The 144,179-nt window shown below is 41.7% G+C and overlaps 1 protein-coding gene across 2 annotated transcripts; it reads right to left on the bottom strand.

Annotated features, from left to right (window-relative positions):
- Positions 1 to 69,611: 69,611 nt before the first annotated feature.
- Positions 69,612 to 132,589, bottom strand: TRIM29 (tripartite motif containing 29). 2 transcript variants are annotated; one of them, XM_082273892.1, is made up of 10 exons: positions 131,810 to 132,588; positions 105,147 to 105,242; positions 103,755 to 103,988; positions 99,563 to 99,749; positions 83,567 to 83,662; positions 80,992 to 81,081; positions 77,899 to 77,982; positions 75,112 to 75,207; positions 72,739 to 72,815; positions 69,612 to 70,032 (listed from the first exon to the last, which is right to left on the bottom strand). In XM_082273892.1, the coding sequence occupies exons 1-10, from the start codon at positions 132,413 to 132,415 to the stop codon at positions 69,973 to 69,975; spliced, it is 1,626 nt and encodes a 541-aa protein (XP_082130018.1). In that variant the 5' UTR covers positions 132,416 to 132,588; the 3' UTR covers positions 69,612 to 69,972. The 2 variants fall into 2 exon arrangements, with proteins under 2 accessions (XP_082130018.1, XP_082130019.1); XM_082273893.1 differs by lacking the exon at positions 77,899 to 77,982 and having other exon boundaries at positions 131,810 to 132,589.
- Between the last annotated feature and the right edge of the window lie 11,590 nt (positions 132,590 to 144,179).

The following is a 144,179-nucleotide window of genomic DNA, read 5'->3' as shown; positions in this document are numbered from 1 at the left end:
GCACCCTCAAATCTTCAGAAGTATGAGATGAACCCCAAAAACTTGGAAAGGTGGATCTCACACGTACCAACACAGACTATCCCGCAATTTAACTGTTCCCCAAAGGTTTTTATTGAATAGCGGAATAGAAAATATGATCAAAAAAAAGTGTATGTATCTCACACGTACAAAACCACACTAGGCCCCAATTACTATTGTTTGTACCCCTAAAAGGCTGGATGAGGAGTAGGAGGAGTTTGTAACAGGCAGCACCCTCAAATCTTCAGAAGTATGAGATGAACCCCAAAAACTTGGAAAGGTGGATCTCACACGTACCAACACAGACTATCCCGCAATTTAACTGTTCCCCAAAGGTTTTTATTGAATAGCGGAATAGAAAATATGATCAAAAAAAGTGTATGTATCTCACACGTACAAAACCACACTAGGCCCCAATTACTATTGTTTGTACCCCTAAAAGGCTGGATGAGGAGTAGGAGGAGTTTGTAACAGGCAGCACCCTCAAATCTTCAGAAGTATGAGATGAACCCCACAAACTTGGAAAGGTGGATCTCACACGTACCAACACAGACTATCCCGCAATTTAACTGTTCCGCAAAGGTTTTTATTGAATAGCGGAATAGAAAATATGATCAAAAAAAGTGTATGTATCTCACACGTACAAAACCACACTAGGCCCCAATTACTATTGTTTGTACCCCTAAAAGGCTGGATGAGGAGTAGGAGGAGTTTGGAACAGGCAGCACCCTCAAATCTTCAGAAGTATGAGATGAACCCCAAAAACTTGGAAAGGTGGATCTCACACGTACCAACACAGACTATCCCGCAATTTAACTGTTCCCCAAAGGTTTTTATTGAATAGCGGAATAGAAAATATGATCAAAAAAAGTGTATGTATCTCACACGTACAAAACCACACTAGGCCCCAATTACTATTGTTTGTACCCCTAAAAGGCTGGATGAGGAGTAGGAGGAGTTTGTAACAGGCAGCACCCTCAAATCTTCAGAAGTATGAGATGAACCCCAAAAACTTGGAAAGGTGGATCTCACGCGTACCAACACAGACTATCCCGCAATTTAACTGTTCCCCAAAGGTTTTTATTGAATAGCGGAATAGAAAATATGATCAAAAAAAGTGTATGTATCTCACACGTACAAAACCACACTAGGCCCCAATTACTATTGTTTGTACCCCTAAAAGGCTGGATGAGGAGTAGGAGGAGTTTGTAACAGGCAGCACCCTCAAATCTTCAGAAGTATGAGATGAACCCCAAAAACTTGGAAAGGTGGATCTCACACGTACCAACACAGACTATCCCGCAATTTAACTGTTCCCCAAAGGTTTTTATTGAATAGCGGAATAGAAAATATGATCAAAAAAAGTGTATGTATCTCACACGTACAAAACCACACTAGGCCCCAATTACTATTGTTTGTACCCCTAAAAGGCTGGATGAGGAGTAGGAGGAGTTTGTAACAGGCAACACCCTCAAATCTTCAGAAGTATGAGATGAACCCCAAGAACTTGGAAAGGTGGATCTCACACGTACCAACACAGACTATCCCGCAATTTAACTGTTCCCCAAAGGTTTTTATTGAATAGCGGAATAGAAAATATGATCAAAAAAAGTGTATGTATCTCACACGTACAAAACCACACTAGGCCCCAATTACTATTGTTTGTACCCCTAAAAGGCTGGATGAGGAGTAGGAGGAGTTTGTAACAGGCAGCACCCTCAAATCTTCAGAAGTATGAGATGAACCCCACAAACTTGGAAAGGTGGATCTCACACGTACCAACACAGACTATCCCGCAATTTAACTGTTCCGCAAAGGTTTTTATTGAATAGCGGAATAGAAAATATGATCAAAAAAAGTGTATGTATCTCACACGTACAAAACCACACTAGGCCCCAATTACTATTGTTTGTACCCCTAAAAGGCTGGATGAGGAGTAGGAGGAGTTTGTAACAGGCAGCACCCTCAAATCTTCAGAAGTATGAGATGAGCCCCAAAAACTTGGAAAGGTGGATCTCACACGTACCAACACAGACTATCCCGCAATTTAACTGTTCCCCAAAGGTTTTTATTGAATAGCGGAATAGAAAATATGATCAAAAAAAGTGTATGTATCTCACACGTACAAAACCACACTAGGCCCCAATTACTATTGTTTGTACCCCTAAAAGGCTGGATTAGGAGTAGGAGGAGTTTGTAACAGGCAGCACCCTCAAATCTTCAGAAGTATGAGATGAACCCCAAAAACTTGGAAAGGTGGATCTCACACGTACCAACACAGACTATCCTGCAATTTAACTGTTCCCCAAAGGTTTTTATTGAATAGCGGAATAGAAAATATGATCAAAATAAGTGTATGTATCTCACACGTACAAAACCACACTAGGCCCCAATTACTATTGTTTGTAACCCTAAAAGGCTGGATGAGGAGTAGGAGGAGTTTGTAACAGGCAGCACCCTCAAATCTTCAGAAGTATGAGATGAACCCCAAAAACTTGGAAAGGTGGATCTCACACGTACCAACACAGACTATCCCGCAATTTAACTGTTCCCCAAAGGTTTTTATTGAATAGCGGAATAGAAAATATGATCAAAAAAAGTGTATGTATCTCACACGTACAAAACCACACTAGGCCCCAATTACTATTATTTGTACCCCTAAAAGACTGGATGAGGAGTAGGAGGAGTTTGGAACAGGCACCACCCTCAAATCTTCAGAAGTATGAGATGAACCCCAAAAACTTGGAAAGGTGGATCTCACACGTACCAACACAGAATATCCCACAATTTAACTGTTCCCCAAAGGTTTTTATTGAATAGCGGAATAGAAAATATGATAAAAAAGTGTATGTATCTCACATGTACAAAACCACACTAGGCCCCGATTACTATTGTTTGTACCCCTAAAAGGCTGGATGAGGAGTAGGAGGAGTTTGTAACAGGCAGCACCCTCAAATCTTCAGAAGTATGAGATGAACCCCAAAACTTGGAAAGGTGGGTCTCACACGTACCAACACAGACTATCCCACAATTTAACTGTTCCCCAAAGGTTTTTATTGAATAGCGGAATAGAAAATATGATAAAAAAAGTGTATGTATCTCACACGTACAAAACCACACTAGGCCCCATTTACTATTGTTTGTACCCCTAAAAGGCTGGATGAGGAGTAGGAGGAGTTTGTAACAGGCAGCACCCTCAAATCTTCAGAAGTATGAGATGAACCCCAAAAAACCCAAATATCATTCAGCTCTGCTGCAGGCCACAATTTAATTTTTTTTAACCCAAGGCTGTATATTGAATAGTGGAATAGAAAAAAGTGTATGATTTTTGAAACCACTCAATAATAGCAGCACATGTGAACTGAACACTGAACACAGCAGTGTATGATCAGTCAGCACAGCACAGCTGAAGGAAAAATGCTGCACACAGTGACTGATAGAAAAATACTTTTCTCCCTCCTCCTCAGTGGGCAAAAAAAATTGTGTTCACTGCACCCCACACACAGCAAAATCGATGAGGACCACTGACACCTGCCTATCTCCAGCCTCTCCCTAAATGGATTGATAAGATCGTAGATCGGTCACTGAAAACCCCTCCCACACAGCAAAATTGATCGTAGAAAACTGACCCTAAAAATCAGCAGCAGCCTCTCCCTAAAAGGATTGATTAGATCGTAGATCGGTCACTGAAAACCCCTCCCACACAGCAGAATCGATCGTAGAATATTGACCCTAAAAATTAGCAGCCTCGCCCTAAAATGCCTACAACTCGCCCTGCCTAACACACTCCGGCCTGTCCCTCAATTCTATCCGGACACAAATGTTTTTTTTTGCCTGTCTGTCCCTAATCAGCAGCCAGCACGTATGATGTGTGCTCTGTCCCTGAACTAACACAGCAGAATGACGCAGCGGCGCTGCCTCGGACTTATAAAGACTTGGTCACATGCTTCAGATGGCCAATCACAGCTACTAATACATTTGTAGGCATGGCTGGGATGGCTTAAGGCACACCAGTAAAACGCTTGTTGATTGGCTGTTGAAAGCCCGCCATGAAAAGCGCGCCAATGCATGCAAAACCCGGAAATAAAACGACCGAACACGGATTTTTACCCGAACATACAGTAAAGTTTTCGGGTCCGTGTTAAGGTAACAAAAATCCAATTATTCGGTACGAACACGAATAATACAGTCCATGTTCGCTCAACCCTACAGCTGAATAGATATGGTGCCAAACATAAATGGATACAATTAGCATAAAAATAGCATAAAGATCGCATAAAATCGCAAAATCCCAAAAAAGTGCAACCAGTGCAAAAAAGACACCAAGATTGGCGATGATGAAACAGTTCATAAGTGATAAAATTACACAGGACACTTCCGGTGACCACCCAGTGCAATTTTTCGTGAGCTTGGAATCCACAATCAAGTGTAATGGCCGTTCACCTCCATTAACACTCAATAGAGAGTTTTGGGTATAGTAGATCACACTGCAAATCCTCTGGAACACTCTCCAGTCTGCTGGGGGGGCTTAGATGTTCACTCAGTAATCCTCATAATGTAAATATATCACATGGGCGGATCAAATATCTTCTATACTGACATCCAGTGGACAGAAGTAACTGCGATGTTCCTAGGATACTCATTCACCAGAAAAAATAGGAGGGGCTCTCATAGTGTAGTAAGTTCAGTGATGTTTAAAATATCCAAACAAAATGCACTTACATTTAAGAAGACAGATAGATGCGTTATCATACAGTGCTGTAGGGTCCCGCCGATGTGGTCTGTTCCGATACTTATGGGCTCGGCCATACACATTTACCCTTGATAAAGTCCCGTGTGTTTGTGACGCAACGCGTCGGGAAAAGCCGTGGTGACGTCACTTCCGGTCTACGGCCGTAACTGGTGTTGCAGTTGTTCACTTCTTCACTTTACAGCTATTTGATAGCTGCATCTTATTATTATTCTTTTGGAACATTTTTTTCTATTATATTGATCACTTCACTTTATATGTCCTTTTGTGATTTAGGATTATCACTTTCAAAGTATTTCTTCAGCACATGAGCACTTCATTTATCACCTTTGCACTTTACACATCATTTATTGTATTAACCTGTATAGAAGAGGATTATTTATTATTGTTCTTATCCATCAGTTGTATTTTTTATCTTTTTATTATTATGAGTTTTATGGTCCACCAATTATAGAGATCTTGCGCTGATTCTTCCTTTCTTTACAATTATTATTGGGTATTGTTTGCAGAATTTTGAGGAAACGAATGAGTTTAATCAATTTTGGAATAAGACTGTATTATAACAAAATGTGGAAAAAGTCAAGTGCTGTGAATACTTTCCGCATACACTGTATGCATGTATATGTGTATATGTATGTATATGTATGTACAGTATATGTGTATATGTGTATTTTGTTTTTCTCTTTTTCTCTCAATCCCCACCCTATCACCCCTTCCTCCCAATTAACCTCCCCACCTTGAGATTAAGGAGTGCTTCTATATATGTCGAAAGGTAAATGTGATATAACATTTCTATTATTATAATATCTGTTTGCAAACTAATATCTTTCTAGTTTATCTACTTTTAACTTGTACCTCTGAGTCTTCTAAGTTTTTAGATACTACTTAATTCTATAATACCTCTACCTACCCATTGCTATTTCTGATTCCTCTTGACTGACCTCATCTACATTTACTTTACCAATAAGAGTTGAGGTGGACACTCATGCCACTTGTAGTGATTTTTGCCTCCATTAATGTTATGGAGACAACATCACAATGTATAGATTGGGATTGGTTACCAGTCTCGGTTTTTACCCTTATTTGTTTACCTAAAATGATACAATTTTTACAAACTGTTTATGGCCAAGAGCCATATTGTTGTTACTTCTTGGTTCCTTTTTCCTTCTTTCTTTTGCTTTTTTCCTTTCTTTTTATGCCCAGTGCTGACTCCCTTATATGGTCTAGGCGTATGTGCGCCTCCTTTATGCACCAATAGTGAAACAGGTACAACTTATATTAGAAGAGTTTATTTTGCTTTTACCATGATACCAAAAATGTATTCCACGAAATACTCGATTATATCTCATAATTTACAGAGATTAAATTCCCCGTTCGAACGCACCAAGGCCTTTCAATATTACTATAGACAGGGAATAGATATACTATTTCTACAAGAAACACATTTTTCCACATCATTCCACGCCTAAATACCTGTGCCAAATATCCACAATATTATCCATCCTGACAAAAAAAAAGGGAGTAGCTATATGCTTTTAAAAAAAGTCCCAATTACCACCTCTAATATAGTCAAAGATATAGAAGGCAGATACATTATGGTAGTGGAGAATATTAATGAGCAATTGGTTTCCTTTATATCATATTACGCTCCAAATGTTAAACAGGTCAGATTTTTCAGTAATATGTTAAAAATATTATTACCGCAAATTTTGGGACATGTGATTTTGGGAGGTAACAGTAATATTCTATTGGATATTCTAGATAAATCCAATCCATCTAGAACTATTCCTAAACCTTTACCAAAACAAAGTTGTTTTATGGCTAGACTGTTACACCTTTATGACTTGATAGATTCTTGGAGAGAAAAAAACCCATCAACCAGAGATTATACCCACTATTCAAATGTTCATTGCACATACTCCCATATTGATCATATTTTTCCTCATACATCATTACTCCCATTTATTACTGGGGCTGTAGCTGATTTCCACTTGAGCACTATCGCCTTCCTGGCATAAAATAATAAGAGACCCAGTAGAGTGTGCATAATAATAGCCAAAGAATCAACTAATCCCAGAAGGTAAACGCCAACCTTTACTGGGACATGAATAGTAGCCAGAGTAGATATAAACTAGGTCACATCCTGCCAATAGCTGTGAATCTGGGGGCACTCCCAAAAGATATACGCTAATCCCACTGGGTCACTAGGGCACCTCAAACAGCGAGAAGAGGAATAAGGGTAGATACAAAGCAGTCTTTGTGGTGTAAAATAAATTCTGTGCACTATTTTAAATTAGATCAACTGATCCTTAGTCAATATTATTGCTTGAAATGGACCATCCCAGAGATCTTCCAAGTCTTCAATGTGCAAGTCCTGCTCCTCTGAATGCCACACAGTAAGTAAGGTTTCCATACCCTTGTTAATGGAGGGCAGTAGTGACTTCTAGACCACAGATAGAGGATTTTTGAGAACGTCATCCCAAAGGAGAACCTCCAAATCATCCTGCTCCAATCTAAATGGAGAGGATTCAAATCAGGATGCATAGGCGTGTCAGAGTTGTAGGAATCGGAAAAAGAACGCATTAGGCAGTGTAAATTTATTTCTCAACCTGTCAAACATATACAGTGCACTCCCATGACAATTGTCTGAAAGGTATCTAACTCCTGTAGCAGCCCATAGCCCGGAGTCCGGTAGGAAATAGAATCCCGGTAACATGGGATTAAACCAAAGATTTGTTGATGGGGACCTTTTACCCCAAACTACATTGGGTTTAATAATGACAACATGCCAGGCCTTAATAAGTGCTCTCATAGCAGCAGTAAGGGGCGAGTGAGTGACCCTTTAACCAATGCCAATCTCTGTGTATACAATTGCAAAATTTAAATTAGGTATCTACCCAACGGATCAGTAATGATTTGCTCCAATGAGTAAGGGAGTGACTTATTTAGGAGAATAGCAACTCCTCTTGCATAAGTGGAGTAAGTGTCATGGAACCCCTGCTTGAACCATACTCTTCTAAGAGCCAGGATTTTGCTACATGTTAAATGAGTCTCTTGCAAGAAAAAAATATGTGGCTTATGGGACTGCAGGTATTTAATAAGCAGGGACCTCTTCAACTTATCATTTATGCCACGTATATTCCAGGAAAGTAACTTTATGTCGATATTTGTTGTAACAGAACAAGAATCTCTACGAGGGAGCCACACAGTAATATAGAGGTAAAGATAAGAGCAACACGTGGCCTCCTAAAAATAAACCAGTAACTAGGGCAAAGGGAGCAGATCAGGAGAAGCATATTGAAGATCCTGAGCTGGTGTATGGTCAACAAAACCTGAAAAAAACAGAAAAAAGAACTGCCTATTGCTTGGCATTCCCCAACAACTAGCCAAGGCAGTTTCAGTCCCTAACCAAAATGTGAAGAGAATCATCTACTGAATTACAGAGTTCTTGGATACACAGCCCAGGTTATGTCCGAACTGGGACAGCAAACAAAAGAAGGGTAGTAGGGGCACAACCCCTAAAAGTCCTGTACAAAATGGGTAGCGAACTCTAGCTGTAAATTTCACCTACCAGAGCAGAGGACCTCCCAGATATAAGAATAATGTGCTGAAGCAGAATGGATTACCTTGTCCAAATCCAGCATATGGAGGGCCATCCTACATGTCTCAGGGACATGCATAGAGTACATCTAAGCAGTCCCGCAAGGTGACCAAGTGGATAAAGAAGGATGTCAGGCATCGGGTTAAAGAAGTCCGTCTGCGTGCCACCATTATAGAAAATCAGTACTATTCCAAACCTTGTAGCAGGATGAAATGTTCAGCAACCTTGAAACAAGAAAATAAAGAACCATGGAACAATAACAACTGCATTGAGCAAACACTGGAGATTAGACACAAGGATTACCGCAGGGTTAGTAGCCAGATTTACAAAACTTCACTGATCAGCCATATTGAACCCCTGGGTGATTTGGAATATTTAAAATCCCATTTGCTGAGTCATCTTCTGACATCTGTGAAGGTCTTGCGACGCCTTTGAAATTCTGTGGAGAAATCAGGATAAAGATGCACCACCGTATGCTCATAGGAAAGGGTGGGATGTTTGCAGGCCTCAGTGAGGATGCAATCTTAATCCCTGTAATTAAGAAACCTCACCAGAAAGGGCCTCGGTGGAGCCCCAGGGGTGCCCCAACCAGTTGGAACTCTGTGGGCCCTTTCCCCACATATGTCGGGGGGGCTCAGTCAGGTTAGGAAGGGTCTTAAAGAAGGCCTCTCCAAACTCAGCTGGACGATCTCCCTCTGCCTCCTCTTGAAGGTCTAGGATTCTGACATTATTCCCCCTAAGGTGGTTTACTGCATCGTCAGATTTAGCCACCAGGGTCTGGACGGTGCATTGTCATGTGTGAAGGGCGTCATCATGCTGGGCAGTGAGATCTTCTGTGGTGTAAAACCAAGACTCTGTCTCAGAGAGCCTGCCCCTAATTTTGGCCATGGTGTCACTTGCCTGTGGTGCCAACTGTGGCGGCTGAGGAGCCACCAGGTCTGCTGCCATCTTCATGTCTGCCAGCAGCGCTCTAAATTGATCCAAAATGACACCTGGACATGGGCAGGTTGAATGGGCACCTTCTTCCCTGATGGCGTGGCTGCCAATTTGTTCATAGAAAAGGTGTCTTGAGATGTTGCAGGCTGAGCTGTAGGGTACTGGAACTGGCCCTTTAAGGTCTTCTGTTATTCAGCAAGGAAGAAGGAGACTTTTGTGCAGGGAGAGCAGCCACAATTGGATTGATGAGCTGTGGAGCAATTCCCTTTTAGGCCTAGATGGTGACGGCCATCAGATGCAGCACAGCAGACCAGCCCTCTATCAGGAATGTCACAGCAGGGATGGAGGAGTGGAGAGACCGCAACAACCACAGATCGAAGCCCCAGATCAGGTAGGATGCAGGAAGCTCCGTAGGCCTCAAGATGGTGGCCATGGGAATGTGGAGCCGGGCACGGCCAGATTATTGATGCAGAGCCGGCTGGCCGGGTACAGAAATAGTGGCTGGGGCTGAGGCAGATAATGACAGGAAACTAGCAGGGCAGATATATTAGCTTACCAGGCTGTGCAGCAGTAAGGATGGCGAAGGATTGCACTAGGATGAATGGAGCTCCTCGCTAACACGTCCACCTCGGCTCACATCCAGAGCCCCCCCTCCTTAAACTCCTCTTTAAGGTGTCCCCAGATATTTCATCCTTTGCTCCCTTTGCAAGGGCAGGATGATTTACGAGACTTTCCCCTTGTAACAGTAGTTAAGGAGGGTTGCCAATTCAAATTCCTACACAGGATATACTATACTCTGGCAAAACTAGCCAGAATCTACCCGGCGCATCGGTGGAGTGTTGGCGCTGCTTTCACTTCCCAGCTACCTTTAGACATGTGTTCTGGCATTGCCTGGTAGTCAGAGAATATGTGACCACCATCCTTCTCCTTATAGCAGAGGTCATCTCCTTACCTGTGCCTATGACGGTGATAGTCTGCCTTCTTGAACTGGCAGAGGGCTTGGTGCCTACTAAGGCTCAACATACTCATACTCTGACGCTGACAGAAATGTAAAAACTATAAAAAAAATTAAAAAGGGGGAACACCAGCATGGCAGTCAGAAAAACTGCAGCTGTCAATTTAAAAAAAAAAGGGGGCAGGCATGGAAAAAAAAAAAAAAAAAACATGCAGCAACCAAAATTAAAAATAGGGTATACAGCACTGTAAACGTAATGTAATGCTGTGTTAAACACTGCACTACACTAACACCATGCTGACATACTATACTCACACACTATACACACAGTACACTAACCCTCTACACTGACACTACATTATACAGACACACTATACTAAAACTACACTAACACTCTACACTCAGAGTCACAATAAATGAACACACTAACTCGCTAGTAGAAAACTGAGCCCTGCTCTATCAATCTCCACTCCAACACATTCAGAAGGAACCTTCTATAGTGTGGGGTGAGACTATGAGCACTGAGCTGTGATTGGAGAAAGCCATTCATCACTTTGTCCAATCACGCCTCTAACGGTGCACTGTGCCCTAGTTGACAAAGCCTTGCACTTAACTCATCCAATTAGGGCCTTAGAATGCACTATGAAGCGTGCAGTGCATTGTGGGGCGCACGATGGGCGAACAGACAGGCGCTGCTTGGGTCAAAGTTTTTCTCAAGCCAGTCACTCGAAATAGTGGTGGAATGGGAGATTCGTATCATAGATGTGCAGTTGACAAATCTGCACCAACTGCGTGATGCTATCATGTGAATATGGACCAAAATGTTTCCAACACCTTGTTGAATCTATGCCATGAAGAATTAAGGCAGTTCTGAAGGCAAAAGAGGGTCCTACCTGGTACTAGCAAGATGTACCTAATAAAGTGGCCAGGGAGTGTATATCAGTGCTGCTTAGTTTTTTTAGCCACTTTTTGTCTACATGCACTTACTCTTTGGCTCAGGGTTTCTCAACCAGGGTTTCACGGAACCCTAAGGTTCCTCCAGAGGTTACTAGGGGTTCCTTGAACAATGAGAAAATACTGCCTCTCAGATGAGTTCCCAGTGACACCATTGATCTTTTAGCTATCTAAAGGGGGTAATTCTTCCCAATGACCACAAGTGTAAGGAGCATTCTTCCCACTGACCATCACATGATTTATAAATATAGTCATTTTTAGCAGGGGTTCCCTGAGACCAGAAGATTATTTCAAGGGTTTCTCTGTGTTGAAAGGGTTTAGAAAGGCTGCTTTGGCTGCTCCTAATTTTTCTTGACTAGCTTGATGACAGTGACAGTGGTAGACCATGACAATGTGGGTAACAATGAGAAGTACAGCTAGGAGACAATTATTCCCCCCACCCCCCTCATAACATGAGGCTTCATCTTTAAAATGAATTCAGGTAGGCAGGGAGGCAGGGTCATGTGACAGCATCTTCCATGATGCTGCCATGTATTTCTTGTTCTTCTGGTGGCATAGCCTACTCAGGACTCATAGGTTACCCACTTTGAGTACATATAACTAGATTTTAATTTTGATTCTCTCCCTGTAAACCTGTTTGTTTTCTAATTGTATCAGTGTGGTTTTGTCTCTGTGAACCCATTTCTGGTTTTGACGGCTTAGCTCTGATTACTTTTCTGTAAATATGTATTTGGATTCTAGCTGTATGAGTACGGATCTAATCAATTTTGATATGGATTGAATTCTGTATATATGACCTCAATCCTGTTAGTGTGATATAAAGGCTGGACATAGATATATATTGTGGTTGCAAAATTTGACCACGCTTTATGATTGTTCTGAGTGATCTTCACATAGACAACTACATGGAACTTCCTGCCAATGGATGTAAAAATAGCTTTGTGAGCCATGGATTCAGCCAGTACAGAAGGAGGCACCACAGTTGGGTCAGATATAAAGTATAAATCCAGCCTGATCTTGTATATCACAATAGATAAACACACATGAAGTGTAACTGCCCCTTTGATCTTACACTTGTTATGTAGCCCCTATTTCCCTTACTGATTTATACTCACCTGACCTAGTGAGATATTGGTGGTTCATACACACTGGTGCCACACAGCCCCTAGTTAATATCTTTGGAGCTAGGCCCGAGCATGCCCTCTGCACTTTCATTCAATCTAATAGCAAGCTCCGGCATGCAAGCTCATGCTAATGCCAGGAGCCTAGCTAATAAAATGGATGAGTTGGAAATGTTAGTACATGAGGATGACATAGACCTTGTTAGAATAACAGAGACTTGGTTCGACCCCTCACATGATTGGCTGGCCAATATCCAAGGGTATTCGGTGTATCGGAAGGACAGGGTAGGAAAAAGAGGGGGAGGGGTATGTCTCTATGTCAAGAACAATGTAAGGGGGATAGAGAGGAGTGACATTACGGAAGGGATGAGTATGGATTTAGAATCTGTGTGGGTAGAACTCCATAGGGAAGGAGAAAAGGGAAAAGTAATTGTGGGGGTTTTTGTATTAGGCCACCTAACCAAGGGGAGGAGGTAGAGCTGGAATTTTTAGCACTATTGGGTAAAGTGGCAAAACTGGGATCAGTCATCATATTGGGGGACTTCAATTATCCCGACATTGACTGGGAAGAGGGGACTGCACACTCACAGAAGGCCCGTCTATTCACGGAAACCTTACAGGATAATTACATGTGGATTCTCCGACTAGAGAAAACGCAGTCCTGGATCTATTGATCACTAATGACCCAGACCTAATCTCGGAGGTAGGAGTCCAGGACTACCTGGGCTCTAGCGATCATAGGATGATCACATTTAGTGTAAATAACAATATAACAAGGCAAGTGGGGAACATAAGAACCCTAAACTTCAGAAGAGCAAACTTTCCAAAATTGTGCTCATTGATGGAAAGGGTAAACTGGGACCAAACCCTGGGATCACTGACCACAGAGGAAAAATGGGAATGCTTTAGGAACATATTAAGCAAATGCATCTTGCAGTGCATTCCTATGGGAAATAAATTTAGAAGAGATAGAGACAAACCTGGCTGGTTAAACCGTAGCTTTTAAAAGCTTATTAGGGGAAAAAAATTGGCCTTCAAGAAATATAAATCAGAGGGCACAGTATTGGCTTTCGAGCAATACAAGGAGGCAAATAAGAAAAGTAAACACAAAATCAAGATGGCTAAAATCAACTTTGAGAGACAAATAGCGGAGGATAGTAAAAAAAAAAAAAAAAACCCAAAGAAATTCTTTAAATATATCAACAGCAAAAAAAACTAGGGCAGAGCATATTGCACACATAATTAACGATGATGGGAGGATGGTTACAGAGGACACTGAAAAAGCAACCGTGCTGAATGCTTTTTTCTCGTCAGTCTTTACACAGGAAACAGAGGGGTACACTGACTATGAATGTATGGTTAGTAGTAATACACAGGACTTGCCACTATGGCTAACAGAGGGTGAAATCAGGGAAAGGCTGGATAAACTTAACACAAACAAATCACCAGGCCCGGATGGCGTACATTCGAGAGTACTCAAGGAACTCAGTAAGGTTATATTTAGACCACTGTTCCTGATCTTTGCTGACAGTATTAGGACAGGAGATGTACCAGGGGATTGGAGGAAAGCTAACTTGATTTGGATATTCAAAAAGGGGCAGAGGCATATCCCGGGAAATTATAGGCCTGTCAGTTTGACATCGATAGTATGTAAACTTCTGGAGGGGATGATAAGGGACTATATCGTAGAGTTTGCTAAAGACAAGAACATCATCAGCAGTAATCAGCACAGGTTTACAAATGGGCGTTCTTGTCAAACCAATCTCTTAACATTCTACGAGGAGGTGAGCTGTGAGCTAGATAGGGGGAGACCAGTGGATGTGGTGTACTTGGATTTCGCTAAGGCGTTTGATACAGTTCCCCACAAGCGCTTAATTTATAAAATAAGGTCTGCAGGTATCGACAGCAGGGTTTGCTCTTGGATACGGAACTGGCTAAAAGGGCGTGTCCAAAGGGTGGTAATAAACAGCGCATACTCAGACTGGTCTGAGGTGGTAAGCGGGGTCCCCCAATGCTCAGTCCTGGGACCAACCCTGTTCAATTTATTCATAAACAGCATTGAGGTCGGGATCAGTAGTTCAATATCAGTTTTTGCAGATGACACAAAATTGTGGAAGGCAATAACTGCACAGCATGAAGCAGATATCCTACAGAATGACCTGGACAAAATAACGGAGTGGGCAACGACATGGCAAATGAGGTTTAATGTGGAGAAGTGTAAGGTTTTGCACTTGGGGACTAAAAACATAAAAGCACAATACACGTTAGGAGGGGAACCCTTGGGGGAATCAAAAATGGAGAAAGATCTGGGAGTCTTGGTTGATGATAGATTAGGCAATAGCATGCAATGTCAAGCGGCAGCTGCCAAAGCCAGCAGAATATTAACATGCATAAAGAAAGGGATGTATTCCAGAGATAAGACTATAATCCTTCCACTTTATAAAACTCTGGTCCGACCGCATCTGGAGTATTCTGTCCAGTTCTGATCGCCAGTCCTCAGGAGGGATGTGTTGGAGCTGGAGAGAGTCCAGAGAAGGGCAACTAAACTGATTAGGGGATTGGAGGACCTTAATTATGAAGAGCGTCTGCAATCGCTTGATTTATTCTACCTGGAGAAGACGCCTGAGGGGGGACATGATAGCAAAATATCTCAATGGGGATCTCAGCTTAGAAAAAAAGCTATTCAGTCGAAGGGATTGCATGAGGACTCGAGGGCATACAATGCGATTAGAGGAGAAGTGTTTTAACCTCAGGCAACGTGGGGGGTTCTTTACTGTTAGGGCTACAAGATTGTGGAATTCTCTACCACAAGAGGTGGTTTCTGCAGGAAGTATGGTGGCTTTCAAAAGACTCTTAGACGTACATCTCAAGGATCAGAACATTCAAGGCTATGTAAGATGATTACAGCCACACACACCTACACAGGTTGAACTGGATGGACTATTGTCTTTATTCAACCTCACCTACTATGTAACTATGTAACTATGTAACTATGTAACTATGCTCCAGACAGATTCTTCATAGGAATGACTGGGAGTGTTGTTTCTTGTTCGGGGAGCCAAAATACATTACATCTGAGTACCACAAGCCAAAAACGCCATTTTATTTCTTCTTGATATTCAAAGCAAACTCCCCATCTATGGCTCCATGCTTTATTTTGCTGAGAACCCACTTTGAAAAACTCCAACTAGCATTTCTGACTGTAATCACCTTACAGATGAAGTATTTACTTCCTGGAATCCAAGCTCTTAGCTGAGGCATGCAGGCAGGAGTGTGTTCTTAGCCAAGAAAACCCCTCCACCCCATCCTCCCTCCTGAATGTTGGCAGCATAACTTGATAATTTGGGGTCTGCTAAGAGGCATCCCAAGGTCATGTCTGCGAAACTGCTGAAGGAAGTTGAGTTGGGTAGAATGGCAGGCCAGTTTTCTTCCTCCTTTTTGCCAGACCTGGTTGTGTCTCCCTTGGGTGTGGTTCCTAAGAAAGAGCCCAATAAATTTAGACTGATTCATCACCTTTTGCATCCTCCCGGGGGTTTGGTCAATGATGCTATTGACCCTGAGTTGTGTGCAGTGTCCTATGCGTCTTTTGATCAAGCGGTGGCCTGGGTTTGCCGTTTTGGCAAGGGTGTGCTTATGGCTAAGACAGACATTGAAGCCACCTTTAGACTGTTGCCAGTGCACCCGGGGTGTTTGCTTTTTTTGGGGTGTATTTGGCAGGGGGGAATTTTTGTGGATCGGTGTTTGCCCATGGGCTGCGCCAGTCCCTGTTCTCTGTTTGAAACCTTTAGTTCGTTCCTAGAATGGTTGGTAAGGGTTGTTTCGGTGTTATCTTCAATTGTACATTATTTGGATGACTTCTTGGTTGTCAGCCCTCCGGGTGACTTAACATGTGTGACGTTGTTGACTACGATTCAGTATATGTTTCATTATTTTGGGGTGCCGTTAGCGCCAGACAAGACTGAGGGGCCTTGCACGGAGCTGCATTTTTTTGCATTGTTATTGATACGGTGGCCATGGAATGCCGCTTGCCGGACAACAAGTTGTCAGACATGCGGGAGACTATTGTGAGGGATTTGGGTTGCAAAAAGCTGCAGCTTAGGGTTTTGCAGTTGCTGCTGGGCAAATTGAATTTTGCCTGTCGGATCATGCCCATGGGCCGGGTTTTCTGTCGGGGGTTGGCAGCGGGGACGGTGGGAGTCAAGTCCATACATCATTATGTGCGATTGGCCAGAGATCATCGGGAAGATCTGAGAGTTGGGAGCTGTTTTTGGCGGAGTTTAACGGCCGATCCCAGTGGTTGGAGGCTCCGGTGACCAAACTTTATCTGAAGCTATATACGGATGCAGCTGGCTCAGCGGGCTTTGCGGCTTATTTTAAGGGTCAGTACAGTGCGGGGGTATGGCCAGACTCTTGGAGGGACTCTGGTTTTCTTCGAAATCTGGTTTTGTTGGAGTTGTTCCCCATAGTTTTGGCGGTTGAGCTGTGGGGTCGGGATTTCAGGAATAAGCAGGTGAGGTTTAATTGCGACAATTTGGGGGTAGTTCAGGCTATCAATAGCATTACTGCCTCCTCACTGCCAGTTATCAGATTGCTTAGACATTTGGTGTTGAAATGTTTGATGTTGAATTGATTTTTCTATGCTGTCCATGCTGCGGGGGTTGACAACGATGTGGCTGACGCTCTTTCTCGCTTTCAGTGGGCCAGGTTTCGTTGGTTGGCAAAGGAAGCGGCACGACACGACATTCCTTGCCCTGAGAATTTGTGGAACATTGCTTTGCCATAGTGTCTGGTTTAAAAGGGATTTGGTCAGTTCTTCCACATGGACAGCATACCAAAAGGTTTGGTTTGACTGGTATAAGTTGGTAAGTGAGGTCGGGGTTGTTTTAGTGAGGGGGATAGGCTACATATCTATGTTATAGAAAAGGTAGACGTGTAGCCAATTCCAGGCATCCTGTCTCGTTTGCCTTGCTGGAACGTATTGTGGAGCTGCTGCCGAGCATCTGTTCGTCGGCTTTCGAAATGGTGCTTTTTAAGACAGGGTTTGTCCTGGCTTTCTTTGGCGCCTTCCGCATCGGAGAACTGGTAAGTACGGCCAGGCAGGGTGTGGGGGGTTTGGCATTTGGGGATGTGAGTATCCAGGACGATAAGGTGCATGTGTGGATACAGAATTCTAAGACGGACCAGTTAGGGCGCGTTTCTCAGTTTATGCTGGGCGAGGTACCCCGGGCGTCGACTTGCCCGGTTGGTTCAGTGTGTGCCTGGTTAGCTGTCCGGCTGCTTCGGTCTGGGCCCTTTTTGATCCATGCTGACTGCTCGGCTTTATCTAGGTACCAGTTTACTGCCATTTTCCGTAGAAGCTTGAGGTTGGCTGGGTTGCGTGAACGGGACTACTCGTCTCATTCCTTCAGGATTTGTGCTGATACGGAGGCGCCCTGGTGGGGCCTGAGTAAACTGGCTTTGCAAAGGATCAGGCATTGGGAGTCTCAGCATTTTCGTATTTATGTTCGTCCTGATATGTTATAAGGGGTGGCCTGGGCAGCTTCTGCTGGTGGTGGGCCGTTTAAGAGTGCTTTGTTGGTTTGCGGTCATCTTGTGTTCATTCATTGTTGTGGATGTTTTCACGTGGGGTGTGTGAACACGTTTTGGTTGCATGTTTGTTTATTGTCTTTTCAGGCTCCCATGGATGCTTGGTCTGGATCCTTGGACATTCTTATGTCGCTCGGGGTGCTAGGAGGGCAGCGGTGAGGCCTGACAGCTTACAGTTGGACCTCCTGTGGCAGGAGGCTAGGTTGGGTGCTGGGTGTCACGGGTATGCTGTGGCCTGGGGTACTTGCTGAGGTCCACCGGTGTGTCAGGCTTGACAGGCCCCCCTGACGTTCTCCTGTTACATGCTGGGGGGAATGATTTGGGACTTTGTTCAGCGAGGGATTTGGTTCGGGACATTACATTTTATTTTTTGCAATTTAGGTCGTTCTTCCCTGATATGGTGCTGGTCTGGTCGGACATCGTGTCCCGGTCTTGTTGGTGTCTGGCCCGGTTGGTGGTTAGGCTTAATAAGGCCAGAATCAAGGTTAACAAGGAAGTGGCAACATTTTTTGTGAGGAACGGGGGACTGGTAATTAGTAGAGTTAGAACAGGACCCAGGGTTGTATCTTGGTGGAGACGGGGTTCATTTGAATCCTGTGGCTTTGGATTTGTGGACTCTGGGCCTGCAGATTGAAATCCTGAGTTCCTTGAGGGTTTGGAGGGCCACCCATGCATAAGGTGTCATGCTTGGGTGTTTCTGGCAGGGGTCTTAGGGTCTTGGAAGACTGTAACGGTTTTAAAAAGGTGTAAAAGGAAGGGTGGGGCCCATCTCAGGTATGGGTCTATCTACCTTGGTAACAATTTAAGCCGGTAATGGCTAAGAGTCATTTGGCTGTATCGAGGGTATCTTAATAGTAATAGTCCTCGAGCCCGTGCAGTTGCGGCTGAGGGCCTTGGAGTATATTTTGATTGTAGATACAGCCATTTGATTAATAAGTTGCCTTCTAAGACCCTAGACGTGGACGAGGTTAGTTGACAAAGTTTAGTCAATGTACTGATTTTGGGTCATTTACTGTTCAGGTAAATTAAAACAATTCATTATGTAACAAAATGTATTTGGTTTTAATAAAATGGCTGCTATGGCCTTTCTAACCCAAGAAGTTGGTGGTGTCCTTTGTTCGCAGAGTAGATGTGGATTGGGTTGGTAAGGTAACAGCAGCCATAATATCGACTATTCCTCAGTCATGCTTTAACAGTTCTGTTAAAAGTTGTCACATTTTAAATAGTCCTTTATTTATTTATTTTTTTCCCAAACAATTAGTGCAGGTGAATTTTCCAAGTGCAGGTGTTTTAACCATTTGCCAACCAGCCACCGCACTTTTACTGCGGCAGGTCGGCTCTGTTGCATGAAGCGACGTACCTGTACATTGTTTCTTGCAAAAGCCAGTGGGGGCGTGCGCTGATTGGTTACAGGGGAGGCCAATCAGCACGTCTGGCAGACTCAATGTTCGCCAACCGCCTGCGATCGCTCCCCATAGAGACAGAACTGCGGTGTAAACAAGGCAGACCTCTGTTGTGTCACAGATGAACACAGGGATCCTGTGTTTCTGCTATTCAGGAACCCAGATCTTTATGTTCATCTACTAAGTGCATCCCCCACACAGTTAGAAAGCATCCCCTAGAGACACACTTTATACTTTGATCGCCCCTGGTGTTAACCCCTTCCCTGCAAGTGTCATTAGTACAGCAACAGTGCATATTGTTAGCACTGAATATTGTAGTAATGTCACTGGTCCTTTCAAAAGTGTCAAAAGTGTCAGTTAGGTGTCCGATCTGTCTGCTGTAATGATTGCCGCTATTACTAGTAAAAAATAAATAAATAAAAATGCCCTAAATCTATTCACTAGATTGTAGATGCGATAAAACCAATTAATATACACTTATTGTGATTTTTTGTTTACCAAAAATATGTGGCAGAATACATAATAGCCTAAAACTATATAAAAAAAAAAAAAAAAAAAAAAAACATTTTGTTAGCTGTGTTTTATAGTAGAAAGTAAAAAAAATATTGCTTTTTTTTTTTGTTTATAGCGCAAAAAATAAATGCAGAGGTGATCAAATACCACCAAAAGAAAGCTCTATTTTTGTGTACAGCGTCTCACAACTGCGCGATTGTCAGTTAAAGTAATGCAGTGCCGTATCGCAAAAAATGGCCTGGTCATTAACAAGGTAAAACCTTCAGGTCCAGAAGTGGTTAATTTGTGACAGATTCACTATTGGTAAATGTTTGGTGAAAAATACAAATAAGGACAAATCAAGATTTCCTGCTTTGTGACTGTTGGTAGGACTGATACCGTTTCATAAGGACATGTATATTAAAAAAGAATAGCGCACACATGCAAAAGAAATTATTACCAAATTTGAAGACAATCCATAAATAAAAATGGGGATTTGGTCCCACCATATGGTCATATAGTGCTCAAGCCCACTACTTGTTTCATAAGGGCATGTCATTCAAGTAAGTAACCACTGATAAGTTATTCATTTATGTGTCTAAATTGCAGCTTGAGCTATGCAACCTGTAAACAAAACACTTTTTTTCAACAGACTGTAAATAGTTAGATACATAAGTAAAATTGCCTTATCCTCTAGCTAAAAAATATAAATAAATAATAATAATAAATAAATAAAGTTGAACCTAAAAATTCTACCTTGCAGTGGGGTTGTGCACACACTGCAAGGGTTAACTGTTTGCTTTTGTCTAGGGCCCTGGTGCCCAACACATGGCATGTTGACAACATGAAGCCTGGTCCATGGTCCTGGTACATGGCCCGCTGCGTGCAGCTTGCGAGATATTAGCACTGGTTAACCTGGCCATACATTACACAGCTTTTTTTTCTTTATTTAGCCAGCCTCCCACTTGTGTCATTATATTCTGACACCAGTGATGGGAGCTATTGTAGCAGCCACTGACATGATTGTTGTGTATTATTGCAGCCATTGACACCAATTTTAGGGGTTATTATTACTTTCACTGACACCAATTTTCAGGGTTATTAATGCTTTCACTGACACCAATGTTGGTGGTTATTATTGCACTCACTGATGCCAATGATAGGGGTTACTATTCCTTCCACCGTCAGCAGGGTTGGGGGCTATTTTTGCACTCATTGACACCAATGCTTGGGGTTATTATTGAACCCACTGAAACCAAAGTTGAGGTGGTATTATTGTGTCCACTGACACCAATGTTGGGTGTTATTATTGAATTCACTGACACCGATGTTGGGAGTTATTATTGTGTCCACTGACACTAAGATAGGAGGGTATTATTGCACTCACTGACACCAGTGCTGTGGGTTATTCACTGACAATAACACTTGGGTGTGATTATTGAACCCATTGACACCAATGTTGGGTGTTATTATTGCATTCACTGACACTGATGTTCGGGGCTACTATTCTGTCCACTGACCAGTGGCGTACCAAGTGGGGGCGGGGGTGCGGACCGCCCCGGGTGCCACGCACGGGGGGGGGTATCAGGCCGCTCAGGGGTGCCCGCCGGAAGCCGGCATGCATCTCCCTGTGAAAGTAGCTGCAATAGCAGCCTCTTCAGTCAGCGGCGCACTGCTCACAGGAGGCGGGAAGAAAGAACCTAAGTGCTGTGCTGTGTGCTGGATAGGAGAAGCGGCCGGGACAGCTGCATAAAGAGGAATTGATCTTCTTTTCATATATCTCCTGCGTCCGTTGAATGACTGATTCTCCTCCTCTCCCTCCTGCAGGCATTCAACAGACGCAGGAGATATATGAAAAGAAGATCAATTCCTCTTTATGCAGCTGTCCCACCGCCCCTAATATACAAATTCCTTTGCTGGCCCCACAGTGCTATCCAGCACCCCCCCCACCCCAGTGCTCTTCAAACCCCCCCCCCCTCTCCAGCCCCCCCCCTCCCAGTGCTCTTTAGCCCCCCTCCTCCAAGTTTTCTTCAGCTCCCCACAGTGCTTTGCAGCTCCCCCCAATGCTCCCTGGCTCCCCCAGTGCTTTCCACCCCCATGTGCACCCTGCCCCCCCTCAGTGATCTCCAGTTCCCCCCAGTGCTCTCCACCCTCCTGTGCACCCTACCCCCCCATCAGTGATCTCCAGTTGCCACCCAGTGCTCTCCACCCCCCTGTGCATCCTTACTCCCCCCCCCTCAGTGAATTCCAGTCCCCCACCAGTGCTCTCCACCCCCCTGTGCACCCTGGCTCCCCCCCACTCAGTGATCTCCAGCCCCCCCAGTGCTCTCCGCCCCCCTGTGCACCCTGGCTTCCCCCCATCAGTGATCTCCAGTCCCCCCCCCAGTGCTCTCCACCCCCCTGTGCATCCTGGCTCCCCCAAATCGGTGATCTCCAGTCCCCCCCAGTGCTCTCCACCCCCCTGTGCATCCTGGCTCCCCCCTCAGTGATCTCCAGTTCCCCCCAGTGCTCTCCACTTCTCCAGTCCCCCCCCCGTGCTCTCCAGCACCCCCCCCCAACCCCCCCCCAGTGCTCTCCACCCCTCACACTTTACAACCCCCCTGAAATGCTTTCCAACCCCCCCCCTTAATTCTCTCCAGTGCTCTCTGCTTCCTCTGTGCTCTCTGGCCTCCCCCTAGTGCTCTTCTATCTTCTATCATGTCTGCAGTCTGACCAACTGTTGTATTATGTCTGCAGTCTCTGACCATCTCTTGTATTATGTCTGCAGTCTCTGACCATCTCTTGTATCATGTCTGCAGTCTCCGATCATCTCTTGTATCATGTCTGCAGTCTCTGACCATCTCTTGTATCATGTTTGCAGTCTTTGACCATCTCTTGTATCATATCTGCAGTCTCTGACCATCTCTTGTATCATGTCTGCAGTCTCTGTTCATCTCTTGTATCATGTCTGCAGTCTCTGTCCATCTCTTGTATCATGTCCGCAGTCTCTGACCATCTCTTGTATCATGTACGCAGTCTCTGACCATCCCCTGTATCATGTCTGCAGTCTCTGACCATCTCTTGTATCATGTCTGTAGTCTCTAACCATCTCTTGTATCATGACTGCAGTCTCTGACCATCTCTTGTATCACATCTTCAGTCTCTGACAATCTCTGGTATCATGTCTGCAGTCTCTGACCATCTCTTGTATCATGTCTGCAGTCTCTGACCATCTCTTGTATCATGTCTGCAGTCTCTGACCATCTCTTGTATCATGTCCGCAGTCTCTGACCATCTCCTGTATCATGTCTGCAGTCTCTGACCATCTCTGGTATCCTGTCTGTAGTCTCTAACCATCTCTTGTATCAAATACTCAGTCTCTGACGATCTCTGGTATCATGTCTGCAGTCTGACCATCTCTTGTATCACATCCTCAGTCTCTGACGATCTCTGGTATCATGTCTGCAGTCTCTGACCCTCTCTTGTATCATGTCTGCAGTCTCTGACCCTCTCTTGTATCATGTCTGCAGTCTCTGACCATCTCTTGTATCATGTCTGAAGTCTCTAACCATCTCTTGTATCACATCCTCAGTCTCTGAGGATCTCTGGTATCATGTCTGTAGGGAGGGGGGGGGGGGCAGACTGCAAGGGGCACTGTAATGGGGGGCTGTGAAATATGTGCAATAAATACTATTGAAAACATTACAAATTTTTGTGGGTGTGCCAGATATAGGATCCGCCCCGGGTGCCAAATGCTCTAGGTACGCCACTGCCACTGACATCAAGGTTTGGATTTTGTTTGTTTTGCATCCTCTGACAACAATGTTGTGGGTTATAATTGCATTCACTGACAACAATGTTAGTAATTATTTTTGCACTCACCTACACTGATGTTGAGTTATTATTGCGTCCACTGATACCAAGGTTGTCAGTTCCTGCCACTGACACCAATGATGGAGCCCTATTCCCCCCACTGACATCAATGATAGGGAACTTTTCCTCCCACTGACACCAGTGATGGGGCACTATACCTTCCACTGACACCAAAGATGGGACACTATTCCTTCTACTGACACCAATGATGGGACACTATTCCTTACACTGACACCAACAGTAGGGCACTAATTCTCCCTCTGACACCAAGGATCGGACACTATTCCTCCCACTGACACCAATGATGGTCACTATTACTTTCACTGACACCAACTATTGGGCATTATTCCTCCCATGAACACCAGCGATGGGGCACTATTCCTTACACTGATACCAACAATCTCTGCCTCTAAAGCAATGATGGGGATTGTTTACTCTCACTGGGCACAGTCTGGCCCCCTAAACTCTGAAGGTCAGTAAACTGACAATGATGGAACCTCATGTGTGCTATTACGTAACTCTTCTGCACCATGCAGCTAGGTGGGGTCTCCATACTTTTGGTTTGGTCCCATATGCTTTTGGGGAACCAACCAGTAGGGAGAAAGCCAGAACACCATCACCTACACCAGGTGCCACACTTGACCGGCTGCTATACACTTCCACCAGCTCTTGGTTACCCATGAGAACTGTTCTCCAACTCCATTTCTTCCGCCGAGTTAACCTTTACATAGTCCCTTGCTTCATACCCCATGTGTGCTTTACAGGCACCATATGTTACCATGCACCCCTTGAATAATTTAGACAAGGCTTAGAACATTTAAAAGCTTTTACTGAAACACTTCTTGTGGCAATGTACAAACAACCGAAATGTCATTCCATCCCTAGCTGAGACTACAAAGGCATACCTTATCAGGTGAAAGTCCATACTTTATGTCCTTCAACGGCTTGGCAGATGCTCTGGTGCCCGGTGTTCTATCGGACTACATAGCACTGCAGTCCCTTCTTAGTATCCCATGTGCGGCAATGGCTCAAAGAGCCCTCTTCTTACAAAAGCTGGAAATTTCATCTTTAGGCTTGGCCTCTTCTTGTTTCCAGAGGAAAAGCATGGGAAAGAAGTCTGAACCCAGTTAACCTCTTTCTAGCCTGAGCAGACCAACTAACTTACTAGAAAAAAACTCACTGTAAGCAACATGCCTACAACCTTGTATACTGCCACCTACTGGAGACTTACCAGATGTGCACATAACTTCTTTTTACACATGAGTGCACAATGTACTTTTCATTTTTATTGAGTTTTAATAAATACTACTGTATATGGCACTCTCTTTTCCTCTTTTTTTTTTTTTTTTTTTTTCCTTTTTGGTGTTTACATGTTCTGCTGGTGGAAATTGTCCCAGATCCTGTGTGAAACATGCTCTGACTGCTGGGCTATTTTTCCTGTTTTTGTTTTTTGTCCTTCAGCATTTTGAATCTGTCCGCAGTCTGCCTGCTACAATTATAATAAGGGAAAAGAGTATAACATTTGGGAATGCAGATGAATATTGACAACTTGCATGTGGTTACATATGTATGTGCCAGACTGTGACCTGCTAAATTAGAGGCAAGTGGTCCAAACAGCATGGTGTATCTGATTCTCATGAATGATCAGCAAAGGCTCCCAGGGAGAGGATTCTGGATTAGCCTTGTTGTATTATGGGCTGTAATGTGCCCATTCTCAATATAACACTGCCCTCTAGTGAGCAACGATAAAACTGAAAAAGAAGCGCCATTTGCTAACAACATGCAGTTTCATAAAATAAGGAAGAAGAAAACAAAAGGAAAATAGGAAGAAAAAATATATACAGCATTGCAGTTGGGGCATTAAAACAGCTCTGCCATTGTGCCTTATTGTTATAATTACAGCTAAATATGTATGTCTTTCATTCATAGGTAATGAATGTATTTTTATATTAAATATTTTAGTACTACCCTGTCAGATATACTAGAAGGATAAAGCAAATATCGCAGGATCTACATGTCCAGATGTCAGGGCAAATTACTTTTGAGCAAAAATTTAATTTTGAACAAATAACTGGTTTTCCCCTAGAGAATAATGTGTCTGATTTATAGAATTTTAGTGTACATGTCCATAACACAGAGTTGTGGCATTGTTAGCCAAATAACATGCATATGGTCATATTCACATTTGAGAATTTAGTTTCTGATAACAGCAGACAATTCTCAGTGACAACTATTGTATATCAGCATACAGCGAATACATTTCCATAATTAGATGGGAGATAGTGGCTGTGCTTCTAATTTTCCATCTGCGTAATTGGATTTACATTGAAAGAGTTCATAGAAATCTCCTTGAATTTCATTGACAGATTAATCAATACTGCATGCACCTAATTAATCTGACTTGTTACCAGACATTTAAGCCATCTTGAAGTCTTTTTCCAGTGACAGGTTGTAAGACTGTAGTTTTTTTTATCCATGTGCCAATAGCTGGTCTTCAACAGGGGTAGTGAGCAGGAATGACTGTTTAGAGGGAAATTTTCCCAAATATAGGTATAAACTGTAGGGAAAACACAGGCGCCACTCTAAGTGCAGTATAAGGATTTATTCATATAAAAACCCTGTATAAAGGTACTCACAAAGGAAAATATAAATATGCATGGGAATATCCATGAGGGTGTAGAGGGCCCATCATTCCGGTAAAATGAGAACGCGTCGCCTGCGCCATTACATCACACCCGGAAGTGACGGCGGGAGAGCTCTGAGTGCGTTTCAAACCACCAGGAAGTGCCGTTTATCACCGAGTAACGTCCTGAGGATTGTGACCGCTCGAGCCATCCTGAACATTTTACCGGAATGATGGGCCCTCTACACCCTCACGGATATTCCCATGCCTATTTGTATTTTCCTTTGTGAGTACCTTTATACATTATGAATAAATCCTTATACTGCACTTAGAGTGGCGCCTGTGTTTTCCCTACAGTTTGCTCCCAAGTTGCTTCTACTTGTCATCAGTGCAGCCTGCAGAGTGCTTTTTTGGACTTCCCATATGGACCACTTATGGACCTGATTATATGGACTACCAGTTTATGGACCACTGTTTATGGACTGTCAGTTTGTGTCCTATATTTTGTGTCCTATAATTTTGTGTCCTATATTTATTTAAATATTTCCTGCCATTTAGGTCCCTATTGTGGAATCTGTTAGGTTTCTTATTTTCTCCTCCCTTTGCGCCAGTTCGTTTACCTTGGTCCCAAATATAGGTACCCACATCCTAAGTATCATGAAGAGATAATTGGATAAAATAGGGCAGCAGGATTTTATGGGTACTGTAAAGGGAGATTACAAAGCTTTGTTAAATCCAATACATTTTATTTACATACAAATTACAATATATAAAAAAGGTCCATCAGGACATACAGAATACAGGTTGATCCCTCTTGACCGTTTCTACACGCCCGCCATTGGGGCCACCTCTACCTGAGAAGCTACTCCAGAGAAGTTGTGTTGGTGTAGGATGTCAGGCTTGACATGTTTTGCGGTTACCCGATTCTTCAGGAGAATATAGAGAGAATAGAACACTAAGGCCTCATGTACGCTGCTTCTGATAAACGGATGTTTAGGAGCAGGTGAGCCATTTTTTCAGCAGCCCCTGAACTCTCCTCTATGTTATCCTATCTGTCCATGTACACTGAGTCCTTTATAATCGTTTAGAGGCAGTTGAGTTTGGTGGCATTTTTTTTAAAGCAAAAAAATGCGTTCAGACGGAAGTTTATTGGCATTTGAAACGCCAAATGCTTGTAAAAGCGTGCAAACGTGTCTAAAGGCAGTAACTCGTGTTTCGTTTCTAGGTGTTTCAATGGGGATACATTTCTGACCATTTTACAGTGTAAAGACGCTTCTAAACATAAACGCTGCTATACGCGCATCAATGGGGAATGTAAAAGAGGCAAAACGGACATTTTTAACCGTCGGTTACTAGCTGTCAAGTTCCAGCATTCAGGAGAGGTTTTCAAACGTCCCGTGTACATGAACCCTAAAAACACAAAGAAGAGCATAAGTATGTGTACAAGATAATCATAGCGAATGCATTTCATACAGTTCTTCAGACTAAATTATTATTAAGTGTGGTGTGGGGACACTTACCCTAAGATTCAAGCATAGCCAGCCAGCAGCCGCATAAGGGTATTAAGGCAGAAGTCCCTGGGCGAGCATGGGAGCAGATATACCAGGGCCGCTGAGACTTCTCTGTGTATATATATATATATATATATATATATATATATATATATATATATATATATATATATATATATATACAGTGCCTTGCGAAAGTATTCGGCCCCCTTGAACTTTTCGAACTTTTGCCACATTTCAGGCTTCAAACATAAAGATATAAAACTGTAATTTTTTGTGAAGAATCAACAACAAGTGGGACACAATCATGAAGTGGAACGAAATTTATTGGATATTTCAAACTTTTTTAACAAATAAAAAACTGAAAAATTGGGCGTGCAAAATTATTCAGCCCCTTTACTTTCAGTGCAGCAAACTCTCTCCAGAAGTTCAGTGAGGATCTCTGAATGATCCAATGTTGACCTAAATGACTAATGATGATAAATAGAATCCACCTGTGTGTAATCAAGTCTCCATATAAATGCACCTGCACTGTGATAGTCTCAGAGGTCCGTTTAAAGCACAGAGAGAATCATGAAGAACAAGGAACACACCAGGCAGGTCCGAGATACTGTTGTGGAGAAGTTTAAAGCCGGATTTGGATACAAAAAAGATTTCCCAAGCTTTAAACATCCCAAGGAGCACTGTGCAATAATATTGAAATTGAAGCAGTATCAGACCACTGAAAATCTACGAAGACCTGGCCGTCCCTCTAAACTTTCAGCTCATACAAGGAGAAGACTGATCAGAGATGCAGCCAAGAGGCCCATGATCACTCTGGATGAACTGCAGAGATCTACAGCTGAGGTGGGAGACTCTGTCCATAGGACAACAATCAGTCGTATACTGCACAAATCTGGCCTTTATGGAAGAGTGGCAAGAAGAAAGCCATTTCTTAAAGATATCCATAAAAAGTGATGAAACCAAAATCGAACTTTTTGGCAACAATGCAAAACGTTATGTTTGGCGTAAAAGTAACACAGCTCAAACAAGGTGGTGGCAGCATCATGGTTTGGGCCTGCTTTTCTTCAGCAGGGACAGGGAAGATGGTTAAAATTGATAGGAAGTTGGATGGAGCCAAATACAGGACCATTCTGGAAGAAAACCTGATGGAATCTGCAAAAGACCTGAGACTGGGACGGAGATTTTTCTTCCAACAAGACAATGATCCAAAACATAAAGCAAAATCTACAATGGAAAGGTTCACAAATAAACATATCCAGGTATTAGAATGGCCAAGTCAAAGTCCAGACCTGAATCCAATCGAGAATCTGTGGAAAGAACTGAAAACTGCTGTTCACAAACGCTCTCCATCCAACCTCACTGAGCTCGAGCTGTTTTGCAAGGAGGAATGGGCAAACATTTCAGTCTCTCGATGTGCAAAACTGATAGAGACATACCCTAAGCGACTTACAGCTGTAATCGCAGCAAAAGGTGGCGCTACAATGTATTAACTTAAGGGGGCTGAATAATTTTGCACGCCCAATTTTTCAGTTTTTTATTTGTTAAAAAAGTTTGAAATATCCAAAAAATTTCGTTCCACTTCATGATTGTGTCCCACTTGTTGTTGATTCTTCACAAAAAAATACAGTTTTATATCTTTGTTTGAAGCCTGAAATGTGGCAAAAGGTCGCAAAGTTCGAAGGGGGCCAAATACTTTCGCAAGGCACTGTATATAGTTATGTATATTAGAAAAAAAAATTCTACAGAATACATTTTATATAATGTTTGAAAGTAGGGTATTGAATATAGGGTAAGGGTTTATATACCAGCATAATATTACTTAGTTGGTCCTAATTATGAAAGCAGTGGAGTAGATAGACCAGAGCTGAACCCTAAGGAGTTGGGGTGGAATATTCCGTTCCTAAAGTGCGTAACTCACAATATGAGTCCCATATTTGTATTTTGAAATTGGGGGTCGTGAGCATATAAACTACAGGGCGACAAAAGGCAAGGTGGCTAGATGATATAACCTCATTTATTATTCATATTCACATTTGGTGGTTTACAGCAAAATTTAGTACAGCACTTGAAGATTATCACAATTTTAAAGATCCACAAGGTGGCGTGTCAGTTAAAGAAGTTCTATTCATATTATTTGCAACACTTCACATCAGTCCCTGCCATCAATGCCAATACAATGTAAGGTCCCTACCTCACAGGCATACTTATTAGGGCCAATATGGACCTAACAGCAAGTCTTTGGAGTGAGGGAGGAAACCAAAGTAAGCACAGGGAGAACATGCAAACTCCATGCAGGTAGTGTCATAGATTAGATTTGAAACAATGACTGTAGTGCAGTATGGCAGAAGAGCTAAAAAATAAATCACTGTGCTAATCCTCTATGGGGTTCTATGGTCACAACATACACTTTCATTTTATAACATCAGCATTATAATGGAAAAACAAAGTTTTTTTCTGGCTGTCTGCTGGGCATCTATTTCCACAACATCCTGGATTCCCTACATGCTTTGGAGCTTCTCCTTTGCTGTTTACTTTTAAATTACAAAGGACTACATATCCCATTGTACCATGTGATTCCTGCACTGACTCCGCCTCCTCAAATTCCTCCTCTCAGCACCTCTGTAATTCAGAAGGCAGGCTCTGTGATATGTGTGACACAGCAGTGCCTACTCACAGGGCTCAGGGCCTGTCCACACCTCTAAAACACACTCCGCATGCGTTTCCGCATACAGTTCACAACACAAAAAACACACTCCAGGAGCATGCATTTTTAGGTGTTTTTGATTGGTTTCGGTGTATTTTTGGTATTTGGCTGTTTGGAGCCAGCACCTAACAGTTTCCTAACAACCAGTGGGACATTCCTGCTTTCAGTAGGAGGAATGAATTATAAGTTGTTAAGGAGCCAGAACCCGCCAACATCCTAACAATGATGAGTCATTCCTGCTGTCAGGGATTTCCTGCTAACAGCAGAATGTAAACAAAAGAGCTGGCATTAAAACAGTGTGGGTGCCCCCCCCCCCTCCACAATCCATAGCAAGCCCTTCGGTCTGTTATGGATTTTAAGAGGAACCCCACACCAAAAGAAAATAGCATGGGGTCCCCCCAAAATCCATATCAGGTCCTCCTGGCAAAGTGCCCCCCCCCCCCCCATATTAAGAGCATGATGTAACGGACCGTTTCAGCAGACAAGGGGTTAAAATCCGTTTAGGCGATATGCCCCTTTCTGAGAGAGCAGGCACAGCTACTGCAGAACATCAAACTCCCGAACTGCATACAAAATAGCACTCCAACCTGGAACCTCACGAATAGCTGCTAGCAGACGAACAGGAGAAGCATACATCAGCTTACATTCCTAGCAATCGGTCTCCAACAGCATACAGTGAATCCCCCCAAGGATGAGACAAAGCTCAGTGTGGAAGGTCAAGCAGTGGAATCTTTATTGAGGGCTACCTGCCCCCGTATTTATACAGGTCTCCCACCTGGTGGACACTCCCATAGGGAACCAAATGGAACACTGTAACACAAACAGACATGTATCACATTACAGACTCCCAGAAGCAAAACATCCCCACAATGCATCCTGGCTTCCTCCCTTAGTAGACAGCCAGGTGAGCTCATTAACATGTTTATCAATAGTCTCAGTTAATCAGTAGACATTCCTCAGGAGGGGGCTGCTGGAAACAATCCCCCCCTCTCTCTCTGCAGCTAGAACTAGTTTTCACAGCGAGACTCCATTACACGCATGGGGACCCAAATACAGTATTCTGCTTTAAAATATATAAAGTTACTTTTTATACACTAAACATAGACATGTTACATATCCCCAGATAGCTCAGGTCTGAGTGCACATTATTAGGTGAATGGCACTCAGACCCCACGAATACAGTTTAATTGCCAGGGAGTCAAAGTCTTTTAAAGTCTGGTCCATAGTCCAAAGGCAGCAGGCGGGCAACCAGGCTCCTCCAATGCAATGTGGCGAGACTGGTCTCGTCACACATGTGGCCTGGTATGGTTTGGGCATGTACTGGTACTGCTTTGATCACTGCTAGCTAGCTAGCTCGGACTTCTGGTGGCTGTAGCAGGAAAAAAAACTGGCAGGCTGGTAGATCAGCTTCAGTACAACCAGCCTACCCATAGATGAATTGAATGTCCTGCTGAACTGGCCGAATTTCTATTCATCTATGGACGGCTTTATTTATTTATTTTTTTAATCTAAGATGCAGAGTGTAGGGTAAACTTTAAAACCTCCTTTTGTGGAAAATCATAATTCATGGCAGAAACAGATTAAGTTCTGAATTCATGGGAATGCCTTAACCACTTCCCGCAAAGTAACGTAGATCTACGTCGGCTGACTTTGCGTGGTTATACTGGGATGATGCCTCTAGCTAGAGGCATCATCCCGGTACCATTGTTTAGAGCCGGCGGTCGGCTTTCCGGCGGTAATGACCGATGCAGCTCGTGAGCTGCTCGATCGTTACCCTGGCGAGCGGGAGGGGACGTCCTCCCCTCCCGCTGCCTTCCGCAGCTCTGCCTGGGTCTCCTGTCCCACCGGGAAACCCGAGCAACCAGCAGGCACGTCTGCCGGCTGGATGGAGTCCCGATCTAAGCCGGATGTGGCTTCAATTGGGTCTCCGATGACGTAACCTGGAGGCAGCATCCATGATGTCATGTCCGGGTTACTCAGCTGCTAAAGGCGCCAGATTAAAAAAACAAGTGTATTCAATAATGCAGTTTTCGGCGTTTTGAATACATGGAAGTGGAGTGGAGTGGAGTGGAGGGGTCTAGGGCCTTTTAGACCCTCCATCTCTCCATAAAGAGTACCTGTCACTGCATTTTGCTGTCACAAGGGATGTTTACATTGCTTGTGACAGCAATAAAAGTGATCAGATTTTTATTTTTTTTTAAACTTGTGTTAAAGTTAAAAAAATAAAAATAAATAAGAAAAAAAAAATTTAGCCGCCCCCGTCGCCGTTAGCTCTCGCACGAAAGAAAACGTATATGGAAGTCGAGCCGCGAATGAAATCGCTGTTCAAACCACACATGTGAGGTATCACCGCGATCGTCAGAGCGTGAGCAATACTTTTAACAAAAGAGCTACACTCTAACTCTAAACTGGTAACTGTTAAAACATTTTAAAGCATCGCCTATTGAGATTTCTATTGACTGTAGTTTGTCACCATTCCACGGGGGGGGCGCAATTTTAAACCATAACATGTTGGATATCTATTTACTCGGCGTGACATTATCTTTCACAATATATAAAAAAAATGAACTAACTTTACTGTTTAGTTTTTTTTAAATGCAGTGAAATGTGATTTTTCGTAATTTTTCCAAAAAAATTGCGTTTTAAAGACCGCTGCTGAAATACCACGTGACAAAAAATATTGCAATGACTGCCATTTTCTCCAGAGTCTTTGCTAAAATATATATATATATATATATATATATATATATATATATATATATATATATATAATGTTTGGGGGTTCTAAGTAATATTCTAGCAAAAAATACTTGTAAGCAAAAAGTGTCAAAAATAGGCCTGGGGCTTAAGTGGTTAAGTGGTGAACTATACATAATTTGCTTATTAGCATGTGAGACGCCCAAATATTTCCCTGGGAGCATTGTCTGACATCTCCTTTCTTTTACTTTGTACTCTGGTAAAGTCACTTCTATGTTGCTTCACATGTTGACCAGGACTACCAGCTCTGTGTTAATGAAGAGACCACCTCAGTACTGTACACGGGTCGGTGATCTGCACAGAAAGAATTGCCATGCAAAAAGGCTATTAACCTAGATGCCCTTGTAGAATGATAAAGGAGAAATACAATGGATTCCATATTTGTGTTGGTATTTACAATGTCATCTAGAATATGTTTCGAGATGCCAACCTGAATTCAGTCCCAAAGTCCCAAAACTTGTTGTGCATGGTGAATAAAAATGAAAATTTAATTTTGAAAAACAGCTGTTCTTCTTTATTATATTTTGAATGGACGTTTGTAGAAGTGGGGATTCCGTAAAGGAGTTAGCAGTGGTTAGCATGTGTGCTATAACCTCTGTTAACCGCTTGCCGACCGCCGCACAACTATTTACTGCGGCAGTCAGCCCCGTACAGGCAAACCGACGTAGGGCTACGTCGCTCGCCTACGGGCCTCTAGGGGGCAAATGCACACAGCCGGAGGCACGCTCCCGCCCCTGCTTGTTCCCCGACATGTCCGTGCGAATGACCGGTGGCTCCGATGTCCGCCGGTCACTCGCGATCTCCCGGTGGAGAGGGAGAAAGGCAGGCGGCTAATGTAAACAAAGCCGCCTGTTATTCTCCCTGATCTAACTGCAGAGACTACACGATCCTGCTATGTAGGATCGTATGTCTCTGTGGTTATATCACTAGCCACGCCCCTTTACAGTTAGAATCACGCCCCTAGGGACACACTTAACCCCTTGATCACTAATAAAGTTAACCCCTTCCCTGCCAGTGTCATTTTTACAGTAACAGTGCATATGTATAGCACTGATTACTGTAGTAATGTCTCTGGTACCCCCAAAAGTGTCAAAAATATTAGTCAGGGGTCCGATCTGTCCACCGCAATGTCGCAGCCCCGCAAAAAAAACAACGCAGATCTATCGGTTACTAGTTTAAAAAAAAACAATAAAAATGACATAAATCTTTCCCTTAGTTAGTAAATGCAATAACTTTTGTGCAAACCAAATAAAATACACTTATTGGGATTTTTTTTGTAGCAGAAAACAAATTGGCCTAAAATGTTAAAACATTTTGATTTTTAAATTTTTTTTGGGGAATTTCATATAAAAAAATGTAAAAAATATTGTTATTTTTTCAAAATTGTCGCCCTTTTTTTGTTTATAGCGCAAAAATCGCAAAGGTGATCAAATACCACCAAAAGAAAGCTCTGTTTGTGGGAAAAAAAGGACGTCAATTTCATTTGGGTACAGCACCGCACGACCGCGCAATTGTCTGTTAAAATCATGCAGTGCCGAATCGCAAAATAGGCCCTGGTCTTTGAGCAGGAAAATCCTCCGGGGCTTAAGTGATTAAAATATTAGAAAGCTTTGGTAACCTAGAAGACCTTTCTTTTATTGGAGAGGGTAATTTGCATATATTTCAGAGGTACCATTGCCTAAAGTCCCCCTGCCTGCACTTTGTGCTCCAGTAAAGTAATTTTTGTAGTGTGTGACAGGTTACCCAGAAACCCTGTCCACCTGCGAATACACCCAGATTCTGAAACAATGCTGTCCTTAGATCAGTATTCTGGTTCAGCAAAAGCAATGTGATGCTATAAAAGCCCAGCAGATGAGGCACTCACTTCAAACCGGCCATGTAAGTTTTGCATTTCATTTGGAAGTCCTTTCTCCCTTTGTAGAGGGTTAATTGTATATTTTCCCATAGAATATTGCCTGAAGTCTTCTTACCTGTGCATTATAATCCAGCCTGTTACTTGTCATTGACAATCATGCCAGTGTTGCTGGAGCAAGCTTGCAAATAATAATACAGTCATTAGAAATGGGAAGACCCTAAAGGCAAATTTCTATCCAACAAAAAATGAAAATTTTTATGGAGGATATTTTATTAATATATTCACACTTTAGGGCCTATTGATAGCAGGGAGCAGTTATTACTCTCTTCTAGACACTACAGTGTTTTCTGCATGCTGTGCCTCAACAGTAAAATGCAGATATTTAGTGGGCAGTATCTTCTCCGAATTCTCTCTATAAGCGCTACAGAGCGCACTCTCTTTATGGAGAAGAGGCTTGAATTGTTTCAACCTTCCAAAGCTAGAAAAGTGTAATGCGCACTTGTTTAACTCTCTGTTGGACTTTTTGAGTGTTTTTTTATTTATTTGTTATTTTATTTTTTTTAAACAAATCTTTTAAGGTCTTAGGCGAGGCTGTACCACTGCTTTATAAACTGAACTTGTTGTTTGCAGGGATCATAAGAATAAAAATAATAATAAATATAATTTGCCTAGTAATTGCCTTAATATGGCTTAGTCAAGCACATACTTGAAGTTATCACTATTTTTTTATACTTGATTGGCTTCAAATGAATAGAGAAAATCATATTTAATGTTAGCTCAGCATACAAGCTGCTACACATCCAGACTCAGTGAGCATCCGTATTGAACAATAAATTACTGGATGGATTTGTCAAACGAATGCCTTTGCCAGGTGCTTACAAGCTTATCAGGAGCGTACCACCAAAGTATAAAACAAGTCAGCATCCTAATAGGGCATATGGTACAAAGCAATGATTTGTTCTAATCCAAATATCTAAGCCTTATTCTCCTATGCGCGTGTGGGCTTTAATTACCATTATTCAGTTCCTCTGCTTGCTGCTCATCCCTGGCAGCTTAGCAAATTGAAATTCTGTATTGTCTCTTCCTTTATTATTTCAAGGGAACCTTACAGAGCTTCCATTTCAGGATCTTAGGAGCACCACTGCTAAGATTATGTTTGATTGTTTTTTAATCGCAGTAATAACTGTAATGGATTCAGACAGTGAATTGCTGTACACATTTCAATAAAAACTATGTGCTGCATTTGTTTGGGGAAAATATAAGAAAATATAGTTATAATTTAAAAAAAAGGCTGTCAAAATATTATTGCTACATACATTTATGCAATTTAAGTTTTAATAGAAACCAAACTCATTTGCAGTGGGAAAACCACAATAAAACGTTTTTTTTTTTTTTTGTTTTTTTTTGTGTTATCCAATAAAATAGTAAATACAAATGTACATTGCAGGCTACTCAGAAAACTATAGGTTCTTGATAGTTATTCTCTAAGTAGACAAAGGAGTTATACTTATATTGTTCCTTGCAATGGCAATGCTCATAAATGCATATGTTACATTGCCTTTCAAGTAAAAAGAAAAGTGCTGTAAATCTGTATTGTGTAAGCAGCTTACAAGGATTTCTAGCAATCCTGTTTTATTTATTGTCTACTCTTGCTTTGGATGAAGTATCTGCAATTATTGAGTTGATTGTTATTCAGTCCTGCCACCTGCTAGGCACTGGTGAGTTTGAAAATATTATCCACTGCAGTACACATTAAAGGAGATTTGTAATAAAAGACCACTCACTCCAGAGCCATTCACTCTGTCTGGTGTATTATGTTTGCTCCTTTCTTCTGAAGAAGACCACTTACAATGGCTTTGCCACTTCTAGTGCATGCAATAATATACAAGTTTTCAGAAACTTTAGAAGAATAATAGAAACTGCAAATCCTACTACGCTGAATATTTACAATCTATAAACTAGAAATATGTACACGCACACCTAAATGTGGACCTTTCGGGTTATCAGTAGGGTTGAGCGAACCCGGACTGTATTGTTTGGGTTCGCCCCGGACTTTTGGGTATTCGGTACCCGGACACGGACCTGAACATTTCACTGTATGTTCGGGTACTGTCCGTTGTTCGGTAATGTTATTTGATGTTTTGGCACGGTTTTAATGGCACAGTTTCAACAGGTGCAAGGCAGCCAATCAGCAAGCGTTTAACTAGCGTGCCCTTAGAAGCCATCACAGCCATGCCTACTAATGGCATGGCTGTGATTGGCCAGTGCAGCATGTGACCCAGAGTCTATATAAGCTGGAGTCACATAGCGCCGCACATCACTCTGCTCAAACTATACTAGGGAGAGGTTCCTGATGCTGCTGAGGGAGAGATAGGGAGATTATTGTAGGGTCAGGCTAAAGATTGCTTTGAGGGAAAGGATAGGAAGAATCTTCTTTAATCAGACAGCAATCTACATTGATTTGATTGTGTGGGGGTGCAGTGCACGATCTTTTTGCCTGGAGGGAGAGATAGGAGATTATTGTAAGGGCAGGCTGGAGATTGCTTTGAGGGAAAGAATAGGAAGAATCTCCTTTAATCAGACAGTGATCTACATTGATTGAATTGTGTGGGGGTGCAGTGCACGATCTTTATACCCGGAGGGAGAGATAGGAGATTATTGTAGGGACAGGCTGGAGATTGCTTTGAGGGAAAGAATAGGAAGAATCTTCTTTAATCAGACAGCAATCTACATTGATTGTATTGTGTGGGGGTGCAGTGCACGATCTTTATGCCCTGACCTGAGCCCAGTGAGGAGGAGAAAGGAGAAAAAAAAAACTTTTATCAGTCTGTTAGGTGGGTGGCGTGCGGTGTGCGATGCTGCACATTTAATGCAAGCTTAGTGCATATGTGTCTGCTTAATCTGCATTTAAAAAAGAAAAAAACTTTTTTCCTTCATATTTTACTTTGACATACAGTGTTTAGACAGACACTGCTTTTCTAACCTGCTCTCCAAAAAGCACCAATGTAAGGGGAAAACAATTATTTTTCAGTATTTAGGGAAAAAAAAATATTTTTCAGTTTTTCATTCAAATGTTTTTTTTTTTTTTTTTTATTCAATAGCGGAATAGAACAACAACAGTATCCAACCTGTTAGGCGTACGGTGTGTAGCTGACATTTCATGCAAGCTGAGTGCATATATGTCTGCTTAATCTGCATTTAAAAAAAGAAAAAACCTTTTTCCTTTATATTTTACTGTGACTTACAGCGTTTAGACACTGCATTTCAAATCTGCTATTCAACAAGCACCAATTAAGAGGAAAATTATTTTTCAGATTTTCATTCATACGTTACAGTGAGATACACCCATTGCATACTGTTGTTGTATTCCGCTTTGCAATAAAAACCCATTTAGGGGGAAAAAAGTTAATTGCAGCCTAGTCTGCATATGGTACAGTGAGAGACACCCATTGCATACTGTTATATTGCGCATTGCAATAAACACCCATTTAGGGGGAAAAAAAGTTAATTGCGGCCTAGTCTGCATATGTTACAGTGAGATACACCCATTGCATACTGATATATTGCGCATTGCAATAAAAATCTATTTAGGGGAAAAAAAAGTTATTTGCTTCCTAGTCTGCATATGTTACAGTGAGATACACCCATTGCATACTGTTGTATTGCGCATTGCAATAAAAACCCATTTAGGGGGAAAAAAGTTAATTGCGGCCTAGACTGCATATGTTACAGTGAGATACACCCATTGCATACTGTTATATTGCACATTGCAATAAAAACCCATTTAGGGGAAAAAAAAGTTAATTGTGGCCTAGTCTGCATATGGTACAGTGGGATACACCCTTTGCATACTGTTGTATTCCGCTTATCAATAAAAACCCATTTAGGGGAAGATCCACAATTCGATAAATATGAGGAGAAGGTCAAATAAAGCAGCGTTTTTCAACCTGTGTGCCGCAGCACACTGGTGTGCCGGGAAGAGTCCCCAGGTGTGCCTTGGCAAAATTACCCCATCTGATCTACAAACTGTGTTGGCCACTCAATTAAGCCTTGTTGTTACAGTGGTTCTGGTCCGCTGTCTAAAGCTCACTTCCCACTGCCACAGGCATTTGGGAAGCTGTGCGGGCCGTCCGATCACATCTTGCCAACCGATGAGGTCATCGGTTGCTAGGGGCGGGTCAAGCATACGCACAGCTTTCTGGGATGTGCGAGATGCAGGTCCCAGGAGACGCTGGCTGGCGCGCTTTTACCCGAGGGGAGGTGAAGCAGAGCATGAGGAGAGAAGGAAGAACATGGAGGAGGCTTTTCAGTGGCTGCATATGAGCTCCTCTGAGCTCCATGAGGTACAGAAATTGTACCTGTAATTTACCTGCATGTTTTTGTTTTAGGCATAAGTGCAGGCATTGTGATTGTTTTTTTTTTAATGCAATATAAATATACATAAGATATGTTGGTTATTATTATTATTATTGGTAATAGTAACTACAGTATATTTCTTTAATGGTAACTGCACTTCTTTTTATTTTGTCTTCCGCTTGCACATTGCTCTGCTGCAGTTTGGCCGCAGTGCAAGTGTAGCGCAGGGTACCCGCCTTTTTCATGTGTATTACCTGCGTTTCCTATAGACTTCTATTATGTCCCTCATTTTTGGTGTGCTTTCAGAAAATGGAGGACATAATAGAAGTTAATGAGAAACGGCAGGTAACGTACATGAAAAGTGCAGGTACCCTGCGCTACACCTGCACTGCAGCGAGTCATAGTTAAATATACATTCCGGCTCTGAAATGGTTTATCAGGGTTATGGCTGAAGATATCAGCCATAAACTCAGTATTGTTTTTTACAGCACACGGCTGGCTTTCTAATGAAAGGGTTCCAAGCAGCACATGAGCCACTGGAATGCTTTCAGAAGCAGCGGGAGGGGATGTACCCCCCTCCCACCGGCTCACCCGAGAAGCAATCCAATAGTGCAGCCGGCTAGTCCCAGGGGGCGATGAAAGAGTATATCCTCTTTAATAGCCTCTATGGCCTTGGAGGGCCAAAGCGACGTCATGTTGTTCCATCCAGTCCAGGCTGCATTTTTGGTTGTTGTGCCTTGAGATTCTTCCAGATTTTAAAGTGTGCCTTGGGTGAAAAAAGGTTGAAAAACACTGAAATAAGGGACGTGGCCTGGGTCGTGGTGTTGCTGGTGGAGCTCCTGTTGCAAGGAGAGGACGTGGTCGATCTGTGCCAGCTACACGCATAGGTGAAACACCTTTCTCAGCTGCGAGTAGGCGACAGAACCTGCAGCAGTATTTGGCAGGGCCTAATGCGCCTTTTACAAATGTTGAGGCCAGAACAAGTACAGGCGATAGTAGATTGGGTTGCTGACAGTGCCTCCAGTCCCTTCACATTGTCTCCCACCCAGTCTTCTGCTGAAAGGTCAGAGTTGGCACCTGCAGCCGATGTCCATCAATCTTTCACCTCACCCCCTTGCAAATCAACTAAGCAGTCTGAGCCCCAAGTCATGCAGCAGTCTCTTCTTCTTTTTGATGACTCTGTTAGCATGGTTTCCCAGGGCCATCCACCTAGCCCTGCCCCAGAAGTGGAAGAGATTGAGTGCACCGATGCCCAACCACTTATGTCTCCAGATGAGTACATGGGAGGACCATCGCAACACGTCTCCGATGATGACGAAACACAGGTGCCAACTGCTGCGGAATTCCGAATTGTGGAGACCGACAAGGAGGGCAGGGGTGAAGACTGGGTGGAAGACGATGTGGAGGACAATGAGGTCCTCGACCCCACATGGAATGAACGTCATGCAGGTGACCTGAGTGGTTTGGAGGAAGAGGCGGTGGTCGCACAGAGCAGTTTGGTGCATGTCCTTCCACCACTGAGGGTTGCAGGGAGCTTCAGTTTGCCTCCTGTTCCTAACTCATCCTACTCCGCTTTCTCATCCTCTACCGCCTCCTCTTCCGATCAGCGTAACACCTTCACCTCCAACTTCAGCACAGCCAGGGGTAAACGACAGCAGGCAGTTTTAAAACTTGCCTGTTTGGGTGAAAAACCACACACCGAGCAGGAGTAGTGGAGGGGCATTGAACAGCAGACCGATGAGTGGTTGCTGCCAGTGAGCCTCAAACCTGGCCTGGTGGTGTGCGATAACAGGCCAAATCTCATAGCAGCTCTGGGCCTAGCCAGTTCGACACACATCCCTTGCTTGGCGCATGTGCTGAATTTGGTGGTGCAGATGTTCCTTAGAAATTACCCTGATATGTCAGAGCTGCTGCAGAAAGTGCGGGTCCTCTGTGCACACTTTCGACGTTCTCACCCTGCTGCTGCTCACCTGTCAGCGCTGCAGCGTAACGTCAGCTTTCCCGCTCACTGCCTCATATGTGACGTGCCCACAAGGTGGAACTCCAACTTGCACATGCTGGCCAGACTGTTCGAGCAGCAGCAGGCCTTAGTGGAATTTCAGCTGCAGCACACACGCGTGAGTCGCTCTGCGGAACAGCACCACTTCACCACCAATAACTGGGCCACCATGCGAGACCTGTGTGCCTTGTTGCGCTGTTTCAAGTACTCCACCAACATGGCCAGTGACAATGATGCCGTTCTCAGCTTAACTATCCCACTTCTATGCCTTCTTATAAAAACACTTCGGGCGATGATGGAAGAGGATGTGGCACAGGATGAGGAGGAGGAGGATGAAGAGTTATTATTTCCAAGGCTTTCAGGGCAGTCATTCGCAAGTGGCTCAGAGGGTGGGTTCCTGCACCCACAAACGCCAGGGACACATTTGTCCAGCAGGGGCACAGTTCTGGAGGATGACAAGGATGAGGAGGAGGAGATGGAGGAGGATATGGAACCATGTTCACAGCAGAGTGGCACCCAGGCCAGCTCTTTGCCATCACTGGTGCGTGGCTGGGGGATACGGAGGACACAGAGGATACACCTCCCACAGCTTTTCGTTGCCTCTGGGCAGCCTGCCACACATGAGCAATTACATGCTGCAGTGTCTCCGCAACGACCGCCGAGTTTCCGACATAGTAACTTGTGCTAATTACTGGGTGGCCACCCTGCTGGATCCCCGTTACAAGGACAACGCACCATCCTTAATTCCCTCACTGGAGCGTGATCGGAAGATGCGCGAGTACAAGCGCACGCTGGTAGACGCGCTGCTGGTGGCATTCCCACCTGACAGCGGGGGCACAGTGGAAGCACAAGGCCAAGGCAGGGGTGGAGGAGGAAGAGGTCGCCAACGCAGCCAGGGCACCGCCAGCACCTCAGAAGGCAGGGTTAGCATGGCCGAAATGTGGAAAAGCTTTGTCAGCACGCCACAACAAGCAGCAGCACCACCAGCTGATATGGAACGTCTTGGCAGGAGGCAGCATTTCACTAACATGGTGGAGCAGTTATGTGTGCACATGCCTAGACGTACTGAATGACGGTCTGCCCCCTTCAATTTCTGGGTCTCCGGGTCTCCAAGTTGGGCACATGGCCTGAGCTTGCCCTTTACGCCTTGGAGGTGCTGGCTTGCCCTGCAGCCAGTGTATTATCAGAACGGGTATTTAGCACTGATGGGGGCATTATCACAGACAAGCTCAGCCGCCTGTCCAGAGCCAATGTGGACAAGCTCACGTTCATTAAAATGAACCAGGCATGGATCCCACAGGACTTGTCCGTACCTTGTGCAGAATAGACATGTATACCGGCCTTACTCAGCCATTGTTGGATTTGATCTTTCTTACTCTTTTGGAGTGTACCCTAATTTAAAAAAAAATTACCTCATCCTCCTTTTCCACTGCCGCCGCCGCCTCTTCCACCTACACCGCCATATCCACTGCCATATCCACCACCTCAACCTCCTACTCCATATGGGTCTCATCCTCCTCCTACATCATTCAAGATGATTATTTTTTATTTTTCTGTTTTTTATGTTATTTTAAGTTATTTCCCTATCCACATTTGTTTGCAGAGCACTTGTCATGCTCTTAAGATTATTTTGCTGTCATTTGCAGTCCTCTAGCCCTTTCCATGTTTGTTTTAGAGCCATTTTAGTGCTCAAAAGTTCGGGTCTCCATTGACTTCAATGGGGTTCGGGATCTGGATAATGTTCGGGTTAAGTCCGGGTCACGAACCCGGACTTTTTTTTCAAGTTCAGCCGGACCTGCCGAACCCGGACATCCAGGTGTTCACTCAACTCTAGTTATCAGCCATAGACAAGATTAAGAAGTCCTCATTGCTCACCAGCAAAGCCCACAAGATAAGTTAATTTTCTTTACATAATGCTCCCTGATAGGGTTGTACTTGCATTAAGAACCCTCATTAATTAGGACCCTCTCCTGTCTACTTCTGGGCATTTGTGAACTGTAGGGTGAGGGAATGCTAAGGGTCCTTTCACATGAAGCAGAGTCTGTTCCAATAACTATCGAATCAATGAGCAGATCTCCTGCTGAATTGGAGTCGAAATCGGGCAATATCAGTTTTTTGACATCTGTACCCATTCAGTTTTTTCCCAGTGGACATGGGCGGACCCCTGACAGCTCTATAGGTGGCTGGATGTAAAAAGACTAAGTTTTCCGTTTACGTCAGGCTATCTCCAATCCATCACATTTAGGTCCGCAAAATAGAGAGATGCGGCCCATTTTTGCTTTTTTATTTCTGGACCTGAATAGACTTGGAGATAGGCAGGTGTATACAGACACTAGCCAGTTTAGGACTTTCTGTCCATAGGGCTGCATGGAGCTTCCGGTCAGTTCCACTTGAAAAACTGGCTGGTAGACCTTATCAAAATGCCCTTGTAAAAGGGCTATAAGGATGTTGGGATGATTGAGAAGGCTCTTTATAAATTAGGGAACAAAAAGATATCTTTACCTTCTATTGTTTGTTGATCGGTACAGCTGAAAACATGCAAATTAATTCTGTATATAAAGCAGACCATATGCTGTTTACAACAGTGTATTCTTGTAGTAGATTTTATTAAAATAATCACATAGCACAAGGGTGGAGATTGTATAAAAAAGGCATCATCATTTAGGTGTTCCTAGGGCAGCATGATGTCTAAATACAGTCCTGCTCACATTTTATGGCACAATGTTTTCCTCACAGGTAACAGCCAACCTATTGACAGAGAATTAGGGGAAGTTTGTCAGATGTAGTTGTAAGACAAAAGATTTGCACTAGGAGCTTTTTGGAGGCTGCACACTCCAATAAACATTAAAGAAAAACAAGAGAAAATTTCACCAGGGGATTTTTTTTTAGCAACAATTCATTCCAAAGGACAAGTATTTATAAAAGTACAAAATATTGTTTTATTTTACAATTCTGTTATGAAAGAATAAAAGTATGAGCTCTTGTTTACAAAAATATTTATAAAAAGATATTCAACAGCGAAGAAAAAACCATGCTTAGTTACAAACGGATACTACAGCATATTGACCCCGACCCGTTTCGACCATAAAGCAGGGGTAGTGGTCTTCTTCAGGGGGGGGGGGGGGGATTTTACATTGCTAATGGATAAAAAGAAGAGTTTGTAACCAGTGATGTTGATCAGGTATATTCACCAGAAAGTCCACGGGGCTCATAAGGCGTCTGTAAAGTTGATCACAGGGGATTAAGTGAAAGGGTTGTATACGATGTTGGCAAAAAAACCTGTGTTGTCACTAAATGTGGATATGATATGTGTGAGCACCTGTTAGGACTGAGATCACCTGTTGGTGGCACTGTGTTGCCTTGGGCTCAATGCTGCACTTCCAGTGTCCACCAGCAGGTGTCTCCCACCTGGTTTGTTTGCTGGCATTTTCCATTTTCACTGTTGCTTTGTATGCTTGTTTATGTGGTTCACTGTAATAAATCTCACCTTAAGGTTATTTATATGGTTTGGTCTCCATTTTGATGTGTAGCTACATGTGTCTGGTCTCCCTAGCTGTTGCTGAACCCTGACATAATAGTGACCCCCACTACGACCAGATCAGCTACACTTTGGAGCTGGAAGCCAGTTGCTTTTGACTTTATCTTCCTTTTGTCAAAATGCTTAGAGCGCAGGTTATTTGTCAAGTGCATGCAGCAGAAGATAAAGATTTTTGTCGTTCATTGTTGCAGGCTTTGAGTCTCACTGAGGAGGAACTGTTGGAAAACATTCTGACAGCACATGGTTTAGCTGTTGAGGGCAGATTCTCCTTTAGACAAGTTCAGCCTTTAATTCAGGTCTATGCTGATACCCGGGCCGCTGCTGAGCCGGACTATGCTGATACCCGGGCCGCTGCCGAGCCGGACTATGCTGATACCGGGGCCGCTGTCCTGTCGGAGTATGCTGATACCGGGGCCACTGTCCCGCCTGACTCTGCTGATACCGGGGCTGCTGTCCCCTTGGAATATGTCAATTCACCACTTGCTGTTAAGCTGGACTCTGTTGACTGGGTTAAGCTCCCACTTGCTAATGTGTCTGAGGATTCTGAAGTTCCAGTGTTATGTGGCCCAAATGGGTTGTCTTTGTGGGTTAAGATCCCTACTGTTGCTCGTTCGACGTTCTTTTTGCAGCCAGCCGATCCTGTTATGCCAAGGCCAGGAGGTCCAGATATCCACTCTGAACATGATAACTGCATATGCTGTTACAGCCCCAGTAGTAGAGGTCCTATGGGAAAAGGCAGTGTTCCATGTGAACTTTGTCTTGACCAAGGGGTCATCTCTGCGATCCCTGATGCATTTGGGGACCCGAGCAGGGTAACCTATGCCTTGGGTAGACCTGGGGGCAGGTAAATTGCAGATCAGTCTCTAACAGTGTGAGAGGAGGTCCAGATGTGATGGGACACCCTTGTGTCAGGGTACCTGCATGGACCAGGGACTTTGGCATTAAGCATTCAGGTATCTTTCAGTGTCTCAACATTGGGACACGGGCTGCTTTTAGGAATGATAAGCCTTCGGTGTTGTGACTCCCTAAGGATCTGACCAGCAGGAAACCCAGTCAGTTTTGGGACCCCGGTGGTGTAGTTCTCAGCCAGCCTTCAGACCTTGGCAGTGGGGTACCCAGTCAGCTTGCAGACCCCAGTGGTGGAGCCTTATGGAGCGTCCGGAGGCCGCTCCTTAAGGGGGGGAATCTGTTAGTATTGAGTTCACCTGCTGGTGGCACTGTGTAGCCCTGGGCTGAATGCTGCACTTCCAGTGTCCACCAGCAGGTGTCTCCCAGAAGCCAGTAGGCTTCTATGATCACTTATAACTGTGTTCAGCTGCCAGGTGGCTATTTTAGGCTGCTCCTCCCTTTCCCAGGTGTGTCACTATTTTGATTGCCTCCTTGCTGCCTAAAGCGAGTGTCTGTGATCCTGATCCATCCTGTACCCCCTTTGCCTTGTTCCTGCTTTCTGCCTAGTATTAAGTATTGCTTGCCCTCTTTCTTGCTTCCCTGTTACCCTTGTCCCTTATATTGTATATACTTGTAAATAGTTGGTTCTTAGGTTCTTTACTTTAGTTATTTTGTCTTTGGGGTTGGGTTTGTTTGCTGGCATTTTCCATGTTCTCTGTTGCTGTGTATGCTTGTTTATGTGGTTCACTGTAATAAATCTCACCTTAAGGTTATTTATATGATTTGGTCTCCGTTTTGATGTGTAGCTACATGTGTCTGGTCTCCCTAGCTGCTGCTGAACCCTGACAGTGCCTATGGTGCACAAATTACCAACTACAGCACCTCAGGGAGTATCTCTTCCCAGCGTGGCCCAGGCGAATACAGTATGACGTACCTGGATTTGACAAGTACCCACTCCTGCAAGAAGAAATAAATGCTCCTAGTATTTGCCTGGGACACGCCCAGAAGAGATGCTCCCTGAGGTGCTGTAGTTGGTAATTTGTGTGCCATAGGCACTCACACAGATCATATCCACATTTAGTGACAACACAGGTTTTTTGCCAACATCGCATACAACCCTTTCACTTAATCCACTGTGATCAACTTTACAAATGCCTTACGAGCCCAGTGAACTTTCTGGTGAACATACCTGATCAACATCTCTGGTTACAAACTCTTCTTTTTATCCATTAGAGATGTAAAAAGAAGACCACTACCCCTGCTTTATGGTCGAAATGCATCGGGGTCAATATGCTGTAGTATCCGTTTGTAACTATGCATGTTTTTTTCTTCTCTGTTGGATATCATTTTATCAATATTTTTGTAAACTAGAGCTCATACTTTTATTCTTGGAAAACCTATTTCATAACAGAATTGTAAAATAAAATAATCTTTTGTACTTTTATAAATACTTGTCCTTTGGAATGAATTGCTACTAAAAAAAAAAAACCCTGGAGACATTTTGTCTTCTTTTTCGTCAGATGTAGTTGTTGGAATACAGAATTATATTTTGTGCAAAAATTACTGTACATCAGTATCTTGGAGAAATATATGCTTCAACCAGTAGATGGCAATGTTTAAAAGTTTGTAGCTGCATCTATGGTTAAACCCTATGAATTATCTCTGTAATAAAGTTCATGTTTCGACACAAAAATGCAGTGTAGTAAGGCCTATACCCCGAAGTAGTAATATGAAAAAAATAGAAAAAAGATGGGGCTTTGCGGGCCAATGGGAGGAGAAGGATCACAACCACACCACAAATAAAACTAAAAAGATAATTTTATTGTACATCTTTAAAACCATACTTGAGCATGTATGCCCATATCAAACATAATTAAAATAAATGCATAAGGTCACAACGTAGAAATACTTCCCAACAAGGGAGAGCTGATAGCCTGTATGAAAGGATGACGTTGGGGTCTCAGGTGGAGCACAGTCAAGGAAGGTCCCCAGCAAGCCGATGCGTTTCGCACAAGGTTTCCTCAGGGCCAGAGAGACCAAGACAGACTGATATTTCCGATGTGACTCAAGCAATGGCAGGCAAAACAGGACGCAAGAGAGTGTCCAAGGTAAAAATAGATATAATCTCTATGTGGTTCCCCCGAATGACAGCAATGACTTGAAGCTTCACTATTAAAGCATGTATAAATATGTATCCATCTCCATATTCCAGGCCTGACTGGCTACATAATATGTCTATGTAGATGGTATACAGCCATAACAACTAGGAACATCCCAACAATAGGATATCTTACCTGTCCTATGTATTTATAGGCTCTATAAACAGCATATAGCAAATATGAGGCAGGTATCACTTCAAGTCTAATGTCAAAAGGGGGGGGATGGCTTTACTCCTACCAAAGATGCCAGATAAAGTGGGCCTATAAGCAGTATATAACCAACATAGGGCAGGTAGCACTCCAACAAATCATCATGTGTTAAGGAGGGGGTTCCATATGGACACCAGGCAACAATAGGCCTCTAACGTATCCTCCGTGTGTGTGCCTGCCTTCCGTGTTTGCGTTCCACTTGGCTGGGGTTACACGGCGGACCGCCCATTGCGTGTCAGCGGCCCACCGGCGCCTGACATAGCTGCGCTTGCGCAGTTGCGTCGGCCGCCGCCGAGCCGGGGGATCACTTCAGGAGTGTCCTACATCCCCCGCCAAGGCACTGCCCACCACGGACCCCTTACTCCCTGGATCCTCCCATCCAGCCCTCCACCGGACACAATGAAGATGGGTCTTTTTAGGAAATACATTTTTTGGACATAGGAGGTCAGACCTGGGGACATGAAAGGGTGCAATGATTATAATCATGGGGGGAAGACTCTTAATTAAAGACCACGCCTATCTGTGCAGGTGAGCCATCTTACCTGCCTAATATATAGAGTAACTCCTGCAGTTATTTGTGACTTACTTCCAGATTCCCAAGGAGCTAGTGGTCTTTTGCATTAGTCAAACTGAAGGTAAGGTACTCTCTGAGAAAATTTCACACTCATTCCTCTGCTGTCCATTAGTTTGGACAAGCATTAATATTTGAAAATGATGTCCTTTCTGACATATGCTCCTTAATCTAATGTTTTTTCTAGCCCCCCCCCCCTCCCTCCCCCTCCTCTCGGGGAGTCCCCCCAACTGGTCTCTTTCTGGTGATCCTTGTAGGACGGGCTGTATGGCCTGGGCCAACTTCGAAAGGAAACTTTTTCTGGATCTATTTAAAATACACTGTAGGCTTTGTACCTTCTACTCAACAACCTGTTCCAGCCCCTTCAGCATAGAATCCTTGGGTACACCCCTTGTGGCTTCTTACAAGACAAAAAATCCCTCTCCACCTCCATTCCTTACAGCCCAAGTAAAATTTCCCATGGAGAATCAAAAAAGATTGGAAGTGAGGATATTTTCCTTTGGTCAGAGATTAAAATCCCTCTGATCTCTTTTATCCATACAGAGATACCCTGTGTAAGTAAAAAATAAATCACATTTAAATGTTGTAACATAGTCTTTCTGCCATATGGGGTATGCAAATACACAGGTACCTTTCTGAGAACTGTTAATTGGAATATACCTTTTTGTCTTTTTTCATTTATAATGTTGCATTGGATCATTATGATGTTAAACACTTGTTTAAACATACCATGTATACCCTCTGATCTTGCTATATTTATTCTTCAATAGACAGACATATCCTGTGCTGCTTCCCCCGAAGAGGGAAATTCATTTTCCGAAAAACATGTTGGGCTTAATGGTACCGTAATGCTACCCTCATGGCTTAACCCCTGCCTGTTAGCATATCTGGTAAAACCATGTTATAGCACAGATGACTGTCCACAAATACAAATTTACACATTTACAAATTGTTTTGAGTGTCGGCTGTATTTAAACCCCATGGAATAGGGTCCTGTTCTTTATGAGAAAATATCCTCTTTGTATTGCTTCCTTCATGTAAAATCCCTGGTGTTCCTGCCAGTCCTTCTGCTTTCCAATTAAAACTCACCATACTAAGCAGGAGAACACACTGTGGTCAGTTCCAGTGGTGCTGGAAACTCAGCCTGCTTTTACCCAATGATCAGACTTGTTCCGACACGCTCTTGCTGCACAGCCCTTCACTGGGAAGCTCAGTGTGCTGCTGCTTCTCGTCCCCCCAGATCTTATGCAGCTGAGAACAAAGGTATTTATAATGGTTTTTATTATGTATATATATATATATATATATATATATATATATATACAAAACTCTTTTGCCTTTAATTCTATTTTAAACTAAATTAGTTTTTTACATGGTGATCATTTACAATCAGTTTAATTTGCTGTAATGAGAATTTTCATAAAAAAAGGAGTAAATTTTTTAACAATGCAAAAAACACTTTTTGCTCAGAAGGCGATGTTCTGCACATCGGAAGTAAACAAGACTTATCAGCAGGTAATTCAATATTAATGATAAAGTGGCTAAAGCTTCATAGAGATTACCAGGGATCATACCAGGGATCTTTTTTAATAGACAAGAAATAATTCTGGAATATACAATATGTCATATACAATACTTGTAGTTTGTTAGACAAGCCTGCATCACACTTATTAATGCACCAATTGCTTATTGGGTATGAGTGGGGAAAAATGCAGTACATTTCTTTAGGACAAGTCCCTTTCTCATGTCTCATTAAAAACTCTGAAAGTACAGAAAAATATCTTTTGATTCTGCCAGAAATCCAGTGTGGCAGAGCCGTGTAAATCTCAGAACTGGATAGATAGCAAAAGAAATCCTTTGGCAGGTAAGACATCTCCCTGATATATTTTCCTGTAATTCAGCTTAGAAGCAACTACAAAATAGGAAATTGGGAGCTATAATGATATAATTAGGTACAACATGGCTGTTCTAAACAACAAAACCTCTGACGTTTTTTGATAGTGTTGAAGATTCCTCCCACCCCCATACATACCTCTCGACCAGTCACCATGATGGATAGTTTCACTGCCAATGTAAATGTTCACCAGGCAGGAAGAAGCAGACAAGTTTCAACATTACTAGGAAGTGTTAGAGCTCTGCCTGTCAGAATATGGTGGCATTCGGTACCTGACAATGCTTAGAGATTTTATTGCCAAGTATTCATCTTTTCTTCCTTTGGGTGCTGTCATCTTGCCACTCACAGATAATAGAAAAGGTAAAGCCATGCTGTCACTGGCAACCAAAAGGGTTTTCCACACAGAAATTTTATTTTTCAATCACTTTTAATGCATCTTTAACCACTTGCCCATTAGCCATAAAACGATGGTGGCAGGTCGGCTCTGTCCTGCGAAACGACGTACCTGTATGTGGCTTCCCGGGACCACTAGTGGGGGCATGTGCACGCGCCGATTGGCTGCAGGTGGAGCCAATCAGCGAGTCCAGCGGCTGCGATGTCCGCCGGGCACCCCGATTGCTCCTCGTGGAGACAGATACGTTATAAAAGCCAATGGCACATGTGACGGGGTGTCTTTGGGCGAGAAGCCAGGTCCAAGGAGGAGGGTTATTGCTGTCTCTCCTCCTGCTGCTGAGGAAGGTGGTCATAGGTGGTCGGCCTAGTGGACCAGAAGTGTGGTGCTGAGCCAAGAGGTCCTGTGGATACTAATGGCACTTTTCCACTGAAAGTACTGGCTCTGCTCTACTCGGCCCTGCTTGGCCTTGCTTGGCCTGGTTTGCTTTTCCACTGCTGGTACCGCATGGTACGGTGTTGGAACGGTTCCGTACGGTTTGGTATGGTTTGCTTTTCCACTAAAGTAGTACTAAAGTTAAGTGGGTGGGATCACAACGATTAAAAATCAGAAAACGTGCTGCGCCAGAAGTGCACAAAAATAATTAGTGATTACATGAATCAACAAGTGTTATCAACAAAATATGGTGTCCATCATATGTGCTCTGATGAAACATAAATGTTCATATAAAGTGCTCCAAAGTAATGATTAGTATATCCAGGTGATGACAGGACAGCCTCAATCCCTTGTGAATCAAGCAGGAACCACCAGTGTGTGAACTCCCTCCACCAGTAAGATTGGCCTCTCACCTTGATACCAGACCCAAACGGGCCAGCATGAGCATATCAGGGGATAAACAGACTATCACAGGTAACCTCTCCAGCCTTCACCTCCGGGGGTCGCCAGGACATAAAATAAAGATAAAGCAAAGATCTAGTGCTCTCTGAATGTAAATAATGAGCATTATTGAGCATTATTGAGCATAAAGGGGTAACTCACATTTGTTGGGCACTCAGCCGTGCCTGCTATTATGGCATTCAGTGTTGGAGAGTAGCACCCGAGCGATCGGCGTCAGGCACGCAGGCTCCGCCTCCCTATACGCGTTACGCCTGGAGCGTGGGCTCCGTTTGGCTTCTTCGGTAGGCTAGAATAAATCAATATATAAAATCAACAAAAGTGTGTAGTTTGGGGTGTGCTGTATACAGAGTGCAGTGTTGAGGAGTGTGCTACGTACAGAGTGCAGGGTTTAGGGAAGTGTTATGCACAGTGTGCAGGATTCAGCTCTCTTTCACCTGACCACATCTCACTTCCTCCCCCTGGGTGCAACGGCCACGTGAAATGGCCTGGCGAGCTAGATTCAGTCTTGTGTTTGACATATGTGTCTTACATTGTCAATTAAGTCTGCTGGGGCTGTCAACATTACATCCAAGATGGCGGCACCCGGCAGCAGTTTTGGGACTTCTGGATGTCTGGTGAGGCTTTCACAGATAAAAAACATGCAAATTATGTTATATACACATATACTGTTTAGTGAATATTTATGATTAAATGAATGATGATATTCTTTTTAATCTGCTTGGACTGCAGTTTTGGGGAAAGGAACCTATTGTGCTATGTATAGTCACTATTAAAGATGAGGCATCACATTGTAAATCAAATGTGGCTGTTGCAATCAAACAACTGAATTTTACTGATAAATCACAGCAGGAGGTAAAGTTGAATATGTAGAACAAATGTCAAACATTCTAACAATGTATGCCGTGTCTATAGAAATATTTTTTTTCCAATTTAGACATGTATGAAAATATTCATCAATGTACAGTATGTTCATTTTGTTTCCTTGCATAGGGGAGTTCTTGGCTGCCATCATTTTATGGCATTCTTTTACTGCTGGGTTTCTGAAGCTATGTTACTGGCGTACTCAAATGAAAATTATACAGTTTCACTATTTTCAAATGCTCTTTCTTTTCTCCCACTCTCACTACCCAGCAAAACATAATTTGCATTCCACTCAAAATCTGATTATGTTGCCCTAAGGATGTTAAAGCTAAAAGGACTCTTGAAAAAAAACATGTAGATTAATGGTATCATACGCCTGGGAAAAGGATCATTTCAGAGGGTTATCAACAGTATTTGCACCTTTACATGATTGTTAAAATATAATTGCCTAGACTGTTTTGGAACATAAGGTACCTAGCATTAAAAAATAAAAATAAAAATCAAAGATGTAATTATAAGTAAGTGACAATGTTTTTTGTTATTATAAATTAGTTTTGAGAACTAAAAAGGGGATGGTAATAATAAAAAGTTCCCTGCAAAGAAGACGGTTAATACTCACCTCTACCATTGCCCATGACACACAAAGAGTGTCAATTTTCTGGTCCCTTCAGCTGGGTGGCACAGGCAGCGGAAGAGGTTGCGTATTCAATGTCTTCTCTTCAAGGAACATTATATTTTTAAATTTAATTTAGCAAACTAATCCCTTTAATTACAAGGCATTACAGCTAGAAAATCTTTTGTCACATCAAACACAGCACATTTTAAAGCTCTGATGAATAAATGTGCATTCCTGCTGAATGTCAATCTGATAAAAGTACACTGAATGTGTGGCAGGAGCATTTTAAGGTTGTTAAGTGGTGATATTTAATAACCACCTTACTTTCTGTTATAAAACATGTCAAACAAAATTGCCTAGACAGTACAAAAACCCACAAAATGACCCCTTTTTGGAAAGTAGACACCTCAATATGATCTAATTTTTAGCACCTTCTGGTTTTGAGGGGTTAACGTGGATTTAAAACCCTAGAACAATGCAATATTTTGCAGCTCACCAGTCCTTATCTATGAGGTGGTTGCATTTGTTTTTCCCGATTTTTTTTTTTTTTTTTAAGCACCTTCCGACCGCCCTATAGCAATTTTACTGCTACAGGAGGCCGCTGTCAGCAGGATCATGTATATATACAGTACATGACCCTGCACTTCTGCGTAGTGGGCGCGAATGCACATTGCCAGGGCCCACTATGTATAATCACAGCTGGAGATGATCAGCAGCTACTGGGGACTCGATGTCCCCCGGTTTTCCACCAATCGCATGATACCGAGGCAGAACGACAGCCTGTCTATGTAAACAAGGCAGATTGCTGTTCTGTCAGTAGGTAAGGCATGGATACTGTATTCCTGCAAAGCAGGAACATGGATCCATGTCTTTCCCTAGTAAAAGCACCTCCCACACTGCACAAAAACACAGGCTAGGCACACAGCTAACCCGTTGACCGCCCCTGATGTTAACCCCTTCCCAGCCAGTGTCATTAGTACAGTGAAAGTGCATATTTTTAGCACTGATCACTGCATTAGTGTCGCTGGTTCCCATAAAAGTGTCAGTTAGTGTCTGATTTGTCCGCCACAATATCACTGTCCCGCTATAAGTGGCTGATTGCCGCCATTACTAGTACTAGTGAAAAAAATGTTATAACAGTTCCATAAATATATTCAATAGTTTGTAGACGCTGTAACTTTTGTGAAAGCCAATAAATATATGCCTGTTGTCACTTTTTTTTACCAAAAATATGTAGCAGAATATATATTGGCCTAAATTAATGAAGAAATTCGATTTTTTTTTTTTTCTTGGATATGTTTTAAAGCACAAAAAATAAAGAACACAGAGGTGATTGGATACCACCAAAATAATGCTCTATTTGTGAGAAAAAAGGACATACATTTTTTTGGGGTACAGTGTCGCAAAACCGCGCAATTGTCATTTAAGGTAACTCACTGCTGTATCACAAAAAATGGCCTGGTCAGAATGGGGGTAAATCTTCCAGAGCTGAAATGGTTAGATTGTTTTCACTTAACGACCTGCTAGCAACACATTTCCTGTTCTAGGGTGTCAACAGCTAAAAGCAATGTTGTCACCTTAGACATGCTCTCCTAATCTGGACTACAGAAAACCCCCTTACCTCTCTTCTCATCTAAAAAACATAGAGATGAAGTGTTCTTTATTCCACAGAGGAGAACTGGGCAGGGCTGATAATATTACTCAGGATTTTAAGAAAAAAAAAAAGCAGAGGCATGTAGGTAGCACAGGAGCTTGCAAGCTCACATGATTTGCACCAGGGTTAGCAGATACAACCAGGGGCAGACTGGCAACTTTCAGCCCAGGGGGCAAGTACAAACCAGAGGCCCATGGTGCAGCGACTGCCCCCCTCCTACTCTTCCCGTCCTCCTCCTGACCCCCATTTCAGGCTGAAACCCTGCTCCAGGTACTCTACTCACCCCGAGGCTGAATCCGGGTTCCCAACCTGGCCAGCTGGGGGGAGCTGGGACAGCTTGGTTGGGGCTGGCCAGGGGAGGAGAGTCTCAAGTGGGGCATGGAACCAGCCTCTGCTCAGACAGTTTACACCATCCATGCTGGGGGTGGGGAGGCCTGCGCTCTGTCCTTGTCTTCATCCTGCACTCAGTAGGTCAGTGGCGGAGACTTTTTAGTTCTCTTCACCAGGAATTATTTAGGCATTTCTGTGGCAGAAGTGGTGCAGCCTTTTTACAGGACATTAGAGCGGCCCAGGGGGCAGTTGCCCCCCTGCCCCCTGGCCCAGTCCTCCCCTGGATACAACAAAGCACTTTCAATGGTTACTTTACCATACCACAATAGAGAAACCAACAGAAGCTCATTGCTAGGGTTTACATCCTCTTTGTCTGGTAAATGTGAAGGGGAATCTCTCCAAAGAATGTGTTTTATAAAAAAATAAACAAAATTCACCTGTATTTTTTCACTAAATATCACACTTGCAAGTTGGCCAATGAAAAAAACATAAAAATAACAAATAACAAATATTTGCCCAAAAGTACATTATGCCAGAAAAAAATGTAAAAGTGTAATCACTCCCTAAAGGTATATTGTGATAATCAACCCCAAAGTGTAATTTATGTTGGAAAAATTAAAAATAATTGAACCAAAAATATATGATCCGTTAGAAAACATAAAAACAATATTCATCCACAAAGAATATATTGTGTCAGCAAAATAATCATACTCATCCCAAAAGTGTATATTCTATCAGAAAACATAAAAATCTAAAAATGCGAGATTTGTTTCTGCTGTTTCAATTTTTCAGGTATTATATAATTGTGGGCGAATTATTTTAGTGACTTACAACTCATTGAATCATGCTTCATTCCTCCAGGAAGAATATTAAATTAAATGTAATATTCTCATGCACCTGCATGCATTAGGTTTGTCATAGAGTAGTAAAGTGTGAACAGAGATAAATTACTGTTTATTCTACAAATATTGTAAAACGGCCTGGACAGATTTGCTGGCACCCCTAACAAAGATTATAACTAATTGAATCCTAGTGATATTTCAAACTAACTGTCTTCTGTAATATAAGGTGGGAAGGCAAAGAAATTAGCACAACCCTCTCCTATGGGTCCATGACTGATCTAGAAATTTCTTGAAAAAATTGTAGTAATGGCAAATTTGCACACTTTAAACAAGCAAAAAGTTGGGGGAGCAAACCCTGAACATGTATTTCTAAAGCTGGTGCAGCTATGAACCAAGTGACATGCATATTAAAAAAGAATAGCGCACACATGCAAAAGAAATGACTATCAAATATGAAGACAATCCATAAATAAAAATGGGGATTTGGTCCCACTATGTGGCCATATCATGCTCAAGCCCACCACTATGTCAAAGTACCCCATTATCAGTGGGTCCTACACTATCCATAAAAAAGGATGAATCCAGCCTCTCTAACCCTTGGAGACAACACTCCTTGCTGGGAGAGATGTGCTAATGCACAAGGGACTCCTCCTATATCTACTTGATGGTGGACACTGATAGAGTACAGGTGTGTGTGTGGGGGGGGGGGGGGGATGGGGTGCTCAACCTCAGAAGTCTGGTCAGACCGAATACATATTAAACAAGCAAAAAGTTGGGGGAGCAAACCCTGAACATGTATTTCTAAAGCTGGTGCAGCTATGAACCAAGTGACATGTATATTAAAAAAGAATAGCGCACACATGCAAAAGAAATGACTATCAAATATGAAGACAATCCATAAATAAAAATGGGGATTTGGTCCCACCATATGGCCATATCGTGCTCAAGCCCACCACTACGTCAAAGTACCCCATTGTCAGTGGGTCCTACACTATCCATAAAAAGGTAAAAGGCTTTAGAAATACATGTTCAGGGTTTGCTCCCCCAACTTTTTCCTTGTTTAATATGTATTCGGTCTGACCGGACTTCTGAGGTTGAGCACCCCCCCCCCCCACCCCACCCCCCCACACACACACCTGTACTCTATCAGTGTCCACCATCAAGTAGATATAGGAGGAGTCCCTTGTGCATTAGCACATCTCTCCCAGCAAGGAGTGTTGTCTCCAAGGGTTAGAGAGGCTGGATTCATCCTTTTTTTATGGATAGTGTAGGACCCACTGACAATGGGGTACTTTGACGTAGTGGTGGGCTTGAGCACGATATGGCCATATGGTGGGACCAAATCCCCATTTTTATTTATGGATTGTCTTCATATTTGATAGTCATTTCTTTTGCATGTGTGCGCTAAATTTGCACACTTACCTGCAATTGGTTAAGTGAGGTGTCACATGCTGAAGGTAATGGTTCCAGCAGCAAGTACATATTAAAGAAAAAGAAAGTGCATAGATAGTGGCATTCACCGGTTGACAAAAAAGAAGAAAGGAGCCTCCCACCCTGCTTGCCATCGTTGCAGTTCTTGTTATAAGGTTTTGTCTTTTTCTTTAGAAAGGGAATAATATTTATTGTAGAGTTTGCATTAGCCCAAGCTGTAATAACTGAGTTATATATTCATATGTATTAACGGTATATTTTATTTATGGTGTTGTAATTAAATATTACTGGTGTGTTAGATATTATATTGGATATTTTATTTACCAATAATAAAGGGTTGCGGCCATTTTCATTCAATTATTTGTGTCTGTCTTTTATTTCTGTATTCTTGTGTAAAGGTTCTGTCTACAGTCCCACAAGTATTACTCATGTATTTAATTTCATAATCAGTTTGTCAGCCTATTTAAATGTAGAAAAGTACACTATTTTGTCAAAAGTATTGGGACACCTGCCTTTAAACACACATGAATTTTAATGGCATCCCAGTCTTAATCCGTAGGGTTCAATATTGAGTTGGCCCACCCTTTGCAGCTATAACAGCTTCAACTCTTCTGGGAAGGCCGTCCACAAGGTTTAGGAGAGTGTCTATGGGAATGTTTGACCATTCTTCCAGAAGCGCATTTGTGAGGTCAGGCACTGATGTGGCCGAGAAGACATGACTCACAGTCTCCTCTCTAATTCATCCCAAAGGGTTCTATGGGGGTTGAGATCGGGACTCTGTGGAAGGCAGTCAAGTTCCTCCTCCCTAAACTCACTCATCCATGTCTTTATGGACTTGCTTTGTACATTAGTCCAAATCATTTGGTGGAGGGGGGATTATTGTGTGCGGTTGTTTTTCAGGGGTTGGGCTTGGCCTCCTAGTTCCAGTGAAGGGAACTCTTAAGGCGTCAGCATAACAAGACAATTTTGAAAATTTCATGCTCCCAACTTTGTGGGAACAGTTTGGGGATGGCCCCTTCCTGTTACAACATTACTGCGCACCAGTGCACAAAGCAAGGTCCATAAAGACACGGATGAGCGAGTTTAGGGTTGAGGAACTTGACTGACCTGCAAAGAGTCCTGACCTAAACCAGATAGGACACCTTTGATATGAATTAGAGCGGAGACTTCGAGCCAGGCCTTCTTGTCCAACATCAGTGCCTGACCTCACAAATGAGCCTCTGGAAGAATGGTCAAACAATCCCATATACACACTCCTAAACCTTGTTTTCAGAAAAGAGTTAAAGCTGTTAAAGCTGGAAAGGGTGGGCCAAATACTTTTGACAATATATTGTATCTCCATGTACACTAAACATGGACCAGAGAAGGAAAATAAAACCAGAAAAAATATAATGACCGCTATGTAAAAGGTAAAAGCTATAAGACCATCTCTAAACAGCTTGATGTTCCTGTGATTACAGTTTCAAATAATTATTAAGAATTTAAGGCCCATGGGAGTGTAGCTGATCTCCCTGGACGTGGCCACACATCAGCTCTGTGTGCACAAAAAAAAAGAACAATGCTTGCAAAGAAAAGAACACCATACCTACTGTGAAACACGGAGGGGACATCAAGATGAATGGGAATTCTGGTGCAAAACAAACTGCTCAGTGTCACAAGGCTCGGTCAGAGATCATGGGTTCTCCAACAGGATAAATACCCAAAAAACACACCAAAAAGCACCCAAGAATGGCTAAGAACAAAACATAGGGCTTTTCTGAAGTCACCTTCAATGAGCCCTGATCTGAATCCTATCAGACTTCAATTGAAAAATACTGAAACAAGCAGCCAACCAGGAGAAGGCACCCTTCAACAGTTTGCTAAAATAGAAGGCAGGCACAGAAGTCTCACTGAGGGCTACAAAAATCACTTGTTTGCAGTGATTGCTTGCAAAGGTTGTGCAACAAAACATGAGGTTAAGGGTTTGTTATTTTCATTAGATAGATCCCTTCACATTTGCAGATTATGTCCTTTTTGGCATTTGCTATATGACATTCATTTTAATTCATGTACGTCCTCTTACTGTAAGGTATTCTACTTTTTGTGATATGTTGCCGCTGTTTTATCCTGCTTTGCTATGTTGGATACCTTATTTGTATTAAATAACAATTAAAAAAATATTTTTTATTAAATATGGAGAAAACAATGATGTATATGAATTATTTTGGTCAGTTTTAAGTTATTTCAAACAAAATTGTGGGTTCTTCTTTATTTGTGAACAAGTACCAACACAAGTGTCTGTATATTTGACTACAACCCAATGTCAGATACACAATTGTGTTTGTTATTCCATTTGCGATGGTAATAATACTGAGGAATTTTAGATTTTATGGGCTCAGTGGATGCTTAGGATTAATGATCCATTAGAGATAATGCGCATACATTACTAGACAGTACAAAACTACAGCCAGCCTTATTCTTAAAATTATTCTAAATAAGTTCCTGTGTTGCTCACTGTCTACAATTATATTTAAATTTCAAAATCAAAATGTCAATTACTTAAAAAAAAAAATATTAATTAATTGGTGACAAATGTTGGAAAAAAACATAGGTAGTTCTTTTAAATTGAATATATAATATTTTTACATTCTTTTTTTTTATTTTGATAGAAATGTTTTTTGGTAAATATAAAACATTAATTTAAATACTTTCAATTTAGCATTCTATGTCACCAGGTGATGTGCTGTATAGTTCACTGAGAACCTGAAGTTTATTAAATAATAACTGCAGGGATCTGTGATGCCCCTTATATAGGGTCGCTGGATTTGGGGTCCCCCCTTAAGCTGCACAGCCAGCCAACATGCATTTTCCTCAGGCATTCAACAGTCAGTGAACCAGCCCTTGAGCTTGTTTTTTTTTCCTTTTTATTTAGGGGTTATAACTTGTATAGAAAGTTATGGGTTGGCCAGAACTTGATTGCTGCAGAATTTGAGGACAATTTGAACATTCATAGACTTTAGCAGCATCCCAGACTGTACTCCCTCCAGAGTTCTTGCACACTCTCGCTAGACAAAAGTCATAAACTAGATGCAGGTACTTCAACTTTCCCTGATGAAAAATGCCAGCGCACCTGGCTCACTACTGAAGAATCCCCAAGCAAGGGTTAAGAAAAACAGTTATCTGGCTGAAGATTTCCTTCAGCAGCAAAATTCCTTGTAGGCTTAGGGGGGGGGGGGGGGGTCGGGGTGGACAATCTACAAGTTTACCTACTCAATTCTTTTGTCCTAAAGAATAGCTGGTAACTTCTGTCCAGGCCTTCTGCTGGTCATGGTCAGGTCCCACTTGCTAAACTGGGTGTCTTCTGGCTGAGAATGGAAGGGAGTGAGGGTCTCTCCCTCTCTCTCTCTCGTTCTCTCCTCTCTCTCCATTCCTGCTGGTATGATCATAGAACATAGAACTATCACTGTATCCTCTACAATCATTTCATTAATAGCAAATAGATGGGCGGGGGCAGGGCACACAGCTAGTGGTGCAACTAGAAATGGCTGCGCAAGCACTTGTTACATTCTGCTACATTACACGTGCTTCGCTGATTTTTTTTTTTTTAAACACATATGTTATTATTTCATTTACATTTAGTACACAGTGCTTGGCTGTCCTATGCCCCACCTTGAAACAAAAATAATGAAAAACTATATATGAAGGAGGTTATTTATAGAGACAGCTCTGTCCCAATTAAGCCAAATGGATGCTGCAGGATCAGGAGAACTTCCTCTGTTGCGTTCTTCAGTTCTCACTAATTTATCATGTCAAAACTTTTTTAGCTTTAAATAGAGTACTTTTGTAAGTGTTCTGAGAGATCAGTAAAAAAAAAAAAAAAAAAAAAAGATTTAACGTGTTACTAAACCCAGGACCCTGCATTACCTATATCTGGTCTCCCATAGTACACAGAACAGGAAAATGCAATTATTTTAATAAATATAAACTGCTAAATACCTTTTCTCATCAGCAGTTAGAGCAGTCATGTGACTTCTATCAATGTCTGGTTAAAGCTTGTAGGAGGAGTTTTCATTCTGCTCTGACTGTCCTAGGAGGCTGCAGGACCCCTGACCCTCTGTCTGGACAGCGCTGATTGGCCCTGTGCTGATCACATGCACTCTCCCAAGAAAAAAAAAAAAAACTCTCTAGCAATACAAACCAAACCAAACAAGTGCAGCTTGCCCCCAAAGCTCTATTATATCGGGAGATGGATTGGAGAACTGTGGAAGAAGGGCAGGATCAGAGGAGACAGGATCAAATAGACTTTTTACACAATGCAGAGGATTAACCGCTAAGGCTCTACAGTGAGTATAACAAGCATGCTTTACTGCATATACAGACTGATTTTACTGTTGTGGGTTCAGCAACGCTTTAAAATCAATTAACTTAAAGTTGCACTCCAGGCAGAAAAAAATATGTATTTCTGTATTCGTTTATAAATCCTTAAAGTGTTACTAAACCCAGAACCCTGCATTTACTATATCTGGCCTATCACAGCACACAGAACATGGAAATGCATGTTTTTTTAATAAATCTAAATGGCTAAATAGTTTTTTCTCATCGGCATTATATAGCAGTCTTATGACTTCTATCAGTGTCCAGATGAGCACTGGTTGAAGCTTGTATGAGGAGTTTTCATTCACCTCTGACTGTCCTATGAGGCTGCATGACCCCCGACTTGTCTCGACAGTGCTGAAGGGCCTCCTGCTGATCTCATGCACTCTCCCAATAAAAAAAAAAAAAAAAAATCTCTAGCAATACACATCAAACTGAGCATGTGCAGAGTGACTCCAAGGCTCTGTGCTATCAGGAGATGAATTGGGGACAGCAAAAGAAGGGGAAAATCAGAGAAGACAGGATCAAACAGCCTTTATAGACAATGCAGAGAATTAACCCCTTAGGTTCCGCAGTGAACAAGCATGCTTTACTGCATTTACAGACTGATTTTACTGTTGTGGGTTTAGTAACACTTTAAATCTATTTTTTATTGCAAGCATGGTAAATGCTTGATTTGACTTGGTATCACGTTCTTTAAAGTCGCTCAGGAATTACAGAAGATTAGCTGTTGGTTTTAAACTTAAGGCTCGGTTCACATTTGTGCGATGCAGGAACGTTGGGAATATGCAGCGTGATCCTGCATCGCATCCGCACATCTGGCAGTTCACACTGCCATATGCGATATGCAGGGGTGTCAATTAAATGTTAACAACACCCCCAGTTTGATCGCATATCGCAGTGCGATCTGACAGTTCGCACAGGATCGGATCGCACAAGTGTGAACCACTGTGCGATCCGATTCTGATGCGGCTCAAAAAAATGCCTCATGTGCGAGTTTGCTGCGGATGCGCTGCAAATTCAGCTATACAAAGTGTATGGCTGAACTCGCATCCGCACAGGAGATCGCATGTAATGAAGGAGCAGTGCGCTCCGAATTACATGCGATCAGCGCATCTGCACAAGTGTGAACCGACTCTAAAGGTAAGTGCTGAATACTTTATTAAACATTTTAAAACAACTCACTACACTATGAGGATGCATTCTGTCACATGAGTTTATATGCAGTGGCGGATTTAAAGGGCCATACCCCCGAATGTGTGAAGTAACCTAGGACATCTAGGAGTGCATTGGAGGAGGAGGATTGTAGAGGAGCTTATTTCTTATACCCCAGAGTGGGGAAAGCATAATTTGACCTGGGCGTGACAGGTCAAATGTGGAGGTGAGCGCAATATTGAGCGGTGGCGGGAGTCACTGAATATAATTTCTCACAAATGGCACAAAGTGTGGATCATTCAAGTGTGAATTACTTCAAAATTTGTATTGAGAAGGACACTTAGGCTACGTTCACATGTTAGGGTAGCAGACCGCGGCAGAATCACAGCGATTCTGCCAGCGATCCGGAAATCATTGCAAATCGCGGGACGCCTGTGCATTGCCGTTGATTTGCAATGGCATCCCAAACGCTGTGCTATGTTGCTGCGATTTCCGCCTGCCGAATCGCGGTAACATCACGCAAACAAAATCGGGGGCAGCATGATGCCCAAATAAGGTACAAGAGCTTCTTTGGGGAATCATGCGGCAACATCGCACAGCGTTTGGAGTGCCATTGCAAATCAACGGCAACGCACTGGCCTCCCACGATTTGCAATGATTTCCAGATCGCGGGCAGAATCGCAGTGATTCTGCCGCAGTCCGCTACGCTAACATGTGAACGTAGCCTTAAAGAATCGCACCTTATTCTTGTTTTTATATTTATTTGTTTTTGTTTATTTTAACATTCTGTATATTATGGCTTGGATGTGATCAATGTATTACTATACACATATTGTGTAGTACCCTATTGGCACACTGAGGAAATTGTTTGGATTGTATATTCTTTATAATCATTCTGCACATTTAAAGGGGGAGGCTCAACAACGTTAATTTATTTATTTCAAGAGAAGAAGCACAAGAAGCAAAAAAATAAATAAAAAATGTGCAGTGGATCAATGAGTATGTTGATAGTAGGAGGGAGCAGAGTAAGAGATGAGCTCATCCATGTGCTGTGTCCCCCTTTCATTGTCTAGTCACTGGGTGGGATGGGAAGGAGTCCTGTAAGTGAAAGTGAAATTGCTAAGGAGAAACATCTGGCCCCCTCCCCTGCTAGACTGGGCTGTGCTGTAGAGCAGAGCTGTGTAAATCTCAGAACTATATGAACAGAATTACAAAGGTTAAAGGTGAAAGGTGAAACAGCTCCCTTATATGTATTTTTACAAGTGTATTTAACTGCTTGCCTGGAATCCAGTTTTAAACTCACATTTTTTTCTAAGTGCTGGGGTTGGATAAGTAAACCTGAATTCCTCCTGACTCTGCCCCAGGGCAGAACTTCCAGGTGTACACTAAACAATTACTGATGGGCTGTGATGGGTCATTTAATTACTGGGGACTCTTAACAATGTACACTCTTTTATCTCTGCTCACTTTACCTGAAACACAGGATAGCATTACCATCTAGCAATTCCTCTGTCTAGGCTGGCTGCTTTAACAGTTTGACAACATGTTCTGACGTTTTTCCTGAGAAGGAAGGTCACTGGGGTTTGCAAGATTTTTATTATAGTCAGAAAACGTCACTCATGGCTGTAAAGTCTTGATGGTAAAGGATCCATCATCCCAAAACTGTACTAAATCACACACTAGTATAAATATCTTAGGAATCCAAAGTTGGTATCTCCTGGGGAGCAGAAACACGAGGCAATCCTATAAAATACTGGACATCTGGTATTCCTAAATTAAGCCATATTTCTAGCATTAACACAAATAAAATATCTATAGCTGCATCTAGTATGTTAACCACTTTAATACCAGGTACTTTCACCACCTTGCTGCCCAGGCCAAAATTCAGCTCTCAGCCAGCGCTGTCACACTTTGAATACCAATTACTCAGTCATGCAAAACTGTACCCAAATAAAATTGCATTTTTTGAGACAGAAAGAGCTGTCTTTTGGTGGTATTTAATCACAACTGGGTTTTTTTTTTACCAAAGATTTTGAAAAAAAATCTTAGTTTCTGTTATAAAATGTTGCACATTAATGATCGTTCTTCATAAATTTGGGGCAAAATGTATTCTGCTACATTGCTTTGGTAAAAATAACCCAAATCAGTGTATAATATTTAGCCTGTATGAACGTTATAAAGTCTACAAACTATATATATATATATATATATATATATATATATATATATATTATAAACTGATCAATCCTAAAGGACTTACTGCCTATCTCACTTCTTTAGGCCTTAAAACACCAAGAAAGTAAAAAAAACCCTACAAATTACTTATTTTTTGAAAAGTAGACACCCCAAGGTATTTAGTAAGAGTTGTAATTATTTGTCACAATTTTTTGGAAAATGAAGAAATTAAATAAAACTTTTTTGCAATTTTTTTTTTTAATACTGTCTTCTGAAAACCAGTATGAGAAAATATATTTCTACAGATAAGAGGGAACTCTAGACTATCAAATGGATACAACTATATATGTCTTTACTATAGGAAAGTCTTGCATAGTAATATAGAATATATATATATATATATATATATATGTATGTATATATCTGGAGTATATCTTCATCTTGTCCCACATTCTATCTTCACACATTAACATATGACTGGTGTGGCCAGTGGTGTGTTTTTGTTTTGTGCTGCCCTAGGCAAGACTAAAATTGGGCGCCCCCCCATCTAAATTTGTCCCACCCTTCCTGTTTAAGATCCACCCTTCATCTGTTACTATTATTGAAGCCCCCAGTTCTCCTTGCAGACAGGCAGACTGGTGGACGGCCCCCTGACCCCCCATTTATTATACACCACCTCCCCATCACCCCATGTATTATATGTACACTGACCCAATGTAATATGTATACACTGAGCCCCACCATATATTATATATACACTGAACCCTATGTGATATATACACTCATCCCCCATCACTCCATGTATTATATACACTGATCCCCATGTAATATGTATACACTGACCCCCATTTACACTGTATTATATATACACACACTGACCCCCATTGTATTATATATTCAATGACCGCCAAATATTATATATACACTGACCCCCATGTATGATATATACAATGACCCCCATGTATAATATATACCCTGACCCCATATATTATATATATATACTGACTGACTCCCTTATGTATTATATATACACTGATTCCCCCATGTGACACTGCAATGCTCTGGGGAGGTCATCAATATTGTTTTACACTGTGATTTCTTTTTATAGTGATGATCACTGCATAAGCAATCAATTGCACTTTATGACTGACATCCATTCATGTTCCATGGTGTTCTATTGTGAAAGCTGTGATTGGCCACAGCTTTCACGTGGTACAGATCTGCTGTGATTGGCACTGTAGAATGTAAGCACTGTGACCAATCCCTGAAATCACAATAGTGTATATTGAATGACTATGAGTGAAAGCCATTGTGTACAATTGACATATGATTGCTGTGTGGGCCACATGAAACTGATGGTAGATACAATCGCTGTAGGTAAGGACATATGCCCGGAATGGCCCAGTAGGAGTTTATAGTTATCATTGCCAACATCAGATGCCACCCATAGGAGATATTTTGGATATGACAACATTCAGTATACTGTCATTTTAATTCCATGGTTGGCACTCAGACATTAGGAAGCTTGTGTTGACCAAAATGGGCTGTTTTTGAGCAGCACTGTACTAGTCAGAGGCGTAACTAGAACCTTCAGGGCCCCGGTGCAAGAAACCATGAAGGGCCCCTCGGACCCCTGGCCGGGGGGCCCTTCCCCTCAAGCATGGGGCTCTTCCCACTGATCCTGGCGTCCTTTACTCGCGTTGTGGGGCCCTTTATTACAGTCCCGCAGCGGGACCCTTTCACAAATTCTGCAGTGGGCCCCTTTCCTTCCATCTTGGGGCCTGCAACTACAGGAGGAAAAAGGAGTACAGTGATTTCTCTACATGCTGCCCCTGCCGCCCCTCCTATCCAGGCGGACAGGGGAGCTGCACAGGCCCCCTGGAGCATGGGGCCCGGTTGCGATTGCAACCCCTGCAACCCCTGTAGTTATGCCCCTGGTACTAGCCAAACCTAACAGAAAATTTAGAAAGGCAAAATACCAAAGCTGATTTCATTCAAAGACCTAAGAGAAAAGTCTGGCATTAGCTTTAACCGATTTTAGAATTTCAAAAAGCACCTGGAGGCAAGAGAGCAGAAGGAATTATCCACTTAGCTGTGAAGATTACACTGGAAGAAAACTGAAAGTGCTGCTTGTGCTACCTGCAGAGTTAACACTGGAGTTTAATGTCTGCACCAGAGGAATCGAAAGGGTGCTGTGAAAAAGCTTGAAGGTGGATTTGTTTTGTAAAAGCAATAAGTAAAGCTGTAATATTTCAGAATTACATTTTTTTCGGGTCAACCAGGCCAATTTTCAAACAAACAGAAGTTTTTACTGAAATTGTTTAACTATACCATGCAGGAAATCTGTTCCAGATAACTACTGTGTCAAAAAAGCAACTATGATTACAGAGTTACTGAAAAAAAACATTAAGGCATATATTTTTTTACTAAAATCATCATCATCACTTATTTTGAAGGTTAGCAAAAACAGCAGCTATTAGTTTTAAAGCAGAACTAAACCCTCCTACCCTTTACAGCCAAGTAAGCTGCCATCTTAGCCTCTGTTTGATCTGCAATTACCATGGTGCTGCACAAGTGAATAGCTATGACAAAAGCCATTTGAGGGCTTGACAGTTCACGGTATGCCTTGAATGTAACGGATTTAAGAAACGGTTAACTCAATGGGTTTGGTTCTGCTTTAATAATCATGTATACAGGTTAAATTGTGTTATTTAAAATACACAATAATTATATATATATATATATTTTTATAAATCTGTAATCAAATATAGGACTTCTAAACCCACACATTATATACATGCTCAAAACTACAAGACATCTGACAAAAAGTATTCAAAGTTAAGACATAAACTCTAAAAGAGAAATTGTGGAAACTGAATAATTATTATTACATTCAACAAATCCTTAAAATTACCAAAAATAAACTATAAGCTCCATGTTGACTGCAGCCCTTTGAAGTATAACTTACAAATCACTGGCCACTGACCCTGCAATGTAAGCAGTGACATAAGCCAGTGGGTAGGAGATGTGATCCGAGAAGAGAAGCACCTTTATTGGATCAGTCCTTAATAATGGTACTGGCAAGAAAGCAAACGTTAGGGCTGTGGAGTAAAGTAATATTTATAGTATAAAAACAAGTATCCTTTTTCGAAAGAATGGTTATACTCCCCACGCCTAGGAGTTGATGTATATTAAATATAAATATAAATTACCTTTAAATATGTGAAATATGTGTAAAATTATATGTAAAATTATAAAATTATAAAGTAGCAGCAGCAGTAGTATAAAAGTGGTAAAATTGAAAAAAATAGTCCTAATATTAGGGCTATCTACAGCGCTTGCTAAAATATAAAAATTATATAAAAAACATAAAACGTGCAATAATATATATATATATATGTATATCTGTAGTTGGTTATCTTGTAGATATTGGAAAATTGATTTGCACTATTTATTTGCACATTTGCACTTATATTTGTGGGTTTACAGATATACATATATATATTATTGCACATGTTTTATGTTTTTTATATAATTTTTATATTTTAGAAAGCGCTGTAGATAGCCCTAATATTAGGACTATTTTTTTCAATATTTATAGTAACTCCAGTTTTCTTTGTAATACCAATTTTTTTAAGTTAACACTCTAGTTCTTCAGACACCCCAATTTTATAAACAAATGTGTTAACCTTGTCGAACGGAAGATATGGAAAATTGTGATTTCAAATCTTTCCTTCTACTTTATTCTTTTGCTTATATTTGTATTGTGCTTACTGAAACTACACATCTTGACAATGGCCGGTTTATTGTATACATGATATCTTCAAAATATATTTGCCATCATTTCCTGTTAATAGCTAAAATCTTTCTTAAAAATAAAAAACAGCATGAAAAAATATGCTGTCTGTGTGGCTTAGTTGGCCAAATAATTTACATCAGAACTGGTGTTCCTGAAAGACCTAGGAGCTTATTTTTCAATGTTTTTATCCAGGATTAACACTTTTTTTTTTTTTTTTCAATTCAATTTGAAAAATTTATATCTTGTGTAAATCTTGGGTTAAACATTGATCAATAGAGCTCTTAAAGAAATGCTTTAACACAATAACAAGAATGTAACAACAATCTTTTGACAAACAGTATTCTCAAAAACGAAATGCCGAGACATTAAAATAGCTTTTCAAATGTATTTATTGATGAACATATTCCTGCAATTTTTTTTTCCTTGGTATTCTAGACATCAGTTATTATAATGGTAACATTTAGTCAGTAATAGCATAATACTTTCTACATCAATAAAGGGTTAACTTGAGAAAAATAGATAAAGGTTCATTCTTGCTGGACCCACCCTGGAATTCCAGTTAGCAATTGTTGCCCTTGGCTAGACTAAAACCAGTTTTCTTCCTCCCAGCCAAATCCAGTCACAACACATTCACTACAACAGCAGTGAAGGAATTAAGCACAGATCCCCACCCTCTTTCTGCCCACATATCTATAGCTTTGGTACGTAATCTTAGAGCTTCGTCCCAGGGATTCATGGGGATTCGGCGTTAGTGGTATTTCCCTTGTTCACATAGAAAGGGCGTTGCTGAGTCTGTAAGATACAAGCATAGATGTTAGTAACTTTTATTGTTTCTTGAGTAAAGTAACATTAAGCATTTCAATTAAACTTGAAGGCATCTTTATAAAGCATGTCTACATAGACAGGCAATAGGTGAAAAGTATTTCAGTACAGAAGTCTAGTTATAGCATGGAGTGTGTGTATGCTGTGGAGTCATTGGTTTAGAATACACAGGCAGATCTTATACAGGATAATAGTGAGGGTGAGAGCCCAGACTAAGCTTGCTTAAACTGCTACATTGCTAGCTCCCAATTTTTTCCAGGTTTGAATGATACTCTGTTATGTTACATGTTCTATAAAGGCTTGTCCCTTTTACTTATAAGTAAGGGAAGCAGTCACAAAACATTCATAGAGATTTTCCAACATGTTTGAACATATCTGAGCAGTAACGAACATTTCCTCCACTTCTGAGTTCTCTCTGTTAATACTTGAAATTCAACGTTTTTTTTTTTTTTTTTCTTTAGTCTTGGATGGAAAAATATTGTAAAGCTTAGAGCTTCTTCCAGGTTTTTTTCTGTGTCCCCATTGGAGACATTCACTCTCTCTATTTGTCTGAGAAACCATTGTCTTTGGAACAGAAAGTGATAGGAAATCCAAAAGGTTAAAGTTACCGAAACAGGAAATGAGAGGAAATCTTCCAATGGTGATATCCATCCTATGGGCAGCTGTCTAAAGCTGGGCACAAATTATATGATTTATTAGAACACAATAGCCACAGCAGGAGATTCCTCCATCTGTGCTGTGTACCATGGATGGAGGAATCTGTATGATTATTTTTGTTTAGTCCCCAGGCTGGACAACAATAATGCATGTGTGTATACTTGGCTTAAAGAGAAAGTAAAGTCTTCTCCTTCTATTGTACCTACAGGTAAAGCCTTTAATAAGGCTTACCTGTAGGTACTGTGAATATATCCTAAACTTGTACAGTTTAGGAGATATTCAGAGTGAATTCAGCCGATGATGTCGTCTGCCCATAAGCTCTGAAGGTCCAGGTTACCTTGCCTGACCTTCAAAACCCATGCCGCAAATGGCAGCTCCCATGCCCATGCGCAGGAGTGACGTCATCATGCTCTGGTCACTCACAGCGTCTGAGCCAATGAACACAGAAGAAACACTTCGAAAGATGTCAGCTGTCTCAGCGATGTCCAGGCGCGCTGAAGATAAGTATTTCAGAATTAGCTGGTATGCGATGCATACTAGTTTATTATGTCTTTGTCTAACAGGTTTTTGTTTTTTTGGGAGGGGTGGTTTTTGGAGGTTTACAACCTTTTTAAGGGATAAATTACCCTCACTTTGAGTAAACTTCTCTCACTTAGTTTCTCCGAGACAAGAAGTAAGGGGAAATCTCTCCAATGGCAAAGAAAAGCAGAGTAGAGCGACAGGAAAAAAAATGACAGGGATTGTATTCATTCCCTAAATTATGTAAAGCATTAAAAAAAACGTGTACTATAGATATGCTTTATACCCTACACAATTTGATTGCTACAAAAACATTGTTTGCAAAAAATGGGGCAATTATGTTGACCAAAGGAAGTAGATACACCAATGTGTTGTTTACTTGTACAGCTAACTCATAGGATAACATGTTTTGTAATAATAATACATTTTCACACACGCTTACACACATACACACATACACTATATAACCAAATGTATTGGGACGCCTGCCTTTACACACACATGATCTTTAATGGCATCCCAATCTTATGCCTCGTACACACGCAACGATTATCTGTCTTTTGTCCAGTGTTGTTGTGTTGGTTGAAATGTGCTCTAGACTGCACACAAATTTTCTCGGCCAACAACAACCAACTTCAGAAGTGATGTCATGTGCTGGTTTACTTTCCGTGTGTTTTTTCTTCTCTGAGCATGCCCAGTCTTGCTCATCTGATTTTTGTCTGCCGAAATCTGTACTGACTGACGGAAAATCGGCTGTTCTGTTGACGGCCAACAAAAATTTTATAGCATGCACACCAGATTTTGTTCGGCCGAAAAGTCGCAGTCGGTTGTCGGAAGCATCATACTAACAAGCCGAAAATCGGCCGATCGGACGTAAGCCGAAAATTCACAGCCAACTATCGATGCGTGTTTACGAGGCATTAGTCCATAGGGTTTAATATTGAGTTGGCCCACCCTTTGCAGCTATAACAGTTTCCACTCTTCTGGAAATGCTGTCCACAAGGTTTAGGAGTGTGTCTTTAGGAATGTTTGACCAGTCTTTCAGAAGCGCATTCTATCGGTTTGAGATCAGGACTCAGGACTCTGTGCAGACCAGTCAGTGCACAAAGCAAGCCCATAAAGACATGGAAGAGCAAGTTTGGGATGGAGGAACTTGACTGGCCTGCACAGAGTGCTGACTACAACCCGATAGAACATCTTTGGGATGAATTAGAGCAGAGACTGCGAGTCAGAGATTTGATGATTAACATATTTAGACTTGATATCTGAGTCCTAGACTTAGCAATATGTCTCAAGACATAAATGTTATTATTATTATATTTTATCTAATGAAGACCAATATGGCCAAAACATTTCTGGGTGTTGATGGTTAACAATACTTTTAGTACTAGCAATAATAGCCTATGAGTTAAAGGTATTATAGTTTACAAGCGGAAAGAGGTTGGGAATGACCCCACAGAAACAGATTATCAGAACATAAATTAGATGCTCGGAACTCACCAGCAGACTCTGCTTTGAGGATTTCCATGTTTGTGGCAAAGGTTTTGCTGGTTGGTGCCTTGTCATCATTGGATACACTGTGGGAACAGAGGGATGATGTAAAAAAACATGCTTGCTCTTTGATCATAATATATTATTCTAAATAGAGAGAGAGAGATAAAGCATCTATTATATGCACAGATAAAAGGGAAGCTATACTCTCTTTCTCTCTCTCTAGATGATTCCATTCATCTATAAGAGACCCTAATTCTAGATGAGAGTCTGCTATTGATATTAAAGGGGACACCTGCAAACAAAAAAGATGTGGGATTCCCACATAATTCATATCAGGAACTTCAGGTCTGTTATGAATGTTAATGTATTTAAATTCTTTATGTCAATTTTTCCTGATTTTTGCCTGGGATTCCCTCTTAAAATCCACACCAGACCCAAAAGATCTGGTATGAATTAGAGGGGAACTCCAATGCCATTTTTTTTCTTTTAACTAATCCATTGCTTTTATTACATGGCTGGGAATTGCTAACCATATATGTGAATGGGGCTGGGGACATCACTAGTTCTTAAAGAGGAGCTCCAGTCATTTTTCTGTTTAATAAAATTCAGCAGCTAAAAAATTTGTAGCTGCTGACTTTTAATAAACAGACACTCACCTGTCACAGGATCCAGTGATGTGCTTTCCCTAGCCATTCTTCCCATCGGTCTTTCATCCCTCACACCAGCATCTGAACTGTGGGAACCCAGCTGTGACAGCTTGGGGCTTCACAGCCGGGTGTCCACTGTGCATGCGCTAGCCATGTTGCACATTGTGAATGGTCCTGCAGTCTTTTGGGACCTGTGACATATCCCAGAAGACTATGGGGAGGGAGGGGGGAAAAAGCTTCCACTTGGAGCACCTAGGCGATTCATGTAGAAGTAGAAGTGCGTACCTAAAGGAGGGCGCACCAGCCTAGCACATTATTTTTGCTACAAATTATTATAAAAAAAAGATATTCTGTACATCATACTCACAAATGAGATGAATTGTTAAAGCTTGATGAAAAAAAAAATATATATGCAAATGTCCATACAGCATGATCTACTGGTTAGAAACAGTTGTGGGATATAAATCTCCAAATGAAGCTGATGCGTTTTGAGGGTGACCCCACTTCTTCAGATCTGGATTTGGAATGCAGGTAGCTGGTCTTTAAATAATCATAATATCACATGACCTCCAGTACAAAGCCCTCCCTCGGAGGACAGTGTGCCCTCTGTGTTCTTTTCGTTTTTAGAGCCTATTTTGGTTTCCCCAAACTGTTTGGAGTGGCAGAACATCCGAAATAGCGGCTAAACGAGTGGAGTCGCTCTATAGATCAAGCCGCATAGCAACTCTCAAGTGCAGGAGCATTTATTTCTTCTGTCAGGAGTGGGTACCTGTCAAATCCATGTACCTGCTCCACCCCCCCCCCCCCCAAAAACAAAATGCCATTTACTAAAGAGGAGGGGAGAAGGAGGCCTTAAAGTAGAACCTCCTCTTTTGGGAGAAGCTCTGCTTTAAGAAGAAGTAATACCACTATTATGCATGGCCTTCAGCTCCTGCTAAAGGAGTATATGTTAGGGCATTTATCCAAATGCACAAACTTGGTCCAAAGTTGTGTTTGGATCCAACCTTAAGATCATCCCTACCCTAACTGGGGTTCAGTTCATGCCAAAAGCAACATACCAACAGCCTTTGTATGTTCAACCTGCATCTTTAGGAGTTTGTCAGGATAGTCCATTTATCTTCTATATGCCAAAAGCATAGTAGTAAGTTAAAGCGGTTGTTCAGTCTTGGGAAAAAAATTAAAAGTCAGCAGCTACAAACACTGTAGCTGCTGTCTTTTAATAAAAAGACACTTATCTGTGCAGGGATCCAGCGTCATCCTCACCCAGGCTACTTCTTCACTAGCCCTCGGGTTCCTGGTGCTGGCATCCTAACTGTGGGCAGCGGACTATGCTGCTTTCGGCTTCACATCCAGCTGCCCTGTGTGAATGGTCCTGCAGTCTTCTGGGGCCTGTGACATGTCCAAGAAGACTACAGAGGGGACCGCGGAGGGGGGGGGGGGAGAACTTCCACTCGAATTGCCTAGGTGAATTGAGCGAAAGTCGGGGCAAGTACCTGGTTTATGCCCCCCCCACCAAAGAAAATCTGTCAAATGTCAAATAGGAGCGGGGGGAGGTCTTAAAGTGGAACATACCCTTTTGGGTGAAGTTCCGCTTTTGAACACTTTCTACACAGTAGAAGATGCCTTTTGTGAAGTGGAGATGCAAAAACATATTGTGAAACATATTGAATGTATTTTATGTGACCTAATGACAGTATACACATTAAAGGGATACTTTAAGTAACACATTTACCATTCATGTTATAGGGGCTGTTTTCTTGCTGATTAGCAGCAGACTCTGTGGTTGTCACAGTGGATGAATATTGGTAGGATGGAACTTGGCTGGGACCTAGAAAAAGTACAGAGTAATTAACATACAGTTTTTATGACCGTAATTCAATAGCAGAGATGCAAAACTTACTATAAGTATTACCAGAGAAAACTTACTGAGAAAAGCAATTGCATAAAACGTTATGTTTAATAAAAAATATTAAAATAAGAGTGTACTGAGTCAGAATAGAGTAGTCCAAAGGAGACATTTTCTAAAGGAGAAGTTTATCTTGCCAATTAATTTGGCAGACTTTTTTATTTTGTAATCTGGTACGCAGAAAAACTGACTTTTTAAAAAAGATGGGGTTTCAAATTAAAACATATCTAAACCCAAAAGAAAAATCTTAATTTATTGCAGCTTACCAGTCCTTAAATGTGGTGACTGCCTTAGGTTTCTTTTTCTTTTTTTTTCTTTAGCTTTTTTTTTTTCTTTATATGTACACGATGATCCAACCAGTAAGTCTGTTATTTTTCAACTTCCTTGAACAGACCAAACTGTCCAGCAATTGTGACAAAAACAATTTAATACCAACAGATATGCTTGCAATTTTCATTATTTTATGTAAAACCTTTATCTGTGGCTGCAACTACTTAAAAAGTGTTAGGCCCCTTTCACACTAGCGGACCGTTCAGATCCGCCTGTCAGTTTTTCAGGCGGATCTGAACGGATGCCCCATGCATCTCTATGGGGCATCGGATGTCAGCGGAGACATGTCCGCTGACATCCGATCCGTTGCGTCAAATCTGGACGGATGGAAACCCTATTTTCCATCCGTCCAGCGGATCGGATGGGATCGGATGGGATCGGATGAGAACGGACAGGTGGTGCGTTATCATCCGATTCCCCCATAGAGAACAGAGGGACCTGGCAGCTCTGTCTCCACACACAGCGCGGAGACTGAGCTACTATCCGTCTGCTCAGCAAGGGATTGGCGAATCGATCCCCCGCTGAGAAAAACAGAGTCCGCCGACTGACTCCCATATGTGAAAGGGGCCTTAGTTAAGTCCACATACATTTGCTAGTTCATCTAATACTACCCTCTGCACAGGTTGGCAATGCTGCTGTCCAAGGGTGGCTGTGTTGCTCCTCCATAGAGCGTAACTGTAATTGTCCTTAAATGCATTGGGTTTACATCTTTATACCTCTACAAAATTAAATATATCTGTGGTCTAGACTAATCTGCCTCCCTTTTGTCATTTTGGTTTGCCCCAAACCACTTAAATATTACTTCTGCTCTCTTATTAAACTTGTTTTATAGCAATGCATTAATGTGTAAAGCAATCTAGCTGGTTTCTTCCCACTTTTTTTTAGTATAGCTTTATTTCCACTTATTTATAATAAAGGCCAGCAATCTGAACCACAAATACTATATACTTGCTCATTAGAGTGTGTTGTGGTAGCTCTGTTAATACACTCCCTCAATCCACAGCTGCAAAAATAAAGTAAGCAAGATCAAAGAACATTACATACTTGTTTTTTATACCTTCTCTTTAGACTGCTAAATACCTTATTAAGTCAAGATATAAAATGTCCCATATGCCACATCCAGGTGGTGACATTCACTACCTTGATCAGTTTCCAATAGATCTGTGTATTTCCATTCTTAGAACCAAGCAGAGGTAAAATAAGAGTATTACTGCCTAAAGTTGTTTATTCACTGTAAGATAGGACTCAGAGGAAGTAATTTTTTAAACAGATTTGACCAAGTCTGACAGCGCTTGATTTTCTGGGCCTAAGCCAAACTTCAAATTCATGTGGGTGAAAATAGAACTGGTTATATAATGACTGCATTCCATAGCAGGTGAGGACATTGTGCAAGTGAATTTTGCATGTTATACTTGAAAATGAATTTCTTTGACATTTGGATTTTTCTGTAAAATATGGATCTGTCAGTACATTTTCCAAGTCCTGCCAGTAAAAAATATTTTGGTGTTTGGTAAATCTGCTTTAAATTTTCTGGGAGCACCTTCCTTTATTCAAATTAAATGTATGAGGGAAATATTTAGTAAAGGATGGTCAAATTACAATCTGAGGCCTCCTTCAGATCTTAGTGGGATGTTAGGATGTGTTACGGCAGATGCATTAACGCATGGAATTTTGTGGGGTAATGTGCATTGCGTTTAAGAAGACCATTCATTTTTAATAGAATATCAATCCCTGTACAGAAATGTGTCACAAACCCCTTTAAAACACTTTACCTACTACATTTTTCAGGTTTCCTTTACTCAAAAACTATAAGGTCTCCTAAAACGTTTTAAACCCTACTTTGCTATCCTTGTACCCAACATAGAACACATTAATTGTATTTCTCGCTTTCCACAAACAAAATAATGCATTTATAAATATAATTGTAAATAAAAAAAATAATTTAAAAAATGTCTTCTTTGGATATGTTAGTTCTTAAGACTATAGACAAGGAAGCAACGTTTACAATTATGACATTGAGTAGAGGTTCAGAAAAGCAGTTAATGCCAGACACAAAGCATGATCAATGAACAAAGGATGGAATTTTTCTTTACATGATTTATATTCTGATTTCTACTGCAAATATAACACTAAGAGGCATATTTATAAAAGCAGAGGTCCATGTGTTTTTATAACAATGATCATTTATTCCCCCAAAAAAATGTTGGTGCAAGTCACATTCACTGCTTTTTAAATAGACCCCTTGGTGTAAAGTTCAATTAGCACTAGAACCTGTAGTAATACCTTTCTGAGAATAGTTCGAAGGGGAGAAACTGGGAGTATCCTCTTGGCCCGTAAAGGAAGAAGTGTCGTACATCCTGTGTGATCCTATAACAAGAGGTTCTATCTCTTAAGAATTACACTAAAGAACAAAGGCTTTATTTGATAAATTTCTATAGAGGATTCTTAGTTTACAAAGATTTGATTGTAATAATTTGTAAAAATGAACTTAATTTAAATGGCAAAAATATTTGATGTGGAAAATCATTAGGATGAATTGTGTGCTTTTTAAAATTACAGATTACTATGGTTAAATATCCCTAATATATTAAAAAAAAGACAGATCTAAGAAATCATGACTTGCCTTGGATCCAGACCCTATATGCAGAAAATGTATATATTTGCCTCTAGTTCTGATTTACGATTGCAGTAAACACTTGGGTTATTTACTAAAGAAGTACAATGCTCACTTTGCCCAATGATGCTGTGATGCTCTCAACTATCATGTGCAAGGGAAATTCCCATTTTTAAGTCCCATGTACATGTCTGGTTATTTGAAGTGACTGGTAATTACACATTTAACTCTTTTAGTAGATTGACTCCAGTCTGATTTGCATTCACAAAAAAAAACTTTAGAGACTATATACATTAAAATGCATTTGCTCTGCAAATGTACCTTGGCCAATGGGAAAAGTTTACTTAAGTATTAACAGATGTTAAGTTAATACATATATAAAGTGAAATGTAAAAGTCACTTTAACCCCCCACCACAGCCCTGACTGTATATACACATCTTTCCTCAATCCCACACCTCTCCTGACCATCAATAGTGAAGTGTCTCTTCCAGGTATGGATGATCACGTGGCCTAATCCTCCACCTCCTATGTAATAGGGCTATTTTCTTGGTGATAGGCAAACACTGTCACATGGGTCTGGGGAGGCACTGTGGGGTTGATTTACTAAGGGCAAATAGACTGTGCACTTTGCAAAGGGCAGTTGCACTCTGCAAGTTCTGTTGCTCCAGAACTTAATAAATGAGGTAAAGCTTTACTTTGCAAAGAGTACCTAATCACGTGCAGGGAAAATAAAAAACAACGTGTTTGCTTGCACATGACTGGATGATGAAAGTCAGCAGAGCTTCCGCTCATTTTCCTTTAGTTAAATCAACCCCGTTGTGTGCTCTGATTAGTCAGTTTTTAGCTTACATACTGATCTTTTTCTTCAGTCCAGACAGCCAAATAAAAAGGTGGAGTAGAGAGCAAGGTAAGGTGAGTGTGTACAGCTGGGGAAGGAGGGGAATTAAGTGGCCCTTTTACTTTGCCCTTCATGGGCAAAGGAAAGGGTCACATAAAGTGTTCATTTCAAACATACAATAATGTGCAGTAGGAGTTCCAATTTCAATCATTTTACTTTGACGTGATTGGATGTTTGGCACAAACTCAGGTTAGTTTCAGTTTACCTTACCTTTTACTTTATTAACTAACTCTCCTAAATCTAACCTGAGATTATGATGCAAATCCACTCAACTTCTAAGGGATACTGTATCTGCATTATATACACACATTGACTTATTGCATGAGAAATTCTGGGTTAGAGCATACAGCAAGCGAGCATATCACCTGGACATATCATGCAGATATTAACAGAAAGCAGGCAATTATAGCACATTTAAATTGCAAAACAGGGAACTACATACAGCTGTAATATGTTGCTTGCCGGTTAGGTTGTTAGGCACATACTTGACAGTGATAAGCAACTATGATTATTTATTTAACTTTTTTCTGAAATCTTTATTATTTTGTTTATACTATTTACACATTTACATTAGACTAATAATGTGCAGTATAAGAAAGGGTGGATGTAATCCCGCGCTTAGGATGGGTATATATGTAAGGATCCTATCCCCTAAGCACTCCACCAGGCAGCGCCAATCACTTCCCTTTTTCTTCCAATGTCCAGTATAATTTGCAATTTGCAAAGTTATATATTTTGTCTTCACTGCACTCAGGGCATGCTTATGAAAACTTTAAAAATAACCAATACCAATTTTGATAAAAAATAAAATAGAATTTCAAACCCCATTTCAGCCGACTGTAACTGTGCACCTATTCTCAAAAAATAATTTGTCCCCCACTTTTATAGTGACTGATGTATTTTTCGGACCTTTAATTTTCACACTTTGTGATTATGGTCTCAAATATGGGCCTAATCAACTTTAATCCCAACCACTGTCTCCTCTATGGACGAGATACGAATTTGGCTATTTCCAGTGAGTTGGAGAACTCCATGAAGTGTTTATACTTCACTTACCATTATGTGATATGGCTCTGGCAAGAATCTGGAGTTGGTATAATCAGGGCTGTACTATAAAGGCAGTTTAAGTAGGACCATCCCTTAACGCTCACAAAGATACTTAATATGTATTAGATGAATTTCTACAAGTAGTTTTTAAGTATCATCTTGTCAAATCTGCCTAGTGTGTGTCAGTAGAAAGACTATAGGGTGTGAAGGTAATAGTGATAATAAATCCTAATACCTGCGGTATTAACTTCTCAAAATTTCTATGTCATTTAGTAAGCCTGGTAAAACCTTTAACTGTGCAAAAGAATACTTTTTTTTCCAGCATGTATATTCATGTACCTAAATCATTTGAAAATTAAATGTCTGCATAGATATTTAAGAAAGGCTGAAAGCAGTGATAACAGTAAAATAATTTAATATGATACTTTCAGTTGTTGCATTTCAATATACAGTGTAAGGTATATTAGGGGGGATATACTAAAATTGTAGTATGCAAAATCTGGTGCAGCTCTGAATAGAAACAAATCAGCTTACAGGTTTTTTTTGTCAATGCTTAATTGAGCAAGCGGAAGTTAAAAGCTGATTGGTTACCATGCTCAGCTGCACCACCAATTGTGCTCCAGTTTTAGTAAATCCCACTTGCTGTGTCAATTCATAGACTCTTGGTGGGAATCGTTTTAATACATATGTTATGTGCACTTCTAACCATATGCAGTGCACCTTTAGCAGTGGCTGTCTTTTATATGAAAGCTGCATGTAGCTTTACGTCATTTTTCCTAAAAGTACATAGTTACACCAGAAACATAGTTTTTATACCTTTGGCTCCATAGAGACTGTTCATGCTTGCAGAAGGGCTGTCAGTTAAATTGTGTACAGAAGAAGGCTGATAGGATTGTCGTCCCCCAGCTGCTGGGTATAAAAGCAAGGTAAGTATGTGCATTAGAAATAATAATCATAAAAGTCATAATCTTTACTATACAGCACATAATCATGTGACCTACCTGTAAGAATAAATGTCTTCAAAAATAGAGAAATTGATGTCATTAAAAGTCAGATTATTTAAATTCCCTTATTCACTTCCAGGCATTGTTATTACATTTGAGAATTAGGTTTATAGCCATTCTTCTCATACCTTTTTTATTAATTTGGTGTTATGTCCACATGCCTTGGTCTGGATTCTTTCCTAGATACACATAATTTAACTGGATACTAATATTTATAGGAAAAGTTGATCCAGTGAATATCTGATTGCCTCTTGGGAGATCAGGGAATAATATTTCCCCTGCTGAAGCAAATTGGATCATGCATTTTTGTTTTTGTTTTGTTTTTTTTGCCTTCCTCTGGATCAACTGGACTTTTTCAGCCAGACTAACTATGTAAATATTTTTTACCAAGAACTTCCATGTATTGCTATTTAAGTAATTTTATACACTGTAGGTTTCACCCAAGAGTTCTCAGAATCACCAATAGAGGTGCTACTGTCTTACCCTGATATAAACAAACTGGTCACCACTACTTATTTATGGTTCCAGTCTGCTGGGAGCAACCCCTTCCATCTGGCACAACAGAAAGGGGAGGTGCTGATCCCTGGGTTATCTGAGGAAGGATGGGAGGAAGCCTCTGAGGTCTGTTTTCAGGATCTTATAAGCTCTAATTAACGCTATACACAATTTAATTTTATACACTATCTGCATTATACTGCTAGGAAATTGGCTCGTATGGGCTTTGACTCTGCTGCTGCCTGCCCCTGCTGTGGTTCAATGGGAGCAGATCTTATACACATGTTCTGGACCTGCCCTAAAATCTCAAAGTATTGGAAAGACATTTTCTCCTTTTTTTAAAATACCCTCCATTTGCCTGTGCCTCATACCCCGGAGGTTGGACTGCTTGGTATTCTAAATGACTTTATACACCGGACACATGCTCGAACTCTGGTTTGCGTGTTACTGTTCTATGCTAGGAAATTGATTCTATTTAGATGGAAGAATGTTTATTCACCTTTGGTACAAAACTTTTATAGTTTGGTGAATAAAGATCTACCTGTTTACAAGTTGATATATAAGGCCAGGACCTGCACCAATAAGTTCTCTAAAATCTGGCAGCCCTGGCTTGATAATGCAGACCTCTTTTTGGAAAGATACCCCACTACCTCAACACTTGTAAAAGGTAGCTATAATTCAATACCTATATATTGATGGAGTGCCAAGGCCCAAGCTGTGGGCTTCTTGGCTCTCCTGCTAGAGGGAATGGGAGGCACGGAGGGGGCATGAGTGTTGTATGTGTGTTTGTGGGTGACTGGTTGTTTTAGTTGTTTTGTGGTTGTTGTTTTCTTTGACTTTTTCACTGTACAAAGATGGCTGAGCTATATTCAGGGCTCAATGTAGTCCAACCAAACTAGCTCTGTTATCCTAAGTACTATCTCTCCCTATGGGGAAACAAACCTATTATATCATCACTTTTGTTAACTATTGGCCTCTCAAGGCTGATTGTGATATTAATTTTCTTATACATTTACCCTTGTAAAATGTGTTAAGCTTCTGGATAATGTAATGTGCAAAAGAACAGAAATAAACACCTTTAAAAAAAAAAAAACTCTATAGACTGTAGAACATGAAATTCCAAAAGAATCAACAGTTTTCGAGATGCTCCAGCCTTAGATCATAAATCTTCAGTTTTTTTCAATGTTTGATTGAACAAGTGAACCCCCTTACCCAGTGTTACTCAACTCCGGTCCTCAGGGCACACTAACAGGCCAGGTTTGCAAGAAAACTGAAATATATCACAGGTGATATAATTTGCTGCTCAGTGATTGCAGTATTCTAGTCTGCATCTCCCCAAGGTAATACTTAAAATCTGACCTGTTAGCGTGCCTTGAGGACCGAAGTTGAGAAACACTGCCCTAACCTGTCCCCATGCTTTATCCCCATGCTTTATGTACTTGATTTCAACATGAATTTCAGCTATATTATTTTATTTAACAATTAGGTATACTGAATAAAGTGGCCACTGAGTGCACAGCATAGTCATCATATGACATATGCTACTATTAGCTTTTTTTTAATGTAATCATAAATGTACACTGTATTCTTATGATCACCTCCTCCACTGCAGAGTGATTAGGTGTCAATATTCTGCTTAAGAATAAGAAGGCCAAAACTAGAATGTACCCATCATTGTATATGCTTAGAATACATTTTGATTTATCTTTTGCAACGTTGTTTAGTTTTCTCTCCCCATCTCTCTTTCTCTTTTTATCTGGCTCTCTTACAATGGACATTTTGTATAATTTTGCCACAGCTGTCAGGTATTAAAGTATAAGACAGTTCTCTTTCTATACTACTACTAAGAAGAAGAAAAAAAACATAGCAGGCTAAACAATGCTAATTGTTACCTTTCACATTAAAGAGAGAGCTGAACCTTCCATATGATTCATTTGGTTGTTGTGTCCAGTTAGTTGCAAGATCCTTCATCATGTATCTGTTCTCCACTAAAACGCAAGAATAAACATGTTCAAGCTAAAGAACCACATTCATGACAACAAGGCTATCATTTAATTACATTCTAACAGAATCTAGAATGTTATTGTTTTTTCGTCATGTGTTCTATGGTCATGTTACATTTCTATAAATATATATTATTCTTTAATGATGCTAGAAAAACATATCATTATACACCAAATATAAAGTTTAAAAATAAAACATTGATAATCGTAAATAAATATGTATTCAAGGACAATATGTACCTATTACTTTGAAGTGGAACTTCTATAATAAAAATGTCAGGTCTTGCTTGTCCGTGAGGCCCCACCCTCAGAATAAAGTACAGTAGTTTACAGTTTAAAAGGGCAAATCATTAACAAAAAATGGACAAAATACCGCAGACCCTGGATTCTGGCCACTTCTCTTAGGTCCAGTGACATCATTGATCCTCACCGCTATTTCTTGGGAAAGCTGAGTACTTCACATCCAGCTAAAATACACTCCTGCACAGTGCAGGCACACAATCTCATTGGGATTGGAAAATATAGCATTAGCAGGAGGCAGTAGTGGGACATCAACAGTGCCTAGAGGAAGTCGCCAAAAGCTGGGTCCAAGGTATTATTTTTTTCTAATATATATATATATTAGCTTTTAATTAATGTATTGTATCGTGACAACCAAGCCTTGCATTTCCATGAAGAGTCCTTTTAAAAGCTAAGCTCCATGCAAACAGTAAAATGTTAAAATATCTGGTAATGTTTTACCTGCCAAAACCTTTGTTTTGCTTAATTCCTATTTGATCCAAGCACCCAGCCCAGCTACCATAACTCTCTGCAGACTACACTGAAGGAAAAGCTGAACTCCAACCATACTTTCAGACCTGCACAGGCTCCCAAACTAACTTTTAAGACCATTCTTTAAGACATGGTCAAAATTTATTGTAGCAGAATCCACAACTGAGGGACTTTTTTTCTATTTTAACTTACCCGGGTGCGCAACGGAAAATATTAAGGGTACAATTTTTATGTGTATCTTTGTGATTTTTACTATACACTTTTATAGTTATCACCACCAATAAAATTGAGTTTTGCACAGTAACCCTGTGTGAGCCCTAATTAATACAACCTTTCTGAGATGGCCTACACCATCTCATCTTTTACTTTTTGTATCCTACATATTGTATTTGCTCATCCTATGTTTTATCTCTCTTCCACAAAATCTAAAGATATAGTACAAATAGACAGTATGCAAAGTTCCATTGATGATACATGCTAGAAATGTGATATGGAATTCATTGTTACAGCTAATTGTGTATACACTCCACATCTAGTTATGACTACCATGTATTATATAAGTGCTAAATCTATTGTCTACTTATATATTTTTCGAAAAAAAATTGTATAAAAATTTCACATGCTAGTCCTGAAAGAAAGACCAGGTCTGGCTACTTTTTTTATGACATTTAAGAGATTATAATGCTTTATATATATGGATTCTCCTTCCTAACACTGATGCCCAAGACATTGATGTCCTACTGATGTGTTTACTCTTCGAGGACTATGCTAGGTTCAATCATATGTACCTTGGATACACTGCATATCATCTTTTTATACATTTGTATCTTGTTGGGCCTTAATAAAGTAGGAATGAACTAAAGTTTCACAGACTAAAAAAATATGATAATATAGAGGAAGGAAGGGACCAGAATGAAGGTAGACTAAACTTCAGCTTTAAGAAGTACATCACATCCTTTGATTGGACAAAGAACAAAAAGCTAAAGCGGTGAGTACCTGAGATTCAGGTACTTATGTTAGTTTTATCAAAATTGTATTTATTGGTTTTATGTGCCAGACTATATTTTAAATGATGTGTGTATTATGGTATTATAAATATATAATGTTATTTAAAACATAAAGAAAAAAAAATAGAAAATACTATGTACCTATGCTTACCAAAAACTGATAACATGTTTATTAAGACAACTCAAAATTGAAAGTATACAGAATGTAGACTCTCTAAAATCTCAAATAGATTTTAATATGTTATTGTAATTTCAAATGTCATGGGGAGCAGGTGTGTTAAATTTGGTGTTATCGCTCTCACTCTCTCATACTAGTCACTGGAAGATCAACATGGAACCTCATGGCAAAGAACTCTCTGAGGATCTGAAAAAAAAAGAACTGTTGCTCTACATAAAGATGGCCTAGGCTATAAGAAGATTGCCAAGACCCTGAAACTGAGCTTCAGCACGTTGGCCAAGACTATACAATAATTTAATAGGACAGGTTCCACTGAGAACAGGCCTCACCATGGTCAACCAAAAAAGTTGAGTGCACATGTTCAGCATCATATCCAGAGGTTGTCTTTGGGAAATAGACTTATGAGTACTGCCAGCATTGCTGCAACGGTTGAAGGGGCGGGGGTCAGACAATCAGTGCTGATACCATACGCCGCACACTGCATCAAATTGGTCTGCATTGGGGTTGTCCCAGAAGGAAGTCTCTTCTATGGATGATGCACAAGAAAGCCCTCAAACAGTTTACTGAAGACAAGCAAACCAAGGACATGGATTACTGGAACCATGTCCTGAGGTCTGATGTGACCCAGATAAACTTATTTGGTTCAGATGGAGTCAAGCGTGTGTCATGGCAACCAGATGAGTAGTACAAAGACAAGTGTGTCTTGCCTACAGTCAAGCATGTGTCATGGTCTGGAACTGCATGAGTGCTGTTGACACTAGGGAGCTACAGTTCATTAAAGGAACCATGACTGCCAACATGTTCTGTAAACATACTGAAGCAGAGCATGATCCCCTCCTTCGGAGACAGGGCTGTAGGACAGTATTCCAACATGATAATGACCCCAAACACACCTCCAAGATTACCACTGCCTTGCTAAAGAAGCTGAGGGTAAAGGTGATGGACTGGCCAAGCATGTCTCCAGACCTAAACCTTATTGAGCATCTGTGGGGCATCCTCAAACGGAAGGTGGAGAAGCGGAAGGTCTCTGACATCCACCAGCTCCGCAATGTTGTCATGGAGGAATGGAAGAAAACTCCAGTGTCAACCTGTGAAGCTCTGGTGAACTCCATGCCCAAGAGGGTTAAGGTAGTGCTGTAAAATAATGTTGGCCACACAAAATATTGACACTGGGCCCAATTTGGACATTTTCACTTAGGGGTGTACTCACTTTTGTTGCCAGTGGTTTAGACAATAATAGCTGTGTGTTGAGTTAATATGAGGGGACAGCAAATTTACACTGTTATACAAGCTGTACACTCACTACTTTAAATTGTAGCAAAGTGTCATTTCTTCAGTGTTGTCTCATGAAAAGGTATAATAAAATATTTAAAAAAATGTGTACTCACTTTTGTGAGATACTGTATATACATACATACAGTGAATACACACAGTAGAGCATGCCAATTATATTTTTTCCTCAAAATACAGTAAACCATTGTTTTGTATCAGTGACTCAACTAAATATTTAAAGTACTTTTTTGCACCACATGTTTCTCAGAGACTGGCTTTATTGGTATGAAAACCCACCTAATACACATAATTGTATCAACATGCATTCTGCATTATTTAGCTTGGGCAAAAACCATTACACACAGATTTATATAAATGCTTGAATATATTTGCATTTAAAACTTGCAGTTTGGCAGTTTTCAAAATGCCCTTCTGTACAGCCTTTTCATCTTTTTTGCTGAAATGCCATTAAGCAATGTCACAGGACATTTAAAATGGCTTTACAGACTTTACAATGACAAAATACTGTAACTGTGGAAAACATAACAAATGAGTTGTTTCTTAACTTCACAATCTATCCAGTCATTCATTTCCTAAATATATGGTCTGGATTAGTCAGTCAGTTATAATCTTAAACTAGTTAAATATACTTGTTTGTGTTCAAACACCTCTAAAAGGAATTCCAAATTTTACAATTGTCAGTAGAACAAGAGATGAGGCAAAATCTTTCACTGGGGACCCCTTTTTCAATGCAACTGACTTACTTCATTTTGGAGGGATTTCCTAACCCTTCAAATTGCACCTCCAGTAGGGATGAGATTGGGTTTGGTCAAAATCCACGTTCATCTGAACCTGGAAAGAAGCTGTCAGTGCTGGCCCAATCAGCTGCGGCCGATGCATTTCTCACCATGCAGCTGCAGGTATACAAAGGGGGGGGGGGGGTGCTCATGATATCATTGACCTAATATGGCCACATGGCATTTTTTTATCATATATTTGTTTGTTTCTTTGCTTTCCCGAATAACAATACAGGTTCACTGGAATGCATGAAAACCATACAGCTGGTCCAAAAATGCTATTTAATTAAATGTTAAAGAATTAATTCCCTGTAAGGTCAGAAATGCAAAAAGACAGAAATATATTAACAATGGAAAAATAATATCCCCCCCCAGTAATGTAAGAGAACCATGTTTTTCTTGTTATTCTGAACTGTTACACATTTATTACTGTTAGTGTACTCCAAACAAACAAAACGTCTAGCAGCTGCATTCTCACAATTCTGTCTTTTTATGTGAAAACTTATTTTGAGATTAGTGAATAATGTATAGCATAACATTTTCTTTGGAAGGTTAGTAAAATTTAATTATATAATGTTACCAAATGTTTCTCTTGTATGAATTATACATTATGATCAAGCACATAACTACTATGATGACAAAGCAACAGCACGTGAGGATCATGAACTATTGTGTATTCCACCTTTGCCACTGGACTTATAATTTTATTATTTTATTTTATAATATAGACTACTTTAGCTATAATTCACTATTTTTTTTTATAAGGGAGAGTAAATGATTTTTTTTAAGTACCAAGGTATGAGTGTTAACAAAACCAAGTACAAGCTTTGTGAATTTTTCAGGCTTTACTAGGGCTTAAAGTGGTTGTAAACCCTCACATATACCCAGTGAAGGGAACGGTCGCAGATGATAAACAGACATGAAACAAATCCTCCTACATAAGTTTTACTTGTATATCTGCAGTCTTCCCCTTTCTTCACCCTTTCAAAAGTGCAGATCATGTTAAAAATCTTTCTTCAGATGCCAGCCAGTGGTGGCTGGTGCATTAGGGGCGCAGGGGCGCCGCCCCCCCATCCATTCGGCCGGCCCCCTAATATACATGCGAAGCGCTGGATGCATGGACTTCAATGGGGCTTTTTTTTTTTTTTTTTTGCCATGTGATTAGAGCCAGAGGCTCTAATAGGCTAAAAAAAAGGGTGGGCTTGGGGCGCAGAGCACTGCGCTGCCCCAAGCCCACCCATTTGTGTGACAATAGCGAATGGAAATTCGCTATTGTCACACGGATTCTCCTCCTGGCCAATCAGGACCCGTTTCCCGATTGGCCAAAAGGAGAAGCCATGCCATTGGGCATGGAGGAGGAGGAAGGAGAAGCAGAAGACAGGAGGAAGAAGCCGAAGCAGCCGCCGCAGGGTGAGTGAGCGGGGGGGGGTCCTGTCCTCTGTCCTCTATCCTGTCCCCTGTCCGGATGTGGACCTGGGGGGCTATGGTGCGCGGCCTGGTGTGGTCCCGGGGGGGGGGGGTATGGTGCGGTCCATCTGCTGCCCCCCCCGGCCCATGGAGCACCAGCTGCCACTGATGCCAGCGGTACATAGGGGAGGGTGGAGAGGCTTCAAATACACTGTGTGAGAGCTTATTGGAGAAAAGAGACACACACCCCCTCCACACGGCAGAGGAATGAAGGAACATGCAGAGCTGTATTCTGAATAGACAAGCTACGTGCTTATCTCCCTCTAACCACCCTCCGTGACACACATTTTTATCTCATGTTATCTCATGTGTTGGAGAACTTGTCAGAAGTGACTCATGCTGATAACAGAGGAACAAAGCACCAGAGAGAAATGACACTTAGAGCTTTGAAGAGAGATAAGTTAACACTACAGATATATGTGCTTAGTTTAAATTTAATGAATGGGGTTTACAACCACTTTAAGGGCTCTTGTACACAGGCCGGCTGAGCCCATTTGGCATAATTGCAGCTGTATTCCCTCCACCCAGTTCAGGTGCAGCATACAGCCTGTCATTGACAATTGCTGCACTCATGCATACGGCGGTGCTATTGTAAGCACAAGTACCGCATAATGGCCTATGCAAAAATTAGAAAGTTTTCTTTTTTGTGTATACGCCTGTACGCTGTGTTTAGGATTGCTCCACCATATACAGTTATGCTGAATGGACTCAGCACACGGGCTCTGCTGGTCTATGTGCATAGCCCTAATTGTTAAAACAAAGGCCAATGTGTTTTGGGGTTAATGCACCCCCCTTTTAACAGGGATATACATAAAACACATCACATAGAATATATTATTCGTTTTGTTTTGCCCTTAGCTGTCAATTTCCATTACAGATAATTGTGTTTTTCGCTTATAATGTCTATGATTCAACACCAGTTCTCCTCTTCCTTCCTAATGATAACACTTACCAGCTTAATATTTCTTTAGGCAGGAAATGCACATATTTTCACTTATTTTACAAGTGACAATAATTCTTTGTATTTGGACTTGTTATTAACAGCTTTGACAAATAACATAACAGTGAACAGTCCTTCAGGACTGACTCAGAGAGTTTCTCACTTGTGATGATGCTTTTTAGCGACAGACCTCTGACCTGAATTTCTACTTAGTCATTTCTCTTTGTAAGAGTTGTAGACATTTTGCCACCTTTTTTTATAAAAACGTTGAGAGGCAACCTCTAATGATGACACTTTTTATCTTGCAAGATCAGAGGTTTAACGGAAAATCATTGGCCCCATAGCAAAATTATGACAGGGTCCATCCATCCTCTTGTTGCCTTCTCGTTCAGAGAACTCTACAAGTGTTGGTGTACCAATGTGCTCATGTACAATATATATTATAAATTGTTGGCGCAATTAATAAAATAACACTTCTCATTGATTGCAGATAGTATAATATCAGAATATTGTTGGATTACAGGAAATCTGTTGGTTCAGTCAGAGAAATAAAACATAGAAAGGGAGCTGATACAAGGCTTGATATCAGTAAGTGATGTGACAATTCCTGGTTGTGTAATGTAGACAGGCAAAGTAGCACCATCTGCACTCTGCCATAGAAGCACCACCTACACTCTGTGCAGTAATATAATGGCAGCTGAGAAGCACTCTATACATTTTCAATGCCAGTTTTGCAAACTGCAAGTTTACTTGAATGGGGAAGGTACAGGGGTGCCATAAGTAATGCAGGCAATTTGCTAAGTTAATAAACCGCAAACCTTTAGTAAATCTACCCTGTTGCATTCTGTCTCTGTACTCTGAGTGAGGATCCAACAAAGCTTGCAGGACACAGCCCTAGAGGATTAGAACTGCATACTCCTGTTTTTTTTTTTTTCATTGTAGAATAAAAAAGGATAATTAAACCCCTTACAGCCCTCGTATTTCTTTTTTTCCCTTTTAATAGTTTTTATTAAAGCATTTCAAAGTACAATTCATAACATAAAGAAGCATCTGGATATAAGCAATGCACTATTGGCTGCCAGTACTTTAGCCATCAATAACATAAGTCTCTATTTTAAATTGACAAAAATACAGAGGTGGACCATGGATATCATGGAAGGATTCAGGTGGCCAGCAATATGCTTATCAAGATGTGCTGCAAAATCCTCTTAGGAGAGTTAAGTCAGCTTCAAAGTAGAGACAAGAGAAAAATGATCTCTATGGTAGGGAGGTATGAGGAGGTATCAGAAGGGGGTAGAGAGGGAGGAAAAGGAGGAGGGAGGAGGGGTAAGGGGACATCAAAGACACCCAAGCCAGGGCCTTAGGGCTCTAGTCCCTGGCAAAAGTGTTACTTTTAAAGACAGGGATATAACCACATACGGTAACAATATAGATATAACTATATGTGTACATTTTTACAGTTAAAAAAAAATGATGTGCTCCAACTTTTCTACAGCGCTTTATCTTTAAGGAGCCGTCTGCCAATTGTTCTTGTGTATCCCTCCTCCATCAGGTCTGCAAGGTATGCCTACATGATATAGAGAGCTCTGCAGACATCTCCTCACTTTATGTCACTTGGAGATCACAAAATGTTGTTCCCTACAGGAATTAGATGATTAAAAATTAAAGGGTTTCTCTGGAGGAGTAAAGCCTAGTACTAATGGGCCAAATGTCGTGCGACAACGGCCAGGTCAATAGAAACCAGCCGATATTCGGCCCGTGTGTATCGCAGCTGGTCCTACAGATATTGGCCAACTTCTGTGCAAGGCTCAGGACCGAAAATGAATGGTCTGCTGACCAGAGTGTTCTGGTAGGGGGTGGTCCCCCCTGTCAGAACACAATAGCACAGCAGGGGAGATCGTTGTACTAACATTGGATTGTTAGTACAGCAGCTCTGACCTAAGCTGTGAGGTTTTTTCGTTCAACCCGTTGGGTTAAATGAAAAAGAACTAATAGTGTATGCTTGACTATAGGTTATCTGTAGTACCTTAACAGTGGGGTTGGTTTACTATAACAGGAGAGTGCAAAATCTGGTGCAGCTGTGCATGGTAGCCAATCAGCTTCTAACTTCAGTTGCTAAATTAACTTTTGACAATAAAACCTGGGAGATAATTGGTTTCTATGCAGAGCTGCACCAGATTTTGCAATCTCCTGTTTTAGTTAATCAACCCCTGTGTGACCTACTTGGATAAATATGACATTTGCCTGATTTATAGTATCATCCCCTTTGTATACCATATGGTATATCCAAGAACAGCACTTTACATGGTACAAATGAGCTTTATCCCAAATCCCCATTCCATTTAAATTTTAGATATAGTGATAATGGCTTTCTAAAGATGATAGGAACTTCAGTAAGGTTGTTTTATTCATATTGTGCCTGGGGTTGGAAGGTAGATCAGTTAATAAAAAATGTATTGCACAAAACCGCAGAAATCAACACACATTTAGAAAAGCAATTAGGCTTCTCTGTGTAGCACCTAAGTCTGCGCTACATCCTGAGAACTAAAAGAAAGGCAAATTAATATGATGACTCCTAACAGGAAATATCCGTACAGCGCAGAATAATGGAATATTTTGGAAGTGGCAGAGCGGATTTATTTATAGGTAAAAAGGCAGCTCTTAAAATATAAGAATATTTTATCTTGGCACCTGGCCAGTATTCTGTGGCTGTATGCAAATTTGTGGTTTTCTATGGCATAGCAAGAAAGCTATCAAACTGCTAAAATACTTTTTTCTCAGATAGAAGTTCCTTGGAGCAACAGCTATTCTCATTTAGCATACAGAAGGCACGTGTCATCAGTATAATACATGAAGTGACATCATTCTGGATATAGTAGTTGCCTGGCTGTCTCTAGCCTCCTTTTAGTCACTGACTTAAAACAAACATGCAGCAAGAAAAGCGAGTCCTGCAGGAACGCATGGGAAAGGTGTTCCTGTACTTTTTCTGTTAGCAGCCGCGTCCTGGTGCCCCTCCCCAACAGAATCGCAGAGCTACCTTCTACTCTGGGATGATGGGTCGGTAAGCCCAGATTATGGGTTCCCGACCCGCCATCCCCGAGCATCAGTGTGAACTGAAGGAACTGAGGTGGCACTAGAGTAAGGGGAGCCGTTGCTTCCTGTATTGTGCTGGCTCTAGTCACAGGCGGAATGATACCAAATGTACTCCGCCTGTGACAGGGCACAGGTGCACTACAAGAAGCAGGGGCTCTGCTCTCTACCGCAGACGCATGCTTCCTCCAGCACGACTCCTGTCACACTGATGGTCAGGAACCTGCCAGCAGTACCAGCCAGCACTATAAGCCAGCAGTACCCACCAGCTATACAAGCCAGCAGTACCCACCAGCAGTACCAGCCAGCAATACAAGCCAGCAGTACAAGCCAGCAATAGCAGCCGGGAGTACCTGCCGGCAGTACCCACCAGCAGTACCAGCCAGTAGTACCAGCCAGCAGTACCAGCCAGCAACACAAGCCAGCAGTACCAGCCAGCAGTACCCACCAGCAGTAGCATCCAGCAGTACCCACCAGCAGTAGCAGCCAGTAGTACTCACCAGCAGTACCCACCAGCAATTCAAGCCAGAGGTAGCCACCAGCAGTACCCACCAGCAATACAAGTCAGCAGTACCCACCAGCAGTACCAGCCAGCAGCACCCCCCAGCAGTACCAGCCAGCAATACAAGCCAGCAGTATCAGCCAGCAGTACCCACCAGCAGTAGCAGCCAGCAGTACCCACCAGCAGTAGCAGCCACTAGTACACACCAGCAGTACCCACCAGCAATGCAAGCCAGCAGTAGCAGCCAGTAGTACCCACCAGCAGTACCTGGCAGCAATGCAAGCCAGCAGTACCTGCCAGTGATACAAGTTAGCAGTACCAGCCAGCAGTACCCACCAGCAGTACAAGACAGCAGTACCCACCAGCAGTACCAGCCTGCAGTGCCCACCAGCAGTAGCAGCCAGTAGTACTCACCAGCAGTACCCACCAGCAATGCAAGCCAGCGGTAGCCACCAGCAGTACCCACCAGCAATACAAGTCAGCAGTACCAACCAGCAGTACCCACCAGCAGTACCAGCCAGCAGCACCCACCAGCAGTACCAGCCAGCAATACAAGCCAGCAGTACCCACCAGCAGTAGCAGCCAGCAGTACCCACCAGCAGTACCAGCCACTAGTACCCACCAGCAGTACCCGGCAGCAATGCAAGCCAGCAGTACCCACCAGCAGTACCAGCCAGCAGTACCCACCTGCAGTACCTGCCAGCGATACAAGTCAGCAGTACAAGCCTGCAGTACCCACCTGCAGTACCAACCTGCAGTATGCACCAGCAGTACCCACCAGCAGTACCTGCCAGCAGTACCCACCAACAGTACCCACCAGCAATTCCCACCAGCAGTACAAGCCAGCAATACCCACCAGCAGTACCCACCAACAGTACCCACTAGCAGTACCCACCAACAGTACAAGCCAGCAGTACCCACCAACAGTACCTGCCAGCAGTACCAGCCAGCAGTACCCACTAGCAGTACCAGCCATCAGTACCCACCAATAGAACCCACCAGCAGTACCCACCAACAGTACCCACCAGCAGTATCAGCCAACAGTACCTGCCAGCAGTACCAGCCAGTAGTACTCACTAACATTACCCACAAGCATTACCAGCCAGCAGTACCTACCAGCAGTACCCAACTAACAGTACCCACCAGCAGTACCAGCCAGCAATACCCAACAGCAGTACCCAACTAACAGTACCGCCAGCAGTACTAGCCAGTAGTACACACCAATAGTATCCACCAGCAGTACAAGCCAACAGTACCCGCCAGCAATTCCCACCAGCAGTATTCACCAGCAGTACCCGCCAGCAGTACCCACCATCAGTACCAGCTAGCAGTACCAGCCAGTAGTACCCACCAGCAGTAGCCACCAGCAGTAGCTCCCAGCAGTACCAGCCAGCAGTGCCAGCCAGCAGTAACCACCAGCAGTACCAGCCAACAGTACCCGCAAGCAGTAACCACCAGCAGTACCAGCCAGCAGTACCAGCCAGCAGTTCCCCCACCAGCAGTACCCACCAGCATTACCCGCCAGCAGTACCAGTCAACAGTACCTGCCAGCAGAACCAGCCAGGAGTACCAGCCAGAAGTACCAGCCAGCAGTATCCACCAGCAGTACCAGCCAGCAGTACCCACCAGCAGTACCAGCCAGAAGTACCCACCAGCAGTACAAGCCAGCAGTACCCACCAACAGTACCCACCAGCAGTACAAGCCCACAATACCCACCAGCAGTACCCACCAACAGTACCCACTAGCAGTACCCACCAACAGTACAAGCCAGCAGTACCCACCAACAGTACCTGCCAGCAGTACCCACTAGCAGTACCAGCCAGCAGTACCCACCAATAGAACCCACCAGCAGTATCTGCCAACGGTACCCACCAGCAGTATCAGCCAACAGTACATGCCAGCAGTACCAGCAAGTAGTGCCCAACAGCAGTACCAGCCAGTAGTACCCACCAACAGTACCCACAAGCAGTACCAGCCAGCAGTATCTACCAGCAGTACCCAACTAACAGTACCCGCCAGCAGTACCCACCAGCAGTACCAGCCAACAGTACCCGCAAGCAGTACCCACCAGCAGTACCAGCCAGCAGCACTAGCCAGCAGTACCCACCAGCAGTACAAGCCAGGAATACCTGCCAGCAGTAACCACCAGAAGTACCAGCCAGCAGTACCCACTAGCAGTACCAGCCAGCAGTTCCCCCACCAGCAGTACACACCAGCATTACCCACCAGCAGTACCAGTCAACAGTACCTGCCAGCATAACCAGACAGGAGTACCAGCCAGAAGTACCAGCCAGAAGTATCCACCAGCAGTACCAGCCAGCAGTACCCACCAGCAGTACCAGCCAGAAGTACCCACCAGCAGTACCCACCAACAGTACCCACCAGCAGTACAAGCCCACAATACCCACCAGCAGTACCCACCAACAGTACCCACTAGCAGTACCCACCAGCAGTACAAGCCAGCAGTACCCACCAACAGTACCTGCCAGCAGTACCCACTAGCAGTACCAGCCAGCAGTACCCACCAATAGAACCCACCAGCAGTACCCGCCAACAGTACCCACCAGCAGTATCAGCCAACAGTACATGCCAGCAGTACCAGCCAGTAGTGCCCACCAGCAGTACCAGCCAGTAGTACCCACCAACAGTACCCACAAGCAGTACCAGCCAGCAGTATCTACCAGCAGTACCCAACTAACAGTACCTGCCAGCAGTACCAGCCAGCAGTACCCACCAGCAGTACCCAACTAACAATACCCGCCAGCAGTACCAGCGAGTAGTACCCACCAATAGTATCCGCCAGCAGTACAAGCCAACAGTACCCGCCAGCAATTCTCACCAGCAGTATTCACCAGCAGTACCCACCAGCAGTACCCACCAACAGTACCCACCATCAGTACCAGCTAGCAGTACCAGCCAGTAGTACCCACCAACAGTAGCCACCAGCAGTACCCACCAGCAGTACCAGCCAACAGTACCCACAAGCAGTACCCACCAGCAGTACCAGCCAGCAGCACCAGCCAGCAGTACCCACCAGCAGTACAAGCCAGGAATACCTGCCAGCAGTACCAGCCAGCAGTACCCACTAGCAGTACCAGCCTGGGGACAGCAGCAGCCAGCGATAACTGCAGTAATCCTGAGGAAGAAGTGAAGATTGAGGTCAGTTGAGGTGCAGGTATACTGCAGTGCATTCATGTGAAAGTAGCCTTAGGCCCCTTTTACACGATCGGTCCGATCAAGTCAGCCTGTCTGTTTTTCAGGTGGACCAATTTGGACTCTCCATCCACCTCTATAGAGTGGCAGATGTAAACGGACTTGTATCCCTTTACACCCGCCTATCTCCAGTCTGATCCACTTAAAAAAACAGAAGGGGATCTGTCCCCTTCTGTCTAGGCAGACCGGATCGGAGGGCCCATAGAGTAGAATGGGCTGTGTCTGCTCTGCATATGCTGAGTGGACACAGACCTGTCATCTGTCTTCTCTGCTCATTGTGGCCCGCGACTGGTTACGAAGTTGCTAAAGTGGCCCTTGCTCCTCAAAAGGTATATATATATATATATATATATATATATATATATAAACACACTTTTTTATTTTTGCGGGGGGGGGATCTTGGGTGAGTTCCCACACTATTATTCCCAGGACTTGACCCCTGCATGGGCCCACAAGGCATAATAATGCACTGGGTCCCCTACAAGAAAGATGGCAACCTGCGGCATGCTACGCAGCAAACCGTGGGTGTGGCTACATTTTACTACATTTTGGGTGTGGCTTTTTAGTCTGATTAGAACTTTTAGTCTGATTTTTATCTACTTTTTTACTTTTTTTTAAATGACATTTTAAATTTTTTTACAATGCGGTTGGGGGGTCTTTAGTAAGATATTAAAGATCTAAACAGACCCCATAAGTTTCACTTTTGAGACAGAGAAAGGGACTGAGGAAACACATTCTCCAGTTGGGAATGAGTTGGTGCATGGAACTAAAGGGATCTAGGGGGGGCTCTGAGGGAGAAAGAGATCTAAGGGCTCATTCAGATGTGAAAATGCTGACAAACTGCGCCGCAACCATGTGCATTGCACATGGGCTCAGGGTGGTTATGGTGCAGCCTCATTCATGGTGACATGCTATTTAATTTTCACCACGCGTACAGCCCTGAGATGGGTAGTCAGGGTGGTAAAGACATGGCTCAACTGCCTGCTTTTACTGGCCTCATTTATACTTGTGATTGTGGGGGCAGTAAAAACAGGTGTCTGGGACATGATTTTACCAACACCCTCCATTGCATTCAGGGGGCAGTACTGTATGTGACCCATTTAAGTGAAGCTAATGGTCAGTGATACCACCAGAATACAATGTCCTGGTGGGGGACATTGTTTGGATAGGGGAATCTGTTTGTTCTTCCTTCAGACTGCTGACTGAAGGGGGAAAAAAACGACTAATCTATAGACAGCTTAAAGAGCTGCAGTGAACATGCTAGAATGCAGGACAGTTGGAAGAGATATAAGGTGAGCTGGGATAGGAGGGGTGAAAAACAGGTAGATGCGTGCACTAGTGTGGAATGGCCAGAGCTTAGAATGAAGGCTGAAGCCATGTTTGTTGTGGAGATTTATGGTGGGGAGAGCAGATAGCAGAAGAAGAAATAGGAGAGGACATAAAGTTAACATGGGAGAGGGGAGGAGGACTGGGAAAAAAATTCTGACTTACTGCATAATGGAAGTGTAGGTAGAGGGAGAAGGGATGAAGCAGGAGAGAAACCGGCCCAGGTGCAGCAGGAATAAGTGAAAATAACTAATCTGGAAAGAAGGTGAAAGGAGTCATGACCCAGGAAGTAGAGGGAGCTGATAGAAGTGGAGCGGGCTCCAGGAGGAAGGAGAGGGGTTGTAGCTGGAAGAGTCGGATAACCTTGTGCAGTGCAAGAATACATTTGTGCTCCAGTGCCAGCAGAATCCCCCTAAGTTGGAGACGGCCCTGATGGGGCCCCATGAGCACTTGGGGACTCTGGGCACTGCCCAGGGGAGCTCGCTGGATAAGATGGCCCTGTCTCAAAGCAGTGAATCTAGAGCAGGGGTCTTCAAACTATGGCCCTCCAGTTGTTCAGGAACTACAATTCCCATCATGCCTTGTCATGTATGTGAATGTCAGAGTTTTACAATGCCTCATGGGACGTGTAGTTCCGCAACAGCTGGAGGGCCGTAGTTTGAGGATCCCTGATCTAGAGGATCAGCATTAAATCTATTATTGCACATTGAGTACAGGCTGGTTGTACAGTTCAGAGAACACTGAACTATCTAGTAAGAAAGCCCAGCATTGGCAATTTGCTTTCTGGCACTCTAACTGAAACCCAATTGAAGCACTATATGAGTTGAGGAGGGAGGAGGTGTATTCTTCTTTAGACTCCTTTACCAATGCGTGTTTTGAATAGCAGGATATCAAATAACAACGCATTCATAGCAAAGTCGAAAAATCGCTTAGTGGGTTGTCAAGTGATTCAATTGCATTACCTACTGTATAGAAAAGGTAAATCACACAGTGGCTAAGTGGTTAGCACTTCCACCTGGCAGACCTAGGGTTGTCAGTTTGAACCCCAACCATGACACTACCTCCCTGGAGTTTGCATTTCTCTCAGTGGCTGTGTGGGTTTCCTTCCACACTCCAAAGACATGCTGGCACATAAATTGGCCCTAGTATGTGTATTGTATGAATGTGAGTTTGGAACCTTAGATTGCAAGCTCCTTGAGGGCAGGGACTTATGTGTATGTACAATATATATTTAAGTGCTGCGTAAACTTGTTGGCTCTATATAAATACCTGTAATAAATACATATTGTAAAACTGTTTGGCAACATAGAAAATTACTTACCATTCCTTTCAACAAGATTTTTACCACTCTCCATTTTGCAGTATTTCTCCACACTCTTCTTGCAGTGTCCCGACAGTTCTTCTCGTATTGCTCCCATAGCTTGAGTCAGCCTTTCTCCTTCCAGTGTCACTGTATAAGTAGGCAGTGGTGGTATTGGAGGAGCATTTCTTATTACTATTTGGAATTCCTGAAAATTATTAAGAGAGAATATAAAAGTTCATAAATATCCTTAGGAAGTGGTTTATATAATACTGCACAGATCTAATCTAATTAATAACACCTGATGACAGATCACTGTGCTTTAGTTCTCTTCCATTGAGGTGCACCCTTCCTTTGGGTTCCCATTATTTTTATATATGTCTTGTCTCTCCTCCGTACCATGTTATGGTTAGCTGGTATCCTTCTACCTTTTACCTTACACTTGCATCTTGCTATTATTTTGCCTTCAGCCTTTTGTCTTTTATCCTGTGTTGGGTCACCTTATTCTCTTGTTTTGCTTGAGCTTAGTCTCTGTAATGTGTTTGTTCTATTAAGTCTGATTACTTTACTACTTCCCCTCAGTATGCTACCTATTTAGTACAGTAAGTTTACAAGGTCACTACTTGACACTTTTGTAATTTGTGCGCTGCCTGGTATTTCATTTTTATCAAAAATTTAACCCAAGGGTTTCATCCTCGCAGTGACAGGAAACTCGGTTCCACTGGAGGTTCTGATGAAGACCAGGCCTCAGGTGCTCCCCAATGCAGCACAGCTTTCACCGTCTACTGGTATCACAGCTTCCTATTTTATTTTGCCCTGTCTTCTAGCTGTCTCCTCATTCCCTGTTTGTTGTGATGTCTTTAGCTGTTCTCTCAACTGTTAATCCTGCAGTGGTACTGAAAGAATAGTCCAGCTACTTACTTTTATGACTCATGCACCATTTTTTTCTTATTTTCTTCTAACAAAAGTTCCTGCTTTTAATTCAGTCAGTGTAAACTCAACAGCCCATTCAAGTGGCATTCCCGTTTAAAGGTCGACAAATGGTACCTCTGTTGAAGCATGCCCAGACAGTGCCTAATCTCCTACATAGGCCTGCCCAGGGGGTGTACAAGGTGTGCCTGGGCATGCCCTAATCACTACATGGGGTGCCGATTCCCCCTACTGCTCAGGCTTCCCCGTGTGTTGCTCCCGCCCCGCAGTGCTGCTGGCTTACCTCCTCTCCTCTCCACCCAGTTGCTGCAGGGATGTTTCCGGATTGAGAGTGGGCAAAGGGGCTAGTAAATATGTAATTTACCATTGCCTTCTTTTTATAAATGAACACACTCACTCACTGTGTTCATTTATAACAGAAGCATAGTAAATTATGTTTATTATGCTTCCGTCTGTGAATGAACTGGAAACCGCCCAGCACAGAGCACTTCCCATTCATTCACTGTCCAGAGCAGCTGAGGCTGCAGAGAAAGGCATGTTTGTTTGAGCTTTTGGGTGCACACCCTAATGCAATAGGCTGCACACACCTATGCTCTCCAAATATGGCCAGATGCTGCCTCTAGCCAAGTATGCATAGACACCTGCCTCATGTTTTCTAACACTGCCTGCTCTTTAGCGTGCCCAGTTTTGAGTGGCATACTACATAGGCCTGTTTAAAAGGCATTCGTAAGGGATATAGTGGGTTTGGATCTGTGTGCCTGTAGATGTAACTAACCGCCTCTGTTTTTTAGGAGATTTTTTTCTCTTGGGTAGTCTTGTGAGAACCTGACTATCACCTTTGACAATCTGCATTCTATTGGCCTTGATTACTGTTTAGTCTGTCACTATTGTCAGCTTTACAGCCCATAGGAACCACCCTATTGTTTTACTGTATTGAAGTCAGGCTGAATACATTTGCACACTGCATATACTTGATATCTTTTATCTCTCATGGGCAGCCTTTTGTTCATCCCTATTTCATTTCCAATAACAATCTTTCTGATGACGATTCAGTCACTATAACCTCTATTGCCCATCCAAGTGGCATTTCTGTCCAAATATAAATAAACTTTTTTTTTACCATTTTTTATATGCCAAATGCTGCAGCAATGGTTACACAAACCCTGTGCTGTCAGCACAAAGCAGAGTTTGACCTCAGCACTCACGCGCAAGCTCTCTTGTGGTCCCAACTAAGTGCTGGTCTGCTCACCATGATTCTCGCTCCCTGAGCAGAGCAGTTAATAGGGCGATCGTTCAAGGGGACATGTCGGAGAACAAGGCTGCTTTGACTATTTTTCTTAGTGCTACCAACATAGAGTCCGTATCCTTTGCTGCAGCAATAAGTCTATAAAAAAGATGCATAGCCAATACTGTGTATGCAGGCTGACTGCAATAAGCAATAATTGGGTTTGAAGGATTCATGTAGAATAGGTTTTGGGCACACTGTATAGGCATTTTAGAGAGGGTGTAAAGGCAGGCAATCATTATATAAGAAAATAGAAAATCTTATTTACAAGAAATGCAGTAATCTTGGGTGAATTGAAATGATATTAAAGATTCTTATTTTTATAACAAACATGTTATACTTACCTCCTCTTCTTGGGTCCCCCACCGGCGCTCCTTGCCCCTCCCTCCTGCAAGCAGGTTGTTAAGGGGGCACCCAAGAAAAGAAGGCTTGCTCTCAAGATTTTGCTCTGTGTGTCCATTCACACACCGAGCGGTTCAGCCCTGCCCCCATTTTATCCTCATTGGCTCACTGGCTGTGATTGACAGTAGCGAAAACCAAAGCCTACTGCTGCTCTACCAGCCAATGAGGAGGGAGAGACCCAGGGAGCCGAGGTTCTCGTGCACATTGCTGGATTGAGATCAGGCTCAGGTAAGTTTTAGGGGAACTGGGGTTGCTGCTGCACACAAAAGGTAAAAAACCTTAAGCCTATACAACCACTTTAATCAACATGTTTTAATATGTCCAACGCTTGTATAAAATTGGCAAAAAAAAAAATCAGTATTTAAACCTTTTTAAAAAAAAAACCTCACCGTTAGCAAATTCAACTTAGGTAATACTCGATCCCCCTCCCTTTTTTATTATTTTTTAAATCTTTAGCAGTTTGAAGATCAGTGCATCATGCACAGATCTGTGCCTGTTCCTGGCTTGTGCATCCCCACCTATGCCGCCATTGCATGTCTCTAAGCAGTGAAATGGCAGCTTATCCTATGGAATGCTTTTCATCCGAATGGGTGAATGAAGCTGCCGAAGGTGAATATGTAGGCATGCTATACCTACATTGCCTGTACTCACTGTTCATACATAGACCTAAATGTGGGTGAGTGGAAACTACAGGATCAGCAGCTTCAAAATGTAAGAACAGCAATCCTTCCTTTAATGAAAAAGCAAGACACCTAATAGAGACAATATGGGGGATCAGTTACCATTTCATGTTTTTGTATTTAGATATGTTTAAACTTGATATCATATCACGAGGACAGGGGGATATCAATTGCAAATGCTAGAAGGAAAATGTTACCACCTGTTTTAGAAGGAATTCTTAATTGTAAGAGTGGTTGGGATGTGGGATAGTGTACCACATGGCAAAACAATGCTCTAATTTAGAAAAGTAATATATGCATTTCTTGCAACAAATATCATACACGTTTGAATCACTAAAAGCTAAACCAGGAAATTCATCTGACTTGCCCTTGGAAGGAAGAGAGGGTGCCAGAAAGAAATTCATTTTGTTTCTGTTTGGCAACATATGTCCAAAGGCTTTTGTTTTGCTTTCTTTTAGAACAAAGCTAAAGGAGTGGCGCAAGGTTGAATGTGATAGGCACAAGTCCTTTTTACTATATTAAAATATATTAAAGCAATTCTTTGCCATTGTTTACAGGAATAGCTGCCAAATATGAACTACTCAGCTGATAAACATCCCACTGACACATAATCAGTCACCAGTCATATTGAATGCCACCATGTTGCCTATGTCCAACACAGAGAAAGTGAGACTAGGCTGTATCAAAGCCCGCACATTATAGATCCCTTTGCTCTTCCTGTGATAGCCCTATATCCCTACGTTCAGCAATGAGAAGGATGTTTTAGAGTAGCAGATGATAGCTAGGCTGCTGACTTTTAATAAAAGTCAAAATATGTATATCATTAACTGCAATGGCAATGAAGGGACTACTATGTTCCATGCTCGGGAAAAGGTTTACTTTAACTATGTATGTAACATTGCAACAATTAACTTACCTGTAAGAAGAGCACCGCATCAGTAGTATGTAACAGTTTATCTCCATCATGTTGCTTGTCTTGAAGTTGCTCTTTTTTCACTTTCAAGTCATTTATAATTTGCTCAATGAGGTCAACAGCTGTACGTTCTTTCTGCTCTAAATTGACTTTCACTTCCTCCTGTTGTTTCTGCAATTCTTTTATAAGATCCTTAAAGCTGTGGTCCACAGCCGATTTTTGATTGGCTGTAAAATTCTAAATAAAAAAATGTTTTACAGTTAGCCTGGATCCATTATTACATGGGATAATCAGGTAAACCAAAGTATTGTTTTATTTTTTTCGTCAGATGTTTTTCTGATTCCCACAGTGCCATGAATTCTTTATGGAACTCCCAAGCACTGGAAACCGCAGCCCGGTTTCCTGTGCTGGGAACTGCATTGCACAATCTCTTTCCCCAGTGCCTATGTTTTTAGAAATGGTGCAGTGACCTTTAGACTGGGTTCATACTTATGTGAATGGGATGCAGGGTTCCCCGCATCCAGTTCGCATGACAGGAGACTGTGACTGGCTCTCAATGGGGCTGGTTTACATATCTCCGGGGTGGCTGTGCAGCGCATTGCGCAAGGGTCCTGTGCGTCTTTGGCTCCATTTAAGGTCGGAATTTAGGCAAAAATTCAGGCCTGATTTGTCACTGAAGTGAAGAACAGGGACGCACCGGACCCCATCTGTGAGCCGCATCCAAATTCAGTGTGAACCCAGCCTTACCCTGAGTTTTCTGTAGGTATAGCAGTCCATTCAAATGAAAATGGGTCCGCTGGGAAACCAGCATAGTGTGAAACTTTGATTATTTATTATAGCAGCATAAAGTATAAAGGTAATGTCTAAGGCACAGTAACTAACAGCAACCATTCACTTTTTAGCTAAAACATAATTTATGATTTCTTTAATGGTGACATATTAATATGATTCTCTCAACAAATATTGCTGACTTGACAATCCATAGGAAAAAACTGTCATTCCTGAGTCTGTCTACTACAGCAGTAACAGAAAAACCGTACTAATACTAGGGTAAACTTGCAAATTATATGCCCTGAGACACTGGGGTTGATATACTAATGGTAAATAGGCTTTTTTGTCTGCATAGGGAATTTTTTATTAGCTTAGTGAAGTAGGTGACTTCTAGGACTCCTGACTTCCATCATCCAATCACGTGTAAGCAAAAACATTTTTTCATTTTACTTTTCCTTGCATGTGATTGGGTATTCCTTGCAAAGTGAATTTCCAGCACTTTCTAAGATAAATGAGAATTCCCTTGCAAAGTGAAATTAGATTTGCAAAGAGAGCTCTGCTCTTAGTAAACCAACCCAAAAGATTTGCTTTATCTAGTAATAATAAAGAATATGAGTTGCTTACCCTAATGCGATCTTTCTCCTTTTGCCATCTCTCCACTTCATCATCCACATCAAGCAGCTGGAGGTGGAGCTGCTCCTGTATCTCGGATAGTTCTGTCTTTAATAAAGAAAACAAAGGAGATATTAGCTTTTAACTCAGCATGATAAACCCAATCTACTGTGTGTATAACTTGTCTCTGCACTTAAAGTAATTTGTTATTTATTTGATGGCATCAGCAAATTCTAATTCAGTGAAACAAAAAACTAAATAAGTTCTAGGTATTATGTAAGTATTATGATGTAGTTATTATGTATCCATTGCTGTGGTAATGCAATGGATTTAGATGATAAATTAGCAAAAAAGTGCCCCTAGCAGCCCCTGCTGTCTTTGCAATTTTGTTCTCATGCTGGTTTTGCTCCCACATTTCCAGAGTCAGCCAAAGAAGAAAAAATTGTGTACTTTTACTGGCTGCCTTCTTGTGCCCAGCTGCCCTAAGCATTCAAATAATAAATAGGACCTTGCTTAAAGGAAATTTTCATTTTTAGTGAAGTTGTCCTTTAAATGCCCCCCTCCTCACCTTCCTGAGTGGCAGCCACCTACCTAAATATTATCTTTCATCATTACTCCCAAGATCTTCAATGTGTGGCCTTGCTCACCACCTACTGAGCATGGGCACCACTTGCTCTGCTCATTCCTCTGGGCAGCCCCCAACCATCCAGAGGAGTACAGATCCAGCAGTAGATATGATTGGGGCAAGTGGTGCTCATGTGCAATAGGATATGGCTGGGACTTTTTTTCTACAATGCCTTTGCGGCACCAGACAGAGCAACAGTGTGAAGAGCTTGAGTGTGGGGCCAAAGGTATTTAGGTGGGTGATTGTCACTCAGGAGGGTGGAGATGTGAATACAACTTCACTACAAGTAAAACTTTACTTTAATGGAGGTTGGAATTATATGTAATGTGGGGAGAGCTGAGGTTTTATTATGTGCTATATCCATCTATAGATATTTCTCGGTTAAGAACACATATTGATGGATAGTTATGTGATTGTATGGGATATGCACATACTGTAAATACACGTGCATGCATGGGGCATAAATGAAACCTGCAGAGAAAGAAATATGGCAGCAACCACTGCTGAATTGATTTCAAAGGTGCAAGTCATTGACCTGGAACAATCATGCAGCCAGTAATGGCTGAAAAGTCTGATTTCTTAGCCTGCATAATTTTTCTAGGTCAGAGGATGGCAGCCTGTAGCTTGCACCTTTTAAAATGTAACAATGTCCTTTTTTATATTTCTGCCCCTAAAAGTCCCTTAATAAGAATGTTATGTATTCCACCGCAAGGTTTTGCAACATCTGTAACATGAAAACAATACTTTTAATTAGAAATTCTGTATAGTTTATTAACAAGTAAAGGTCTCAAAACTAAGCCTTAGGGAATGCCACTTGCAACTTTAGACCATGCAGAGTATGAATCAGTGATCACTTTTTTGATGCAGTTTTTAAGCCAGTTTTAGTTCATTTGCATAATTAATTTTCTTTAGGCAGACCCTAATTTACACATACATATATTTTCAAACAACTCTAAGAAGTATGCAAAAACTTGGACAGAGGAGAAAATGTAACATTTTTAGACTTTACTAGTGTTTGACACCAACACAAATGCTTGCTAACTAACAAAATACAAATATGTTCTGACCACAGTCACTCCATCCGCCTGCATACTTTCTAGATTTATTTTAGTAGATATTTCTTTTAAAAATGAAATCTGCTTCTCTATTATATCATATATTTGTTTGTATAATTACTTATCAACCCCCAGTTAAAGCCCAAAAATAAAGATACGGTAAGTGTTTGTTGGTGAAGACATTGATGTTTTTTGAACATAGCTACTACATTGCTTTTACACCAATCAATTGGTAACTATCCAACCATTAAAGATTACTGCATGTTCAAAATAATTAGAAACAATGGCTTAGAAATAACCAAGCTTATCTAATTGAGAATTCATGGGTGTAAGCCATCTGCCCCAGGTGCTGTATTCACATTTATTTTGTCTAATTAATTCTGAACACTATCAAAGTCAAGTTAATGTAGAACATATGAAACTGTGAAATATTGTCCTCATCCTTTATTTTTTTACATCTGTCTTTAATAAATCTCACTGTGGCTTTCACTTTATTTTATATGTTATGGTTCCTCATTACTCAGATAACATGCCTAAGATAAAGATAAACTTACAGGTCAATGGTTTGTTGGTGAAGACCTTGATCTCTTTTTTTTTTTTTTTTTTTTTAGATAATAGCTATAGCATTCATTTTACAATATTCATTAGTACCTAGCCAACCATCAAAGATTATGTTAAAATAATTAGAAACAATGGCTTAACAATAACTGAGCTTATTATATTGAGTACTTGTGGGCACAATAAATATCAATGACTGTATATTTTCAAACTTTTAAATTAGCTACAATCCCTTTAACTTGAGTCCCAGGTGTCATTGAAATGGTAAAAAAGATCTCCTAAACTAAAACACAAATGTCCGCTTTTAGCTGTACCATTCTGGTATACAGGCATACTCCGCTTTTAAGTATGCAATGGGACCAGAGCATGTATGTAAATCAAAAATGTACTTAAAGTAAAGCCATACCTTTTTTCACTTCTCAATGCATGTAAATACACTAGCTCTATGGGAAATCTTGGTCAACTTGACATGGCACTGCTCCCAGTTTTTAACATTTACCATTGGCGTCCATGGGAAATCTTGGTCAAATTGACATGGCACTGCTGCCGAACCATAAGTGACAGGGACACCAAATTTGGGGAGCACGTTAAGGAGACCCAGGACTATGACATGGAAGATTATCTAGGCAAGCTGGCCAACCTAGAAATGTTGTAATCCTGGGTCTCCTCTCGGTGCTCCCTAAGTTTGGTGTCCTTGTCACTTAAGGTTCGGGAGCAGTGCCATGTCAAGCTGACCAAGATTTCATATAGACGCCAATGTTAAAAACCAGGAGTAGTGCCATGTCAAGTTGACCAAGATTTCCCATAGATGCCAATGTGTCCGTACTTACGAGTGTACGTAAAGTGAGGGTACGTAAAGTGAGGTATGCCTGTATATAGTTACATAGTTAGTCAGGTTGAAAAAAGACACCAGTCCATCTTGTTCAACCAATAAAAAAAGCACACAAATAGAAAATCTCCATATACACTATTCTATACCGACAGTTGATCCAGAGAAAGATAAATAACCCCAATAAAATATTATCCAATTCGTGCATATGATCCAATTCATGTGATACATACTAGCACATTATGCCATTGTCTTGCAGGTTTTTTTTTTTTTGGGTTTTTTTTTGGGTATACAACTGCTTTAACCACTTGCCGACCGCCGCACGCCGATCTACGTCGGCGGTCAGCCCCTCACAGGCAAAGTGACGTAGGGCTACGTCACTAGCTTGTGAGGGTCTAGGGAGCGAGCGCGCGCCGCCGGAGGCGCGCTCCCGCTCCCGCGTGGTCACGGACCCCCCCGCGCGTGTGACCGGCGGACCCGATGTCCGCCGGCCACTCTGCGATCGGCGGGGGAGAGGGAGAAAGTCAGGCAGCTTGTGTAAACAAGCTGCCTGTCATTCTCCCGTCTGTATGAGAGCTGATCATATGGATCTACTATGTAGATCCGTTGATCACTCTGCATACAGCTGAAGCCACAGCCAATCACAGTAAGAATCACGCCCCTAGGGACACACACAGCCCCTCCCTCTCAAATAAAGTTAACCCCTTCACTACCAGTGTATTTTTACAGTAACAGTGCATATATATAGCACTGATTACTGTAGAAATGTCACTGGTAACCCCAAAAGTGTCAAAAATGTCAGTCAAGGGTCCGATCTGTCCGCCGCAATGTCACAGTACCGCAAAAAAAATCGCAGATCGCCGCCATTACGCGTTAAAAAAAAAAACAACAAAAATTACAAAAATCTTTCCCTTAGTCAGTAAACGCAATAACTTTTGCGCAAACCAATCAAAATACGCTTTTTGCGATTTTTTTCACCAAACATAGGTAGCATAAAACAAATTGGCCGAAAATGTTAAAAAATTTTGATTTTTACATTTTTTTGGGGGGGAATTTCATATAAAAAAAAGGGAAAAATATTGCTATTTTTGCAAAATTGACGCTCTTTTTTTGTTTATAGCGTGTGATCAAAAAATCGCACAGGTGATCAAATACCGCCAAAAGAAAGCTCTGTTTGTGGGAAAAAAAGGACGCCAAATTAGTTTAGGTACAGCGTCGCACGACCGCGCAATTGTCCGTTAAAGTCACGCAGTGCCGAATCGCAAAATACCCCCTGGTCGTTTAGCAGCCAAATCCTCCGGGGCTTAAGTGGTTAAGTCTATGATCTACCAGAACATGCAGATCCATCTCAACCGTTGACTCTCATTCTACATATTTCAAAGTTTTTCATGTTTCATACTATGCAAAGAGTACAAGTTACTGTCTATCAAGTCTGTCCTTAGCATTCCAGCACTCCTAATTATTGTCATATATTAGCCTTGAAGTATCGATCTGCACGTTTAATTGGTCTGAAGTACATGACAAGGATAAGTGTTTTTCCTGCCAAGTGCAAATCCAGTGAAGGATTTATCTAATGTTAGTTATTACTTCTTAATAGCAATGCTGATTGAAACTGTAAAATAATGCATATAAAGCCACTAATAACACTACTGTCATGACAGTAAGTGGAGCACAGGCTATTGTAGCAATTTGTTCTTTGTTTCTGCAAGAACAAGCTTCAAAAGGGTCCAGATTGTAGAATGATTTATTTTAAGTTCTCCTTATGTGTCTTACACCAAGCATAACTTTGCATAAACAAGCCATTTATTGAATTCATCCTTGAAAAAAAATCAATGGAAACCTTTCTTTGTGGTGTCATCAGAGCAAATGATACAATTGACTTTTCTTGATAGATGCACAAAATATACAATGTACTAAACAAGAGCTAAAATATTCTGGACGGCAAATCTTTAATGGGGTTTAAGTCCACTGGTAAGAACATGTAAAATGTGATGATTTTGAAAACATAATCTGATGTTTCATTTTTTTGGCGGAAAAAGTTACACATTGGAAATACAGAGTTTACAGTGATATAGCAAAGTCTCCTTGTGTTATTTTTGCAACTAATGCATTCATCTTAACAAATATTTTAAAAGGACCAGTTCACTGAAACTAGGAACATACAGACAGATTAACCACTTGACCTCCGGAAGATTTACCCCCCTTCACGGCGAGGCCACTTTTTATGATACGGCACTACGGTACTTTAACTGACAATTTATGTTATTGTTACTTTTGGTGATATTTGATCAGCTCTTTGTTTTTAACTGTTTTGTGCTATAAAACAAAAATTAGATTTTTTTCAATTTTGGAAAAAAAAATGTTTACATTTTGCTATGCAATGTATTTAATAAAAAAAATAAAAAAAATCTAATTTCTTCATAAATTTAGGCCAATATATATTCTGCTACATGTTTTTGGAAAAGAAAATGAAACCCTAATAAGCATATATTGATTGGCATCTACAAACTATGGGATATATTTATGGAATTTTTTTTATACTAGTAATGGCTGCAATCAGCAGGACTGCGATATTTTGGTGGACAATCGGACACTAACTGATACTTTGTGAGAACCAGTAAAAGAGATAACTAGAAAGAGAAGCAGCCAGTATTGGGATTATGTATTATTATAAAACTGTAGTCTTATTTTATTAGAATTCCAAAACCTTAGCTGTGAGAGATTTATATTTTTCCCTTATTTATTTCATTTTTCTGAGATGATTTTTGGGGTTAATAGTCAGTGGTGAGAAGATTTCTGAGGTCTTACATCTGCTGCTCCATCAATTGCCTTAATACATTCCGATAACATACACTGTGGTTCAGCTACCATAATTATATCAAGCATTTACTCACTTAGTTGTTAACACTCTGCTTAAAGTGTATCTAAAGCTGAAACTTTTTTTAGTTTCTGAATATAGTAGTGAGGAGTTTGAAATGAATAATTGGGTTTATTTGCTGTCTATGGGATTACCTCAATTTATTTGTCCTGGTGATCATTATCACCACTGAAAGTGATTTAAAATCTACATTTTAGACGTCCAACGGGACCACTTGTTCTGTTGCCAACCTTCCAAGGCTCAGTTCACATCTTAGCAGTTTGAAGTGCTTTTCTAGAAGCACATTAACACTCAACATGAGGATTCCCACTGTATCCTAAGTTCCCATATACACTTGAGTACCATGTTGCTTGAAACTTGTCAATTAAAGAAATAAAGAGTTTTTTTTTTGGGGCAGGGTTACGTGTTTTTGGCCTCTAGACTTCAATAGGAGCCCCTGAATAACATGAGATCTCTTGCCTCTCCTTCTCCTAATAACTTGCTTTCCATTTTCCATTGTCCATTGTCTAAAACAAAAATGCTGAAGCCTAAAATGCCCAAAAAAAATTGTGTACAAACATGCATTAAAAAAAACCTCTCCAAATAACTTGAAGAATCTCAAGCTCAACTGTGAATGTAGGGGGAGGGGATTGAACTTACTTTGGATAGATATCCTCTTCCTTATTGTGTCTAGTGGAAGGGAAATCTATTGAATGGGACACAGGTGGCAAAAGGTCCCAACTCTTGCCAAAATAAACAACATAAAATAGTTTGGGTTTTAGATACTGTACTTCAGGTCCGCCCTATAGCAGTTTTACTACTTCAGGTCCATAAGGCCGTTTTACTGCTACAGAGCGGCACCTGTGTAGGTTCTTCCGGGTAGGGGTCGCACATGCGTACCGGTGGCAGCTCGCTTCCACTGTGATCTCACACAGTGGGAGCCCTGCAGCGGATACTGCTGACTCAATGTCCGCCGACACCCGCCAATGATTGAGCAAACGCAGAAAGGCGGTCTGCCTATATAAATAAGGCAGATAGTTCTGACAGGAAGGAAGGCATGGATCCTGTGTCTCTGCAAAGCAGGGACTAGGATCCATGTCTTCCCTTAGTAAAAGCACCTCCCACAGTTTAGTAAAACACAGTGTCGTTTGTACAGTCAAAGTGCATATTTTTTTAGCACTAATCACTGTATTCGTTTCACTGGTTCCTAAAAGGTGTCAAATAAGTCAGTTCGAGTCAGAAAGTCCGCCTCAATATCGCAGTCTCACTATAAGTTGCTGATCGCCACCATTACTAGTAAAAATAAATAAATAAACAAATAAAAATAAACAAAAATGTCCCAAAGTTTGTAGATGCTATAATGTTTGCGCAAATCAATTAATATATGCTTATTGGGAATTATTTTTACCAAAATTATGTAGCAGAAAACATATTGGCCTAAATTTATGAAGAAATTTGTTTTTTCTCAATTTTCTTTTTATTAAAAAAGCAGAAAGTAAAAAAATATTGTTTTTTTTTAAATTGTTTGTCTTTTTTGTTTATAGCGCAAAAAATACCACCGAAAGAAAGCTCTATTTGTGGGAAAAAAAGGACACAAATTGTGTTTGTGTCCTTTTGACCACTCAATTGTCAGTTAAAATAACGGTCATGAAGGGGGGTAAATCTTCTGGAGGTCAAGTAGATTTATCTACAAGCCTTGTGATAGGATACAGTTATGCACATTCAGGAAATAGCATGATATCAGGCAGCTGGTGGAACAGGAATTAGGCTTCAGGTGACCTGTCTAATCAAAACCCTGGGGCCAAGGGTCATCCTTTGCAATAGCCAGTTAGGCCCCTTTCACATGGGCTTTCCAACTAGGTTCGCCTGTCAGTTTTTCAGTCGGACCTGATCGGATGCTCCATGCACCCCTATGGAGCAGCGCATATCATCGGTGACATGTCCGCTGACACCCACTGCTATCTGATCCAATCCTGTCCGTGAAATCCAGACGGATGGAAACCCTATTTTCCATCTGTATGGGGGATCGGATAGGATGGGATCAGATAAAAACGGACAGGCGGTCCGTTTTCATCTGATCTCCCATAGAGGAGAGCGGGCATCTGACAGCTCTGTCTCTGCAAAGTAAGCGGAGATAGACCTATCATCCACCTGTTCAGCGGGGATAGGTGGATCGAAACTGAGTCCGCCGGTCGGAAAGCCCGTGTGAAAGGGGCCTTACGCTAAATGCAGGAAATATAAACATTTATTTGGTAATTCCACACAAATTATTATTCACGTTCTTTGAAAGCTGCTTCTCTGTAAACATGTTTGACAGAGGACTCAAGCGTTAGATTCTTTGACATGTTTGAAAGGGCTAATTAAAGGATCCAATACTTTCTTCATACTTTTCAAAATACCAGAAATGCACAAAATAACACAGTACTGAAAATATGTATGCAGTATAATTAATTCAAAACTCTTTCTTTTTAAACGTGCTTACTTAATGGCCCATTTCAGAGTGTATTCCTTGTATGTCATACTTTATACATTTTTACAATATTTTTCTTCAAAAATAAAAATAAAGATTGTATTTTTAAAGCAAGATATGATGGAACACAGAAACAATGTACAAATCTATGACAAATCTGTGACAAACTCTAAATGAATAGACCATGCAGGATACCAATAAAAAGCAAGTCAAAAAGCTTGTATACCTTTACTGCTAGTTAATGTTGTTTACATACCATATATGATTGACTTTTGTCTATATGAGCTGAGTTTGTCTTTGATCTGCCCAGATTGTTCACTCAAAACCTTTTTTTTTTTTTCTGTATTGTTTTCTTTTTATCAGCATGTCAACTTCCTTTGTAAACCCTATAACTCACACCAAGGCCTAGTTTACACTTGTGGTAGAGGGTGGTAAAAATGATCGGTTGAGCCATGTTTATACATTCCCCCCAACTGCTCCCCCTTAAGCTGCAGCAGAGGGGAGAGAACTCTTGCTGCAAACTCAATGCTTTGCATGACAGTGCATAAAAAATGATCCCCTCTGTCATTGTCAGTGGGCAGTACTGCCTGCCGAATTTGACTAATTCGAATGAATAGAAATGCCCCGTAACCACAAGCATTGCACATGTTTGCAGTGTGCTGGTACAGGAATTAAGGGGTTAAAACAGGTGGTGTGGCGATATAATGCCTTCTAACCTCCTGTCAAATTGCTTCTGAAGAGTGATCCAACACGTATATCTCTTCAGAGGGAGAATGAATTATAAACAAGTTCTAGTCTTCCTACAGTTGTCTTATCCTAGGTATGAGAGATTTCTCAAAGATTTTGCAGGCAAAAGGAGCTGAAAGATGACTGGAACAGGAAATGCAAAGTAAGGGATTAGGGGATTACTAGAACAGAAGCATGAAAGTACAGTATAGATTAGTAAGCTTCTTAGCACTGTCATTCAAAAAAGTCAAATGGAGATCTGTATTATGTCGGCAAGATGTCTGTTCATGGTGGTTATGTTAAATATTGAACCAAATTGGACATTTTATTTGAAAGTTTTACACAGTGCTGGAAAAATACCAAACACATCTGGAGGATGTGCAGGTCTTAATGCCTAACTGCATCTGTGCTAATATCAGAATTCATGAAATGTCCTGTTATCCACTACAGCTACAGTAGAATCCAAACACCACCTCACAGGTTCACTGGGAGTGTACTTTCTGAGATCAGTGCTTGTTACTTTTACCGTCTTCTTTACTAGATGTATCATCTATCGCAATAAAAAATCATGGGCACATATACGAAAAACTCACTGTCTATTACGTAATCCTCACCTATATAAATATGTTCATCCACTGTTGTCTAACAAGAGAGCCACAAAGGGTATCACTCCATTTTACAACCTGCTGGGAGATAAAATATCCTTTGGCAAGACTTTACTCTTAATGAAATGGGAAAAGGATATAGGTTGTTCCTTTAGCGAAATCCAATGGCTACTAGCTTTTAAAGTCAGCTTTGGGGGTGACTCGTTCCTCAAACCATTGGGAACTTGTCCACAAAATCAGCTGGTATATTACCCCAGCCTTGATCCACACATTTGACGTAGCTGTGCAGCCCCCGTGCTGGAGAAACTGTAGGGAAACAGGGAGCTTATATCACCTTTTATGGAAATGTAAAAAGGTATCTAATCTCTGCTTCGAGGTGTTCGATCTCCTCTCAGAAGTTACAGGAATATCTTTAGCCTCCTCTCCAGAACTTGCTCTATTGGGCATCGGCATGGATGGAAAACATCCCCCATGATCTTCAACCTATAACCATCCACATACTCCTAGCCACAAGATTATCCATTGTTCGCCACTGGAAAACTCCTGACTCTTTAACCAAAAATGAAGTAGTCACCTTGGTACATACCCATGGTTCTTATGAACACATTCTTGCCACATGTAAGGGTGGCTTACCATAAATAACCCAGAAATGGTCACACTGGGTTATTTTAATATGTTTTTCTTTCCCTTAGAATACTTATACCCTCTGTGTTCTGTTCTGTATAACTGTATTTTATTCCTTGATTCAAGGATCTATCACTTTGGATATGCTTACAGTATGACAACTTTATGTTGATGTGTTATCTCATTGTTTTACATACTGTAAAACTCCAATAAAATGTATTGAAATATAATTCATAGGCAGGCTTGCATCTGATTAGTGGCCTGGTGAAATGTTTTTGCACTGGTATTTTTTACATTAGGCTGTCTGTATGCCAGACACAGCTTTAGTGTGTTTGGGAACAGATGTTCCCACATTACTATATTACTGATAAAAAAAACATTGGAATGGACTGTAGTACTGAACAGGTAGACTAATCAACGGTATCTAGCCAGCCATTAAAGATTACTGTATATTAAAAAAAAAAAAAAAAAAAAAAAAAAAAGAAGCAATGGCTTAGAAATAACTAAACGTATTTTATTAAGGTTTCATGGATGCAAGAAATCTGCCCCAGGTGCTTTATTCATATTTCTTTTGTCTAATTAATACTGAACATTATCAAAGTTAAGGTGAAGTAGAACATATAACGAAGTGAACTACTGTCCGAGTAATATATATATATATATATATATATATATATATATATATATATATATATATATATATATATATATATATATATACATATATAAGCACCACTATATATAAGCACCACCATGTTGCTTTGTTTACACAAAGCTGTCTTCTCTCTCTCCATTATAATGAACTGTGTGGTCTTATTTTTTAGAGACCTTTATACTCAGATCTTCTATTGTTTTTGCTATTAATATAAGTAAAGCATTTTTTGGGGATCTATCCTGTTTAGCAACCTCCCTTGCATTCTGAATGTATGCACCTCTCAGTCCTACAGTATATACATTTCTTGCTTTATTCTTTGTAGCTCTCAAATGTTGAAAGCGTTCCTCCACATTTATATTTTTCCTTATTTTTAATTTATCTTAAAAAGTTAAAAAATCCACATGGAGTTTATAGTTATGCATCAACAACCTGCACAGCCCTTTTTTTTCCCTACATTCTCACTAATATCTATGGAATTGTAAAATATTCCAATAGTACATTTTAAAAATGTGCTCCCATATGTAATTCAACTCATTATTCCTCAGTGCCAATAAAATCTCCATTCATAAGATCTTTCATATATATTTGTACAATATTCCAAGCACACTGTACTATCACATTGTACAATATTCAGGAAAAATACCTTTGTTGTCCTTTCCCCTTACCATACATTAGCCTTCCATCTAGTAGGCTCACTTTTCCCACTTTATCATTATTTATCAATATTTTAATATTTATTATTAACTAGCAAAAGTGTGCACATTCCAGAATGGGAAAGGTGGATGAAAAAGCACAGAATTCTAAAAAGTGGGAAGTATATGCAGGAGTGGAATGTGGAGGGTGTGACAGTGGGTATTATGCGCAGGAGTGTAGTGCAGAGGGTATGACCAGGGGAATTAGGTGCAGGAGAGGAGTGTAAAGGCTATGACAGTGGGCAGTATGTGCAGGAGAGAAGTGCAGAGGGTATGACAAGGGGAATTATGTGCAGGAGAGGAGTGTGGAGGGTATGGCAGTGGGAAGTATGGTGGAGGGTATGATAGTTGGAAGTATTTGCTGAAGAGTAGTGTGGAGGGTATAACAGTGGGCCATATGTGCAGAAGAGTAGTACAGAGGGTATGACAAGGGACATTATGTGCAGAAGAGGAGTGTGGAGGGAGTGACAGTGCACAGTTTGTTCAGGAGAGTAGTGCAGAGGGTATCACAAGGGGCATCATGTGCAGGGGAGGAGTGTGGAGGGTATGACAAGGGACATTATGTGCAGGAGAGTAGTGCAGAGGGTATGACAGTGCACAGTATGTGCAGGAGAGTATTGCAGAGGGTATGACAAGGGGAAATATGTGCAGGAGAGGAGTTTGGAGGGTATGACAGGGGACATTATGTGCAGGAGAGGAGTGTGGAGGGTATGAAAAGAGACATTATGTTCAGGAGAGTAGTGCAGGGAGTATGACAAGGGATATTATGTGCAGTAGAGAAGTGCAGAGGGTATGACAGTGGGCAGTATGTGCAGGAGAGGAGTGTGGAAGGTATGACAGTGGGCAGTATGTTGCAGGAGAGTAGTGCAGAGGGTATGACAAGGGGCATTGTGTGCAGGAGAGAAGTGTTGAGGATATGACAAGGGACATTATGTGCAGGAGAGTAGCACAGAGGGTATGACAAGGGATATTATGTGCAAGAGAGGAGTTCAGAGGGCATGACAGTGGGCAGTATGTGCAGGAGAGAAGTGTGGAGGATATGACAGTGGGCATTATGTGCAGGAGAGTTGTGTGGAGGGTATGACAGTGGGCAATATGTGCAGGAGAGGACAGAATAGTCTGGAGGGTATGACAAGGGGCATTATGTGCAGAAGAGGAGTGTGGAGGGTGTGACAGTGTGCAGTATGTGCAGGAGAGTAGTGCAGAGGGTATGACAAGGGGCATTATGTGCAGGAGAGGAGTGTGGAGGGTATGACAAGGGACATTATGTGCAGGAGAGAAGTGCAGAGGCTATGACAAGGGGCATTATGTGCAGGAGAGGACTGTGAAGGGTATGACAGTGGGCAGTATGTGCAGGAGAGTAGTGTGGAAGGTATGACAGTGGGAAGTATGTGCAGGAGAGTAGTGCAGAGGGTATGAGAAGGGGCATTATGTGCAGGAGAGGGGTGTGGAGGGTATGACAAGAGACATTATGTGCAGGAGAGAAGTGCAGAGGCTATGACAAGGGGCATTATGTGCAGGAGAGTAGTGCAGAGGGTATGACAAGGGGCATTATGGGAAGGAGAGGAGTGTGGAAGGTATGACAGTGGGCAGTATGTTGCAGGAGAGTAGTGCAGAGGGTATGACAAGGGGCATTATGTGCAGGAGAGGAGTATGGAGGGTATGACAAGGGACATTATGTGCAGGAGAGAAGTGCAGAGGCTATGACAAGGGGCATTATGTGCAGGAGAGGACTGTGAAGGGCATGACAGTGGGCAGTATGTGCAGGAGAGTAGTGTGGAAGGTATGACAGTGGGAAGTATGTGCAGGAGAGTAGTGCAGAGGGCATGACAAGGGGCATTATGTGCAGGAGAGGAGTGTGGAGGGTATGACAAAGGGCATTAGGTGCAGGAGAGGAGTGTGGAGGGTATGACAAGGGACATTATGTGCAGGAGAGAAGTGCAGAGGCTATGACAAGGGGCATTATGTGCAGGAGAGTAGTGCAGAGGGTATGACATGGGGCATTATGTGCAGGATAGGAGTGTGGAGGGTATGGCAAGGGACATTGTGTGCAGGAGAGTAGTGCAGAGGGTATGACAAGGGATATTATGTGCAGGAAGGAAGTTTGGAGGGTATGACAGTGGGCAGTATGTGCAGGAGAGTAGTGTGGAGGGCATGACAGTGGGCAATATGTGCAGGAGAGGACAGAATAGTCTGGAGGGTATGACAAGGGGCATTATGTGCAGAAGAGAAGTGTGGAGGGTGTGATAGTGTGCAGTATTTGCAGGAGAGTAGTGCAGTGGGTATGACAAGGGGCATTATGTGCAGTAGAGAAGTGCAGAGGCTATGACAAGGGGCAATATGTGCAGGAGAGTAGTGTGGAGGGTATGACAGTGGGCAGTATGTGAAGGAGAGGAGTGTGGAGGGTATGACAGTGGACATTATGTTGCAGGAGAGTAGTGCAGAGGGTATGACAAGGGGCAATATGTGCAGGAGAGTAGTGCAGAGGGTATGACAAGGGATGTTATGTGCAGGAGAAGAGTTCAGAGGGTATGACAGTGGGCAGTATGTGCAGGAGAGTAGTGTGGAGGGTATGAAAGTTGGCAGTATGTGCAGGAGAGTAGTGTGGAGGGTATGACAGTGGGCAGTATGTGTCAGAGAGGAGTCTGGAGGGTATGATAAGGGGCAATATGTGCAGAGGACTAGTGTGGAGGGTATGACAGTGAGCAGTATGTGCAGTAGAGGAATGTGGAGGGTATGACACAGGGCAGTATGTTGCAGGAGAGTAGTGCAGAGGATATGACAAGGGGCATTATGTGCAGGAGAGTAGTGCAGAGGGTATGATAAGAGATGTTATGCGCAGGAGAGGAGTGAGAATGGTATGACAGTGGGCAGTATGTGCAGGAGAGTAGTGTGGAGGGTATGAAAGTCAGTAGTATGTGCAGGAGAGTAGTGTGGAGGGTATGACAGTGGCCAGTATGTGTCAGAGAGGAGTCTGGAGGGTATGACAGTGGGCAGTATGTGCAGGACAATAGTGCAGAGGGTATGACAATGGGCATTGTGTGCAGGAGAGGAGTGTGGAGGGTATGACAAGGGACATTATGTGCAGGAGAGTAGTGCAGAGGGTATGACAAGGGATATTATGTGCAGGAGAGGAGTGTGGAGGGTATGATAGTGGGCATTATGTGCAGGAGAGGACTGTGAAGGGTATGACAGTGGGCAGTATGTACAGGAGAGTAGTGTAGAGGGTATGACAAGGGGCATTAAGTGCAGGAGAGAAGTGCCGAGGCTATGACAAGGGGCATTATGCGCAGGATAGGAGTGTGGAGGATATGACAGTGGAGGGTATGATAGTGGAAAGTATGTGCAGGAGAGTTGTACAGAGGGTATGACAAGGGGCAATATGTGCAGGGGAGGAGTGTGGAGGGTATGACAGTGGGTAGTATGTGTAGGAGAGTAGTGTGGAGGGTATGACAGTGGGCAGTATGTTGCAGGAAAGTAGCGCAGAGGGTATGACAGTGGGCAGCATGTGCAGGGAAGTAGTGCAGAGGGCATGACAAGGGGCATTATGTGCAGGAGAGGAATGTGGAGGGTATGACAGTGGGCAGTATGTTGCAGGAAAGTAGCACAGAGGGTATGACAGTGGGCAGTATGTTGCAGGAAAGTATTGCAGAGGGTATGACAGTGGGCAGTATGTGCAGGGAAGTAGTGCAGAGGGTATGACAAGGGGCATTATGTGCAGGAGAGGAGTGTGGAGGGTATGACAAAAACATTATGTGCAGGACAGTAGTGCAGAGGGTATAACAGTGGGCAGTATGTGCAAGAAAGTAGTGCAGAAGGTATGACAAGGGGCATTATGTGCAGAAGAGGGGTGCAGATGGTATAACAGTGGGCAGTTTGTGCAGAAGGGTAGTGCAGAGGGTATGACAAGGGACATTATGTGCAGGGGAGTAGTGCAGAGGGTATGAAAAGGGACATTATGTGCAGTAGAAGATTGTGGAAGTTATGTCAGAATGCAGTATGTGTAGGTGAGGACTGTGACGGGTATGTCAACAGTACGGAATGTATGGCAGAGGGCAATATGTCATGTGTAGTAGAAGAAATGGTGGTTACTGATCTTTCTATAATTATTACCAAAATCACTGCAAATGTGAATGACAAAGGTGGAGAACTGTGCCCCACAATGCATTTTGCACCCAATTGCAACACTGGGTAACTATAAAGTAGCAGCATTAGATCTGAGCTCTCCTCTAGAGGGTTTTACAGAGGAAGAATATAGGTTGAAATCAGTATCCAGAAAATGGGAAGGATACTGAAACTGGAGGCATGTGTCAGTAGAATTGGGTCAAATAGATTTTAAAAAAAGAAATACCAAAATGTAGTTGTTACAGGTGAATGTGTAATGGAATCCTGAAAAAATGAAAGCAGTGCTGGGTACATGGGATGGGATATGGAGCAGGACTTTTTTGCTTTGTTTAAGCAGCAATAAGACATTTAAGTTAAGAATCCAACTAGACCAGAGTCAGTTGAAATGAAACTTTGGTGTGGTGCTCAGAAAAATCTGACTGATTATTGCAAATAAACTGGAGGGTGTTGAGGGGTTAATGCACATACATTCAGGAAGCAGGGTTTTTTTAAACATGTTCTGAGAACCAGCTGTTGAGATATAAATGCAAATCAGGGGCCATTTTACTGCTGGTATAGATACTAAGGAGTGAGGTGCATGTGATGGATGCAGGTTACAGGGGAAAGATCAATGTGTTCTCTATCCTAACACACTCATAAACACAATTGTGGACTGCACACTGAAAAGTAATGCATATTTTCTTCTTCAGGGGTGGCAGGGGCTATTGATACTATTAGAAGAGTGTATCCTCCTTGCTCACCAACTGTGCATGCAAAGTCTTAAAAAATTGCAAGTATTTGCCTCTCCCTGTTGCAGCCTAATCCCATTATGAGTTACTTGCAATGCAAGTCAATATTTTATTTTTAATAATTTATATGTGAAAAAATGCCCCTTGGTAGTGTTTGCAAACAAGCTGTAGTTTATTCTGGTACTTTTATTTTTAATATATGTATCACTATAATTCTACTTATTTTTTCTTTTTGTCCTTATTTTTTTATCTCAGTAGAAAGAAAGTAGTAGAAATGTTGCTACTTTACATTGAGATGTGATCGATTCAGTACAACTTTTTGGACACTATCTCGGTGATCCTTGGTGTGCTGGCCACATATCTTTTAGTCTGCGCTGTTTGTGGCCCCCAGCCGGTGGTCACTGCAGCACCCAATTACTTTACAGAAATTTCCAGAAACATGTGCTTTGGGAATATTTTTCTGGACTTATTTTTATAATAGTCTCATGTTTCAAATAGGGATACAAGGAAATTATTGTCCCTGAAACTGCACCATAAAATCCAAAGCCTATTGAATATTCGATTTTTCTTCTTATCTGAGCTTTGCATGACTTAAGGTACAGTGTAATAACTAAACAAGTGCATTTATTGCGGTGGTGGAATTACCAGGCTTGCAAGGGTAGCACTTGCGACCAGGCTCTGGTGTTCTGCCACTGTGGACAGCCCCAGGTCTGCTCTCCCCTGCCTCATCCTTCTTGCAGTTGCTCTCAAATTTACAGAAAAGGGGCCATGTGCCATACCTTCGCTACATGCTGAACGGGGGACCACCTCTTCCTGCCCAAGCCGAGACCTGCTTGGTCTCGGCTGGGCTGGACTGTGCTCAGAACACTGGTCAGGTGAATTTTAAAGTGACTGCAACTAGGGGGCGCGGGCGGGGAGGAGGACCAAATGACTTACAAGAGATCAGTGTATGACAGCTCCAGGCCACACAGAGTCTGTGCGGAAGTCATTCACTCTGTGGAGGGTCACTGATGTAAGGGGGAGTGGAGACCCTGCAGTAAGAGGAGACACTGATATAAGCGTCCCCACTTATATCAGTGTCCTCACTCCCCTCCTACATCAGTGAACCCCTTTACCTTAGTGTATTCACTCTGTTGACTCTGGTTTAAAGGGGAAATCTGATATAAGGGTTCTCTGTTCACCAGAGACCCCACCACCACCCCCTTCCCCCACATCAGTGTTTCCAGCATTCTCCCTTAAATCAGAATCAGCAGAGTTCACTCTTACAGTGCAAAGTGAAGAGGAACTTTTCAAACTCTGATGTTAGGGGGGTCTATGGAGACCAGAGAACATCATACATCAGAGTTCCCCTTCACACCAGAGTACACAGCATTCCGCTTTACATCACTGTCCACAGTGTTCCCCTTTACATTAGGGTCCACAGAGTTCCCCCTTACATAGGGGTCCACAGAGTTCCTCTTTGAACTGTAAAGGGGAGACCTACAAACTCTTATGTACTGTAAAGGGGAAATCAGATGAAAGGGGGCTCTAGGAATGCTGAGAACTCTGATGTAGGGGGGGCCTCTAATGTAAAGGGGAACTCTGTGGACTCTGATGTAAGGGGGAACTCTGTGAAATCTGATGTAAGGGGAAATGCTGTAAAGGGCCCTGGAATCAATTGGAAGGGCCCCGTGCTGAGGTTAGGAGGGCCCCTCATGGTTTCATGGCACTGGGGCCCTGACGATTCTAGTTACACCTCTGATTTATTGAAAACCACGATTTAGGGTATAGTGGGTTTGATTTACTAAAACCTGGAGAATGCAAAATCCGGTGCAGCTGTGGATTGTAGCCAGTCAGCTTCTAACTTCAGTTTGTTTAATTAAGCTTTGACAAAAAAAAAAAAGTTGGAAGCTGATTGGTTTCTATGCAGAGCTGCACCAGATTTTTTACTCTCCAGCTTTAGTAAATCAACCCTTGTGTTACAAACGTGTCATGATTGGATTTGTACTATTTGTAATAGTATGATTATATAGTATTTGATAAGCTGATATACACCATCTCCATAACAATGTGTCCCTGAAAATGATTTTAAAATGTTGGCACCTATTCACAAAGCTCATTTCTGTTTAATCCTCAGATGAAAACCCATATCAGGACAAAGAGGACACCATAATGCATACTGTAGTTAAACAAATGCGGCAAAACCTGTTTTGCTACGGTAACAGTAGTGTTGCTGGTAAGCTTTTAAAACCTTTTAACATACCATAAATGTTTATTTGGCATGCAAACTAGCAGGAATGACTGTGCTGAATTTCCAAATTGTATGCAGAATTGCAGATAAAATGGAGCTGGAAGATGTCAGTTGATTGTATAGGTGTATGTTCACGTTTATTTCAGTTCTGGGTGGTTCTGGGTGGATCCACTGGGTGGGTGATGATAGGTTATAGCTTTCAACGTTTCTGACAATCTAGGTTTTACACTTGAGTTCTAAGCTCCACCATTTTACTTACTGTTGGAGTTCCCCTATATTAATTTATTTTAGATTACAGAGAATGAAGGATAAGCTCTTTATTATTGTAATGGCTGCAGAACCAGAGAAACAATTGCAGTGGCGGAAGATCATGTAGAAAGCTCTAATCGAAAAATGGCAAAAACCAAAGTGTGATGCTAGCAGCCAAAGACCACCAAAAATGGAAACATGCTTTGGGCATACTTTCTCTTTAAATCTCTATTTATCTGGGCCCCTGCAGCTTTATGTCATAATGTGTTAGTATCCACTGCACACTACCACATTATGACAGACTTACCTGTCAAAGAGAGCCTTCCAGCAGTGCACTGTCAGTCTTTTTTCCAGGTTTGCTCCATTCAGGCACTTGAATGGCCAGGCTGCATTGACGTCACTTCCACGCATGGGCATGGGAGTCACATCACCACAGCACAGAGAGGATGCCAAAATGTACACTGAGCTGTGCATGCGCAACTCTGTCTGTGTACAGGCGGCCCCGGATTATAAACATACGACTTACAAATGACTCCTACTTACAAACAGAGGGAGGCAACAGGTAGTGAGAAGAAATCTACCACTAGGAAGGGAAATTCACTCCTTTAAGATGTATTATGGGAAAAAGGTGTCTCCACTGAAGCTTTGTCACCAATCTTTGTCTAGCACCCTACAGGTAGGTGCTAGGTAAATGTGTAGTTGTGTAGTGGGCCTTGTCTGCCTAACAGCAGGGCCATGATTTCTTTTTGGTAGGGTGTCATGGCTTCCAGGTGTGTCTGCTGAAGGGGGGAGTCTCCTCACTGGCTCTGTGAGAGGCTTCTCATAGGGCAGTGGAGGAAACCCAATCAGGGATACATTCAGGCTTGTAACTACCCCAGAAGGCAGATTCTGCCGCAAAGGATTCTGGGAGTGGGTATACGTTCGAGGGAGGGCATGACTCTTTGGCGGGAAGCAGAGTCCCAGGAGGGAGAGGACGGCTGTCTCTCCTCCTGTCAGAGGAAGAGGATGTCTCGGGTGCTGCCTGAGAATCCAGAGAGTGCTGAGTTGAGCTGAGGGGGATCCGGTGTGCCGAGAATCAGCAGAGAGCGAGAGGGGTCCAGTCCCAGGAAAGCCTACACAGGTTGTGAGTACTGAGGATTTCCCCTGGGGGTCTGCCTAGAGTCAGTGGGGACCACTCCGGAGAAGGTTCTAGGATCCAGGAGTCAGCTAACTTTAAAGGGGGTACCTAGTCAGAGGACCCTGAAGTGATAAAGGGGGTACCTAGGTTAAGGAACCTGAAGTGGTAAAGGTGGTGCCTGCCGTTTGGGCCCTGAAGAGTTAATGCACAGTGTGAGTGCATCAATTGAGAGTTGCAGCCATACAGGAATACACAGTAAACTACCTCAAGCCAGGGCAAGGCTGGAGAGAGTAGTCAGTGACTTTGCAGGGCAAGCAGTGTCAGATGTTCCACAGTCCTGGATCTTCTAGACTTAAGTCGGAGTTCTAGCACAGCTTCCAGAGATATAGTGTTTTCAAAGCGCCAGTAAGCGTTGGCTAGCATCGGCTGGCTTTAAGACAGCGCTAACAGGCATTTTTGCTATAAAGTCCAGGAATTGTACATAGTCGTGCCATAGGAGTATCCCACTCATTCCCTTCTCCTATCCCCTAAAACTACAATAAAACAACCAAACAAAGATGCCGGCGTTGTCTATGTATCAGTTCTTACACCCAGGGCCACAGCTCACATGGGCTGGAGAGGTAACCGGTAACAATGGCAGACCCACATCAGGCCACAGGCCTGGAATTATTGCTACATTTGTTTCCACAACAACCCAAAATTTTCAAAATCCAATTGTCACAGTGACAGAAAGTGAAGTGAAATCTTCTGAACAGGGGCACAGTGAGCAAGACAAATGTTACAGGGGTGTTAACCCTTCCCTATGCTATCCAAAAACCTTAAAAATTATTCTTTTGGCTGGGGCTACACTTGAAAAAGATACCTGTTTTGACTTACAAACAAATTCTACTTAAGAACAAACTTACAGACCCCATCTTGTTTGTAACCCGGGGACCACCTGTGCATTATCGCTGACAGGCAGGAGGAAGCAATTAGCATAACGTAATTTGAGGTAAAATATAGAACACAGAAAGTAGAAGTGAATCAATTTTACATTTTTTCCATTGTTTCCTCCCTCGACCAAGGCACACGAAAGAGAGCTGGGTAACAGAAAAATTGCTGTGATTGGCTGCCTAAGGATTTAGCAAGTAAATCTGGATTCATCCAGTTTTAAAGCCTGAAGTCCTAAGAAACTACCTTTGAATACAGACCACGGCTGCAAGCTGTCACTTATCAATTTCTCAGGTGGGGTTGAAGTGATGTCAGTCTGCGTAACACGCAGAATTTGGCTGCAGGCAAGTACCTTGTCTGCATAATGCTCAGGCACACCCAAGGTGGGGCTGCTACACAGCCATAGATTTCAGTTATTATACAGAGGCATTTATGAAATGTCGTAATGAAGGAGACGCCCTCAGTCAGTTCTGTTGAGACAGGACCATAGCAGCATGTAAGCCTCAATACATTTAACCACTTCCAAGCTGCGCTTTTCCCTAGCTTACCTAAAAATGCTTGCCAAGTAGCTATGCAAGGACTATACAGCATAGTAGTGCAAAGCACAGTCACCTTCTGAAACCAGCTAAGTTTTGGAGTTTCTGAAGTTAAGTTACTGAAAGAGATAGATAGATAGATAGATAGATAGATAGATAGATAGATAGATAGATAGATAGATAGATAGATAGATAGATAGATAGATAGATAGATAGATAGATAGATAGATAGATAGATAGATAGATAGATAGATAGATAGATAGATAGATAGATAGATAGATAGATAGATACATGGATACACTATATTGTCAAAAGCATTGGGCCACCTGCTTTTACACGCACATGAAATGTAATGGTTGTCCCAGTCTTAGTCCATAGGGTTCAATATTGAGTTGGCCCACCCTTTGCAACTATAACAGCTTCAACTCTTCTGGAAAGGCTATCTACAAGGCTTAGTAGTGTGTCTGAGAATGTTTGACCATACTTTTAGAACCACATTTGCAAGGTCAGGCATTAATGTTGAATGAGGATAGATAGATAGATAGATAGATAGATAGATAGATAGATAGATAGATAGATAGATAGATAGATAGATAGATAGATAGATAGATAGATAGATAGATAGATAGATAGATAGATAGATAGATAGATAGATAGATAGATAGATAGATAGATAGATAGATAGATAGATAGATAGATAGATAGATAGATAGATAGATAGATAGATAGATAGATAGATAGATAGATAGATAGATAGATATTAAAAAAGAATAGCGCGCAAATGCAAAAGAAATTACTACCAAATCTGAAGAGAGTCCATAAATAAAAAATTCTTTTTTAATATACATGTCTTTTGGTTCATAGCTGCAGCAGCTTTGGAAATACATGGGTATGCTCCCCCAAATTTTTTGCCTGTTTATTATGTATTCGGTCTGACCAGACTATCGAGGTTGAGCAGCCCTCCCCACCCCCCACATACACCTGTACTCAATCAGTGTCCACCATCAAGTGGATATAGGAGGAGTCCCCTGTAGTGCATTTGCACATTTTTCCCAGCAAGGAGTATTATCTCCAAGGGTTAGAAAGGCTGGATTCATCTCTTTTTCATGGATAGTGTAGGACCCACTGATAATGGGGTACTTTGACGCAGTAGTGGGCTTGAGCACGATATGGCCATATGGTGGGACCAAACCCCCATTTTTATTTATGGACTCTCTTCAGATTTGGTAGTAATTTCTTTTGCATTTGCGCGCTATTCTTTTTTAATATACATGTCTTTTGGTTCATAGCTGCAGCAGCTTTGGAAATACATGGGTATGCTCCCCCAAATTTTTTGCCTGTTTATTAGATAGATAGAGATACTCATACGATCAGGAAGCTGCTGACCATTTTCAAAACAAGCAACAAAAACTCATTGTGACCAAACGTTTTCCCCTTAATGTATATCTTAAGACAAGAGGTATTTTTTTCCATCTGTGTGCCATTGGGCAAATGCCATTTGCTTCCTGTCCTGTACACACATTAGGAAGGCAGAGAAACTCCCTACAAAGCGAGGGAATCCCCACTTGGACAGTTGGCACCTGAACAAGTTTCTCCATTGGAACCCTTCCCTTCCTTTCCTGCAATGGTATTGAAAACGTTGGGTTAGGAGTTCTGGATTCAAATGAAAAAAAAATATTATTAATCTCCAGTTAAAGGGAGATAGCTCTCTGTTATACAGGGTATCCCAGAGGGTTCATAGAAAAAGTTCAAGCAAAGTGTGAAAGAATGAGGGCCACAGGTTAGTTTAGTCCAGTAAACCTTTATCAATCATAGTAAAGAATCTGAAATCAAAGTTAACACCTTTTGTGGGGTAGGCTCCCTCTTCATCAGGGCTTAGAAGATGGCTATGATAGAGGACCATAATGGACTTACAATTGTAAGGCAACATAGTCATAAGGCCAGCAGTGTAATCTCCAACTGACAGCAAGTTGAAAGTACTCTACCATCATTATAATTTCTGTTGCCTCACAATTGTGTGTCTAGTATAAGTATTTTTTTATAAAAACATCTTCCAAGCCCTGATGAAGAGGGTCTTGAACCCCTGAACGCACTGGCTCTGTCTTTTTACCAAGGTTAGCAAACTTTTACTGGACTTGCGCAAACCTGTGGCACTCTCATAATTTTCCACATTGCTTGTACTTTTCCTGTTTTAGGGAATATTTTAAATGCAGGATTTTCTTCACTTTCAGTCCCAAAGACAGTGGTCACCAAGACATAGAGAATGAGTAAAGTGAGGACACAGACAGCTTTTAAAACTCAACAGGGGTGCTAATCCCACACTGTTCTATTCAAAAATTAAAAACTGTTTTATCCAAAATTAAAAGTTTTTATTAAACTTTTATTTTAGACAATTTTGTGTGCTTTATTCAAATAATGTTTCATCTTGCTGAATTTTTTTTTGAGAAGCACTACCTTTTTTGTGTTGTAGTTTTTATTCCTTAACCCTTATTTCTTCTAATGTACCAGTAGTACTTTTTTGTTAGGATAGAGAGAAGAAAGGATTAGAACCTCTGCCAGGTTTTTTATTGCTGTCTGGGCCCCCATCGAGGAGACTTCTTGTACAAGAAGCCAGTTTGATTTCCTGTTTCATGTTTCTGGATCCAGAGAGGTAGAATTTGATTGTAATTGCTGCATGGGCAATCTTTTGAGTTTATGTTAAACTCTTTGATACATAGGGCCCATTGTGTGGTCAGCATTAGGGATGACTATAGTGTTTTTTTTCCTTTGTATTTAAATACACAAGATCCTAAGCTCGCCATGCATGTGACATTTTTCAGTCAATCTCAACCACTTTCGATCCGACCAGAATTTCAAATAAGATTAAAAGTATTTATCAGAAATGAAACAATCTACACCCATAGGATCAATCAACAACCAGTATGTGCTAGATTATAAAATAGAAGTAAGGTGTTTTTTCTATCAAATTAATCTTTTGCTGCATGCTTACAAAAAAAAGAAAAGAAAACAGCAATAACATCAAAAGTGATTTGATTTTTCCACCATGTTCAAGCTAGGTCATTTCAATTCCATTTCTTTGCTGTCAATCAAAACCACAATTTTAGAGATTAATTGCTCTGGGATCACCACAAAAAATCTGGAATAAGAATTCTGATCACCCAGTCAAATTTTCACATGAATGGCCAGATTTAAAAGGTTTTATTCATTGGAAAAACTTAGTTAACTTTTTTTTTTTTGGTTTTTCCTTGGATAGTAGATTATAGATATTGCTAAGAATTAGGTTTGCTTATAAGAAATTCTTTAAAAATATTTTTCATTTACTAAATACGTTTAATCTGTACATTAGATTGACATGATCTGCCAAACTTAATCTGCACATGATGATCTGAGCGTTCAAGTCCACTCGGAGGTGGTAACATTGGGAATGCATGATTAATAATTCTCTAACGTCTTTATGGCTAGCTTTACAATACAAAACAACATTGTGCGTGTACTTTGGATTGCCGTGGCTATCAAAAGGATTGTTAGTGAAAAGTAAAAACAATAAAATGGTTGTAATCAATTATCTAAAGGGAAAATATGCTTAACTAGTTGGATTTAATTTTAATTTATGGCTCTATTCAATACAACAAAGCAGTGTGCTACCCTGTGTGGCAAGTTTTCATTAATAAAGCTGGATATACAGGCTGAGCCTGTCCCAGAAAAATGATCAATATATTACATTCAATTTCACTGGAGTCTTTTTGTTTAAAAAAAAAAAAAAAAAAGGATACATAAACTAGCTGAATTAGACCTCCCATCTTGTTCTATACATAGATTATATGAAAACCTTTCACACGTGTTTTTTTTTTTTCTTTCTTTTTTTAAAGAAACAATTTTAATAAAGAATACAACTAATATCCTAATAGGACTATAAACCTGTTCATCATGGGTCCCCAAGAATAAAGTGCCAATTTAAATAGATGTTGGGTGGATGCTGGGTCCCTCTATCACCCCTGGTTGCTTAACCTGAAGCCCGAGGGCCATATGTGGCCCTTTGGTATATGATTTGCAATCCTCAGAACTCAGCAGTTTGTAGTGAGAACATTGATTGGGATAGTAGCATTGATCTCTACTAGCCTCATGTAACATGTTCCCAGTTTCATATTGCCTTCTGCAGCAAATCCCCAGCCAAAAATGTAGCATGTCCACACTCTCTGACCCTCATTTCTTCTATTAGGTCTGCAGTTTCTGACAGTCCTCTCAAGCATTACATAGATTGAACCTTATGTGTGGCCCTTTGTTGATGTCAGGGGCCACATTTGAGGCCCCTTTAGCTCAGAAGTGGACAATCACTGCTCTGTCACTTTCACATAGACTTGAACATTGTACACTTCTAGGGCCAGTAAGGAATAAGAGACATTCTTCACAATAATCAATACCATCTATCCTGCTTCCGGTTCGATATCTGACCCCATTGCACATTATGGACCATGTAAGAGATCAGGGCATTACAGAGGCTACATTTCACCTACACCTTTCTGTCTATGCTCAGTGAATAAACATTTGTACATTAGCATTAACTGAATTAAAGGGGTCCAAAAACTGTTGCCATTGTTGTCACACGGTATATAGTCTTTATATAGTATCACACACTGACGTTCCAACTTAGATGCAATATGTGTGGATAAGTTGCCTGGGATTCCCCTGTATCTGATTAATGGGTTTGCCTACAGTGCAACAAAGACCTACTGGTAAAGGTAAAACATACAAATGTAAGAACATTATTGTAAAGAATACACCTGATGGACTAAGCTATAGATAATATGATGTCTGGACTGTTACTGACAGTCTATGTGTAAAGAAATTACAGTTCTCCTATTACCTTTGCTACAATCCAAATGTTTATGTGTAAAGAATTTTATATCAGAATTTCCCTTGGCATAATGTGAATATATGCTTTATTTAGATATATTATGAGCTTTGTGGCATCCTCACCAATAAGACTTCAGTGAAACTTGATTTTGTTTGGTCATTAGCAACTAAAATAATACTTCAGATGAGAATTTGAAAACATTACTTACCTCCTTGCCATATTTTTCAGCCTCCACTGTCACGGTGTTGTGATTCTTGTGTTCTTGGAACATACACAGGTAACAGATGCATGTCTGGTCTGTTTGACAGAACAGCTCCATCGTTTTGCTGTGCAGTTGGCATTTTCGAGCTTCAAAGTCTCTGATGGGATCCAGTAGCTTATGGTCCCGAAACGCAGCCCCCTCTAGATGGGGCTTCAGGTGAGGTTCACAGAAAGATGTCTGGCAGACCAAGCAGGACTTGACAGCTTTTTTCTTGTCGTCGATGCATGAATCGCAGAGGACATCATCGTTATCCATAGATCCTAAACTTCCACGAATGGATCTCCGAGCTTCTGAATTCTCAGAACCAGGACTGCTGGGTGTCTGCGAGTCTGATGAACTTAAAAGACTCAGCCTGCCAATTTTAATACTCCCTATTCCAGGGCTGGTTTTTAATAATGATGACTTCACGCCTCCTTGTTCTGGGCCAGGACTATTGATGAGTACCTTCTGGTTCCCATCATTGACGCTTGAGTTTGCAGGATCCGGTTGGACAGGGCTGCCATTTTCTTCAAAGTGGGAGCCGTTGGTAGCTTTCATATCTTGATCTTCCATTTCTCTCTATCACTGTAGAATTCCAAGTACTGGTCACTCTGCTGAGATTCTTTAAAATCTGAGAATGAGCAAGAAAAGTGCTCTGATAAAAATCTACCTCTGACTCACACGTATTCTAGTGAAGAAACCAGATTCTTATTGATGATGATGAATGACAGAAAAGGAGATATGATGAAGAGATGAGACAGCTGAGGTTACACAATCTGATCCACACCCAGGAAGCTCTGAGAACATTCTTGCCCTGCCCTCCTTTACAGAAAGAGACTTTTTTTTTTTTAATTATTTTTTTTTCACTGGCTGCAACCTGCCCTGTCTGTCGTTGTGGACAATTATTTTTTGGCAGTACAACCTGCTGATTAAGTATACTATAAGCTGTTAGTGACCTACATACGACAGTAATTTTGATGTGCACATAGTTACATTACAACAATGATAGCTTAAATAAGGCAGTGCAAAGAGCAATACTGATACTGAAGCACCAACTAAAAACTAATTACATTTCACCTTTAGTAAATAAAGCTCGGTCAGAGCGATACATGGTTTGAGCTGCTTGCTAATCATCAGTTACAGCACATTGCATGCAGTAAGGTTCGATAAACCTTAGAAAGTCAAACAGAACTTAACCACTTGCCGACCGCCCCGCGCAGATTTACTGCGGCAGGGTGGCTCAGTTACGCATAATCACGTAGATCTACGTGGTTATGTGCACGTGGATTCTGCGGCGCATGCTGCCAGAGCTGCGCTCTCGCTGTGATTAGACACAGCGGGTGCCAGACCGCGAAGGAGCAGGCTCGATCGCCGCCGGCCTCCAGCCATCTTCGGCTAGAATGACAGAAGAGCCGCCTGCTTATGTAAACAAAGCAAGCGGCTTTTCTGTCAGAGAAGCAGGGAAAGATCGTGTGATTCAGCTTAGCTGAATCACCGATCTCTCCCTGCCTCTGTCCGACCCATCCCCCCACACAGTCAGTAAGCACTATAAGGCATACACTTAACCCCTTGATCACCCCCAGTGTTAACTCCTTCCCTGCTAGTGTCATTTATACAGTAACAGTGCATATTATTTAGCACTGATTCCTGAATTAATGTCACTGGTCCACAAAAAGTGTCAAAAATGTCAGTTAGGTGTCTGATCTGTCTGCTGCAATGTCGCAGTCCCACAAAAAATCGCTGATCGCCGCCATTACTAATAAAAAAATAAAGAAATAAAAAGTTCAAAAATCTATCCCCTAGTTTGTAAACGATATAACTTTTGCAGAAACCAATTAAAATACTAATAGATTTGGGAGTTTTCCCGCGCAATGGAAAGAAAAGGGGGGTGTTGTACGTTTAAACCAAAAACGAGTTTGCTGCCTACCCAGAAGCTTTTCACCGGAGTGAGAAGCCAGAAAGAGTGTAATATAATGGTATGGGTAAATGGCGCTACTCTGTATGATATATGCAAATGTAGTGTATATAATATTCAAACCAGGTGTAATTAAATATAGTAATTATATAAAATATAATAAATATGTAAAAATATAAATATATAATATATAGAAATACAATATATAAAAAAATGTGCTTGTGTCCACTCGTGACATAAAAAATTATATAAACCAATAAAGTGACATGTGCATCAATGAACTTATGGCCGTATGAAAACAAAACAGTATATCAATATAATAAAAAATAGTGCAATATAGGTGCAAAGTGCATAAATGATGCAGTATTCCAAGACCGTAACAAATTGTGCAAAAGGTGCAAAGGAAGCAAGATAAACTGAATCAAATGAGTGACTAATAAAACTAAAAAATTCCAGGACAGATGCTGCTTATGAAAAATAACTTTCAGTATATCAATGTGGTGAAACCAGTCTTTATACAATACACTTAAAAGAGTACTACTGTGCAAGTGACAATCCGTGCAGTTCATGAAGTCCCATGCAAATGCAGGGGGACTGTAGTGAAGATTAGATGATGTATCAGATGTAGTATTAATACTTGGCCTTTGCTGTGCTCGGTGCGGTATATCGTGCCCCTTAAGAAACGCACTCACCACAATACCCTCCTCAAAAAGGGGTATCAAGCCTGCACAGCAAATGGGTGGTCCTGCGGGTTCCCTCTGGGTCCGTTAGGTCCTGCCAGGTGTAGGAGATGCGTGCCCTCAAAGCCTCGGGATTGTCATCAAATGGCCCCAAATATATAAAGGTAGACATTCCATTGGGCTCACATTTAAGTTTCCAATAAAGTGTTGGTGGTATAGCGTCCGCGCCGGATGTCCGGGTGTGGATGCGTTCCAGCCGACTGTGACCACTTAGCGGAAGTGACGGAGCGACAAGAAGTCCAGCCCTAATTAAAATATGCTTTTTGGGATTATATTTTACCAAAAATATGTAGCAGAATACAAATTGGCCTAAACTGATAAAAAAAAAATGTGTTTTATTGGGAATATAGCAGAAAGTAAACAATATTGTGTTTTTTTCAAAACCTTCGCTCTTTCTTTGTTTATAGCGCAAAATCTAAAAACTGCAGAGGTGATCAAATACCACCAAAAGAAAGCTCTATTTGCGGGGAAAAAAGGACATCAATTGTTTTTGGGCACAGCGTCACACGACCGTGCAATTGTCAGTTAAATCAATGTAGTGCCGAATCGCAAAAAATGGCCTGGTCATTAAGGGGGTAAAACCTTCCGGAGCTGAAGTGGTTAAATAACTCTATTCAAAGATAACAAGTAATCTGTGAAACTGTACGGGCAAAAAGCAACAGAAAACAAAAATATGCATTTTTTACATCAACTTTAGGCAAAATCATTTTTTGTACTTTTAATTACAGTGAGGAAGGATTAAAATTTGTATTTATTTTTTATTGCCATGTATGTCCCCTTTGAAGAGATTTATACTACCCCCTTCCTGTGTCAGTGATTCCACAGGAAGGAGAATCTCCCCTGAACTGCTGTAAAACTTTACAGCAATACTAACTTTTCTCCATTCTGCTATATTTTTCTCAGTTAGAAAAATTATAAAATTGACCACACTGGAACAGACGGTAATAAAAAACTGACAGAGAGTCTTAAATGTCCCACCTTCCAAAATATTTAAATGTTTTTTGCCTGATGTTCCTTTTAGATATTTTATTTATAACTGCAAAAAGGAAAATAAAATAAATGGTACACATTTATGATGTAGCTTACAGGAGCACATTTACCTAATGAATGTATAAAAACATTTCCATAATAAACTTGGGTAAAAATATCCTGGTTGTAAAGTACGTTTTTATTGAACATGGTTACAGAGGGAAAATACGTTAAAGTATTTAATGAGGCTAGATCATATTACTGTACTGCTGTGTATGTGCTTCAGGGTACAAGTCTAAGCCATTCCAGGAACACTTAGAAATGTGAAGCATTTACTTACAATTTACAGGAGTAACAATGAAGCAAGAGAGGGTCATTTGTAATTTAAATTGTATAGTTAAAAAATTAAATAATAATAAATTAGCATTCTCCTTGTAATGTAAACCTATATTAAGCAGTCTAGCAACCCCATTCATTACATGATGGCAGCCCCATTTACAGACAGTAGACTGGGAAAAGCTCCCGTTGCATTTTGGGAGCAAAGGTTTTCTCTGATTCATTTATTTCTCAGAGTTTTTTTTTTTTTTTTACGTTAAAGCTTATGTAAAAGCATAAACTTTTTGTTCCAAACTTATAGATGGAATGTGGAAGGGTTACAGCCTCTGTCATGTTTTTACTGCTGCCGTTGTCTTCTTTGGGGAGATTCTGGTACTTAGCTCTTCCCACCCCCACCCATGATTTTTTCTTTCTTACCTTTAGTCAGGGCAGAGACAAGGGTTGGGCAGTGCCCTGGGCACTGGGGTGTCATGTGAGGTGGGGGGGAATCAGTGGGTAACTATTGTTCTTGAAGGGTAAAATTGGGAAGGTGCTAAGAGTGATGATTTAGGGACAGTTGTCTCAGTAGGGGGATGGAAGAGGATTTGTGCTACAAGGGGGATTGGGGGGAGCTTTGAGCTGGAAGGGGGGCATTTGGAGTGGTGGGGAGAGAAGATGTGTACTAGGAGGGGAAATGTATGGGGTAGGGGATTTGTGCTGGAAGGGGGGATTGGGGGGAGCTTTGAGCTGGAAGGGGGGCATTTCGAGTGGTGGGGGGAGAAGATCTGTACTAGGAGGGGAAATGTTAGGGGTAGAGGATTTGTGCTAGAAGGGGTGATGTTTTGGGGGAAAGGGGCATTTGAGCTGGGGGGATAGGAGGGGGCTAAGATTTATGCTGGGGGTGGGGAATGTCAGCAAGGAGGTGGATTTGTACTGGGAGGAGGGGAATTTATGCTTAGGGGGTAAGCATGCATGTTAGTGCTCAGTTTTTTTTGTGGGGGGAGGTATTTTTTGCTGACACATAATGCTCATACATCTTGGGGGGGGGGGGGTGCAGTTTGGCTTGTTCGCCCTGGTCTCTAGATATCCTTTTCCTGGCACTTCTCCCCATCCTCTTCAAATCACATAGTCACCTGCCTCCTTGGATCTGCTGTTCAGGTTCCTACAGCGGGTTCTGCACCACCATCTTGGTCTTCTTCAGCTGGCTGCCTCTTCTGGGTGCAGGGAGCCAGTTCAGATGATGTCCCGGACCTTCCCCCCAGCCCTTACTCTGGCCCACCCACCAGCTGCTCTATGTGCCGATCCTGTAGCCTCCTGGGAGATGTAAGTACTCCAGGAGGCTGAAGAACAAAGTACACATCAATCGGGCCTAGGCAGGAATGGCAGTTCATACAGGGCCAAACAAAAAACTAAAAATATCATTTTTTTTAATCCTAGCTATTCTGCTTGTGAGAGAAAAGGAGTGTTAAAATGAAACTAACTCACTTTTGGGAGTTAAAGTTTTAAAGTCATGAGGTTTTTTTTATCATAATGCTTTCTATGCAAAACCACTGCACAGAGGCGGTAAATATAACATGTTTGTTATTTTTTAAAAAAAGGTTGATTTTACAATCATTTTAAAGCGGATTTCCGCCCCCCTTAAAAAAAAAGTCAGCAGCTACAAATACTGTAGCTGCTGACTTTTAAATAGTAGAACTTACCTGTCCAGGGAGCCTGCGATGTCGGCACCTGAAGCCGATTTAAATATCAGCTCTCGGGTGCCACTGGCGCCATCCAGAGTAAGGGAACCCTGCAGTGAAGCCTTCCGGCTTCACTGCTGGTTTCCTAATGCGCATGCGCAAAGCGCGCTGTGCTTTGTAATTGGCCCAGCGGAGGAAGAAAAAAGAGGGGGCCGAACTTCCGAGGGACAGCGCCGCAGCGATGTCCACGGGTCCCTCGGCCATCCGGGACTCTCACTTCTGATTGGCCGAGACACAGCAGCTGTGCCATTGGCTCCCGCTGCTGTCAATCAAAGTCAGTTAGCCAAACAGAAGAGAGAGGGGGCATGGCTGAATGGCAGCTCTGTGTCTGAATGGACAAATGGAGCTGCAGCTTGGCTTGGGTGCCCCCATAGCAAGCTGCTTGCTGTGGGGGGGAAATGACAGAAGAGAGGGGACCGGAGCAGCAAAGAGAGACCCCAGAAGAGGAGGACCTGGGCTGCCCTGTGCAAAACCAACTGCACAGAGGAGGTAATCATAACATGTTATTATCATTATTAACATTAACATTATTGTTTTTATATATAAAAAATATAAACTTTACAATCACTTGACGTTCCAATTTAAAGGCATAGTTTACCTTAAAGAAAAACTATCTATGCAGATAAGAAACGTTTATAGATAAATACAAACTGTGCAGCTTCTGAAGCCTGACTTAACAACTCCCAGGACTGGCAACATCCTCCCCTGTCTTGTTGCTAGGACATTGCTAAGATACTCCCAGCTGTTACTGTTCCCCTCCATCATCACAGGAGGGAGCTCTTTCTTTGACTTAAACCCCCTCACATGCACTTTCTTTCCCCTGATACAGTAACTCTGAGCTCACAGTTTGAGAGCTCATTCCTCACTCCCATGAACAGCTGTGTGTCTCTTAGCTGGGTGTCTCTTAGCAACATCCTAGTTACAAGGTGAGATGGGATGATCCCACCCTTGGGAGTTTTTCTGGCCGGTTTCATGAGGTATGTAAATGGACTACACCTATAGCAAGCGTTGAATAATGATTCAACTTTTGTCCAAGCTGCTTAGTTTGTGTTTATCTACAGACATGTAGGCAGGTGCAGTCTTTTTTCTCCACTGCAGGTGATGTTTGAACGCAGCGACATTGCAGTTGAAGAGGAAGTCTAGGAAAACTTGGTTCCTCTATGGATTCCTGGATCACTGGTTAAGCTATACTATTGGATGCTGCCACCCCATATGACTCTGGAAGCCATATTGGGTTGGGCAGAGCCTATTTAAGGCCCTGCCTCCCAAGCTTGGCAGGCATTTCGCGTGCGGGTAATGTAGGGACAGGTCATCCATCTAACAAGGGCAGGGATTAGCATCAGGGAGAGATTCCAGACAAGAAGGAAAAGGATAGGGACATGCCAGCCTTCATAGAAAGCTCCCCATTTGGGTACGGACAGGCCAGGTCATATTCCTCCTCACAAGACAGATGTTGTTGGCACATTTGAGGCCTGCTAAGCTAGAAACTGCTCTTATAGGCTGTGAGTGTTCCCAGTCGGGTGCCTTTCTGCTGGGTTTGTTGCAAATTATTGGATTCTATATTAATACAAGTACTGTTCTCCGCAACTGGTCTGTGTGTTTACTGTCGCTGCACCAAATTGCACATCCAACAGACACTCCTTACCTTCATAGACAGTTTTTAGGTAAAGGTGAACTGTATTGGTCTTGGTGACTGTTTCCGCTGGTACAGAAAGTGATGAGAAATCTGTCACTTGGTAAATCTGCTCTAGTGCATGTTGTGATGGTTTGGGGGTTTTCGCTAAACGGTAATGCATGTCAGTGATTTTAGTCCATCAAGAAATGCATTTTAAGGGCTTGCTGGTCCACTTTTGTTAGTAAAACAGAAAAGTCCATTCAGAGAATCAGTTTCCCACGCAGGGATTTCCACCATCAACACAAACTCAAACGTCTTCAACCTTGTGGTTCTCTCCAGACCATCAGACACAGCACCTCGGCTCCTGTACACACTCTGCACTTCATCTCTCCTCCAGTTTCCAGCTGCCCTTTCACCATCTGCTCCTGCCCTACGCAGACATACATGCTTTGGTTGACCTGTGCAACCTCTCTGACTGCTGGGGAAGGATTGGGGGCCTCCTGACCTCATTACCAGAATACTTCCCTGTGCAGTATTTCTGACCCAGTACCGCAAAGCTTGTACCAGTCTCCACCAACCCAATAGCCTGTCACCTCACTCCCAGAGACATTGTCCTGTATGTTTCACTTGGATTGTAAGAAGCTCACATGTACATATACCGTGCTTATTCATCTCCTGGGGCCTCACTACATCTTACTCCTTGACTAAAGGCTGGGTCACTGGGTGCCCTGTGCCATGAGGTTGGTCCCAGTATGTGGGGAAGTGGTCACTAGGGGAGGAGCTTAAGCCCAAAACTCTTTCCCTACCAGTGCCATCACCCTTGCCATGTCACCCGCTTTATAACTGGCTGGCTGATTATGCACATGACACTAGTATGGTATTCCTGAATCCTTAGCAATACAGCCTTCTCCAGATAGCTTCTCTGCTGGTTAGACCTCTGTACTGTATCTTCACTAACTAATCTCTGTCCCTTGGCAAGCCCTGTTTTATGGATACATCATACATGCACCCCCTTTAGGGAGTTAAGACTAGGCAATTTAAGTAACAACAAAAATATTGTTACATCAGTTAAGTAGCTGTATCTAGAAACTACTTTGGTATCAGTCCCAATTTTCAAAAAACACAAGGGAGAAAATGGTGAAACGGGGGAGGGACTTTGTGATACCTACTGTTTTAGCTTTACAAAATATGTATAACACATATATCAATAAAATCAAGTATTTCTTGAAATATCAAATGATATACCATGGGAAAGTTCAAAAAAACATCATAATGCCATAAAAGAACCACATATCATTGATCCAGGGGCTTTGGAACAATGCAATTAGGATCATCACATTATGGCTTATGGTTTATTACCATCTAATTTTTTGTGATATGTGTTTCTTTTATGGCATTATAAAGTTTTTTATTGTTCCCCTTGATTGTTTTTCTTGGGGTCATTTTAATGATATTTCAATAAATACTTGATTTTATTGGTATATGTGCTTTATATATTTTTTGAGGCTAAAACAGTAGGTATCACAAAGTCCCTCCTCCTTTTCCCCATTTTCTCCCTTGTGTGTTTTTTAAGTAGCAACAGTTATTATACTTAGGCAGTTAAAGGTGACAAAAAAAAAACAGATCTCAGAGACATCTTTAATACACATTCCTGTACAAAGTTCTCTAAGTACCCCTTTCCCCTCTTATGCCCCATGAGGTGGTCATACCTTAGATAGGTGAGAAAGTCTGTTTAGCAGCAAAGTTGATATCCCGTGAAACTCCGACTGGGCTCCCACAAGGGGTAGTAAATTGGAAAAGTGGCAATTACATCCAAAGCAGCACTCTCCCCTTTCCACTTCAGAGAGCAAAGAACCTAGACACAGTTTCTCTTTTAAAAGCTTTGTCTTGCAGAGGCTCATACTTTTCAGAAAAACCCAAGAAAACATGAACAGCATTGTTACCCCTTACCTCTCAGGCGGCATCACTTCAGCTGGGCAACATTAACTAAATAGTGCAGTTAACACAGCAGAAAATACACTTAACCCAGACAGATAATGAACACAGGCATCAAAACACCTTATTAAGCACCTGATTACACCTTTTTATGCTAGTTTCAAACTGATTAGAGTGACCATTGTTGTATTTATGGAGGCTTATCTTCTGCTGCCTAAATTTAGGGCTGGTAATAGATGTTATTTCTGTGCTGTTGGCAGAGGGTAAAACTGTCATTTAGTAATTTCTGCAGTTTTCATTTGTTATGTGACAGTCTGTGGGTGTTTATTGTCAGCCCTAAGCTCAGGTAGAGATAGGTCAGCCTTATGACCTGACACTCAGCCTGACAACTCAGATTTGAAAAAGGAAAAGTACATGTAAAAAGTTAACACTGCGCTCTTATAACAACTTTGGAATGGTGACCAAAGTAGAACTAAAGGCAAAACTTTTTTTGCAGATTAGGATAGAATGGTTAAGGATTAGAATCGCTATCAGGTTTTTATTGCCGTCTGTATCTCTATAAAAAAAGATTTACTCTCTCTGATTGTCCTGATCACTAATGTGAAAGAGAATAAAAGTGAAGGTAAATCCAAAATTTTCAGTTGCCACCAGAACACGAATAGAGTAGACATTTTCCAATGGGAACATTTGTTTGATTATTTTTTTAAACGGAACAAAATTATAAACGCAACACTTGCTTTTGCCCCCATTTTTCATGAGCTGAACTCAAAGATCTATGAAAACTGGGATTCATTCGTGAAGAGAACACCTCTCCAAAGTGCCAGACGCCATCAAACGTGAGCATTTGTCCACTCAAGTCGATTACAACGACGAACTGCAGTCAGGTGGAGACCCCGATGAGGAGACAACGAGCATGCAGATGAGCTTCCCTGAGATGGTTTCTGACAGTTTGTGCAGAAATTCTTTGGTTACACCGATTGTTGCAGCAGCTATCCGGGTGACGATCCTGGAGGTGAAGATGCTGGATGTGGAGGTCCTGGGCTGGTGTTGTTACATGTGGGGTGAGGTTGTGAGGCCGGTTGGATGTACTGCCAAATTCTCTGAAACGCCTTTGGAGACGGCTTATTGTAGAGAAATTAACATTCAATTCACGGGCAACAGCTCTGGTGGACATTGCTGCAGTCAGCATGCCAATTGCACGCTCCCTCAAAACTTGCGTCATCTGTGGCATTTATCACACAATAAAACAGTACATTTTAGAGTGGCCTTTTATTGTGGCCAGCCTAAGGCACACCTGTGCAATAATCATGCTGTCTAATCAGCATCTTGATATGCCACACCTGTGAGGTGGATGAATTATCTCGGCAAAGGAAAAGTGCGCACTAACACAGATTTAGACAGATTTGTGAACAATATTTGAGAGAAATAGGCCTTTTGAGTACATAGAAAAAGTGTTCGACCGTCTCAGGGAAGCTCATCTGCATGCTCATCGTCCTCATCGGGGTCTCCACCTGACTGAAGTTTGTCGTCATAATCAACTTGAGTGGGCAAATGCTCACATTCAATGGCGTCTGTCACTTTGGAGAGGTGTTCTCTTCACAAATGAATCCTGGTTTTCTTAGATCTTTGAGTTCAGCTCATGAAAAATGGGGGCAAAAACAAAAGTGTTGCTTTTATAATTTTGTTCAGTGTACTTTACTTAATTGTATTTATTACAGGTACTTATATAATGCTGTCAATTTACACAGTGCTGTACTTTAAATTCTACATTCACATCAGTCCCTGCCCTCAAGGAGCTTAAAATTTGAAGTGCAGCTGAGACAACTGACTAAGGCCTCATGCGCACTGGTTTATTGAAAACACTATTTCTCCTGATAGGAGAAAATCAGCGTAAAAAAATGCACCTAAGCCGTGTTATTTAAAATGCCTTTACACAAACCAATCAGCTTCCATTTTATTTTGTCAAAGCTTAATTGAACAAGCTGAAGTTAGATGCTGATTGGCTATCATGCATAGATTGCACCAGATTTTGCACTCCCCAATTTTAGTAAACCAACCCCTTAGGCTTTTATTGAGGTTTTATTGAGGTGTGGCCAGGGTCTTAGGCAAAGCAATGCCAAAAGCCCCAGTTTAGGAACAGCGGTCTGCAGAAAAATAAGATCGGATTTCCCTCATATTAAAAAGCTTTCCTCTTACTTCGCTTTGGGTCAACAGGACAAGAAGTAAGGAAAATCTTCTTAATGAGACAAAGATGACAAAAAAATCTAACTATGGTGTAACCCTCCCCTACTCTATACAAAATAAAGCAAAGTTTTGGCTTTAGATATATTTTAAGGTTGTAACAAATGCAGAGATTGCTTATCTTCAAGTTTATAAAGCTGGCTATACATGATTCATTCTTTTTTATTTAATCAGCAGGTTGAAAAATATATATATATATATATCCAATGCCCCCATTCACACATTCGAGGTGGATGAGGGAATCCTCCCCACTGAGCCATTGTACCCATCATCAGAATATACTCAGTGTTGCAAACTATAGCCGGAAGCATTGATCATTAAGGAAAAACCCAACAGGCTGGATGTACACAAGTTGATCAATAAATCTACTTTGATACAACCAGCCTGCCCATACATGAATCGAAATTTGGCCAGTCCCTGCTGAACCAGCCAAATTTCAATCCATGTATGGCGGGATTACTGACAAAGTAATGTTTGCCACAAACAAGCAGATTTTTGGCCGCTGAGTCTATAGAATCAGAAAGGACTTCAGTGTATATTTTTTAGCAATGCAAATCTGTAGCTTCCTTTTGAAGGCCTAGCTACATCATTTGTATAAACAGTGTTTGACTAAGTTGCTATAATAATATTTTCTTTGCTCACATGATGAATATTACAAAAGGATACTGTGACCTTTAATCTACCAAGGAGCAATATATACAATATAATGGAATCTGCATTGGATAGTGTTTAATGTTCACATTTCACGCCCCAATGCCTCCCTACTTTAACATCCAAAATAAAAACACAGCAACAAAGAATCTAAGGTAGTAGAAATTTTGCCTTATGTAAAGTTTAACATACATTAAAATCGCAACATACTGTATGT

Source organism: Pelophylax lessonae, assembly GCF_965119305.1.
Source record: "Pelophylax lessonae genome assembly, chromosome: 12".
NCBI lineage: Eukaryota > Metazoa > Chordata > Amphibia > Anura > Ranidae > Pelophylax > Pelophylax lessonae.
Note: the sequence above shows the minus strand (reverse complement) of the source record. Positions and strands in the feature narration are given on the sequence as shown.

Coding starts and splice junctions, on each gene's coding strand:
- TRIM29 (XM_082273892.1), bottom strand. CDS start 132,415: ATGGAAGATCAAGATATGAAAGCTACCAACGGCTCCCACTTTGAAGAA. Junction 75,208..77,898: donor TTCGAACTATTCTCAGAAAG/GTATTACTACAG, acceptor TACTTTTTCTAG/GTCCCAGCCAAGTTCCATCC. Junction 70,033..72,738: donor CCTCAAAGCAGAGTCTGCTG/GTGAGTTCCGAG, acceptor TGTATCTTACAG/ACTCAGCAACGCCCTTTCTA.